The sequence below is a fragment of the Spermophilus citellus genome (genome assembly GCF_964194105.1).
Source record: "Spermophilus citellus genome assembly, chromosome: 3".
Classification (NCBI taxonomy): domain Eukaryota; kingdom Metazoa; phylum Chordata; class Mammalia; order Rodentia; family Sciuridae; genus Spermophilus; species Spermophilus citellus.
The window spans coordinates 76206479-76348674 of NC_138184.1; the positions used below are offsets into that span (position 1 = coordinate 76206479).

The 142196-nt window shown below is 54.7% G+C and overlaps 1 protein-coding gene across 1 annotated transcript; it reads left to right on the forward strand.

Annotated features, from left to right (window-relative positions):
• Positions 1-30285: 30285 nt before the first annotated feature.
• Positions 30286-117403, forward strand: WSCD2 (WSC domain containing 2). The gene is made up of 9 exons (XM_081283098.1): positions 30286-31081; positions 76774-77615; positions 83382-83496; positions 87544-87728; positions 97402-97523; positions 100120-100294; positions 106501-106665; positions 108818-109018; positions 115485-117403. Exons 2-9 carry the CDS (start codon positions 77243-77245, stop codon positions 115835-115837), a joined length of 1689 nt encoding a protein of 562 aa, XP_081139224.1. The 5' UTR covers positions 30286-31081; positions 76774-77242; the 3' UTR covers positions 115838-117403.
• The last annotated feature ends 24793 nt before the right edge of the window (positions 117404-142196 follow it).

Here is a 142196-nt window from a genome sequence, read left to right on the forward strand (position 1 = left end):
CCATTGAGTGGGTACATAGTTACTTTTTCTCCATTTTCCTGTTTCTGAAAATGTGGTTTGTTTCTCTTTTTGAGACTCTCTGTACACATGTTATCATTTTTCTTGCATAAATACTTCAGAGTAGATTTGCTGGGTTATATTGTAAGACTATGTATCACTTTTTTGGAAACTTGCAAACAGATTTCCAGAGTAGTGTATCCTTTTACTTTAGCATTTGAATCTCTGAGTTTTGTTTTGTTTTGTTTTTTTGAAATGAGGATAAGGTGGAGACATCTGTGCATTGTGAGGAGATATTCCACTCCAATTCAGATGCTTGTGTGTAGCATGTCTTAACTGTGACTGTTGTCATTTGTACGGTCACCCTCCACTGGCTTCCAGGGCCCCCTACAGATTCCCAGAATCCAAGTCCCTTACATAAAGTACCATGGTATTTGCATACAATCTACATATACTTTAAATAATCTCTGGATTCCTTAGAATATCTGATTCAATGCCATGGATATGTAAAGAGTGTTCTACTGTATTGTTTTTAATTTACATTATTTTTACTATTGTGTTTTTTTTTCTGAATGTTTTTGATCTGCAGGTGGTTGAATCCAAGGACGCAGAATCCACAGATACAGAGTGGATTCTATCTTTCTCTCCAAGGAGGCTGCTTTGTGCTGCTGGTTAGTTGGGGGGAAGAAACCTGCACCCCCACCCACACCCCCACACCCCCAACCCCCTACCCCTGCCAGGGCGCGGGGCCGGCTCTCCCCCGTTGCTGGACTTGACCTTCCCTGCTGACCCTGGGCAGGATTTCACTCCCTCCTTGCAAACAGATTTCCAGGGCCCTGCAGAGCCCTGAGGTGCCGAGAGGACAGGGAGGGAGTCCCAGTGTCCTCCTGGGCTGCAGAAACCCTCCTCCCTGCCTGGTGTGACTTGCAGGAAGGGACATTCCAAGTGGAATTCTCTGCCACAATCGCGACTCCACAGAGGCAGTGGATTCCTGGGGATCGGGATTCAGTTGTCAGAGGCGGGGGTGGGAAGCCTGTGATCTCCAAGGTGTGCCCCGCGGGAACCTCTAGTTTGTGACACTTCTCTGTACCCTTTGATAGAGATTTCAAAGGACCTGGCTGTTCACAGGACAGATGCCGGTTGCACTCCTGGCTCTGCCACATACAATCTAGATGACCTTAAAAAATATTTTTTAATGCACATATAGAGAACAGTGGCCTCCCGGGGGCATCTGTGTGTAGCAACTGAGCCCTTTCATCCTGTTCCCCGCCTCTACTGCCCCGACAGCATCCCTTCCTCTTCTCCAATACTCTCCCTTTTAATGTCACCACCCCCTCCTCAGATTCCACTTGTGACAGAAAACAGGCAACCACGGTCTTTCTGACCACCAGGATCTTCTGCCCATTTTCCTGTAAATGACATGATTTCATTCTTCTTTATGGCTGAGTAATACTCCATTGTGCATGTGCACCACATTTTCCCCACCCGTGCTTCTGTTGATGGGCCCCAGGCTGGTCATGGCCTGGCCTTTGGGAAGGGCTCTGTGGTAGACACGGGGGCGCAGGTTTCTTATGGAGGGCTGGCTTTTCATGCCATAGCTGGATCGTGTGGTGGTTCTATTTTTGTGTTTTTGAGGAACCTCCATAGTGGCTGCCCTCATTTAGACTCTCACCTGGGTGAACTTCAGTGTGTGACCTTCCCTCTCAGACCCTCAGTCTCCTCATCTGAACAGCAGGGTTATTAGGAACAGTGATGGCCGGCCGCCGAGGTCACTTCCCTGTTCCTCTCATGGCCATTCTCCCACATCCTTCTCCCACTTTTCCTGGGACCCGGGGTCAAGTGGAATAAAGTGATTCCCAACACCCCCTGCGGCTGGGGTAGCCAAGTGACTCCTTACTCACCAAGAGGATATAGGAAATGTCACCTGCACATGCCTGGGAGGACCCTGCCATGGTTTAGGTCGGGTTTGAATGTGTTCCCAGAAGGTTTGTATATTGGTGGCTTGGTCCCCCAGTGCGGGATCCAGGGCTCCCTCTGGCTTCCTGTTTCATGATGTGATGTCCCCCAACTTGCGCTTCCACCACGATGTGACACCGTCTCCTTATGGCCTCCTTCCCTCTTCTGATTTGAACATCTGAACTGTGACATAAATAAACCTCTTTTCTTTATAAAGTCACTTGCCTGGGGTATTTTGCTGTAGTGATGAAAACCTAACACAGACCCTGTAAGAGGGAGTGAGCCTTTCTTTGTTCCTTCTTCCTCCTGACTGAAATGTGTTTGTGATGCAGGAGCTCAAGCAGCTCTATTGGACCCCAAGGGGGGAGTCACATGCTACAGAAGGCAGAGCCTCAGGAAAGAAGGAGTCATTGACCGGTGCCATGGACCTGCTCTCTGAACTTGCCTTAACGTTGGAGAAAAATAAACTTTTCTGTTCCCTGTTCTTCATCTCAATCCTAACTGAAACCTGTGCTGGGAGAATTCAAGAGCTTCCTCCTGTGAAGACCTTGCCCTGGGCCTCACACACAGTGACCTCCCTGCATGCTAGAGATATTGTATCATTTTCAAGGCAAAAGAAGAAGAGAAGGTGAAGGACACTTGGGAGACCTGGTGCCTCATTTCTGATTTCATTTAGGCAACAGAAAAACATTCTGGATGGAGCCGGCTGGTCTGTGTGCCCTCTGCAGAGCCTGGAGGGTTGGGGGGGGGGGGGGCTCAGAGGTGTGTGGGGTGCACTTCTCCCCAGGACTTTTGTCTGCTGGCCCCTGGCCTCAGGCTGCTCCTGCTCTCTCTGCCTCTGGAATCCCATTTCAGCGTCTCTGGGCTGGGCGGTCCTGCTCCTCCTCCTCCAGCACCCAGAACGCTCCCCTGAGGACTGGGCTGGAGGATCCTTTGGCCGCTGTTACCCAGGCTTCTTTGGTGCCCTGGTGGCCCAGTTCCAGGGAACTCTGGGGAAGGGCAGGAGGACAGCTGTCCTAGCTCTGGTTCCTGAAAAGAAGAAAACTGCCAAAGGACCCAGAACTGTCCCCTCCAGGCGTCTCTGGCGTTGGAATTTCCACCAGCTAGGGCGCAGCGCCGCGCGCGCGGGTACGGATGGCAGTGGCGCTGCGCATGGACCCCTGCTCTGTGCCAGCACGGGCCAACCTCCCGTGGGCATTCCCTCGTCCCCTCTGAGGCGACGGAGCCCTGTGCCCATTTCACAGGTGCGCAAGCCGCAGTGCAGCTAGGTCAAGGTCGTGCAGCCAGGCCCCTGCGCTGAACTGGGACCCAGAGTCGCCCTGCGCCCCTAGAGCGCTCCGCCCTGCGTCATGTGCTGGGTGGGCCCTAGTGAGCGGCTAGCAGGCTCCCCCAGGACCCGGCACTGTGGTTGCCATGGAGATGAGACGCTCAGCCGCCGCTAGCCTCCCGAGCCCTGTGCTGATTCTTCTGCAATGAACATTTTTCCAAAATGTAAAGTCTTTTTTTTAATCCTTTTTTGATTCTAAAAGCAATCTGTGCTCGTCCAACGTGCAAATCGTACACAGAGATGCAAAGGAAAGCCTGTCCCCTCCGCCATCCCGAGGCCCGTTCCTGGGGACGAGCACTAGCCCTCTCAGGGCCAGCCTGACCCTGTGCCCGGCAGGCAGGGCTGACCTGGCCACCCTGCCCCGCTGCCTGGGACCTCCCTGCCCACCCTGCACGGCGGGTCCTTCCCTCCTGCTTTCCATTTTTTTAAAGAACAGGGCCATCCTAGTCGATTGCCATTATTTTGTTACTATTATCCAAATACTGCCTTTCTAGGCCCTTCCCCGAAAGGGGTCCTGTAGAGCATGGACGCCCCTGGACCTTCTAATAGCAAATGGCTTTGGATTGGGACCCTCTGGGTGAAGACCAGGTCTCCCCCAGGGACCAACCAGAGCAAGGTGCCCCGCCTCCTCACGCCACCTTCCTTGTGTAGAAGACACATTCTGCTTCTCTCCCAATATTCCACTGAAGAGAAGAGAAGACACAGAAAGCCCCTCACACCGAGCCTGACACGCAGTAGGTATTTTAAAAATGCTGGACTTGCCAGGTGCAGTGGCGCACGACTGTAATCTGAGGGACTCAGGAGGCTGAGGCAGGAGGATCGTGAGTTCGAGGCCAGCCTCAGCAACTTAGTGAGAAAACCTTATGTCTTAAGTAAATAAATAAATAAAAAGGGGGAGGGATGTGGCTCCGTGGTTAAGCACCCTGGGTTTAATCCCTGGTACCTGGGAAAATGCTGGACTTCTCTATCTTACTCTCCAGCCACGTGGCTGTGTTTCTCTGTTGGGTCTGGGGTGCGAGGCCCGCGGGACTCCAGTTCCGGGGCGATCCTGTCTTCTGCAAGCGCCTTCCCTGCGCATGCGTTCCCGGTTCACTCCCAGGGTCCTCGCTCGGGCCTCCTCCCACCCTGGCCTCCCTCCGCCACACCCCAGGTGGCCAGTCAAACCCATGGTGTCTCTTATGCCTTCTTGTCCCTGGAAGATGCTTGGTGTGGTGTGGCTGTCCCTTGTCAGTGGCAATGTGCTGTGGATTCCACCCTGTCATTTTGGGGGGTGCTGTGACATCAGGATCCCCCTGGCCTGGCCAGGGCTGAGGGGTGACACGCTGGTCTGCGGCTCTGGAGCATCCTCATCCGTCTACGAAGGGACCTCAGAGGACCGTGTCGGCGCCCAGCCCAGGCAATGTCAGCCCTCGCCTGGCAGCCAGGTGGCCCTTTCCTCATGGGGACATTGCTGACAGTCACACTGACAGCCGGACACTAGCAAGCTCTCTGTGCTCCGATAAAAATGGAGACGGTGACCCAAGGACTTGGAAGCCACTTTTGTTAAAAGCACGGGCGCTTCCTTGGGACCTGCAGATGCCCCTTGGGTAGCTAAGAGCAGAACAGAGCCTGGCATCTCCGCCTCCATTTTTTCTGGGTCTCCTTTGTCCCCTTAAGCTCTGGGCCAGACACCTGCGGGGTCCTGCATGAATCCCTCCAGGAGTCCCGCCCAAAGGCCGGCAACGCGAAGCTAATTAGCCCCCAGTGTACCTGACCTTTCTGGTCAACAAAGACAAGACACCAGAATACAACAAAGACAAGACGCCAGAGTCACCAAAGCATTTTCAAGGCGCCAGGTTTTGCAACATCCTGTTCCAGATCCCTGAGGGCAGTGAGCCGAAACCTGGGTCACTGCCCTCAATCTGCAGGCACCTCAGCCCCCGGCAGCCTGGCAGACAGATCACCCCAGGGTAGGCAAGTGCTCTACCACCCAGCCGTGGCCTCAGCCCCTGCTCATCTCTTTGATTGGCATTTTACAATGGTGGCAGAACCTGGTTTGTTGGGACCCACCCCCAAACTGGGGTCTGCGCCCTATAACTGCAATAATAAGCCGAGGATCAGCACAGCAGCAGGAGATATTGATGGCCCTTCATGGATGCCCCTGCATTTGGCTGGTCTACCTTGAAGAGGCTCTGAGGTGTCAGGGACATGGAATAGACAGAATTAAAAAGTCCCTGCGGCCACCTCTTCCTTTGGGTTTCCAGCCTTGACCCTGCCATCGGACCTCCCCCACCCCACCCCACCCCTCCCCCACCCCACCCACCCCTCCCCCACCCACCCCTCCCCCACCCCTCCCCACCCTCCCCCACCCCTCCCCACCCCTCCCCACCCCTCCCCCACCCCTCCCCACCCCTCCCCCACCCCCTCCCCTCCCCACCCCTCCCCCACCCCCCACCCCTCCCCCACCCCTCCCCACCCTCCCCACCCCTCCCCCACCCACCCCTCCCCTCCCCTCCCCACCCCGCCCCCACCCTCCCCCACCCCACCCTTCCCCTCCCTTCCCCTCCTCCTGTTCTTTTGTGAGGGCCTTACACACATTAGACAAGCTCCATACCACTGACTGACAGCCACAGCCCCGGATTTATTTTCTGTGCAACCCCCCACCCCCACCCCCACCCCACCCCTGCGCCCAACATTTTTAGAAGGCCAAGGAGCTGAGCGCCCCTTTCCTGAGCAGTGGCCCAGCTGCTATTGAACCTGCGGGGCTTGGGTTAGCTGGGCCTTTACATTTACTGCAGATGCCTGCTTTTTCTTATTTGCTCTGTGTCTGACCCCAGTTTAAAGAGACAGTGTATCTCATTTTTTACTGTGTAGCTGTCTCCTGGCCGCACAGTTACTCTTCTCTCAATCAGTCTCTCGCCCTGGATTCTGTTTCCAGGAGACACACGTGTTGCTACAGATGCTACAGATGTTCACGGAGCACCTACCATGGTCCCCGTGTTTACCTGCATCACCATTTTGTTCTCCTAGAAGCTTCAGTCCCTAAAACACAGACATGGATAAACCAACAACGCAAATAATGAATTAAATTTTCATAAAGCTTTAATGTTTAATATAAAGTGTGTTAGGTTTTCTATTAAAGTGATTTTTTAATATAAAAGAGCATATCACAAGAAGAGCTATAATTTCCTGACTATTCTAAATACACACATAAAAAAAAAAAATCCTATGGAAAGAGACATACCAAATGTTGATTTTCTTTGGAGGAGATATATATATATATATATATATATATATGGGGTGGGGGGACAGAACTCTTTCAATTGCAAGTCTGAAGTTCAATTTAAACTTACTTAAGCAAGGAAATTTGTTGTCTCATGTGTTAAGATAAACCATAAAAAAATTATCATTTTAGGTAAAAAAAAAAAATTGTCAAATACTCTCCAATCACTGAACAGTCTGAGGGCACTAGTTTCAGATACAGTTGGATCCAGGTGCTCAGACCATGTCAGAGGTCCATTGTTTCTCCGCAAGCCCCCACCCGGCTTTCCTCTGTGGAGCAGGCTTCACTCTCACACACCTTCTCTCCACAAATGGGGACAGAGAGGTCACGGTGCCCCACCTCTTTGCAGCTTAGGACAAGGAAAGACAAAATACCTCTTTCCCAGTGATTCTAGTGAACATTCTGGACTGGGCTATCAGGGGCTGGGATGGGTGGTGCATCCTTCCGTGGACCAGTCCTGGTGGCCAAGGCTGTGACACTCTGGCCACTTGTGCATTACGTGCTCCCCAGCCGCATGGTCCTGGGGATGGAAGGAGCTGTACCCTAGGGATTGGTTTGGAGGGTGGGGGATATTGAGTTTCATCACGAGCTGGAACAGGAAGAAATGGGTGACTCGGGGAGATTTCAGGTGACTTTCTTCTGGCATCTATTCATTTCTTTCCTTTTGCGTCTCTGCATTTTCTAAATTGCTACCATGAACATGAGTTGCTGGCAAAAAAAAAAATTGTTTTTAAAGTTATTAAAAAGGAACTGGAGGGTATTAGGAATGGAATTTGGATACAGATGTGGCCTGGCTTTCTTCCAGGCTGATAATGGCTTTCTGTGTCATCCTTTCCAGATACAATTTGCATTTTAACCAGAGCCAGACTGCCGTGACTCTGAGCAGAGTGTGATGATGGGATTTGGGATGCTGAGCAGGTCCTGGAGGGCCGGTTCCTTGTCCTGCTTTGCAGGAGCCACACAGCCATGGGACCAGCTGGCCTCAGATGCCTTCTCTCAGAAGTCACAACCTCAGAAGTGCCACCCAGCTCCTAATGCGTCCCCTTGCCTGGGAGATGGGGTGAACGGCAGTGGGTGTCATTCCTTCGGTGAGACTCAGGACACAGCACAGAGACCCTGTCCTGAGATGGTGGCTGGCCAGCTGCTCGCCTGCCCTAGGCTCTCTTCCCCCTAGGGCCGTGTGGGTTTGGGGCAAAGCAAAAGTGGATTATTCTGAATTTAAAGCCAGCTCTTCCTGCGTGGCCTCCAACAGGACAAGGAACCCTCCGTCCCCTCACCTGGAGAATGGAGGTGGAAATCTCTGAATGAAGAGTTGACAGAGGATAGGACAGGGTGACATGGGATAAAGCGACTGATGCTAAGTGGACACCCAGGGAGTGTTTGTTGTCAGGTCCTTCCCCGGGGTACTGAGGGGAACCCCATCCATAGAGTCAGAGACTGTCTGTCATAAACACAGTCACCTGCACAACTGGGACCATCACAAAATGCTCAGTGAAGACAGCCAATCCACACACACAGAGTTTTTAGCATTTGATATTTAAAAGGTCAATTCACTTTTTCTATTTTAAAAATATAATATATCTACCTATTCTATAATTCTAAATCACCCAAAGGGTTTACTTACGTCCATCCACTTACCCATCTAGACATCCATCCATCCATCTATCCATCAGTATATCTATTCATCCATCCATCCACCCACTTACCCACCTAGACATCCATCCATCCATCCATCCATCTATCTATCCATCCATCCATCCACTTACCCATCTAGATGTCCATCCATCCATCCATCCATCCATCCATCCATCCACTTACCCATCTAGATGTCCATCCATCCATCCATCCATCCATCCATCCATCCATCCATCCACTTACCCATCTAGATATCCATCCATCCATCCATCCATCCATCTATCCATCCATGCATCTATCCATCAATCTACCCATCTACCTGACCACCTATCCATCCATCTATCCATCCATCCACCCACTTACCCACCTAGACATCCATCCATCCATCCATCCATCCATCCATCCATCTATCCATCCATCCATCCACTTACCCATCTAGATGTCCATCCATCCATCCATCCATCCATCCATCCATCCATCCACTTACCCATCTAGATATCCATCCATCCATCCATCCATCCATCCATCCATCCATCTATCCATCAGTATTTATTCATCCATCCATCCATCCATCCATCCATCTATCCATTCATCCATCCATCCACTTACCCATCTAGATGTCCATCCATCAATCCATCCATCCATTCACTTACCCATCTAGACATCCATCCATCCATCTATCTATCCATCCATCCATCTATCCACTTACTCATCTAGACATCCATCCATCTATCCATCAATCTACTCATCTACCTGACCACTTAGACATCCATCCATCAATCTATCTATTCATCCATCCATCCATTCACTTACCCACATAGACATCCATGCATCCATCCATCTATCTATCCATCCATCCATCTATCCATCCACTTACCCATCTAGACATCCATCCATCCATCCATCTATCCATCTATCCATCAATCTACCCATCTACCTGACCACCTAGACATCCATCCATCCATCCACCCACCCATCTATTCATCCATCCATCTACCCATCTACCTGTCCACCTATACATCTGTCTATTCATCCATCCAACATACAATGGTACCATGTTCTGGGCCCTTGTTCTGCATGGCGGGCACACAGTGATCAACAAAACAAACATGTTTTCTAACGTCAGGGAACTTATTTCAGGTTCTTGGGAGGTGGGTTATGAATGTAGAAGGCAAGGGCAAGCGTCGGTTGGGGGCTCACTTTTGTGCTGAGAGTGGGGGGCTCCTTTCCCGATAACAGGTGCGGGGTCTCTGGGTATGTGGAGAGGCGCTTACCTCGGTGTAAAATCTCGGTGGGACCTCCAATATGTTACCGCTTTGACCGGTGACGAGTCCCTGCTTCCCCAATGTTGAAGAATAACACCAGAGAAGCACGCCGAGGCAAGGTCAGAGTAGAAATTAGAAGTTTATTAAAGGACAGCAGAAAAGACTTCTCCCAGAGGAAGAAGGGGACCCAAGAGGTGGAATCCATGGAAGTGCGGTTGTTTCCCCTTTTAATAGTTATTTCAGTGATGGAATGTAGGTGGGAAGGCCCGAGGTGGGCCAAACAAATAATCTGGGCAGGAAGGACTTCATTATCACTTCTTGGGATGCGCTATCTCCAAATCTGTTGGGGGCTGTTTCCTGGGCTCCATTAGCATTCCTTTGGGATGGACTTTGGGCCTAGGGCTCTTTCGGGACTTCATGAACATTCCATGAGTTGTCCTGCGTTTCCCGGAATTCATTCAGCATGGCCTCCATTTTAGATCTTACTCGATATTAGACCCGATTTACCTAATTACACTGACTACCTAACTTTAAATCTGGCTTCAGCTGGACCTATGATGAATGTCGCTTGAGAGATCTGGAAATAAACCTTCAGATGGGGGAAGGGGTCTCTCCAGGGTCGTGGAGTTGGACAATCTCAGAGCTGAGATTTGCACCCACAAAGCTAAGCTCATCTTGAAGCCCAGAGGAGGCAAGGACCCTCCCCAAGGGGTAAACAGAGTCAGCAAGACCCAAGGGGCATCAGGGTGTGTCCTCCGTTGGGAAGGCAAGGGGGGAGGTGGGCACAGAGGCCTGTTCCTCTGTCCTCGTGCACATCAGGCCTTTCTGAGCTAGAGACACAGACAAAGGCAAGTTTCTCCTCACGGCTCACAATGGACTCCTCATGATCCTCCCTGCCCCCCGCTGCACCATCATCCAGGGTGACTGCTCTGGTGACAGGCTGGACAGGGGCCTTTCTCTGCAAACAGATTACATCACCACCACAAGAGAGACTGGAATTAGGAGGATGACAGATTTTTGGCCTCTGGACCCCACTACAATTGGAACCATCTGGATTTCTAAAAGCTGGGGGATACGATGTCATAACAGCATCTCCTCTGCAGGAGATGTGCATTGTGCTGAGATTTAGAACCCCGGGTCTGTCATGAGGAAGTTAGAGACATCCAACAAGGGTGCTGGGTCAGAAGGCTTTGAGGTCAGGTGATCCACTGTGTGACTTCAGGCAATTGTCTCTCCTTCTCTGTGCTTCACTTTTCCTCCTTAATGAGCCCAGTTTCCCCAGGGCATTCGGAGCCTTGGAACTAGATGTTGTCCACATGCTATTTGCTAAACAGCACCTGAAGCCTCTTCCAAGATTCCAGAGATCCCCAACTCTCCTGTCACCCTTCAATTAAGCAAGCTTATAAATGGCTGGGATGTCGGGGTGTGCCCAGAGTAAAGGCAGGGTTCATAGCAGAGTGATTCATGGGAGGGCAAGACACAGCTGCAGAGATCCTGGTGCACACCTGTAATCTCAGGAACTCAGGAGGCTGAGTTACGAGGATTGCAAGTTGGAGGCTGGCCTCAACAACTCAGCAAGGCCCAAGTAGAAAAACAATGGTAGCATATATTGAAAATCTTGACATGTACATATTCTCATCGAACAATTCCCCCTCTAGGAATTTATCATGAGGAAAAAATGAGAGAGTGCAAATATAAATATTCATTCACAGGTCATTTGTAATAGTGAAAACTTCAAAATGATCTAAATGTTCCACAGAGGAGACTGAGTGAATTACACGACAGCCCCATGGGGAATATGCGAAGGTGTTTTTTATCAATGAGCGTGAAATATTTTTCTAGTCTGAGAAATGCTAAATCTGTTTCTAATTGGAAAGTGAAACATAACAATGGCTGAAAACCAGCCTCACACTGGCAGGAGTGCTTCTGATTTTGTTCCCTCTTCATGTCCCCATCCCCAGGGCAGCTTCCTCCTGCTCTGTTTTTCTGGATGCTATTTTGCTCCAAGTTCCTCCCCCACCCCCATCTTTCCTGGGGCTCTGAGCCCAGTTGGAAGCATGGGCTCTGTTTTCTTACCTGCTCTTCTGTTGTGTTTTATTGTCTGCCTGGTACTAAGTGAGCAGTGGCCATGACTGACATGCCTTCCTGGGGGTGGTGCTTCCTGAGTGCTGCTCCCACATCTGATTGGCTCCCGTTTCCCAGGCATAAGGATGTGTGTGTGGGGGGGGGGGGTAAATTCTCTTGCATGGGAGACACTGCAGCCCATTTCTGTACCCAAACTGTCCATTTCCCTCTGATCTGATCTCCTGGACGATGCTGACTTGTGCTCAGTCTTCACCTCACCAAGGTCCTGCTCAGTCAGGGCAGATACGCTTCAAAAGCCAGGACTCAGGCTGGAGGACATTGCCACCATGGTGGTCTCGGGTCCAGAAGGCAGGGGTGAAGGGCTTCGAGGAGTCTGTACTAAGTGGGGGAAGCCCTGCCCTATCTACCCTGATGAAATTCTTTTCTATTTGATTTTTGGTATTTGGGATTGAAGCCAGGCGTGCTTTACCACTGAATTACATCCCCAGCCCTTTTATTTTGTTTTATTTATTTTTTGAGGCAGGGGCTTACTGAGAGTTGCTTAGGGCCTTGCTGAGTTCCTGAGGCCAACCTCCAACTTGCAGTCCTCCTGAGTCCCTGAGATTACATGTGTGCACCCCTGGGCTCAGCTAAAATTCTTAAGTCTGGGCTGAGGAGTGTCCTTCCAGCCTCACACCCACTCCCCAAGTGCCATATGGCACCACAGAGAAACAGATGTGTGGATGGGAGTGTCCCCTGACTCCTGGATGGAGGAGCAGGCAGAGGGGCAAGGACATGTGAAACACGAGCAGTATTTGGGAGGGACGGGGAAGTGTTGATGACTGTCTCCTAACATCACAATTCTCCCCACCCCCGCTCTAATTTTGGTACTGAGGATTGAACTCAGGGGCACTCGACCACTGAGCCCCATCTCCAGCCCTAAATTGTATTTTATTTAGAGACAGGGTCTCCCTGAGTTGCTCAGCACCTCACCATTGCTGAGGCTGGCTTTGAACTCAAGATCCTCCTGCCTAACCTCCCAAGCCACTGGGATTGCAGGTGTGCACCACTGTGCCTGGCCCCATTTTTAATTATAAGTATCAGTGCATATTAATTGTACAAGGTAATGGGCTTCATGGTGACATATTCACACCTGCATCTAATGTGATGGAGTATTACCCAGCCGCGAAAAAGAATGAAGTTATGTCATTTGCAGGAAAATGGATGGGACTGGAGAACATGGTGTTAAGTGAAATCAGCCAGATTCACAAAGCCAAGCATAACATGCCTTCTCTCCTAGGTGCAATCGAGGGGAGGAAGAGATGACATGAAAGTAGAAGGGGACCATTAGGGAGGGGACAAGGGAGGTGAGGGAGAGTAATGCAGAGAGTGGGCACCATCAAAGCACCTGGCCTCCATGATTAACTCCTCCACAAGACGGTTCCTAAATCCATCCACAGATTCTTACCCCTGTCCCCACTTTTACCCTCCAAAAGGACAAACACAACGTGCCTTTGACGATAGAAACTTCAGGAAACACAGGTAAATAAAGAGAGGGAAGGCGTTTTCATCACATCCCCTCCCCTGGGGACGGCGCTCTCCCAGGTTTCCTTGGCACCTTCATGTGCACAGGGGCCGGAGGCCTGCGGTGACCCCTGTGTCAACACTTCGTTTTAGGAGCCTGGTGGGGTTTCCTGCAGCCAAGAGGAACCGCAGAGCTGTGCGCACTCTGGACAGGACCACGCTCTGTCCCGCGTCAGCACTCACAGTGGTAAGCGCCTCCTAAAACCTGGGTCCTCTCCTATCCCTTCCCCTGTGAGAACTTGAGATCCTCCTGCCTCAGCCTCCACAGCCTCACTCCCACTCTTCCCCGAGACCCTCACAAACCTCTCTATCGAGTCCCCAATCCCTTTGAACATTAACCACTGAAAGTGGCCCAGGGGTCCTGGCGCTTCTCCAGTCCCCAAAGGCCTCCATGGGCTGCGTGGCAAGCCAATGCCCGCCAGGCCAGCCGCCTGGCCACCTTCCCTGCTTCCTTCCTTCCTGCTGCCATCACCGGCGAAGAGTGGCACGTGCAAGCGCTTGTGCATGTGCGCGCGCGTGTGCGTGCGCATATGTGTGTGCGCGCATGTGTCTGTGTGCATGTGCATGTGTGTGCATGTGTGTATGCACGCTTGTGTGCACATGTATGTGTGCGCATGTGTGTGTGTGCGTGTGCGCGCGTACGTGAGCATGTGCATGTGCGCGTATGTGTGCACTGTTTCCATTCGCTAGGATACGAATCACGCAGGGAGGCAGCGTCCCAGGGAGGAAGGATTCTGTTTCACTTAGTTCCGGCCTCCAGGGAGGGGACTGGACGCACTAGGTGCGCGCTAGATATTCGTTGAGGGAGTGGACACATTATTTCACTATGATTCAAAACGATGCGATAAATGTCCTTCTGGCCAATCCTTTGCACACATTTGCAATGATTTCCTTTTGATCATCTTCCAGAAGCAGAATTTACTGAATCAAAAGAATCATTTTCCCCTTTTTTAAAAAAAAATTTATTTTATTATTTTTGATTTTAAGGCATTTGGGCCGGGAACAAGGGAAGCGCTGCTTGTCCGTGGATCAGCAGAGCGGGGGCCCAGGGATGGAGGGGACAGGGTGAAAACAGAGGAGAGTGAGGAGGGGGGTGGGGGACATTCTGCATCTTATTGGAACAGTGTACACACGACGTCATACACCTGTCAAAACAGACCACAGAATGGACTTTAATAAATCCGATTTGAAAAACCATGAAATAAAACATCATCTAGGACCAAGGGTCCCAGGGAGGAAGGCGGATTATGCCAAAGAACTTGATTTTATTCCAAGGGTTTGAAGTGACCACAAGGAGGGGAAGCCAGGGGAGCGGGAGAGGGACTGATCAGATGGCTTCAGAAATAAGTGGGGTCCCATTCTGGAAGCAGGAGGGACGCACACAGGCGTGGTACACTAAGCCAACGGAGTCGTCCCCACGAGGGCGCAGGGAACAGCACTGACACCCATCGGTCCTGTGTCCAGGAACTGAAAACAGAATGAGGGGTGGAATCCGGTGACGCTGACAGCAGCCAATTCCTCGCCATCGGGATGGGAGGTCACAGGGCAGACTCTGATGATCCGTGTGTGGAGGGTGAGAGCTGGGACTTCAGTGTGAGCGCCCGTGCAGCCCACTGTGGCCACCGAGGGTTCCATGCAAAAGAACCTGTGGCCACATGTGACCCTCAGCCAGCGGGTCCACCCAGAGCGCAGAAGCAGCCACACCCAGCAGCAGCGAGGGCACCTGATGCCCCGCTCTGGGTCTCCAAGCCATTCTCCAAATAAGAGGAGCTCGAGGTTCTTGGAGAAGTGACCGATTTACTGACAGGGACACTAAATACACAAGAGGAGCCGGGGTGTCCAGCAGTGCCAGGTTGTAAGGAGGCGCTAAAATCGTGAAGGTCAATCACAAGAGCTCCCGATGGTCAAAGCCGGAGCCACGTGAGCAAGACAAGAGGAGCTGGATCCTGATCCGCAGTAGACAACCTAGTGCCCAGGTCCACACTGAGGCCAAGGACCGCGGAGTTGGTAAAGGGCGACGGGGGAGACGAATCTCCGCAGAAGGAAGCTCACGGGCCCTGAGCAGGGCAGAGCTGAACCCCGCTTTTGGGGCAGGGGCTGTACTGAGGGCCTTGGCTACAGTGCACATGGGGGTAATTTTATAGTGGAGACCAGCAATAAGCACTGCCTCCAGCCCACGATCAGGCCAATTCCCACAAGTTGGTAGCCTACACCCTTGAGATGAGGTGAGGAGATTGTGTTTACCTCCCTGGGCTTTCTCCCCTGAATCTAAAACTTAATCAATTCATGGGAAAAAAAAAATCAGCGGTGGCACAAACCTGTAATCCCAGCAGCCCGGGAGGCTGGGACAGGAGGATCACAAGTTTAAAGCCAGCCTCAGCAATTTAGCGAAGCCCTAAGCAACTCATCAAGACCTAGTCTGTAAATGAAATATTAAAAAGGGCTGGGGATGTGGCTCAGTGGTTAAGCACCCCTGGGATCGATCCTCAGGACCAGGAAAATAAATAAATAAATATCTGACAAATCCAAGCAGAGGAACAGTCTGTAAAATTCCTGCTCAGTACTCCTTGAACTTGTCAAAGACCTCAAAAACAAGGAGAAAAGTGAGATTATCACAGTTGAGGGGAACCTAAGGAGAGGGGTCAACTATACCCAGTATGCTATTCTGAGGGGGACCTAGGACCCAAAAGGACATTGATTAAAACTAAGAGAATCTGAATACAATGTGGACCTTGGTTAATAACAATGCCTCAATATTTGTTCCTTAGTTAAAATAAATGCACCATATAATGGTAATACTCTGCCTGTAAGTGAAGCCGAGGATTCTCTGTACCGCCGTCACATCTGGTTACTCTAGAACCACTTTTAAAAGCAAAGTCTGTTTTCAAACATTGCCAATCAGATATAAATGAAAAATGGTCTTTCAGCTTTTTAAAAATGTGCCTGTCTTTGTTTCCTGACGTAGTGACGTCCTTTGCCATGTGTGTCCACCACTTTTATGTCTTTGTCCATGGATTGCCAGCTGTGACAAGCCACTGATGTGTTACAGGTATTTGTTACATGCCATATCTAGCTGATGCAATCTTATTGCTGCCACGGCCCTGAGGGGTATTATTCATCTGTTTTCCATTATAGAAATATTTATTTTACAGGTAAAGATGGGAAAGCTTAGAGAAGTAAAAGTATTTACCCAAAATTCTAAGGGAACAACCCAGGCTTTGGACCCACACTGGGTGCCTGCAGAATCCCCCACCCACCATGGCATCCTGTGTTGGTGGGGGAGGGGAGGGAGGTTTGGGCGGCCATGAGGAGGTCCGGCGACCACCTGCCAATTCTGGGCTTTCAGGGACAGTGAAAACGTTCTACAGAGAAGCACCACTCAGTCAGACTCTCTAGAAAGTCCCTGGGTGGCTACAGTGAAAAATGTTTTTTGAGGGCACCAAACTTCCTGTCCCAGGCAGAGGGACTCAAATAGGTCACTCCAGACTCTGCTGAGGACAGCAAAATGGGTTCTCTGGAGTTATGCCTAGAATAAATGTAACTGTCCAGGGCTCGGAGGCAGCCCAAACCCATGCCATTAATTATCCTAATTTAAGGTTGAGGCTCTGAAATCTGTAGCCACGGAGGAGAACCTCTGTCCCCCAGAGACCTAAACAGCACCAGAGCTGAGGGACCCCCTCACAACTACCTGTCTCTGCATGGCTGGACCTCAAGAACCTAGGATACAAAGGGCCCCAGGTGTGGGGGTTCACAGCCGCCAGTACCTGTCCACTCAGGACTTGACCTCTAGGAGCTGGTCTGAAACCCAGTAGGTCTGCACCCAAATGACTGGGCTTGTCCTCTGCATTATCTTCTTGATCCTGTGCAAACTTGAGCAAGTCAGCCGACCTCTCTGGTCCTTGCTTTGTTCTGAACAGAATGGGAACCTTTTGCTTTTCTGACCTCACAGAATTTTTCAAAGGAGGGACCGCAGTGTCATGGCTCAGAGCTCTTGCTCTTTCTGTAGGTCAACACCTTGTGCATCGTCTCAGTTAGAACTCCCAGCAATCCGTGGGGGCATGAGCTCAGATCAGCCTCAGTTTGAGGGCGAGGAAACAGGTCCAGAGAGATGACTTTGCTCGTCCGAGGTCACCAGCTTGCAAAGATTAAGTCTGAATTTAGAGACCATCCCAGTCCCCTGAGAGTTTATACCATGAACCGCATTCCAATGTGATGAAGGACGGAAGGAATGTCCCAAGGAACTTCAGACTCCAGGCTAGGAGGCTGCAAGGGGGCAGCCCAGCTGATGGCTTGGACCTGGAATGGCCTGTAGGCTGGGGGGCCCACCGGGGGGTTTGGAGGGGCAAGGTGGCCGAGGGGCCGAGAGAGAATCCAGCTGGACTCAAGGAGCCTGGCAGAGAGAGCTGGGGCAGCTGCCAAAGCAACAGAGATTTGGGGGACACAGGGACACTCACAGGGGCTCTTTAAGAAGATTTGCTGTCAAATAGGCTTTGAAATCTCCATCCTCTGGGTCACACCGCACCTTTGATCAAATCCATGGGTCTTTCTTTGTTTTGCTATTTTGAAATGTGCAACATGTCATCACAAACGACCATCACATTGCTGTGTGATGCCGAGGCCCGTGCTAACCACTCTGATCTCACCCTTGCTCAGTGTACGCACCTATTGAGTCTCACTCTGTACCCCACACCTATGTGCAATTATTATTTGCCAATTCAAAAGAAGACTAAAGAAAATTCCTTTTCGTGTTTTGGCCAAAGCCTTCAGAAGTGGATCCCAGTTTGAGCTGTGGGGCTGGTCACCAGATGGGCAGAACCGAGATGCAGCTGGACCCCAGCATTGAGCTCCATCCCTGTCCGCTGGGCTAATGGCTGGAGCCTGCCTTAGGGCCCGAGGGTCATGAAGGACCACAGTATTCACAGAATTATTTAAATTATTCAATTAAAGAAACTTTTAATTCTTTACAGGTCAATATGTGAAGAAGAGAATCCTAGCTCAGTCCCGGGGGAATCTTCTAGAATGTGATGATTTAAACTGAGGCAGGCTCTCTTCCTCCCCCGCTTCCTTCCTCCCCACCCCTCACTTGCCCGGAGGTGGGGATGAGAGCCCTGTTCTCCTTTCTTCTCTAGAGTTTCCGAGGTGCCCCCCGCCAGGCAGCAGGGCTGGCAGCTGAGGTCAGATACACACAGATGGCCCCGTCCTGTCCCAGGCGCCCAGATGCAGCGGGGAGCAGGGCACCGGAGCTCACCCCCCCACTGGGCTCCTTGGCTCCAGCTCCTGGGACCTCCCAGGCTCCCTGGGTAACTCCATCTCCCTCCTTGGTGAGGGTTCTCACTTCGGCCACCTGAGCTGGTCTGCAAACATTTTTCCATGTCGCTGCGAGACAGAGACCTTTATCATGATCATTTTCATTATTATTAATTATTATTAGTGGTACCAGGGATTGAACTCAGGGGCACTCAACCACTGAGCCACATCCCCAGCTCTATTTATTTTGCATTTTATTTAGAGACAGGGTCTTGCTGAGTTGCTCAGGGCCTCACTTTTGCTGAGGCTGGCTTTGAACTCTCGATCCTCCTGCCTCAGCCTCCCTGGGTGCTGGGATGACAGGCGGGCACCATCACACCCGGCCTGTCCTTATTACTTTAATCGCTGCAGAATATGCCACTAAGTCACCTCATGGGCATAACTGGCCCCCTCTTGTTGGACACTGGGTGGATTTTAGTTTTTGCAGCTCTAAGGTGAGAGGTGCCAGCTCTGTAGAGTCTGTCCCTATTGGAGGTTTGTGGGTCCAGTTTGGGTGGGGGAGGGGAGGAGCAGGGTGGAGGGCTGGCAGGTCTCCGGGTCTCTCCTGGGCATCTTGCTGCCCGCCTCTGCCCCCATGTAGCCCTGACTCCCCGAATGCTGTCTGATATACCCCCCTGGGCTTTATCCTGGTGTTCAGGACACAGCCTCGGTCCCCAGGAAAGCCTCCTTTACCTGACCTTGACCTTCCTGTGGCTTGTGCATCTGTGTCCCCTGCGCCCAGCACCACCAAAATGCAGGGAGGGAGGAGTGGAGGGAAAGAGGACTAAAGGCGGAGAGAGATGTCCTCCCTTCCTCGGTCACCCCTCATTAATGGGACCTGGGGCCGCTGTGGCCCTGGGGGACAGAACATGTTGTCACCCTGTGGTGTATTAGCCTGAACTACACAAACGATGCCTGCCCCCAGGACTCGCCAAAATGAAAAGCTGCTTTTCATGAGTTCATCCTGGGGCCCCAAATAAATAAGCAGAGAAACAAACAAAAAAAAACTCATGGATTTTTTAAAGAGCTTATTGGGATGTGGGTGTCTGGCCTTCTGAGAAGTCCTGGAGGATCAGCATTCATCACTCTTCACCCTCTTTAATCTTTTTTAATCTTCTTCTTCCCGGTATTAATCCGCACCGCCGCTCCGACCCACGGCAGAGAGCAGGGTTATCAGTAGCACCACCTGTTCCCACACCCACTCATGCATTCAGTTAGTTATGCGTGGAGCATTTATGGAGCACCTACTGTGTACTGCTCCCTGGCTCTGTCTGTGTGTACATATCCTAGTTCCGAGCCAGGCTCCCCTCTGGGGCCAGGAGGGCTTCCTAACGAGGTCCAGGACTCTACCTACTGGGGCGGTTCTCGGGGTCACCCTTGAGCATGGATAGTGGGGACAAAGTGAGTGTGTGGGGTCTCTACTCAAGAGGCACCAGCAGCCTGGCTTGTCTCCTGCAGGTATCCCCTAGGTCACTTGTCCTCAACCCGCAGGGGACAAGGTGGATGAGACAATACAGGCCCCTGGGAGCATCTGGCCCAGAGGGTCTGAGGATCAGTCCCGACCCCAAGGCAGCCCTGTGGGAACAGCGTCCTCTCCAGCAGTGCCCTGGACGGTCCCAGAACCACATGATTGGGGTCGCACCCCCGCCCTCGGCCCACCGTCTTGTCTCTCTTCTTCCAAAGCAGGTTTAACAGAGGCAAGGCCTGAGTCTGGGGGGTGGGGCGCCTGGTTGTTCTTAGAAGGGTCGGCGGGTGGGGGGCTGGGGGGGTTCCTCTGGGCTCCGCGGCCTCCAGGAGGAGCCGCCAGACCTTGTCCTCCCAGCCCTGGGCCTCGCCAAGTTTGGTTGGAAACTCTTCCTGCCCAGCGACTGGGAATGCGGGGAATGTGGGGTGGGCCCCTGAGCCCCTTCTCCGGAATCCCTCTGCCTGGTGCCAGCGTGGCCCCGGCAAGCAGGGCCCGAGTCCGGCCAGCCTGCGGTAGGTCCCCTTTCCTGCTGGGACACTTTGATTCCTGTGGCCGCTGCCCCCAGGAGGCAGGAGGAGCCCCCTTACCTGTCCTTGACACCAGGCAGGAGGCAGGGCTCTTCCAGAGGAACCCAATGCAGCTGAGACTGGGCCTTGGCTCCCATCTGGGAGGCGAACAAGGCCACTCCCCGGGGTAGCAACACAGGCACCGGGGTCCCTGGTTTCCGATCCTGCCTCTGCCCTGACAGGCTGTGTGGCGCTGAGTAGGTTCTTCAGCACTGAATAGGTCCTCAGTTTCTGGACTGATCATAATCTACATGGCACAGCTGCCGCGAGGGATGAGTGGATTCAATTCTTAGAGGCTTGCATACAGAAAGTGCTCCATAAATAGTGACCCATGGGTCTTGCATACAGAAGTGCTTAATGAATAGCAGCCGTCATGGGTCCATGAGGTGCTGATTGCTTTCCTTCCATCTGCGGGTCTGTTGGGAACACCAGATGGGAAGTTAGATGGATTCCACCGGGATCCGTGATGTCCTCCTGACTGTACCTGCGGCCTGGACCTCGGCTTCCCTGTCTGTAAAATGGGCGCAATCCCAGCGGCCACTCCACAGTTGCAACCTTGCAGGGTGCCGCAGCATAATTCTGTCACCATGCCCATCCACCCAGTCATCAAACATCTGTCGAGCTCCAGATGCCAGCCCCCAGGAGAAACGCAGAGAGCGGCTACCTCTCAGGGCTCACTCGAAGCACCCAGAGTCCCCTCAAGAAAGGGATTTTGTTTCCAGGAGGAAGAAGAGCGGAAAGCGGGAAGGCAGAAATGCCCGAGTTCACTGCAGCTCCAAGGCTCAGCTGGAGAGGAGGGCGGCTGGGGTCCCACATGGTGTCGGTACCCAGTGCCCCTGCCCAGTCTCTCTGAGGACAGAGGCGTCAGCTGGAGATGTGCCCCCTACTGAGAGGCGGAGGCTATTTCCAGACTTTAGTGATTAGCTTGGAACAACACCCGAGTGTGGCTCACAGAGCTTTTGTGGACAGTGCCCGTGTGGCCCATCAGCCTGGGAGGTCCCCCTGGGAGCAGACGCAGCTTCAGGCATGAAGGGAGGGAAACCGCCCACCACATGGGCCTCCCCACCCCAACCACAGAGCTCCAGGCCCCTGAGCCCAAGGCCCTGACAGTCCCCCAGTCTGTCTCCTTGGCCCCATTGGACTCGATTTCCCTCAACACGAGCCCTGCTCTGCAGTGCAGTCAGGCTGCGGCCCTGCTCCCCGGGGCGCGGGGCACCTTTGGGTGGGAGGAGGTGGACAGGGGGGGGGGGCGGGGGGGCAAAGCCCTCTTGTCTCCCCCCACCCCGCTCCCTCTCCTCGGGCCCTTCCTCAACTGGGCCAGCTCCCGGATCCAGGCGCACCCCTGCTATGCACAACAGGCTCTTCCAGGCCGGGGCCAGGCCGGGCGGGGACTCAGCGGTGGAGGGTTCGCCCAGTGCGCGCGAGGCCATGGGTTCAATCCTCAGCACCACATAGAAATAAATACACAAAATAAAGGATTGTGTCCAGCTACAACTAAAAACAGGAAGAACCGGCGCTTCCAAATTCCCCGGGGCTCCCTGGAGAAACCAACTGGGGGACTGAGGTCCAGAAACGGGGGAATGCGATGCATCCTAAGAACCATTAGGTGGGGGGAAATGGAAGAAAATAATTCCGAGGGTTATTTGAGCGCCAGACCCCCGAAGCTATAAACAGGATGTTTGAACCAATTTCCAGCAGAAAGGTCGCCATCTGCAATTGAAACGTGGCCAGTTGCCTGTTGCCATCGGTGAGGTTTGAATGCCACCAATTACCAGCACGCTTGCGCGTGCGCCTGAAATTCTCCAAGAGCGCACCCCGCTCCGCCCTCGGGCTGGACTGGCCTGCGACCTGGGAACCCGCCCAGGGCGGGCAGATCCTTCGAGGACACAGAGGAGCCTTATGCTGCACAGTGAGGGCCTTCTTCCTCTTTGGGGAAAAATATAAGCAGAACTGAACACACCCGGCTCCCTTCGCCAAGTGCAGTGGTTCAGCCCCGAAGAAACGAGTCATTGACACACCAGGCCAGGGCCGGGATCACCACCAAACCCCAAGCTGGCCCAGAGCCATTTGTGAACGCGGTTGGTCTTCCTTGGGGGTTGGGCAGGTACCCGGAAAAGAGCACGTTCTGCTGGAGATCAGAATCGCTGCTTGAAGCCTCTGGGGGTGGGCGCACATCTAGAGGGCTCATTGTGTGGCCGGGGGACAGCTCCAAAAGCTGGCAGTGAGGTGAGCATGCGCGTCCTTCTCCTGGTGGGACCCCTTCTGATGGGCAGAGGAAGGTGGGATGTCACACAGCTGCAGGAAGGAGGCTGAACTTGGAGTGGCTGCCAGGGACCCGGCTTCCCAAATTCAAAAATGTGCAAGAGTCACCCGGGAACCTTTGATAAAATGCAGATTCTGACCCAGGAGTCTAAGGCGGAGCTGCATTCCCAGCAAGCTCCTGGGTGAAGCCAAGGTCTTAGGGTCATGTGTGGACAGCCAGGCTGCAGACAGCAGGCCCTTGCACACGATGTCCTAAGCAGGGCAGTGTTCCGGAGCCCAGCAGCCTGGTGGCCTCGTGTGCCTTTGGGGTATTGGAATGCAGCAAGTCAGACTAAAGAACTGAATTATTTTTGAGAAGCGCATTATTTTTTCAAATGCTTTGAAGAATAAGGCATTTTTTTTTGCAGGAAATCTCAAGAGGATATCATATCTGAGTTATGATATCTCATTTTGTAGAAGCATAAACTTAGAAACTGGCATTGGAAGGCTTATCAAAGCTTTGAAATAAACATGGAACGGAAAGGAATACATACATACATACATATTCTCAATATACATGTATATATATATGCATATTTTATATATAATACATACACATATATATTCTAGAATTCTACATGGAAATTCAACATTAACTTTCAAGTAGTTTTGAGCACAAATTAAATTTTCCCCTTGAAAAAGCAAGTTAAAATTAAAAAATGGACAAAGAGTCTCAGATTATTTAAAGTAAAATGTTCTTTTTGTCCCCAGCTTTATTGAGATGCTATTAACAAATAAAGGTTATACATATTCTTAAAGTATACAATATACTGGACCCAGGGGCACGTGCCTGTAATCCCAGTGGATCAGGAGGCTGAGGCAGGAGGATCACAAGTTTGAGGCCAGCCTCAGCAATGTAGCAAGAGCCGAAGCAACTTAGCAAGACCCTGTCTCCAAAATTAAAAAATAAATGAATAAAAAGAACTGGTGATGAGGCTTAATCCCTGGTACCAAAACATGAACAAAAACCTAACTAACTAACTAAATAAATAAATAAATTAGATGATGTTCTGATATACATGTATGTAAATATTGTGAAATGATTATCACAACCAAGCTAATTAATATCTCCATTGCCTTAAATAGGTATCATTTTTTTTCTTTTTTAGTAAAAAAGAAAAAAAAATTGGGGGGGGGGATTGAACCCAGGGGTGCCTAACCACTGAGCAACCTAACCACTGAACCAAGCAAACAACTCAGTAAAAAATGGGCAAGGATTTGAAAAGATTTGGTTGATTTTGGGGGAGGGGGTGGATTTACAGGGATTGAATCCAGGGTTGCCTTACCACTGAGCCACATCCCCAGCCCTGTTTCATATTTTATTTAGAGTCAGGGTCTCACTGAGTTGCTTAGGGCCTTGCTAAGCTGCTGAGGCTGGCTTAGAACTTGCGATCCTCCTGCCTCAGCCTCCTGAGCTGCTGGAATTACAGATGTGTGCCACCATGCCCAGGTGTGGTGAAAAATTTTAAGAGCCACTCCCCTTATTTTACGTGTATGATAGAGTATAACTAACTACAGTCACTAGACCGTGCATGAACTTGCTCATCCCACATAACCTGAAACCATACCTTTGAGAAGTCTCTCCCTATTTCCCCACCCTCCTGCCCCCGTGAAGCCCCCAATCTGTGCTTCAATGAGCTGGACTTGTTCAGATTCCACTTCTAAGCGCGGTCATGCAGCCTTTGTCTTTCTGGGCAGGGCTTATTTCAGTTAGCATCAACTCCAACTTTACACATGTTGTTGGAAATGACAGGACGTCCTTCTTTTTGAAGGCTGAATAATATTCCATGATATATGTATCTATCATTTTCTGTATCCATTCAGCCACCGATGGGTGGGTCTGTATCTTGGCTATTGTATACAATTTTGCAACAAACTTGGAAGTCTAACTATCTATTGAAGACACTGGTTTAATTTGCTTCGCATATATACCCAGAAAGGCCATTGCTGGGTCATAGGGTAACTTACTTTAAATTTTTTAAAAAATTTATTCTTAAGCTTTAGATGGACACGATATCTTTATTTTACATTTAGGTGGTGCTGAGGATCGAACCCAGTGCCTTGTGCATGCCAGGTGAGTGCGCTACCACTGAGCCACAACCCCAGCCCCTCTATGTCCTCTTTGGAGAAATGTCTTTTTGAATCCTTGCCCGTTTTTCGCTGGGTTATTTGCTTGGTTCAAATTGTCAGTTTCGCTTAGTGTGAGTTATCCTGATTTAACGAGGCCCTCGTGACCAGTGGCTACTGCTTTGGAAAGCACAGCCCCGGGCTGTAGCTGGCTCTGGTGTTCCCATCACTTACTCTAGACCCTGGTCCTTTCTGGGTCATTCATAAATATTTACTGGTGACCCTGAGACCTAAAATAATTGGAAAAGGGAGTTTTAAATCATGTTTGTGAGACTCCTATGTCGCCAACCTCTGAAAGCCTCTGGAACTGCCAGAGACCCATCCATTGGCATCTGGATCCTATCAAAAGGCATCATGAGAATGATAACTGGTTGCCTTCTGGTCTCCCTGGCCCTGTTGCATCATGGAGGTGGAAGGTTCTAGAAACCAAATAAACCCCAAGCAGGCTGAGCAGGAGTTTTGGGGGTGGAAAAACAGAAGGAAGGAAGTCGTGTTCCAGGGGGAGGCGTGGCATATGCAAAGGGCCGGGGGGCCGCTGCGCAGGGCTGTGGGGGAGGCTGTGATGGAGACTGGAGCGTGTGGTGGGACCAGAGCAGGAGGCAAAGCTGAGGCCAAGCTTCTGATGGCCCTGGGCACTGATGGGAGGAGCCTGGGCTGCCTCCTCTGGGTGCCACCAGGAGGCCACTGGGAGGCTTAGTGGGCTGTGGAGGAGCTAGACCTGTGTGCGCTCCACCCAGCCATGGCCAGGTCTGGAGAGTGGGCGGGGTGGGAGGGAGGCCGAGTGCGGAGGATCCTGTGTCCTCAGTGTCTTTAAGGAGCTCCTGCTTCAGAGGTGGAGGTAGCACACCATGCTCTGTCCCGGGTACCCAGGGGCTCCCTCTGGTCTCAAGGTCAGGCTGTGCCAGGCCCGGTCCCTGCCCTGTGACAAAGGACAGGTGACCTCACTTTCCTGAGCCTCAGTTTCCCCATCTGGAACCTTGCACTGGTGAGTTGGCAACCCCGAGCCTCTCCGGGACCTAGATCTCAGCCATGTCCCCGTGGTAACCCGTGGGCGGTGACTCCTCTCCGTGGTCCCCACATCCCCTCCCAGGGCTCCAGGGCTCCTCGTGGAGAAATGAGACCCCAGGGGACCAGCCTCTGTTCTCTGTGTTCCCAGCCAAAGGGACTGTCTTGCAGATAATTTGGCGACCGCAGGTTGACCATTATCTGGGTCATTGGATCCCCGGGGACCTGCCAAATCAGATAATTTGGGAGGTTCGCCTTTCTCTGTCTCTCTGATCACATGTCCCGAGTCATGACCCTCGTCCCCACCTGGCCTGACCCTCGTCCCCACCTGGCCTGGCTCTGTGGCCATGAGCCCGAAGTGGAAGCTGGTTTCGGGCGGGAGGTTGAAGGTGGAGCGCAGGAGGGACCGCTGGCTGGCCCAGGGTGGCATGGGACAGCTCTGAGTCCTAGAGGCAGCCTTCCCGAGACCCTTTTCATGAAGTCCAACATGTGGACGAAGAATACGGGCCCAGCCAGGGACAGGCCACCCCCACCCCAGGTCCACCACAGGAGCATTCCCGGCCCCCCTAAAACACCCTGTGCTTGGTAGCCCCGTCCCGGTCACCCCTTCCAGAGCCGGTGCAGCCCTTCCTCTGACCCCCGCAGCATGGACACTTTTGCAGTTTGGGGTTTGGCATAAGTGACAATGACCGCCCGCCTGCTCGGCCTTGGGCCTGGCTTCTTTGAACAGCACGCGAGTGACATTTACCCAGGCGTCACGGTAGCCACGATCCACTCCTTCCTCCTGCTGGACGGTGTCCTGTGGAAAGAATGCGACACATTCGGGTGGCCTCCAGGTGGGGGCTGGGCACGGAGCCCATGGGGTGTGCGCTGGGGGACGCAGATGAGCGTCCACGCTGACAGCAAAGCTCTGGCTACTGAGAGATGTCCCTGAGGGCTAGGGGTGGGGCTGGGTGGCCGTGAACTTGACCAGCATGGACGAGGCCCTGGGCTCCGTCCCCTGCCTCTGGGTCCCCCTGTGGTGGGCCCGGCTCCCGAGAAGGAGGCAGGGGCTTCTGCAGGGTTTGTAGGAAGAGCATTGAAGACCCAGAGACACTCTCAGACCCTCTCACATGACCTTGGACACCTCACCCGCCCCAGCCAGGCTCAGGGCTTGCACCTGCCAAGAAAGGTCTGAACCGGGTGACGGTTCCAGTTCTCAAGTAATTCAGACTGCTGTTGGCGATCCAGCACGATGTTATTCAACAGCCACCGCGTGGCCATAGAGGACGTGGCCTCCAGCAATTCCTACACCCAATCTCATTTAATTCCTCCAACATGCAACATTGGAAAGGAGTGGCTGTGTTGAGACCACTGTGGCTCAGAGAGGTTAAGTTCCTGACTGGAAGACACACAGCCGGCAGCCATCACAACAGGGTTGGAGGAGCGAGGCGCGTTCTGTTCACCCTCCACGGCTGCATCGTTCTTTTTTATTTTTAATGAATTATTCCAGGCATTCAGAAGCGTGCAGAGAACAATATGATGAATGTCTACGAATCTACCCAACCGTCTGGGCAACAGAACACTAAAAATAGCCTGAGGCTCCCCGGGCTCCCTGCCCCCCTTCCCCCCAGGGCAGTCTCTCTCCCTGAAGAACCTGCTGACCTCACCCCCGGCTGGGGTCCACCCTCTTCCAATAGACGTAACTGCACCCATAAAAACCTGCTGGGTTGCTCCTGGGGTGTTTGAACTTTATTCAGGGGTGTCACCTACGTGAGCCTTATGCAGAGCGGTTGTCCCCCCAGACCCCACACTGTGTTTTCTGAGATTCCCACAGTGACTCAGGGAGTTCTAGAACATTCATTTCCCCTGCTGCCCTTTGGAGTCGATGCACCCATTTGCTTATTGACAAGCATCTAGAGTCTTCCCAGATTTTCACCGTGGGGAAGTGTGGCCGTGGATGCTCTCGGTGCTGATTTTTTTTTGGGGGGAAGACACTAGGGATTGAACTCAGGGGCCCTTGACCCCTGAGCCCCATCCCCAGCCCTATTTTGTGTTTTATTTAGAGACAGGGCCTCACTGAGTGGCTTAGGCCTCGCCTTTGCTGAGGCTGGCTTTGAACTCACGATCCTCCTGCCTCAGCCTCCCGAGCCGCTGGGATGACAGGCGTGGGCCACCGTGCCCAGCTGTATTAAAATTTTGATGGACAAGCTGTCCTCATCATACCAGGAGCTGTGGTCTCAATGTTCTTTCCAAGTGCATTTGTAAAAATTCTTGAGGAAGGATTTGAGGAGGTGGCCCTTGAAGGGTGGCTGTGTCAGGAGGGTGGAGCCCCCACAATTGAGACCAGTGGCCTTAGACTAGAGACCCCAGAGAGCTGGCCAGCCCCTGGCACCATGCAAGGAGGTCAAGTGAAGGCCCTTCCTACATGTTGAATCTTCCAGTCTTGATCTTTGACTTCCAGGCTCCAGAACAGTGAGAGAGAAATTTCTTCTGTCTATCAGCTGTGGCGTTCATGGTGTTTTGTTACAGCAGCGCGCAGAAACTAAGACACTTGTGTATCTGTGATAATACTGCACAGTTTAATTTGTTCATCAGGGTTTTTTTTTTTTCCTGAGCATCTATTATGTCCTAAGTCTATGCTGGGTGCTGGGGACAGAGAAACTGATCTCTGAGAGACCCAGCTCTGGATTTCTAGGAGTTCAGATGGGAGACCAAACCCCAACCTTGGACAGAGGGGGGTTGGGGTACTTAGGACTCACAGGAGGCCTGTGCACACAGGTGCTCGTCACTTAATCTGCACAAAAGCCGCATAAGGTCACAACTATCACTATCTCTACTTTTTAAAAGATGAAGCTCAGAGAGGTTAAGTAATTTACCCAAGGCCACCCAGCTAGGAGGTAGCAAAGCCAGAGCTTCATCCCATGTCCTCCGTCCTTGGCAGGGTGGCCTGACATATCTGAACACCAGTCCCCCTCTTGCCACTTGAGAACACGGCCGTCAGAGGGAAGTTACTTAGCACCCGGCCGGGCCCACTCACAACCCGCCCATTCTCTCCTTCTGCTTTAGCTCCTGGGGAAATCAGAGCAAATTCTATTTTTAGACACTGTGGTTGAAATGGCGGTGACGTCCGGGTTCGTTACAAGTTCTAGGGACCCAGCTCAGAGGTGGTGCCTGCTCTGAACCCTCAGGAACTCCCTGATATTGTCTCCTTTGGATCTTTGTGATTTATTTCAAAATTCACTTTCTCTCTTCTCCTCGCTTCACAAGTCCCGTCGTGGATGTTTGGCCAGAAACGTTACAACCCTGAGCTGACCTCAGAGCTGGAGAGAAGGCGGGGTCCCCGCAGAAACCTGGACCCTGGGGTCGCAGAGATAAGGGAGGAGCTGGGCTGGCCTCAGCACAAGATAGAATTTGTCCTCGATGAAGTCACTGATTGATTGACGTGTGTGTGTGTGTGTGTGTGTGTGTGTGTGTGTGTGTGTGTAACTCCTGCAACTGTACTGCCCATGTTTTATAGATAATCCTAATCTTTCAAAGACCAACAATGGGGTCAAACAAGGATTGTGGGTGCCCTGGCAACCCCAAGTCTGAGGCAGAAAGAGGAAGAACAGAAGGAGAGCCGGGCAGATGGTGGTGAGTGCAAGGCACAAACGCAGAGTGCTTACCACATGCACTACTTGAAACCATTTCATTCCTTGTTAACACGGCAGGGGATCTTGATTCCCGTTCTATAGATTAGGAAAACAAGACCAGAGAGGTTAAGCAACCTACCTCAGGGCACTCAGCTCATAACTATGGGCTTTCAGTGGCAAAATGGAACCCATCAAAATGCAGGACTAATTAGATTTGAATTCCAGGTAAATAATGAAAAAGAAATTAGTACAGGAATGCCCCACATGCACCAGAGTAACACTAAAAAGGCAACTTAACCTGGCCTACTGTTCTTGCCTGCAATTGTCCCCAAGGTTCAAGGTCCATTCTCCTCATTATTTCTCAGACATCCCTTTCCTGTGGGATTATAACCAGCTGATGGGCTTCGAGCAGGCCCCGAGCGTTACAGCCCATAATCAGCCCAGTCACCTATCAAGTAGGTACTGTCACTGTTCCCACTTTGGGGATGAGGAAACCGAGGCTCATCATGGTGACATAAGCTCCTTCCCCAGAGAGTCCCCGGAATCCCTTCCAGGTGGATGGCATTACCATCACCCCTTTACAGAGGAAGATACAGAGGTTCAGAGGAGTGCTGCGCCCCGCTCAAGGTCATAGAGCTTGCAAGGCAACAGGCTCAGAGAGGGCGAGTGATCAGCCAGAGGTCACACAGCTAAAAACTGAAACAGCCAACGGAACACCAATAAACAAAACTACCCGTTACTGGGTGTTGACAGTTTACCAAGCACCAGCGCCAGGGCCTGGGGGTGGAGGGGGGAGGAGGAGGAGCAGCAGCGGTGGCGGCGGCAGCAGCAACAGCTGCAGCCGCAAATACTCTGCCATTTATGGAGCGCTTCCTCCAGGCCAGGCGCTTCGGCCCTTTGCGTAATCGTCTCGGTTAATTCTCCCCACAACCCTGCGACGTGGGTCTCGAGCCCATTTTGCAGACGGGGAAACTGAGGCGGGAGGCTGCGGGCGTCCCGGGCTGCCCCGGGCGGGAGGCCGGTGGCACTCAAGGAGTTAACGCGACAGCGCGGTGGCTCCGTGCGAGCAGCGAGCAGCGAGCAGCGGAGCTCCGGGCTGGGGCGCGCGGCTGGCGGCGGCGCGGGGCCGGGCGCGGAGTCCCGGGAGCCGGGGAGCCGAGCGGAGGAGCCCGCGAGCCGCAGGCCGGCGGCCGGAGGGAGCCCCGAGGCCAGGCGCGCGGGCGTCCCCGGGCGGGTCCCGAGCGGGGCCTCGGCGGCGCGGGGCACCCGCAGTGCCACCCGCCCAGGCTCGGGCTCGCGGATCGCGGCTCCGCTCCCTCCGCTGCCGCCCGCCTCCCCGGCTCGCCGGCTGGCGTCGCCACCGCCTCCTGATCGCCGGCCACCGCTGTCGCCGCGGCTGCAATCCGGGGCGCGCGTCTCCCACCGGCGCGCGGGGGGCGCCCCTGGCAGCAGAGCCCGAGCGACAGCCGCGGGGCCGAGGCTGGGCTCCCGGGAGGCAGCGACTGCGGCGGCTGGAGGCTGGGAAGGCGCCCCCGAAACCGGCGCCCCCCGGACCCCGAGGCGCGCAGAGACCCCGGCGCCGGCCGAGCTCCGCGGGCAGAGTTTGCAAGTGGCGGCGACTCCCCAGGTAAGGACCTCGGCCCTGGACCTGCTCCGAGCCTCCCGGAGGCAGCGCAGCTGCGTGGGAAGGAGGCCACCGCGGCTGGGCTTCCGGGGCTGGCCGCCTCCCGGCGCCCACCGCTGGGTCCGAAAGGAACACGCAGCGGTGACAGCCCAGCTCTGGGTGAATGACAAACTTTCCTCCGGTGGAGGATGGGATCCGGTGGCTCCTTCAGGAGGTCCCTTCTCTGGTCATCCTTCTGGTCCCCAAAGCGTGCACTCAAGGGCTGCTGGAGTGGGGCTGGGCCGGGAGACAGCAGGGTCCTCGCTAGTGGGGTTTGTGAAGCCCCCGCCTTGGGCAGCTCCGAGTCCCCCGGGAAGGGACCTGGAAGGGACCGAGTTGTATTTACGAGTTGACTCTCTGAGGTGCTGGGGGGGAGGGGACGCTGGGGAATGAGAGTTCCTTCATCAGGAACCAGCAGCCGGGCCACCGGGCAGTGGGTTTTGTGCATAGTGTTTGCAGACTTGCTTCTGTGCATTCTGAGGTGTGGATGGAGAGAGAGAGAGAGAGAGAGAGGAGAGACTGGAGCCTGGGGGTGGGGAGAAGGGCCCATTCCATTAGCACGTGCCTATCCAAGCCCCAGCAGCCCAAGTGTCAAGGCAAGAGCCTACACACCTCCCTGGCAAAGCCACCCGGAGGGCTGGAGGTGACCACCTGGTCCCCGCAGCTCCAAAAGGGCTTCTCTTTAGGTGAGAAGGGGGGGGGGCAGGGAGATTCCAGGGCTGCTCAATGGGCCATTCAGGCTGCATCCTGGGGAGGTGCGACTTTGTAGCAAAGGTTCTGGAAGAGCCCAGGGGACGGGCTCCTGGCACACCCAGCCCCAGCCCTGGTGGGGGGGCAGACCCCCCCGGTCCAGCTCCAGGCCCCTGGACACTCAGATGAGCCCTGCCTATAGCTAGAGTTTGGCTAGATTATTTTTCCTCCCCGTGAAGAGCATGCTCCAAAGAGGCTACCTAGACCCCAAGGATCCTTTGGGAGCTGTCCCTGTGGCCACAGCCCCCTAGAGGACATTGCTTTCCTTGCTGGGTCCCAGCCTGAGGCTGAGGTCATCTTGATATTCTGGCCTGTAGCTGATGTACCTGTGAGACACGGATTGGACACTCTGGTGGTCCAAACCCCTAGTCAGAGATATTCCCAGTCCCTGTAATTGTCCCCTGCTGGGGCTGAGTACCTGCCTCTGGGGAGTGGCATTGCTGTGTGTTTGTCAATTCTTGGGACACAGTGGGATTCTGAGAAACTCCTGCCCTTATTGGGATTCTGACCTGGGGACAGGATAGAAGCCTTTTCCTCTGGCTGCCAAAACCCAGGAATCCCTCTCGGGCATCGGAGGCCTGGGCTTGGTACATTGGGAAAAGCCCCAGCTCTGGATCAGGTGGTTAATTTGCTGTGTAACTTTGGGAAACTCACTAGACCTCTCTGGTCTCTAGTTGCTGCTGCCTGGTTTCATGTGTCTTCAGAGGTCCCCATCCAGATACTCCATGGCCCCAGCAATGTCACAGATGAGATTTTCAGAATCCAGGAGTTGATGGGACTTAGTGTTTAAGAGACCCTGGACAGATCACACCCAAGTTTGACAGACACTCCCCTCTCCAAGCGTCAGCCTCCCCACTGTAAGATGGCGTGTTTGTGGTCCTGCTTTGGAAGGGTGCCAGGAGCACCCAGAGAGAGCGGGTGCATCAGAGCTGCTGGCCCCAGTCTTGACGTTGCCAGAAACCCCACCGTGTGGTCTGGGGCATTGCGCGTGGGCCTCTGGGTGCTGTGTCCCCAGGGAGGGTGACTGTGTCCCACCCAAGCACCAGGTGATGCTCGGTTGGGGGCAGGGTCCTGGCTCTCCAGTCACCTGATACCTGCAGTCCCCGCCCCCTCCCTGCTTCCTGTGAAGGACCAGCTGCTCCTGGTGGGGAGCCTGGGCGCCAGGAGGGCCCTGTGCACCCAGCTGCTGGTTGTCATGACGACAGGAAGTGGAGGTAAGCGTCTCCATGGCTTCAGCTTGGCAGCTGTCTAGGGACCCCGAGCAGAGAAGTTCAGTCTGGGTCCGGCATCCCGTCCACAGAGGGCTGCTCCACGCAGGCTGGCGAGGCTGCTGTCCCCGCAGGAGCGTCCCCCGGGTGGAGAAGCACTTTCTGGCCTGGTGATGGGGCTGGTGGGGAGATGCCCAGAGGGTCAGGACGCGGTGTGCTGACCAGTCTTGCTTCTTTCTGGCTGGTCCTGAGCTTGGGGGCAGCCTGGGCTCCTGGGGGAGACCCTGGCGGGGAGGACAGACCCCATGGGCCTGGCGGGGCTGCCTTGGGGAGAGGGGTGCCCTGGGAACCCGCGGGAGTAGCCCCTCTGCGCGGCCTCCATCTGTGCCGGGCTCAGGGCTGAGGCAATGGGCAGTGTGCTCTCCTGGGGGAGCAGGGTGTGTGTGCGTGTGCACGTGCGTGTGAAGGTGTGCAGACGCGTGTGCTCTCAGGCAGGACCGTGCGACCATGCTCTCGGGAGGGTGACTCTGGGAGTACTGAAGCGTGTGTGCACGGGTGTGAGGAGCGTCAATCCAAGTGTGTGCCAAGTGTCTGCCAGATGCACATGTGTGGGTTCAAGCATGTGCGAGCGTGCTAGAGAACGGACACCGGTGGGAGTGGGCGCAACTCTGTGTGCACACTTGTGAGGGGTCAGGTGTTGTAACTGCATTTTGTGCGTGTGTGTGTGAGTGTGAGTGAGCAAGCAGGCACGCACCCACAAAGGTACACCCATGTGTGGGAAGCGTGTGTGGAAACACCTGTGTTGGAGAAGCAGGGTGTGTCTGCTCTAACCCTGCACCCAGAGGGGGACATGCTGTCCCCATGTGAACAGGTGGGTGTGTGGGTGTTTGCAAACACCTGCATGAGTGTGAGTGTACACACGTGCAATTTGTGCTGTGCACTTCTGCACAATGCCTCCTTGTGTTTCCCAGGTACCTTTGTGCGTATCTGTGTGTGCAGGTGAGTGCACTTGTGTCTGTGTGTGCAGTGTCCCGTGAGCGTCTCTAGGCGTGTGGGTGGGTTTCTGAGCATGTGCACCTCGGAGCGTCAGAGTCTGATTGTGTCTCTGTGTGAGTGCATGTGTGTGTGTGTTGCAGTGCACATGTTTGTGTTTCTCTTTGTGTACATATTCCTCAGTGCACACCCGTGTGCAGCTTTGCACACTTGGTTGAAACTCTACGTGTGTGCTTCGGAGTGTTGGTGTCTGGGTGTGCTGGCTGCGGGGCACACAGTGCCTGTCACGCCTCCGGGTGTGCGTGTGTGCGCTTCTGGGTGTTTGGCTGCGTGGCAGCGTGACTTTGGCACATCCTGTGTGTGCATCTGTGCGCTTCCCAGCACGCACATCTCCGAGGTGCGTCTGAGTGTCTGCGGGGCCCTAAGTGGCCAGGGGGGTGTCACCTGTGCGCTCTCAAACAGCCCCAGCCCTGAGCCCGCAGGGTCCTTTGCTGGGCCGGGCACCTTCCCAATGCTGACTCGGCGATTGGTGCGAGCTCTGAGCCGTGTTGGCACCGTGCTCCAGAGCCCTGGGCTGTCCCCAGGCCCTGCCTGACTCTGCGCCCAGCCCCAGCCTCCTCACCCGCAGCTGCTGGACAGACTTGCAGATGTGCAAAGCTCAGGTAGATTTTAGGTCTGAAGCGGGGCGGCCGAGGCCCCGGAGCTGAGCTCCCGCCAGCAGTCTCCTAATTAGGAGCAACTTGTTTTCCTTAAATAAACAAATCAAGTGAGGAAAGAAATTGCCTGAGATTAATGGCTCCCCGAGCAGGTCCAGATGTTGGGAGATGGAAATGGGGCTGGGCGTGCGAGAGGCTTTGGTCCTGGGGACTAAGGGACTAAAGTACTTGGTGCTCAGGATCCTTGGAGATCCCCGGGAGCCCATGAGGCAGGGGCCATGTTCAAGGTCAGGCCGTGGGTGGCTGCTGGCCCCGGTTCCTCCCTCCCTCATGGGTGCCTGGGTTGCGGGAACTCTCTCTGCTTCTCACTCCACGGGTGACATGTTTATGCTTTTGGTCCCTCACTTGGGTTCCACCCTGGAAGTAGCATTGCCACTCGATGAGGTAGATGTCACCATGTGCCCTGTCCTTAGGGAGTCCGGCCTTGCTTGCTCCCCATCCCGGCCGAAGCGATGATGTCAGCAATACGAGGTCCACACAACATGTGGGTGACTTTATATACAATGATCTATCACCCAGAGAAACGCATGAGATGGTTTCTGCTAAGATCTGTGTGTCTCGGAGAGGTGAAGCCATTGAACCGGGTCACGCAGCCCAGAAGGGGTCTTCTGGGGATTTGCACATGGAGCACCTGGTGTCAGAGGCCACGGTTGGCCATCACATGATACCGCCTCCCCAGTGCCAGCAGGGGTGATGGACATCACTGATGTCATAGCACACAGTTGGGGCATTTTCTTCTGAGTCCATCTGGAGGTTGAGGTGAAAGAAACTAATCAGGCCACGGAAGTGGGAAGAGTCTGTTTCAGTATGGGGAGCTTTGCCCGCCCACCCATCCTCCCACCCGCCATGATCCATCCATTCAATCTATCCATCCACCCATCTATCCACCTATCCACCCACCCACCCATCCACCCATCCATCCATCTATCCACCCACCCACCCACCCACCCATCCATCCATCCATCTATCCATCCATCCACCCATCCACCCACCCATCCATCCATCCACCCACCCACCCACCCATCCATCCACCCATCCATCTACTCTTCCATCCATCCACCAATCCACCATCTGTCTATCCACCCATCCATTCATCCATCTATCCACCCATCCATCCACCAATCCATCATTTGTCTACCCACCCATCCATCTATCCACCCATCCACCCATCCACCCACCCATCCATCCATCCATCTATCCACAAATCCATCCATCCACCATCCACCCATCCATCTACCCTTCCATCCATCCACCAATCCACCATCTGTCTACCCACCCATCCACCCACCCACCCATCTGTCCATCTGTCCATCCGTCCATCCATCCGCTCACATTCACTCAGCATGGTATGGGCTGACATCAGTGTTTCCTCAGAATCTTCTAAGTGACCTCTTCTGTGCTGGGCACTGACCATCCCGGGATGAGACGCCGGCTCTGTCTTACAGAGCATGTGGTCTGTCTTGGGAGCGGGAGAGTCAGAGCTCGGGAGATGCCTTAGACAGGCCCCGTCCCCCTCCCTGGGTGGTGGACGTTGGCCAAGTCCTTTGCCCAGGGCCTGGCCTGTCAGAAGCTACAAAACCTGCAGCCCCTCCTCCCCTTCCTCCTGCTCCTTATTATGGAGGAGACAGTCCCCTCTCAGGAGCTTGTGTCCAGCGTGGTGTGGGACAGGGAATCGCTGGCCCCGGTGACAGCCCCGGGAAACAGTGCGGCCCTATCTAGTAGGCAGGGCAAAGGGCAAGAAATGGGGCCTGTGTAAGACAGGTCCGACCCCTGGCCAAAGTGCCCAGTAAGTCAGTGACATCTAATACCCGGCAGAGGACGGCGCTCCTGGGGACATTCAGGAAAGGCGGGTTCTCTGTGTTAGAGAAATCCAGCTTCAGATGGCAGCCGCTGCCCAGGACGGGTGGCTCACTCTGGCCGCGGTATCCTCCTTGGGACATTGGGGATGGCGACATTGGGCCGCAGCTGAGGTAAAAGCTCCTTCTTGTGTGTGCATGGCAGAAGGAACAGCACCGTGACGTCCTGGTGTGACACTGGCTTCGGTCCTCTGTGTCTCCCGTGGAGCTGGACACATGCAGAAAGCTGGAGAGGACCCTCTGAGAAGTGAGGTCCCCACGCTGGATGTTGGGCACCCAGCAGCACCCCCAGGACAGAGTGTGGGATGGAGTGGGGTGTGGCACCTGCAGAGATGCCACCTCCTCCCTGTGGGCACTCATGTCCATACTGGGGCCACCTGGTTAGCTCTGGTCCCCTGCAGGAGTGGAGGCTAAGAGCCTATCTTGGGGACCGAATGGGCTCATTTTCTCAGTTTTGATGGGCCGTAGGCTCTCAGCAGAGAGCAAGAACAGGAAAGGTGCCCGGGCCGCACCATGGGGCAGTTCTGAGGCACCCCACAGGGTCCTGTCCTGGCTTTCCACCTCCCCAGGGGCCGGGGCTGTGACTGGTCTGCTCTGCGCCTCAGCTTCCTCCTGTGGAAAACCGGGACAGGGAAGATCAGACCTGCCGGGAAGGCTGTGTGACAAATGACCAGAGTGGACAGGGCCAGGGATATCCTGCAGCTGCTCCAGGCCCTGTCTCTAGGTCTGGACTTGAGCAGGGCAGTGGGGACCCCGGGGACAGCTGGTCAACCCTGCAGCCCCCTGGGCATTGTGAAGGTAGGGTTGAGAGCTAGTGACAGAGTTTGGACCCCAACCTGGGTCTTCTATATTCTGGCCCACAGCTGATCCTGGGCCCCAGAGATTTCCTGCTACTTTCTCATAGGAGGTATGAGCTTCCTCTTGCTGCTGTAACAAGTGACCCCAATGTGGGGTTTTGAACAGTACAGATCTGTCCTCTTGGGTTCTGAAGTTCAGAAGTCTAGAAAGGCTGTGTCGGGCGTGAGGGGCCACAGTCCTGCCCTTTCTCACAGCTGGTGCTCCTGCATCATCTGCTCAGCCCCAGACCCTCCCATGTCCCCCGGGTGGGTCTCTGGCTCGCACTCCTGCCTCCCTCTAGGAAGACCTGCGCCATGGGGCAATGGGACATCCTCCCCACCCCAAGGCCCTGAACCAGTCCCGGCTTCCAAGTCCCCTCACCAGGTACGGCCACGCAGCCCTGCTGGCTGGGGCTGACCGTGAGCAAGGGACTGGGAGCCAGCACCGAGCATAGGTGAGCAGCCTCCTGCAGATCACAGGGGCCATGAGCACGGTCCCCCAGGGCCACCAAGGGCTCCGCCAGGGTCCTCTCCATCCAGCAGCCTTCCGCCATCTGGCCTGACAGTGCTGAGGGCTCCCCCTGTCGGCGCCCCTTCCTCGTGGCCTCCCCTCCCCATGGTGACTGTCCCAGGTCACCCAGGTACGATGAGCCACTGTCACCTGCTGGGCCCTGGGGGACAGAGGTGCTTGCTGTGAGCTGGGCTCTGGTGGTGGCTTCCCTCCGTCACTCATCGAGGAAGGGTCCCGTTATCCCCCGTACTCCGTTCAGAGAGCCCAGCTCTGCCCCAGCGGAGCTCCATCCCCGGGGCCAAAGCGCCAAATGCGCTGCTCACGCATGCGCACAGTGCGACCTGCATGCATGGTGTGGTCCCTGACGCCCTGGTCCCCTCCACACAGAATGGGACAGGTGTAATAGGCTAGGGTGTAATGGGGGTGTCGTGATGTGCACACGCCGCTGGGTACAGTAGGACATATTCTCTATATAAGTGCATGTACATATTCCAGTATGTGCTCATCTAAAGGGCCGAGATCCTAATCAGAAAGGAAGGGGACGGGCACCCGCCACAAGGCCCCTGACCCTTGGCGTTCCGCCAAGTGAATCCAACCAGACACACAAGGTCACCGCGGACGACCCCACTCGGGTGAGGCGCCCAGAGCGGTCAAGTTCACAGAGATGGAAGGTAGAAGGGTGGGCGCCAGCAGGGACCGCGGGGTGGGAGCTGGGGTCTGGGGTCCCTCAGGACACATCTCCTTTTGGGAGGAGTAGGCTCTGGAGAGGAGGTGGTGACGGCCGCACAGTGTGGGAACATCGAGAGCCACTCGACTGCGCTCTTAAGGGTGGCCAAGGTCGAGAATCTTAGGTGCATTTTACCAGAAGCAAAATAAATCCGCAAAACCAAGATGCAGGAGGCGGAGCTGGGCCTGGACCCAGGGGGAGCCAGGGGGACACTGGAGGAGCCTGCCCCACCCAGCACCACGTGCTCCTAAAGGCGGAGCAATCTGAGACCCTAGGGCGAATGGGCGGGGCCTCAGGCTCAGCAAGGCCCAGGGTGGTGTGGGCCCACCCACAAGGGCTAGGAGTCCGCATCTCAGAGCCTTTCAAAGGCAGGGGTCCCCGAGAAGTGGGGAATGAGCTGGGAACTAAAGGATTTGTGAGTAAAGAAGGAGAAGAAGGATGTGAAGAGTATGCCCTAAAATGAAACAGCACATGCAAAGGCCCTGGGGTCAGTAGGAGAGTGCTGCCAGCCCACCCCCAGGCCAGGTCAGGCCCATTGAAACCCATCGGGGAGCAGGGAGCCCTGGGGAGCTCAGCCTTCCCTGGGAGCGGCAGCTCCAGGAAAGAGCCCACAAATGAGTTTTTTGATTTGTCGTCAGTTGCTAAAATGCCCTGTCTTGCCACCACTGTTACCTGACAGCCTGTGGTTGTTTTGACTTTTATTGGAGATCTTTTTTTTATTAATGGAGTTTTGTTTAAAAAAAAAAACACAAATCCCAGCTGTGTTTTGATAAGCTAGAATTAAAAATGGCATTGGGGAAATGCCACCATCAAGGGCTCCGGTTTTCTCTTGATGGCCTCGGAGCTGATTTAAATAATAATGACAGGTTTCATTTCCCCCACCCTGGCCGCCCCACAACACCACAGGGCGGGGACCCCCACTCTCAGCTCCTGGCAGCGGAGGAACCCAGGCCCAGATGTCTAACCCAACAGATGGGGGCGGGGGCAGCTGCGGGCGGGGGAGGGCAGGTCCTGCTCAAAGCAAACCATCAACTCACCATCCTGTGGCCGTGGCTCCTTTTACACCAGCCCCCTTAGCCTCCAAGTCTTCGTGCACCCTGGTGATGATGGCAATCTTCTCCTTTATGGGGATTCTTTTGGATGTAAGTGACAGAAGCCCGGTTTCCAGATCAGGAAAGGGGATGTATTGGCTTAGGGTCCATCTTCAGGCTTGGCTGGATCCAGGAGCTTGGCAATGCCATAGGTCTCTCCTCTTTCTTCCTCCCTCTCTCTCTCTTTCTCTCCCCCCCCCCCCTTCTTCCTTCCCAAGGGTGAACCTTGGACCAGGCTGAGGAAGGCGCGCTCCAAAAAAGGCACAGGACGGCTCATTCTAGTTCCCAAAAGCTCAAAAGGTGGGGGCCTCAGAGAGGACCCAGGAAGGACCCCGAGAGCCAGGAGGGGACGCTGCGGGTGGGGGAGGGGCGGGTCTTGACCGGAGGGACCCCGGTGGTGAGGACGTGGGTCTGCCTCGGGCAAATCCTGCTTTGATTTTCCTGTTGTCCTGTGTGTGTGTGGGTCACGGTTCTCGCTAGGAAAATGTCCCTGTGTCCCCAGGGATCACCTCTGGGGACCCCATCTGGACCCTCCGTGCTGCTGCCTTGGGACAGAGACATATCCTCTGCTGTCCTGTGCAATCCGGGTCCTTTCCGAGCTGACGGCCACACCGCCCGCTGTGCCCTGTCCCCTGCCCCGGGAAGCCCCGGGGGGCCACAGTGGCTGCGTGACCAGAACCCTGAGCTGCTCTGTTTGGGCCCCGAGGACAGGTAGCTCCGTTGTGTAGACTGTGATAAGGCTGGGAACAGATGGCCCCAGAGAGACCCCAAGACACAGGAAAAGAAAGAAGGATTCAGAACCCGGGAGGCAGCAGGCTTGGCTGGATCCAGGCCCTGGATTTGCAGGCACCGAGGACAGCCAGGGGTCAGGTGAGGGCTGGGTCGGGCTGGAGTGAGGACATGCCCGAGGCCCAGGAGGGCAGGTCCAGAGCAGCAGGCAGGGCCCCTGGGCTGGTCACCTGGTTGTCCTCCGGGGTCTCTGGGTGGGGGGGGGGCAGGTCTGGGCTGTGCCCTTGAACCTGGCTGGGCCCACAGAGCTTGACCTTGAAGCTCGGGTGGGGCTGGGTTCCAGGGGTCCCTGAAGCTCCGTCCAGCCCCTCGGAACCCACTGGGGACGCCCTCCTCCGCCCCCCTCCTTCCTCCACCTGTGTGTCCTTGGGGCCGAGGGGACCTGGGCCCCTCCTGGCCAGGCTCTGCCCAACCCTGGGGGTCCCTAGAGCAACCAGCCAGTGTGGGCCTGCCAGCCTCGGCCCCTCGCCCTGGGACGGGCATCTGCCCCAAGGACCCCGGAGGGTGGGCCAGACCCCACTTGGGGAGGACCCAGGTGGGAACGGCTGGTCCAGAGGGAGGTCCCTGGTGGTCACCACGGAAGCCTTGGCGCCTGCTCCGGGCCTACTGGTGACAGTTGATAAATAGGGCCACCCTGACTCCTGGTGATCATGGCCACCGGCTGCTTTGTCTTCTCTGGGGCTCAAATTCCTCTCTCCCACGACAGAAGGTCAGAGTTGAGTGACCGAGGGGAAGAACAGTAATCCAGCTCCACCCTGGTCTTTGAAAACCAGATTCAGAGTCTTTTTTCTTTGGACTGGGCTGGGAATTCCACCTGGGGCCTCACACAGGCTAGGTGACCGCTCTACCACTGAGCCACATCCCCAGCCCTGTTTATTTTATTTTATTCTTTTACTCTGAGATAGGACCTCACAAAGTTGTCCAGCCTCACCTCAGACTTGCAATCCTCCTGCCTCAGCCTCTCCGGTTACATGGATTACAGATGTGCTCCCTGTCCCCAAACTATTGGGCTGTGACTACACGCCAGGCCCTGTGTTTCATGTAGATGGACCGTGTCATCAGAGCCTCTAACAATGTCTTAAGGGGGTTATTAGCCTGTGTTTACAAATGGGATCTCTGAGGATCAGAGAGGTGGGGTGAGTTGCCCACAGTCACACAGCCAGGAGCGGGGAATGGGGGGTCTGAGGCCGACTTCCAGGTGAAGTTATGGGGCACAACAGGCCTTCCACCCGCTCCTTGGGCCCAAGTGCCTCCTGCAGGCTGGCACCACCCAGGCCCAGGGCTGCACCTCCCACCCGCCAGACTGGAGGCCCACACTGTCACCTTTGAGACCACCCTGTGTCACCTCCCAGGAGCCCCCTTGGACCAGGTCTCCCAGATGGCCTGTGGTCAAGCTCTGACCTGCCATCTGCTGTGGGTGTCCCACCCCGTGCCCTGTAGGTATGCAGAGCTGCGGGGTGGGGATGGCCGGTCCCCTGGAGGCCGAGGAGCCGCATCCCCGTCGGTACCCACCAGATGCTAGCGAAACCTCCTCCCTCGATTGGCACCACAAAAATGTCCTTGGATGTTGACAAACGTCCCCCTGGGACATCAGAACCACTGGTGTGGGCCAGCCCTTACACCTTCTCCAGGATGGCGAATGGCCACCTCTCCGGGCCTCAGGGCCTCTGTCAGCTGAGAGGGAGGAGGACGTCCTGGGGTGGGACAGCCCCCTCCTGGCTCCGACTCCAGGCCATGGGGACAGGGTGACTCTCACAATGAGGGCATTTAGCAGGTCTCTCTTCCCCGGGGACATCCAGGGAAACTAGAAGAAAAAGATCAAATGAAAACCCAGTGAAAGTCCCAGACGGCTCTGATGTCACAGATAGGTTAGACAGTGCCCCTGCCCGGCTCGGTTTCCCTGTTGGTGGGCTGATAGGGGACGGTGGCCAAGCAAGGACAAAGTTAGAGCCCCACTGACCCCAAGGCCGGCCTCCAATCGGAGCAGGGCGGGGTCGCAGCCAGGAGGACAAGGGCTCTCTGTGCGCCCGGGCGGGGGACCTGGGCGCCGGCTCCCGCGGGCTCCAGGCAGGCGCTGGGCACAATCAGAAGTCCATGATGTGGCCAGAGAAATATGGGGTTGGGCAGACGCCGGTGCTGTGGCTTTGAGCCCTGCACAAAGCGTTTTTATGATGGGCCACCACTGGGACCCTGATCAGTTCCAGGTCTTGGTGCCAGAAAATTAGCCAGGCCCATCCCCGAAGCCCGAGGGGGGACTGGGGTCTGCCTCCTTGGAGACTCAAGAGAGCCCCTGGGAGGGGCTGCGAACTCGAATGCCTTTGGGGACCGGGCAGGTGACACGGGCAGGCTTGTGCAGATGGGGACCCCACACCACCTCCCCAGGGCCAGAGGAGCCGTGGGTGGGTGTTTACAAACCCCCAGTCACTGAGTGTTCGAGATGAATCCAAGTTCGACCATATGATAAGACCTGTCCCCAGCTCTCGGCAGCCCAAGGCCCACAAGCCCACCCCACCCGGCAACCCCTGGCCAAGGGCTCTGGGCAGACTTGGCCTCCCTTCCTGGCTCTTGACCGTGGGCTGGTGGCTTAATCTGTCCTTGGCACGTCTGCACCAAGTGCGGCATCTGTCAGGATCCTGGCTCACTCCAACTGTGGGGAAATCACAAGGGATGGTACCGCACCCCACAGTTAGCAAGGTTGGGTCCACATTCCCCCTCCCAGGCCCAGGCAAGGCTTGGTCCCTTGCCCAAACCTACCTGCCGAGTCTCATGTTCTGGGAACTGGGACGTGAACACACTTGGGGGACATTATTCTGCCCACCATGAAGAGGTTCTGCCCCACATGAAGCTTCCCAGAGGGAAATAATCTTCCTAGTGTAGTATTCAACAGTCCCCAAATCCTCCAGGCGTGGTGGCACACGTGTGTCATCCCAGCGGCTCAGGAGGCTGAGGCAGGAGGATCTCAAGTTCAAAGCCAGCCTCAGCAACTCAGTGAGACCCTGTCTCTAAATAAAATGCCAAATAGGGCTGGGGAGGTGGCTCAGTGGCCGAGTGTCCCTGAGAACTCCCTTCAAGAACTGCCCAGTGCTGTGTGGCTGTTTCTTTAAATGGATTCTAAATCGACTCAGCTTGGTCCCAAGGGATGACCCCTGTGAAATCGAGTTTCACTTACAACATATCTAACCGTCCCCACCAAAAATGACTGCACAACCCTGGACACGGTAAAGACAGCGTGTCTGCGTGTCACCCAGAAGGACCGAAGGGATCACAGTGGCACGCGCCTACCACACCGCAGAGAACTCTGGGCAGCCGCGTGAGTCGTGACTGTGGGCAGGTGGCTCAATCTGTCCTTGGCATGTTTGCATCAGTGTGGCATCCGAGAGCCCCTCGGGGGAGGCAGAGTTTGCTTTGGCTCGTGGTGACAGAGGTCCCGTATGTCGTGGGCCCACTCTACTGTCAGGGCCAAGGCCAGGTCCTCATGGCGGAGGGCAGGGCTGAAGAAATCTGGTCGGCCAGTACTGGCCAGGAGGCAGAGAGCGAGGAGAAAGGGGACACAGGATGACGCACCCCTCCAGGGCACCCAGGGACCCACGCCCTCCAGCCACGCCCAGAGTGAGCACCCAGCGGTCCATCCAGACAAGGAAGGGCTGATGAGGTCCCGGCGCCCACAGCCCCGTCATCCCACTTCTACGTCCCCCTGCGGAGCCTCGGGGGCCCTCGGGGGCCCTCGGATCCAAACCTGGACAGCCACCAGGGAAAGGCTCCTGGTTTGTTCAAAGACAGCCGATCGCGTGGGTGGTAAATAAGCCTCCACTCCAAGGCCGTCTCTGCACTGGGACTGTCTCGAACCCGCCATGTCACCTCGAGGATCCTGAGAACAGTGAAGAGACCCGGGAACTGGTCCCGAGTCGGCTCCGTGATCTCAGCCAAGTCCCACTACCCTCCGGGGCCTCAGTTTCCTCATCTCTGTGATGGGGACAATTCCTGCTACAGGGTTTGGCTCTCAGCCCGCAGGTGGGTGAGTGGTGAGGGACAAGGACCCAACTCAGGCAGGATCTGACAAGCTGGGATTCCCTCAGGCTGTGCTGGCTCCACCGCACCACAGAACCGGGAATGATTCTGGTGCTTACCTGGCACCATGTGCACGCAGGAGGAGATGCACGCAGGAGGAGACTCCTAGCCACATGCCAGTCCTACAATAAGGGCTTTGTGTGTTCTCTGGTTGTTGGATGGCAGATTGATTGACAGCGTGATTTGCATATGGCACCGTGGTTTGCATGCTGGTTGCCCGGCACAGAGCAGGCCATAGATATTAACAATGAGCCAGGCGGGTGGCCACACCTGCAATCCCAGAGACTCGGGAGGCTGAGGCAGGAGGATCGTGAGTTCAAAGCCAGCCTCAGCAAAAGTGAGGCGCTAAGCAACTCAGTGAGACCCTGTCTCTAAATCAAATACAAAATAGGGCTGGGGATGGGGCTCAGGGGTCGAGTGCACCTGGTTCAATCCCTGTTACCAAAATATGTGTGTGGGGTGTGTGTGTGTGTGTGTGTGTGTGTGTGTGTGTGTGTGTTAACAATGATGAATACTATTACAGTCAGCAGCCCACCTCCCTCACTGTCGGGGAAGATGGAGATAAACCGTGAAGACCCCCAGCTTCTCCCAGGCCGTTCAGGAGGCGCGGGGACCCTGTGTGAGGTGGCACATTGATTTTTCTGAAATCTACGTTGACACACTCCAATGGTGCCCTCACCCACACACCAACAAGCCACCTGCCGCTGCCCAAATACATGCCCAGGCAATATTTGGAACGTGTCTGGAGATGCGAACTTGGTGCTCTCCAAAAGTAGAAATTTCACGTGCGCTGAAAATAGATTTTTTATTTGGCTTTGCCTCATGGAATAGATGGCCAGATGGAACGAGAATGAGGACAGGAGCGTGGATTCCTCACAGGGAGGAGAAGGAGCCAGGCAGGGCTGGGTCACCTCCAGGCCCTACCACTTCATGGTGGGTGGTCACCAACCAGCTCCTGGCCTCCCTGAGCTCCTCCCTCCTCCCTACTATGGGTTACCCTCGGATTAACCAATCAGGTGAGCTGGTCATCCTCAGATTGGCCAATCAGGTGAGCTGGTCATCCTCAGATTGGCCAATCAGGTGAGCTCAGCACCCAGGGATGCCCAGCCAATATCAGCTCCTGGAACAATACTCAGGGGGTGGCCTGCACCTAGTAGGGTCTTCATGGGGACCTGGCGGACTCACCTGGTGGGTGGATTTGGGGTGGTTTGGGGCCGAGCTGTCCCAGGAGACAGATGACACCCAGCCCTGTCTATATTAAGGTGCTGGTTTGACAGATGCTGAGTTCCCCCGGGCGGACAGGTGTGGGTGGGGAGGAGCAGGAGATCTATTTAAGCCCCCAAATTCAGGTGTCCCAGAAACCTCAGCCTCCTTAAACCTCCTGAGGTCAAATCCACTTGGCATCTTGACTGAGCTGCAAGAAGCTGGGTCCCAGGCATCCCCAGGGCTCCCTTCTCCAGGATGGATGATGTCCCCCGAGGAGGACTTACCCGGGCCCCCTGCTCCCCAGAAAGCCCCATCTTTCCTCCAAGTCTAGATGCTCGGCGACTTCTGCCTTGAGCGTGGAGCAGGGGCCACATCAGCCCAGTGGGCCTCTCTGGCTCCGAGGGCACCCTGGGGCGCTCTCGGGATGGTCTGCATCCTGGTGACCTCCCCGCCCTGCGGAAAGCAGGACTCCTCTCTAACCTCCTCCCCGGGTGCCCTCTGTTGGCTTTGGCCCCTGGCTGCACTTATTTGCCTTCCATTTGTTGTGACCGACTTCTCTTGGGGAGGGGACAGGTTTCAGCTACAGGAAAATTGAGCAGAAAGCACAGAGGGCTCCTGAGGGCCCTCCCACCCCAGCGTCCCCAGCCTCCCCCCCTAGAGCATCTTCCGTGGGGACGGGACCTTCCGTGCCCTTCGGAACCAATATGGATGCAGATCGGTGTTGTTGGTGGCTGCTCCTGGGGCTCGCTGTGTCGCACAGCCTGTGGGTGTTGACAGATGTCTGCTGACGTGTCGCCATCGTACAGAATGAACTCACTGCCCCTAAGGTCCTCTGTGCCTCCTGGGCCTCCCTCCGGGCCTCCACCCGCCAAGCCCCACGACTGCTGAAGTTTGGCCATCTCTCTCATCTTTGCCTTGTCTATATTTTTAACCCTTCATTCTTTAGTTTCTAAGAGTGAAAAAGTGAATTATTCTATATCCAAGTCCAGACGTCAGCTGTGTCTTCCGAATGGGGGTTCCCTGGGCAAACCTGGGCTGGGGCCAAGTTCCAGGCGCTGAGGCGCCAGCTGCTCTTCAATAACCTCACGTGATCTAGCCTCCATTCCTTGGTTTGTGTTTGTGACTTAGCCCGACCTCTAAAATGTCCAGGTCAGGCTGGGCTTGGTGGTGCAGGCCTTTAATCCCAGGGAGGCTGAGGCAGGAGGATCTCAAAGCAGCCTCAGCAGCAGCAAGATGCTAAGCCACTCAGTGAGGCCCTGTCTCTAAATTACAAAATAGGGCTGGGGGTGGGGCTCAGGGGTCGAGGGCCCCTGAGTTCAATCCCTGGTAGCCACCCCCCAAAAGATAAAAGATTAGAATAGCCTTGGACTCCTGGGCTGGGGCTCTTTCCTGCCCTGCAAGTGTATTCCCAAGATGGTCCCCAGTCCCAAGCCACCTGCTTGAAATCAGGAGAAGAGGGACACGACATACAAGTCCTCTGGAGCTACTGGGATGCTCATGGGGCCACTCGAACAGGCAGCCACCATGGACCTCTGAGGTGGCCACCGTGTCACCCACATCCAGCCCTTGACAGATGTCCTCTGCATCCTGAGCCCGGCCTGGACCCGCTAGTCCCCCGAGGCTGCGGGCCCCCGCGTGGGTGACGCCAGAACCCGTGGATGGCCAGCCCAGCGCGGGGTCAATAATTCATGCTAAGGCTGTGTTCACCCCGCTGAGCCCCCTTCTGGAGCGAGTCAGAGAATGAACACCCAGAGATCAAATTGCCCCAGGAGGGGCGCGGCAGAATAAACAGGAATGTCCACCTAGGTGACCTCTGTGTCTCTTTCCCCAGCCCTGGGTCTGTCTACCCAGGTCATCTCTCTCCCTCACCTGCCACATGTATTCAATCCACAACTACTTATTGAGCACTTGCTATGTGTCAGGTGCTAGAGATACCGTGGAGAGCGGGACACACCCCCATCCATCCCCCACTGCCCTGTCCATCCTTCCTGTGGGACAGGTGTGCTGATCCAAGCCACCTCTGTCTTGTCTTTTCCTTCGATTCTGTAACGTCCTCCTCGGTGCAGCCAGAGAACTTCCTGAGACACACATCTGCGTGTGAGGGACATTCTGTGGCTCCCCAGTGCCCTAGAGTAAAACCACAACTCCCCGGGCCCCAGCCATTGCAGCCTCTTGGCCGCTCTGAAGCTGGTCTGGCCTCTCTTGCCTCTGAAGGTTTGCCGACCGTGTCCTTCCCTCCACAGAGCGTCCCCTTCTCCCCAGACGTCACTCTGGACTCCTCAGGACCCAGCCAGCCCTCCCTCCCGCCTCCCCAGCCCAGCCCCGTGATGACCAGCCTTCTGCACACCCAGCTCTGCTCTGAGCCCATGCGTTAGGTCAGCTCCTTCTGTCCTCCCTATCTCCAGGTAGGAGTGAGGGCTGACACCCATTTTGCAGAGGAGACAACCAAGGCACAGAGAGGAAAGTGGCTAAGCTGGAGTCCCACACCCTACGCTCGCCGCTGGCCCCTGGACAGTGAGGCCCATGGAGTCAGGGAATCTATTTTTGCCACCTCTTCCTTCCCAGCACATAGAGCCTGGCCCCTAGTAAGTGCTCAATAAACCCACTGAAGGCTGCATGCCCATGTCGCTGGATAAACGCACTAGTGACGGCCACAGCCCAGCTCCCTCTGCTCAGGGTGGTCTGAATGGGAGGCCCGTTAGTCCTCCAGGACCAGGAGGGACTCTGTCTTCCTGCCCCAGGGGCCCTGGGGGCGGATGAAGCGTTTCTCACTGGGGACAGGGCCGTGGGGGGCCTTGTTCTGTGTTGACTATTTTCCAACCCAGATGACCCCTTGGCTGGAAACGGACTCCGAGGGTTTGGTGCGGTTGAGGGGTTTCTGGCTGAGGGTCCTGGGCCAAGAGAAAAGGCGTTTGTGTGACCAGGGCTCTGCTGGGGGCCTCACGGTGACGTGAGCACCGAGGCTCACTCCTCACAGCCTCATAGTTGGTTTAGGAGTTTGGGGGGACCGGGGCGCGGGCTGCTTGGCCTCAGAGCCGGGCCGTGAGTGCCAGCCTCCCCAGGACCCAGGTGGACACCAGCCTCCCCTGGGTCCTGCAGGAGGGCGGCTGGTTCTAACTCGTCCCAGAGCTATCTGTGGTCCTTCACCAGGTGACAGAGGACCTGGCCTCGCATGGGACGGCACTATGATGTGACGTGGTGCCCTGTAGGCTACGGTGCGGGGACCGATCACACAATAATGCCGACGCTTCTCAGCCTCCAGGGGGGTCGCATCCTGTTGTGAACTGGAACTTGACATTGAAGATTCGGACGCCCAAGTGTGTCTGTGACCTTGGTGACAGGTCTCCCGCTCTGTGACCTCAGCAGGGCTGAGAAAACGCCAGTTCCCCTCGGCCCAGCAGAGCCGAGGTAGGAGATGGCACCGTGCATTCAGAGGTGGCCTGGTTGACTGGTGTCCCCACCCAGCACAATCCGTGTGTGGAAGTCCTGACGCCCCTGGTGTCTCAGAGCGTGGCCTCGTGTGGAAATAGGGCCCTTGTAATTGCCATTGGCTGGGTTCAGATGGGGTCAGAGAGGAGCCGAGGGGACCCTCCACCCAATGTGGCGGGGTCCTTCTAGAAAGAGAAACGTGGACACACGCCGGGGAAGACCACAGAAGAAGCGGGAGACACGGGGCGCCTCTGCCAGCCAGGGAACGCCAAAGCTTGCCGGCAGCTCCCCAGAAGCAAGGGGCCAACCCTGCCAGGACCTCCACCCCAGACCTGTGGGGCAGCCTCCAGAGCTATGGGACAATACAGTTCTGTGGCTCCGGCCACTCGGCTTTGTTAGGAATCCTAACGAACACAGGCCAGGGCTCAGCCCAGAGCCTGGCACGAAGTGGCCATTGCAAGTGGCCATTCTTGTCCTTACAGTCACGACACTGTTCTGCCCTGTGACTCTTGGTCACTTGTGGTGGCTCAAGAGCTGGTCAGAACCAGATGTCCTCAATCAAGCTGGGCTTTGTGATGTGGGCCGGTTGCTGTCCCTCTCTGGGCCCTTGGCTCCCTGACCCATAAAATGGAAGCTCCCCCTGGTCAAAAGAGCTCATGAAACCCCGCACCTGCAGAGTCCACCTCGGTTTTGTGGCACAGGGTCAGTTGGACCCTCATCTGAGCCAGAAGCATGGCCATTTCCCCATTTTAGAGATGGGGACATCAAGGCTCACAGAAAAGGAAACCTAGGGCCAAGTGGCAGTGAGACAATCGAAGGCAAGTGTCCATGTCCAGCCCTTCCCTTGGTCCCAGAGCTCTGTGGGGCAGAGGGGCCGGGCCAGTGGCTGCAGGTTCTCTTCCAAGCCTGCTGGGGACACTGGCCTCGGTCCTGTGTTAGTGCCCGTCACGCCCCGGCTCTGAGTCCTGCCGCGTCTCCAGGGAGGAGTCACGACCCCCGTTCAGAATCTTGGCTGGTGTGGTGGCGGCAGGCGCCTTGGAGACCAGCCAGGGGACCTCCAGCTGTCCAGCCAGAGACGGAAGTGACATCTCTGGTCCCCTGAGCTCACAAAGCTTCCTCCTCCCAAGGGGATCCGCACGCCCTGCCTGTGTGGGGACCGAGTTCCGCTTGTGGGCAAAGAACTTTAAAACCCTCTTCCTCTCTGCATCTCAGGGTCTGCTTCCCCCGAGGGCCAAGGAAAGGCCACCTTGGATGAGCACCGGGCAGCACCAGGAAGCTGCTCCCAGCTCCCCGAAGGACGCACCCCGACATTTCCTGGAGGGGGTCGTCTCCAGGTGACTCTGCCGGACCCGGGGACCCCCAGGGAAGTTTGTGAAGGAGTCTGAAGTCACACAGGCCTAGGGAGCCAAGGGCCTGGCACCCTAGCGGGTGGCTTCTTGCATTGAGATCGTTTGTCCCTTGAGCGTCACTGAGGTCTCCGGCTACTTGCTGAGACCCTCACCGTGTGCCTGACTGTGTGAGTAGCCTCACAGGTCACTTGCAGCTCCTTCTGGCAGCCCCAAGGAAATGAGTGACAGCCCCCCCCAAGGAAATGAGTGACAGCCCCCCCCAAGGAAATGCAGTGACAGCCCCCCCAAGGAAATGCAGTGACAGCCCCCCCCAAGGAAATGAGTGACAGCCCCCCCAAGGAAATGCAGTGACAGCCCCCCCCAAGGAAATGAGTGACAGCCCCCCCAAGGAAATGCAGTGACAGCCCCCCCAAGGAAATGCAGTGACAGCCCCCCCAAGGAAATGCGGTGACAGCCCCCGCAAGGAAATGCAGTGACAGCCCCCCCCAAGGAAATGAGTGACAGCCCCCCCAAGGAAATGCAGTGACAGCCCCCCCAAGGAAATGCAGTGACAGCCCCCCCAAGGAAATGCGGTGACAGCCCCCGCAAGGAAATGCAGTGACAGCCCCCCCAAGGAAATGCAGTGACAGCCCCCCCCAAGGAAATGAGTGACAGCCCCCGCAAGGAAATGCAGTGACAGTCCCCCCAAGGAAATGAGTGACAGCCCCCCCAAGGAAATGCAGTGACAGCCCCCCCCCAAGGAAATGCAGTGACAGCCCCCCCCAAGGAAATGAGTGACAGCCCCCCCCAAGGAAATGAGTGACAGCCCCCCCCAAGGAAATGCAGTGACAGCCCCCCCCAAGGAAATGCAGTGACAGCCCCCCCCAAGGAAATGAGTGACAGCCCCCCCCAAGGAAATGAGTGACAGCCCCCCCAAGGAAATGCAGTGACAGCCCCCGCAAGGAAATGCAGTGACAGCCCCCCAAGGAAATGCAGTGACAGCCTCCCCCCAAGGAAATGCAGTGACAGCCTCCCCCCAAGGAAATGAGTGACAGCCCCCCCAAGGAAATGCAGTGACAGCCTCCCCCCAAGGAAATGCAGTGACAGCCCCCCCCAAGGAAATGAGTGACAGCCCCCCCAAGGAAATGAGTGACAGCCCCCCCCAAGGAAATGAGTGACAGCCCCCCCCAAGGAAATGCAGTGACAGCCCCCCCAAGGAAATGCAGTGACAGCCCCCCCCAAGGAAATGCGGTGACAGCCCCCCCAAGGAAATGAGTGACAGCCCCCCCCAAGGAAATGAGTGACAGCCCCCTGGTGTAGATGGGAAATCTGAGACTTCAAGAGAGGCCGGGTCGAGCCTCCGAGGACATGAAGCTGAGGAGAGATGGCTCAGTGGTCTGCTCCTGACAGATCCCACCCGGGTCCAAATCTGTGCTGTTGAAGGGCCCCCCCCCCGTCCTTCTCTGAAAGCCTGGGGGGTTGAATAAGGCTCCTGCCCACCCCCCAAGCTGCCCGTGGTCTAATCCCAGAACCTGGGGCCAGGGGAACCTGGCGTATGTGATTGGTCTTTGATTGGTCTTTGATGACACAGATAGGGCAGGGCTGGTGTCACCAAAAGGGTCCTAATAAGAGAGAAGAATGAGGTCAGAGACAGGGGGACGATATGTGACCTCATAAGCAAGAAGTTGGGAGTGACATGAGGAAAGATCGAGGAGCCCAGGAGAGTAGGTGGCTTCTAGGACCTGAGAAGCAAGGACACAGAGCCTTCCAGAAGAAGCCAGCCTTGTGGACACCTTGACTTTATCTATTTTTTTTATTATTTTTATATTTTGGTGCCAGGAATTGAACCCAGGGGCGCTTGACCACTGAGCCACACCCCCAGCCCCTTTTTTATATTTTAAGTAACCCAGTGCCTTGATGAATTGGTGAGGCTGGCCTTCAACTTTCCATCCTCCTGCCTCAGCCTCCCGAGTGGCGGGGATTACAGGCGTGTGCCACCACGCCCAGCGGCGCCTTGATTTTAGGCCTCTGTCCATCAGAGCTTTTATAAAATAGTGTGGTTTTAAGCCACTAGTTTGTGGCAGCCAAATACAAATTAAGAAAAGATAAGAAAACAATTAATGACGCTCTAGAGAAACAGTGGATGAACGAGGGGTTTTGATGATGCCCTGCTGGACACTGCCAAGGGTCCTTACTTTCTCATGGCCCAGGACCCCAGGAGGCGGCGGTTACCTTTGCTGGTGGAATTGATGGTCTTTTATTTATTTTCCATCCATCTACCTAGTTCCAATAGTACTTGTGCGCTCCTTTAGAACTCGGTTGATGTTCATAGACTACTCCATTGATCATTAAATCCCAAATCCTTATTTTAGGGGGACAGGGTACTAGAGAAGCTTTTTACAAGTGATAACTTTGCAGGTGCAAAAAAAAAAAAATCAAAGAATTTTTACAAACATCTAGAGCCACCCTGCAGCCATCATGGAGGTAAAGAGGGAGGACATTCTCATCCCCTTCGAAGTTCTTCTGTGTCTCCTGATGAGTCCCTTTCGTCCCTAGAGATGGGTTTGCCTGCCCTTGACCTTCCCGGATGGAGTCACGCACTCTCTTTCCCTGGGTGCGCCAGCATTCTGTCTGAGATGTGCCCGTGACCTTGCCTGTGTCAGCAGTTCCTCTCGTTTCCCCTCAATTTTTATCCACTCTGCTCTTGAAGGACATGTCACTGGCAGAGATGCTCAGAACTTTCTCCTACAGGTCTTGGGGGAGATAAAAATGCACATTTCTTGGGGCTGGGGATGTGGCTCAAGCGGTAGCGCGCTCGCCTGGCATGCGTGCGGCCCGGGTTCGATCCTCAGCACCACATACCAACAAAGATGTTGTGTCCGCTGAGAACTAAAAAATAAATATTAAAAAAAAATTCTCTCTCTCTCTCTCTCTCTCTCTCTCAAAAAAAAAATGCGCATTTCTTGAACTTCAGAAGACCCTGCTGCACCGAGCTCTGAGCATGGGGAGCCCCTCCGTGCCTGCATCTGATTTCTCTCCTAGACGGTCACCTTCCACCTCTGTGCCCTGCTGGTGACCCTGCTGGTGAGATAAGGAAGGCCTGGGGGTCCCTCTCACCCTGGCCAGGAGCACCTTAGCTGACCTGGTGGGTTTTGGGGAGATGGGATGCAGGGGAAGGTAGGAAAGGAAGGGGAAGCCACCCTCCTTTCTAGGTCGGGCTCCCCATTTCCTAGTTGATAAGGCAGAAATCTGGGGCTCAGCGGATGGAGAACTTGGCACCGTCTCCCAGACTTAAGTCATTGCCACCTTCACGATTTTTCCCAAATTTGCTTCATTTTTCCTTGAATTGATTTCGTTTTGTAGTGAAAATTGTTTATCTGAGAAGTTAACTTACCTGCAAATAGGAAATCGATACGCGTTTCCCTAAATAGAGGTTAATCACTAGAAATACTCAAAACCACAACCACTTCGCTCAATTGCAGCCCCGCGATGTCCCCGGCCTGGGGCTCAGAGCACGAGGCTCCGTGTCCTGAAGGCACAGGAGCCGGGGTTAAAGATCTATCGGCACCAAACGGGGACTTTCTTCTGGATGGACCCAGAGAGACCCAAAGGCAATTAAAAGCGGATCATTTCTCTCTTTGAGATTGGAGGCGACGGAGCACGGTAAACCTGTCTCAGGCCCAGAATGTCCCCGCCCTGTGGACGTCCCTGATGTACTGAAAGGTCTTCTGATGGGAGTCAGATCTTGCTCTGAGTGTTCTGCCAGCTCTGTCCCAGTACGTGGGTGACTTCCCCTCTCTGAGCCAGGACTCCCTCCTTGGAGGCACCCAAGAAATGACTCTGCGGCTGGCCTCCCCGTGCCAGGGACATCCAATGACCGCTGACACGGGCGGCGGAATGAATGCCCGGGATGTTTCTGGGCTGAGATTCTGTAGGGCTCCTCCTCCGGAGCAGAACTGTCCCACGGTGTCAGCAAAGCCTTCCACCATGCTGGGGGAGCGTTGTTTGCCCTTGGGATCCCGCCAAGGTCAAGTGTAGAAGACTCAGGAGCGTCTGAAGTCTTGGCCTCAGAGAAGCCCCGCCCCTCAAATCCCATTGCGTTCCAGAAGCTCGCCAGTGTTCCCACAGCCGTGGTGGTCCACAGACCTGGGTGGACATTCTGCAGCAGCTGGGGCTCAGGTAAGACTTTCTTTACTGAAGGCCAAACACGACTAGAAAGAGTTTCTTAAAGAAAGAAAAACAAAACTTATTTTAGCTCACAGACATCAAAATCTACAAATATCTTGCAAGCTTCAGGTGTGGCCTGATCCAGGCTCCAACAAAGCCAGTTGGATCCTGGTTTCTCCACATCTCTACCTTGGCCCAGTTGTTGGCAGCCCCGGTGGTGACAAGAGGACCCCAGAAGCCCAAGCTCACAAGATGCCCACTTCCATAAGAAGCCGGAACCGCTTTCTCCCAGGCAAAGTCTCATTGGTCGTGATTAGATGATCTGCCTGTTCCTGAGCCAATCACCGAAGGGGGATAGGGAGATGGGCTGTGCTGATTGGCTCAGGCTTCCTCATTCTGACCCTCCTCAGACTGCACCTTCTGGACACCCTTTCGAAGCAGGTGCCCAGGGCTGGAGGATCCAGGGGCTGTGATCAGCGCCTGTTCCAGGACTTTTCTCTGTCCTCTGGCAAAGAAAATCAGATTTTCCATTAGAAACCTAGCAACGCAGCAGAACTGAAAAGCAGAGCCCCCTCCCCCACCCCACCTCGCTACCATGCAGCCCAAAATAACCAGGGGAAGGCAGCGCGTTGAATGGAACCAACAGCCTCCACACTCATTTTGCCTGGAAGCTGGAGCTATTTCGGGCTCCTCCCGAGCCCTGGTTTAGCTGAGCTGTGAAGGAGTCAGCTTGACCTCAGGAGTGGGGTGGTTGCAGTAACTGTGCTGGGTAACTTCCACAAGCACATAACCAGGGCTGGGCTCGGTCAGTGTTACCTAAGAGAATGGAGATTCTGAGGTCCAGGTGGGACACCAGTGTGAGATACCTAGGGCTGGGGCAGCCTGTCGCTCTCTCCTGCACGTCCACATCTAGACTTGGGCCCGGTGTATAGTAGCTGCTCAATAAAATCTATTGAATAAATGTCCCAGTTCAGCATGTTCTAGGGTGTTCTCTGGCTCCACTGGGAGCACAGAACTGCATAACGAGGCTTGACAGCAACGTCACATTTGAAAGGCCACCGTGAACCCAGGGGAGGCAGCTTCCTGTGTAGCTGATTATAGTGGCGCTGAAATCGCTTCCCTTCTTTGAAATCCCTTTCTCTGCTCTCCCTGGTTTCCACCCGCCCAGAGCCTTGGGGTCCCCCAAGTCCACTGCCACATCCTGTCGCTGGCATCAAAGAAGGGGACGGAATGGGGGTGGAGGAATGAAGAAGTCACAGAGAGGCCACCTTCAGGGGCGGGGGTCCGACAGGTAGCAGAAGAGCATGCAGTGGGTTTGACCGGGCACTTGGCTTGCAGTGACTCTATGGAGCTGGTCTCCAGCGCTGTTAGAAGACCCAGCACCATGTCCCCCAGGGACAGCATCCTGTGGACCCAACCCCGGAGCTTCCCCATGGAGTGGCCAAGAAGCCAAGGCGGAGACTGCGCTCCTGGACCCTGCTGTGCTGGGAGGAGAGTCTACACCCTGGGGCACCTGGACAGGCCTTCTAGAAGCTGCCTGCGGACAGTGCTCTTTGACCAAAGAAAAGGGACCCTGACTCGGTGTGCGGTGGGCAGCTTCCCAACAGAAAGCCATGCATCCGAGGACCTTGGACCTCTCCTCGAGGGTGGCTTGGCAGTTGGGTGGTGCCGGGGCAGTACGTCCATCCCCAGAGTCTCAGTGCCTCACCTTTAAAGTGGGGGTAAACAGCAGTCCTGCGCAGCCTGCTCACCCACGACGTCTCCCAGGAGCCAGCGTTCGACAGATCACAGAACCTTCCAGCTCCTGCTTGGACCCTGTGGTCCGTGCCGTGAACAGGAAGTCTCCCTATGAACTGGTCCGTACAGAATAGTGGGCAAGTCCCCCAGCTCGGATCCGCTGGGTTGGAAACCACTCATGACCCTCAGAATGGAACCTTTCTGGAAATAAGCGTCTTTGTGGGTGTCCTTGGTTCAGCTGGGCCCGAAATCCAACGGCCGGTGTCCTTGGAAGACAACAGACACACAGACAGAACAGATCGTGAAGACAGAGAGCGTGGGCGGATGCTTCTAGAAGCCAGAGACGCCAGCAAGTGCTAGAAGCGAGGGTCGACGTGGAACAGCTTCCCCCTCAAAGCCCCAGAAGGACCCAGGCCTGCCCTGGGGTCCTGGACTTCTGGACAACAGAACTGTGGCTTTAAGCCACCCTGCTTGTGAACTCGAGGTGCTAGAGGGTCGGTGACCCCAAAATCCATTTGCTGAAGTCCCGAGCCCCAGGGTGATGGGGTCAGCAGGCAGGATCGTGAGAGGTGAAGAGACAGGAGGCCAGGTCTGTCTCCCTCCCTCCCAGCTGACGCAGTGGAGAAGATCCCCATCTGCAGACCAAGGAGGAGGCCCCCAAGGGTTTCGGGATCAGCGGGCGCTCTGCCCTGGACTTCCCAGGTTTCAGAACTAGGAGAAGTTAACGTTCATCGTTTTGAGGTCAGTGGGCTTATTTGTTATAGCAGCCTGAAGCAGCCTGACACCAACTGCGCTCTTTAGTCAGCCTCTTTGCCTCAGTGACCCACAGACCTGACAAGTGCAATCTCAGAAGGGGGGAAGTTTATTTGGGGCTCACGATTTCAGGTCTCAGTTCACAGAGGGACAACTCCATGGCCCCGGGTCTGAGATGAGCAGGACATCAAGGCGGAGGAGAGTGTTGAAGGGGAGCGGCTCAGGACTCCGCGATCAGGAAACAGAGTGAGCCCCAAGGTCCACTCGCCAGGGACAAATATACACCCCGAAGGCACCGCCACCCCCACGACCCACCTCCCTGGCCACACCTACCTGCCTACAGTGACCACGGTCAGTCCCTATCAGGGGGTCCATTCGCCACTGGGTGAAGGCCTCTCCTCTAACCTGCTGTCCCCCACATGAGCTTTTGGGGGACACCTCACATCCAAACCATAACAAGGGTCAAAGAGGAGTTGTGCCCATGGGCCCTCCTCCTGTCCCCAGCCCAGACCCTCCCTGTAGCTGGGCAGCCTCCCAGGCCCCCCAGCTCTGGGCGGTGGGCAGTGCAGCCCTCCCCCCTTGGGGACCCTGGAGAGCTGTGGCAAATCACCGCTTTCAGTTGAAAACAGGGTCTCAGCGCCCAGCGGGCAGCAGGACGCTCCTGAGTTAACCCAGGAGCAGAACCTTCCGGGCAGCGGCTGGAGGCCCGAGCTCCCCACCCTGCACCAGGCCCTGGAGGGACAGCAGTGCCTCTTGGTGGCCCCCCAAGGACAGCCTCTGATCGGAGGCCAGACCCAGATCCCGGGGGCTGCGGGATGGACACTTCAGTGTGTTCAGGGTCCAGGGTGCCCAGCTCAGCCCTGCAAGGGGCCAGCTGCCCTAAGTGGAGGGTGATGACAAAGACACCCGCCCCTGTTCCCAGGAGGCCCGGATCCCACCCAGGGAGAGGCTCCACCTCCTCACCTGGGGGATCCGGTCAGGTGGGAACACACCTGGTGGCCAGAGTTCCACGGACTTGCTGGACATTGTCCCCCCAGCCCGGGCAGCTAATCACCATTGGCTTCAAACCGGAAGCTTCTACACAGGGGGAATGTGGTCTGGGGAGGCCATGGGGGGGACAGGGAACTGCGCTCAGGTCCTCTCTCTGTGGGCCCCAGTGATCCTTAACGGGACATTTGGACAATCTCTATAGATGAGTTTGATGGGCCTCAGGACTGGTGGGTCTCCCAGGTGGCAAAGGGTGGGGGATGCCCCTCCCCCAGCAAAGACGCTTCTGGGCCCCCAGGGTCACCAGTGCTGGGAGTGGGGGGACACCAGCAAACACACCTGTCCCCTCTGCACGGAGACCCCGGGGCTCTGCAGACTTGCTGGGGGAAGAAGCAGGGTCCCCTCCTCCCTCCTCCACCCAAGGCTGCCTCCCACCAGCAGCCCCAGGGACCCCCATCCCTGTCCCTGTCCCTGTCCCTGTCCCCTAGTTAACAGGATGCAGGCGGGAGGCCAAGGTGGAAACAGAGCCCAGTGCCAGCAGTGTTTTCCTGTCAGCACAGCAGGGTGGCGGCTGCCTGGGGGAGAGCCCGGGGCTGGCACTTCTCCCAGCAAAATAACCCCAGGCTCCGCTGGCAGGGAGCTGGGGAGAGGGCCACCGGGAGGCCAGGTGCTGCGACACCCTGCAGGTGAGGGTCCCTCCGCCCAGGTGAGCGCGCGCCCCAGGGGCCCAGGAAGAGCTGGCAGGTGACTCTCTCAGAAGCATTTTTCTCGGGAGGCAGCTGGCGCGGCAGGAAGAACGCCCCGGGTTGCTGCTGGCTTAGGGGGTTATTATTATTATTAAGTAATAATTCACCTACAGAAAAACTCAGCCATTTCTTTGCGGTCTCTGCCACTGTCAAGCTATCCAGGAGTCCCATGCCCCTGGCCGCTCCTCTGCCCTCTCCCCACCCTCGTCCCTGGCAACCACTGCTCTGAGTGTCTTTGGACCTTTTCTAGAATGTTCTGTAAGTGGGATCCTGCAGGGTTCTGACTCTGGCTTTTTCCAGTCCCCTGTGAAATCCGTCCGTGCTGGGGAGCGCCTGGTTGTCCCCCACAGGGCTGAGTGCTACTCAGGACCTGGACACTCTAGTCTCTTTGTTTTAGGCAATCACATAATTAGGGCAGCTGTGATCATTTGCATACAGGTTTTGTGACCACCGCGGGGTTCATTTCTTTGGTTGAACTGCCCAGGAGAAGGGACTGCGGGGCTGTGTTGAGTGGGCATTTCTGACTGTATAAGAAAGAATCGTTGTTGCTGAGTCAGCTTTCCGGTACTGTGACTAAATGCCCGACACAAAGACTCAGTGGAAGAAAAGTTTCTTTTGGCTCACGGCTGCATGGCTCTGGACTTGAGGTGAGGCAGAGCATCAGGGTGGAGTGTCACGCCCCAGCTCCTGGCAGCCAGGGAGCAGAGAGAGAGAAGAAAGTGGGGACTGGAGAAGGGGCCAGGGACAAGATCCAGTTCCCAAGGGTGCTCCCTGGTGACCTACTTCCTCCAACCCCGCCCCATGGCCTGCAGCTCCAACCACCTCCGGGTCCATCCAAACAACAGAGGAAGGGTCAGAGCTGAGGCCAGAGCCCTGGGCACCCGGCTGTGCCCCTAACGCTCCACCTCTGGACACTCCTGCCCTGGGGCCCGAGCCTGCATGGAACATTCTAGATGCAAACTGCAAAAGGCCCTTTGCCCCTTGCATTCCTGCCCCCAGGTCCAGGAGCTCCTGTCCCCCCTCCTGCCCTGCACCCGGGTTGTTGGTTTGGGCTGGTTTTCTGGGTTGTGTGTCCGGGCGGTGGCCACCGTCCTGTCTTATCGTGGTTTTAATTAAAGTGCCACCTGCCGAGTTGCGGGAGGCAGCATTGAAGGGGACGGATTTGAGGAGCAGCTCTGCCACTTGCAGGTGGTGACCGTGGGCACCCCCTCCACCGCCCCCGCCTCGGTCTCCTCTGTGAAAGGGGATCCTGGTGGTGCTGGATGAGGCGGTGGTGTGGGCGCCGTGTGGATCGTCCGTAGGAGCCATGTGGCTTCGGTGCCCCTCGTCTCCCGATGGTCTCCGACTCGTGACGGTTCCACTTGTGACCTCTGTGACTCAGGGTGGTGCGCGGCTGATACAGGTCGGGTAGAAATTGTGCTTTGAATTTTGGAGCTTGATCTTCTCCTGGGCTGGCAAGAGCAGGAGGGGCCACCTCTCTGGTGATGCTGGGGAGCAGGGTGCACCGAGGCTCCACCATGCTGGGAGGGGACGTTCTAGAACACTCCGTGTCGCTGAGCCAATGCTTGGTGGGCTAGATGTGGCAGAGAGCCCGGTGTGGATCTGACCCAGAGTTAGAGCCATTGTTTATTAGAAGTCCCTGAGGGTGACTCATAGATGAGTGCCAGTTATACTTGCTGGGCATTTACCGTGTCTTATAAAAGCAGTGGGTATAGTCAATCCTTGCTATGCCGCCTATACCCTAGCTGTGTGACCTTGGGCAAGTTAATGAACCTCTCTGGGCCTCTGACCCCAAACCTGTAAAATGGAACCTTTCTCAAGGGCTTATTTATGAGGGGGCGAGGGGGTCGAAATGTCAAGGCTGGGCTTCCTTTGTTCCTCATCCTTCAGCCGTTACAGGACTCCAGGATGTGCAAAGTGAATCCATGGTGATAGACGTCAGAAAAGTGTGGTTGGGGACAGTTGTGTGACTGAGGGACAGTTCAGGGTCTTGATGTAGGGAGGGTCCCAGGACTGTGCACATGTGTAAAGTTCCGTCCACCTGGACACGTAAGATGTGTGTGTTTTGGCCAAACTGTACAGAAAGTCTCTTTTATTTCAAAAACGGGGGTAGAAATCCGAGGATCTTGGCAGAGAGCAGCGTGTAACTGTCACACCGCCTGGGGGCTTAAACGACAGAAACTCATTGTCTCAGGATTCTGGAGGCTGGAAGTCCAAAATGAAGTCCCCACGGGCCACCCCTCTCCCCCGAGGGCCGAGGGGGCACCTGCTCCTGGGCTCGCCAGGTCTGATGAGGCCAGCCTCCTCCTCCCTGCCTCCAGTGGCCTTCCCTGGACAGAGGTGTCCAGAGTCCCTCCTTCTGTGAGGACACCTGTCGTATTGAACAAGGGCCCTCCCAGTGACCTTATCCTGACTTGAGGACTCTGTGCAGACCCTGTGTCCCAGCAAGGTCACGGCCCGGTGTCTATGTCCATGTAAGGACTCGAGGAGACCCAGGGCAGCCTCCAGCCACCTGGACGGTCAAAAGCGCTTCCTGCCGTGAGTTGATCCCTGCTGTTAGGATGCAGGTCCTCACAGCTCTTCTGGGGAGCCCGTCCACTCAGCCTGTGGAATCCGAGGCTCAGGGAGGCTGCATGGGAAGCCCGTCCCCCAGGGAAGCCAGGGCCACAGAGAGTTGGGTTTTGTTTCTTCTTTGGAAACCGGAAATTGAACCCGGGGCGCTTGACCACTGAGCCACACCCCAGCCCTTTTTAATGTTTTATTCGGAGACAGGGTCTCACTGAGTTGCTTGGCGCCTCACTAAGTTGCTGAGGCTGGCCTCAAACTCATGATCCTCCTGCCTCAGCCTCCGGAGCTGCTGGGATGACAGGTGTGCACCACGGCATCTGGCTGAGATTTTAAACTGACCCCTTTGATCAGGATCAAATCCTGGTGTCTTCCAGCGTCCCGTCCTGCCTTCCCCCTGGGCTGCTCTGATTCTCTAGGCAGAAGGCCTCCCGGTCGGTCAGTTCCTGAACCAACCCCATCAGCCCCATCTGGGCACATGTCAGAAGCGCTGGCCCCCAGGCTGCAGGCTGCTGATTCAGGAACTCTGGGGGCAGAGCGGGACCCTGTGCTCTAACAAGCCTCACAGAGGGTGCCCAGGGACACTCTGGGTTGAGAATTCCTACCTTGAATCTTCCCTGAGGATTCCACAGTCGCACTGAGTAGCCAGATACCAGATGGGATGTCAAACTTCAGCCCCAGGTGGCTAATGGCCAGTGGCTCCCTCTGGTCTTGAACACCTTCCTCTCTCTGATTTGGGAGACTCTAGAGACCAGCTTGCTACATAAGTCCTCTCCATTGTCTGAGAGGACTGACTGGCATTTGTACTCGGAATTGCTTCAGGAATGGTGTGCTCCAGGTGCTCCACCAGGATTTGCTGGGAGATGCCTCATTCTAAGCAGCAGTAAGTCAGCCATGGAGCTGAGGGGAGATGGTGCCAAGGAATACATGTTCCCTCTGGAGAGGTAAACCTCTAATCGGGAGGTAGTACTGTCACCAAAAACCCTCTGAAGCTACACGGCCCCTGCTTGAAATCCTAGCTCAGCCACTTATGAGCTGTGTGACCTTCAGCAAGTCACATAACCTTTCTGAGCCTCAGTTTCTGGTCCTTGGAGAGTCATTATGAGCCTCAGAAGTCATGCATTTCAAGGTTCTGGATGCTTGTTAAGTGAATGACATTTGACATTTGCTACAGCTGGAGACCTACCCAGACCCCGAGACCGTCAGAGCTGAGACGTGAGTTTCCACCCCCTGCTCCCTGGTAGCAGGTGTCTCGAGGGCTATGTCCCCAGCACCAGGTGTGTCACAGGTCATCAAGAAGCATCTGTTATCTATCAAATTGCATTTTAAAATAAGGACAGATGGGACGCGATGAAACCCTCCGTTCTGCATAAAGAATATGGACCAATTTTTAAAAAAGGAGGGAACAGAAACACTGTGTCCCCTGCCCCTCAGACTGGGGCTGGGAGGAGAGTAGCTTCTCCAGATCGGAGCAGAGTTTTTCTGAGGTAAACAGGGACAAGTTTTCCCCCAGAGACGATGCCTGCGTGCAGTTTGTGCAGGATGAATTCAGCATGGATCCGACTCCTGGTTTGGGCCAGGCCTGTGGGGCCAACCTTAGCTTGGACCATGGCTGGCCCTCGGCGAGTGCTTATCGAATGAGTGAGTGAATGAATGCATCCGACAGTTCTGCCAGTTGTACTCAGGATTGCTTCAGGAATGGAGTGCTCCAGGCACACCGCACTAGAGCTTAAATATGGGAGAGGGGCAGTGGGAACTGGAAGACATTTTAAAGCAGTTGTCATTGTTGTGTTTCATTACCAAGGACCTGGAGGATCAGAGAGGGTAACCCACCTGCTCTGGGTCACGCAGCATGATCTTGACAGGTGGGGTAGGAAGAAAGCAAGAGACCACAGTATGGGCACTTGCAGGGGCAGGTCAGGAGCCTCTCTCAAAGGTCCTCACAACCGCTTAGGACAGCTCCCTCATTTGCAGGCTCAGTGCAAAATGGAAACGCAGAACCACTGCTTCATAATTGGTTAAGAATCGCAACGTCCGTGTGGACACCTGTACCCAGCGACCCAGGTGCTCTCCTGGTCCCTGCCGAGCTGGTGACACACACAGAGGGCCTGCACTGGCCACCACCCAGGGCCTGGGTGCTGTGGTCCCCATCCTGTTTCATGGCTGAGAAGCTGTGGCCTGGGGAGGCTGAGCCCCCCCCCGCCCCCCGTGTTTTCAAGGCTGTTAGTGACGAAGCCAAGATTCAAACCCAAGTTCAGTGGGTGTCACAACTCACACAGTCCCTGCCACTTCCCTGAAGCCACAGCAGGTTATGAAAATGAAGACACAGACGAGCAAATTGAAGAAATGGCCCCCAGCCTCCCCTGGGAGGCCGGTTTCCGTGCCCGGGGCCAGTTCCCGCTGGCCAAGTCCCCTCCCGCTGGCCCTGGTGTCCCCTAATTGCTGAGCAATTTCCAGATGACTCGGGATCTATAATTCATGGCGTCTCTCATCCTGGTTGCTGGAAGGCAGCGAGGCGTGACCATCTCCCTGGGAGCGTTTCAACCTGGACACGGGAGGGGACGGGGCTCGGGAGCCCAGAGCGGAATGCCAGAGCCCAGGGGGCCACCGTGTGAATGGGCACAGCCTGCCCGCGTGGGGTCCGAGGTTTCGGGGACCGCGGTGTGGGACGTCCCCGTGGGAGCTCATGACAGAGAGTGGCCTCCGGGCTGTGCACCCGGGGACCTGGGGTCCACCAGGGGTTCATTCACCAGGGCAGGGCCCAGAAGGACGTCCGGACATGTTGGTTGGGGTCCCAAAGGTGGCATCCGCAGGTGCAGGCCAGGGACGCTGGGGACCACCCCACAATGCTCAGGGTGGCACCCCCATCCCCAGCAGCAGAAAACCCTCCAGTCCAGGACGTCAAGGGTCCTGTCCATGGGGGTGGGGGACAGGTGTGCGCTGGGGACAGGGGAGGGGAGGGCATGGCGGTGCCCATGTGGTCGCACATGCGTGACTCTCTGCTGACCTGGGACCGGGGTGTGATGAGGGACCACGGTGCTGAAGCGTCACTGGGTTTCTGGCTGTGGTCTGGGGGCTCAGAACCTTCTAGAAGGTGCTCGTCGCTCACATGGGCTCTGAGCCCACAGGGAAGAAAGGCCCCCGAGTGTGGGGACTCCCAGTGGCCCCAGCCGCCCCACAGTCAGGAGGCCCCAGGGTCAGAGGTCGGACATGGGCAGAACTGGGGAGTCGCAGAAGGTTCTGGAGCCGGAGGGCCTGGGCCTGGGTCTGGCCCTGCTGCTGGCCAGCTCTGCTGGCCAGGAATGGGCTGAGCTCTTCGGCCTCGATGGCCTGATCTAGAAAGGGAGACGCGGGGGAGAGGCCGTGGTAGTGACGGTGGAGGGACCCGGCGCACAGTAGGTGTGCAGCCCAGTGCACCCGGGTCTCCTCCCCAGGGATGTGGCCAGGCTTAGGGCTGCAGGGCAGGAGGCCGGGACCGGCAAGGAGTGGCTCTGTGATCCCTGGGTTGTCCCCTCCTTCTGGGGCTCGGGCCTCGAAGAAGCCGCCCTGGGGACGGTGGAGGGTCACCTGGGGCTCTGGGGGCCGTGGGCCCCTCCCCACTGCTCGGTGCAGACAGAGAACTGTAACCCGCGGGGCCAGGCTGGGGCACAGAGCACCCCAACACACACACTGACTGGGACATGAAACGGGGTCGGGCGGCGGGGTCAGCGGTTCTGACTGGGGGACTCCTGTGGAGAACTCAGGGAAGAGTCTAATGGCACCTGTCCCTGTTCCCGAATTACAGCTGAGTCCCCTTGGTCAGCGTGGAGCCCTCGGGAGGCAGGGTGCTCTTGGCTGTGGCTGGGAGTGATGGGGGCGGGCAGCAGTGTAGACCTGGGGATGAACCTGCAGGGCAGCTTGGCCCTGGCCTGGCTGTGTGACCCCAGGTCACTGTCAGCCTCTCTGATCCCGAGAGTCCTCATCTGTAAAACATCAGACTTGCCCTGGCTGGTTCTGGGGCCCACTGAACTCGAGGGTTCTGTGACACAATAGTAATGATGATATTGGACACTTACCCGGATCCAGGCCACACCAGGTGCTTCACACGGACAGGACTCCTGTCATTTGGTTTCCCCGGGGCCTCCGTGTCCCCTTCTGGGAGGGAAGGCCATTTTGCAGGGTGGGAGATCTCCAGGATTCACCCAGCTCTTTGTCACGTGCCCTAAGGAAGATTCAGAGTGACCAGAGGGGGATCTTTGAGCACTGAAGACAGTGGCCTTCCTCGGTGGGCTTGGCTGCCCCCCAGTCTGCACATGAGCTTCCGCTGCTGGTGAAGCAGGGACCCAGGTGAATGCCCTGCGTCCCCCGAGGACCGGAGCCTCCGCCTGTCTCAGCTCCAGAAACCGGGGCACTTCCCCCCAGCTCAGCGAGGAGCCACTGGACGGGGCCGCTCCAGGAGCCACCACAGCCAGCCTCGGTGGGCAGAGGCCAGGTCAGGGAGCCGTCCAGCCCCCGCGTCTCCGCCTCCCTCTGCCTGGATGGGCCACCACGGCCTGGGGACACCTTCTCAGAGGGTCCTTCTGGGACCACCCTCACCCTCGTGGTTCCCTCTCCCGCCCCCATCACTCGGGCTGTCGGATGATTTGGGCGAAGCTGCCTGAGGATGGCCATTGACGTTGGGGTGGCCGCAGGCCAAGCGGAGAGCCTCAGATCAGCTCTGCGGCTTCCACTGCCACCCCCAGAGGTCTGTCCCCGGCTGCCCTGCCCCCGAGTAAACAGTCGGCCCAGAAACAGCACAGCTGGCCATTATCCCCCCAGAAAATTAGCAACCTATTAAGGCAGCCTGTGCTAATTGACCCCCCAAGGGGGAGGGGGAGGGAGGGGAGGGGAGGGGGAGGGGAGGGGAGGGGAGGGGGAGGGGAGGGCTCCAGATGGCTTAATGACAGGCCTGTCCCGGCCTTTCCCTCCTGGGGAAGGAGAGCCAGGCTCAGAGGGGGCTGCCAGCTGCCCAGCAGGAGCCTGCACCTGGGGCACCTGTCATCACTCTGCTGGGCAAGGGGCTCTGCTGGTTCTCCCGGTCCCCACCAGCCCTGTCCCCTCCAGCCCTGTCCCCTCCCCCTCCTAGAGTTGGCCCCACAGCCATCAGTGGGCCCTGCTTTGTGGATACCTGATTGTCTTTAAAAAAAAAATAGGATAATGGCCCACACCTGTCATCCCAGTGACTGGGGAGGCTGAGGCAGGAGGATCACAAGTTCAAAGCCAGCCTCAGCCAAAGCGAGGCCCTAAGCAACTCAGTGAGCCCCTGTCTCTAAATAAAATACAGAATTGGGCTGGGGATGGGGCTCAGTGGTTGAGGGCCTCTGGGTTCTATTCTTGGTACCAAAAAAAAAAAAAGGATAATATGTTAATTCTAATTGTCACATAGTAATGGGGACTGCACTGTGACATTTCAGGATACGAACACATTGTGCAAGATCGGATCCGGGTAACTGGCATTTCCATCGCCTGGAACATTTATCATTCCTTTGTGTTGGGGACAGTCGAACTCCCATCAGCTGTTCTGAAATATGCCATTAGTCACTGTTGAGCGGGGGTGGGGACAGAGCTCCATGGCAGAACGATCCCTTGGCATTGTTCAATCCTCAGTGCCACCAAAAAAACCCCCAAAACCAAAACAAGACATATACCATCTCTCCCACCCAGGACCATCCTCCTAGTGCCCAACAGACTTGGGTTCTCAGGGCGACTGATGAGGGGGCAGAGATTCCCCATGTCCCTCCCCTTCCCCCACAACCTCCCGCACTATCAACGTCCCCACCAGAGTGACAAACTCATTACCATCCAGGAGCCACAGTGACACATCGGTGTGGCCAGAGACCCCAGTGCACCCTGGGGCTAGCTCCTAGTGTCCTTTGTTCCCTGGGTTCAGACGCCTCCGGCCACCGTGTCCTGCAGAAGGCCTTCGCTGCCCTGGGGTCTCCCTGTGCTTCCACCAGCTCCGCCCGCCCTCCCGCTGGCCCTGGCCACCCTGGTCCCTACCACTGTGCCCTGGGTTCGCCTTTTCTGGAATCTCACGCGGCTGGGAGGACGCAGAGTGGAGGCCGTCCGATGGGCTCCTCTCTTGGTGCTGAGCCTCCACGTCCCCTGTCTTCTGGGGCTGGAGAGCGGGATCCTTTCCAGCACCGGTGTCCCCAGGTCTGCACACCATTGTATAAATGCCAAGAGCAGGGTCTGGGGTCACGTGGCCAGAGAGGAGTTGGGCTACCACGGTCACAGCCTGCAGCGCAATTGTAGCTAAGACGCCCGGCTCTGCAGGTGTCCCCGGCTGGGGTAAGAATGGGGTCTGGACTTGGGAAGGGGCTGGTTCTTGGCTCCTCCGAGGTCAGGAGCCCAGGGCTTGCTGGGACCCCAGGCCTCCCCTGTCTCTGCCCCTCTTTCTCTTTGCCCCAATATTCTCTTTCTTTGGACCCCTGGTGGTGACTGCTCCTGAGGCCGCAGGTCTTTAGGGCAAGTGGGCAGCAGAGATGGCCGTGTCTCAAATCCCAACTCCACATCCCCGGGGCAAGTTGAGGGTCGGAGTCCATCTCTGGTCTTGTAGCCGTGCCACGGGCAGGGAACGTAGCACAACATGACCCCGAGAGCTGACCCCGGTGGGCAGGGGCTGGGGATCACACAGACTCCCCCCAGGTGTCCTGCTCACCTGCCCCGGGTGGCCACCAGCCACGGCACCGATGCCCCAGACCCTCATCTTTTTCTTCACCACAAGAAGGGGCAAATGCTTTGCTTGGTTCACCAAAATTGGAACAGAGAATGACCGTCCACAGAGAGACTGTTGGTCACGCCTGGTGGACATTGTAAAGCCCAGGCTCTGGCAGAGCCAGATCACCTGGGTTCCATACGTCTTCTACCACTTTCTAGCTGAGTGACCTTGCACAGATGACCTAACCTCCCTGAATGTCAGTCTCCTCATCTGTAAAACAGGTTAGGATAGGACCTTTCCCTTTGGAATGTTGTACCAATGAAATAAATTACTCTGTAGAACAGCGACGGATACATAGTAGGTGCTCAATAAACAGTAGCCCACACTCTCAGGAGGGAGCTGTGTGTTTTATACATTGTAACCTATTTAACCTGCCAGAGGCAGGGTGGGCTGGTCCGAGTCACAGAGAGGCCACTTGCTGAAAGCCACATCGCGCCTGCTGCAGCTGCCCAGGAAGGTCCGACCCCTCCCCGCGTATCCTTCCTTCCTGCCTCACTGTGTGGCCCAACCTGCAACAAGTGAAAGCGGCCACAGAGTGTGCCCACGAAGCTAGAGGACTTGAAGTCATTATCCAGGGGAAAAATGTTAATATTTATTTATAATGGGCACCATATGGCCCTCCTGATTTTTTTATTTAATTACATCATGGCAGATGGCGGGGGTAAAGGCCATGAGCTAACGGCACTTGCCTCCTCGTTTATTTTCTTGAGATCTGGAGGAGATGAATGGGAGAGGACCTGGATGAGGAGCTGTGAGCTGGGGGTGGCGGAGGGAGCTTGTCCTGGGAACAGAGGGTGGCACGCAGCTCCGGGGGTCTCCCTGGGGCTGGGGCACGTGGGCTGTGATTCAGGGCCTGGAACACGTCCCCTCCGTGTGCATGTGTGTGTGCGTGTGTGTGTGCGTGTGCATGTCACTGTGCAGGACAGTGGCCACAGCAATCCCGCTGTGATCTAGGTCTGTACCTACAGAAGGGTCCCTTGCACGTCTGCTCAGAATGATCGCAAACCTGGGGACACCCTGCGCGTCTGTCCCGGGCGTCATGGAATCATAGAACTACAGCCTCCCGGGAGCAGAAGGGTGACCCCCAGAGGGGGTCATTGGTGATGGCGTCTCTCCTCAAGCTGTTTCTTCACGTCTTTGTCTTGCCGAGCAGCTGCCCCAAAAGCAAGAGGACAAGGAGTCCCTTTGTTGAAGGAACCGGGGACAACCACGTGCCAGGCCCGGTTCATTCCCAGTACCACAAAACAAGGGGCGTTGCGCGGTCCGTGGGCCTGGAGCAGCCTTTGAGGGGTGCTCCTCCACGTTTCCAAGCTTAGGAGACCCTCAGGGGACGGTGGGACTCCACGGAGAGACTCCAGGTTTAGGAGAGAGCCCAGCTGTCCTGTGGCTCCAGCTGGTGTCCACCATGGTGGGATGGCAGTGAGGCTCAGGGTTCCCACTTGACCCCGGGCTCCTCTTCTTTCTGGCCATGGGTCTGGCGAGGTAAGAAGCTCCCGAGCCTCAGCCTCAGCTTCCTGTCTGTGGAGTAGGTCTCGGCCCCGGTGGGCTCCGTCGGGGTCCACAGGTCCTGGGGCACCTGCGCAGAAGCCTGGCGAAGATCTCCCACCCGTGATGGCCGCGTGCAGGGGTTGGTCATAGCAGGACTTACTGATCGGGAAGGGACTTTGCAAATATTGTTCATTTAAGAGGAAGGAAAAGCTTGCGCAGACCCTGCTCTGTTCCAAGGTGAGCAGCAGGGGAGGGGAGGCGAACTCTCGCCCTTCCCTGAGTGGGGGAGAGAGACCGGGGGAAGGTGTGGGTCAGGGCAGCCAGAACCAGGGTGGCCGAGGCTAAAGGCGGCTGGGGACACTCAGGAGCCTGCGTAAAGCACACCCCCCAGTCATCGTGTCATTGGCCCCGGCTGCTTCCAAATGCTAACTCCCAACCACCAGCAGGTCAGGCGCAGGGGCCCAGAGAGCATCTCCAGTGTCGGAGAAAACCCTCAGGTAAAGGGACATAGACACACACCTGTTTGCTCCATGTCTGCTGGATGGGGACAGCAACACCAAGAGGCACGTTGGAAAACAAACGGATCATTATTAAGATTGTCAGAGGATGCTCATGAGGCCCGACTCCGTGGCAAAGTGCCAGTAATCCCTTCAACTCGGGAGGCTGAGGCAGGAGGATCACAAGTTCGAGGCCAGCCTCAGCAAAATCAAGGTGCTAAGTAACTCAGTGAGACCCTGTCTCTAAATAAATTACAAAATAGGGCTGGGGATGGGGCTCAGGGGTCGAGTGCCCCGGAGCTCAATCCCTGGTACCCCCCAAAAAAATATTTTAAAAATAAGTAAATAAAAATGGCTGGGAATGTAGTAAAATATATATACACGCACATACAGAAAGACCTGGGAATTTCATTTCCACTCTGTTAATTCTTGTCTACAGGGTGCAGGAGAGAGGCAGGAGCTGGTCGGAGAGGCCATTAGGAGAAGCCATTCTACCCTACATCTGCGTCTATTAACTTATTCGGTCCTCACACCTCTTTCAGGGATAGATACTAGTATTTCCCCCTTCTAGACGGGAAGCTGAGGGCCACAGGGGTGAGTCGCCATCCACTGGAGGTTTGTGAAGAGCACTCAACAGCGGGTGCGATGCTCAGCACGTAGTAAGTGTTCAGCGAACAATGTCTATCAGGTTGAGGCTGAGATCCCACCTCTGGCCTGGGCTCCCCATTTCTTGGAAGTGTCCCCGATGGGTCCCCCTCCCAGCCCTCCGAAGACATCAAATCTATCCAAACCAGAATTCCCAGCTGCAGGGCAGGGGCTCCTCTTGGTGCCCCCTGCAGGGCAGCTCCACCTGGTCTGTCTTTTTCCTGGCCACTCAACCCAGAGGTTCCTGCTGGTGCTAAAAATAGGCTGTGTTTCTCGGAGGCTCCAGTTGGGACCCAGACAGCGATGACTAAAGGCTGCACATCTGTGGTCCGTGGATTGGTCTCCTCATTCTCTTGGGCAGACTTTTTGGGCAGAGAGAGGAGAGAGAGAGAGAGAGAGAGAGAGAGAGAGAGAGAGAGACTTGAAGAAACAGAGACAGAGACACAGGGTAGAGAATGGCGATGGCCCCGAGGCAGGACAGTCTTTGGATTCCTTGGATGATAGTGGACTGTGGAACCCCAGAGCCACCCAGCCCTGAATGACATAAATCCTGCCTCCACAGAGCCCTGAATTTGCAGCCTCCCGAGGCCGTCACCTGAGTGTGTTGGCAATGGCATGAAGCCATGGTCGTTGGTTTGAGCCCTGGGGTGGGGGGTGCCCACTCTCCTTCTGCTCATCCTCCCTATGTTTCTTGGGAGCCTACTATGCGCCAGGTGCTGGGGCAGAGCAGTGACGCACTGATGGTGTCCCGCCTGGATGGGTCTGGATTCCAGGCGCTTTTGCTCCTCACGTGGAAGGACCGCGTGGGTGGCTCGGGCAGCATCTTTTCTCCTGGGGAGGGAAGGGGACTCTGAAAGCAGGCCGGCACAGCCCTGCTCCCTGTCCCCTGCCTTCCCCCCGCCCCCCTGCCAGCTGCTAAGGAGCTCAGAGTCCTCTCGAAGCCCATTTGGCACCCACTTAGAGCAAAGCTGTGTTGGAATGTAAAGGAACCAGGGAGCCACCAAAGAGGCCAGACCACAAATAGTGTCAGAGGCACAAAGCCACAGGGACCTCCAACCGGCAGCCCACGTGCTGATGTGGCCATCCACCCCCAGGGCTCCTCCGTGTAGGCTGCAGGGGGAGAGCGGGGTGGGGGCTTTCCCTGAGCATCCCCTCTGCCAAACAGCCTCCTGCCATTTTTTAGAGCTAGTTTTTTGGGGGGGTGCCAGGGATCGAACTCAGGGGCACGCCCTCTCTGAGCCCCATCCCAGCCCTATTTTGTATTTTCTTTAGAGACAGGGTCTCCCTGAGTTGCTTAGGGCCTCACTATTGCTGAGGCTGGCGATCCTCCTGCCTCAGCCTCTTGAGCCACCGTGCCCAGCCTCCCTACCATTTTCTTTCAATCCTTTCACAATTTAATTTTTAGGGCTGGGATCCTTTGGCTCATTTTACAGCAGGGGGACCCCAAGGGTCAGTGAGCAGCGCTGACTTGCCCAAGGCGCTCGGCCACTAGGGGCCGGGTTTGAACCCAGAGCGGCTTGTGCCCTGGGGCTCAGGCTCCAGCCGAGTGTCTGCAGAAGCCAAGGTGACCCGTCCCCTCCCGGCTTCTTCTGCGGAAAGATCTGGCACGTGGGTGGCGTCTGGGGACACTGGGGATATTGCACATCTCCAGAGTGACCCGGATGGCGGGAATCCCGGTCTTTCTGAGGTGTGGGTGATGCAGGCCAGACCCCACCCGGCCAGGCACTGCCAGGCTCCCTGAGCTCGCCCGGCCCTTTGTCCTTCACCCAGAGAATTTCTGCTCCTCTCTGGAGACCGCTCTTCTTTCTTTAGAGCTGCCCTATCAAAGACTTCACCCCGGGGAAGCCCGTCCGGGTCCCCCAGGCCGTTCTGACCCTCACTGCTCCAACACCCGCCTTCCAGGGCTTTCCACAGCAGGGCCACAGCCTCCTGAGATTTGAAGCCAAAATCTGGGAATTGATGGACAAAGGCCCTTGTCTGGACACGTGGCTCTAGTTGTTGTCATTTTCAAAGGGGTAGAAAGAAGGCCGTGGTGAGGAAGATGGGCTTTGCAGTCGGGTGGCCCTGGATCTGCAGCCCAGCGGCCACTGCCTGCTGTGTGGCTCTGGAGGAGTGACTCAGGCTCTCTGACACTCATTCCCCAACCACGCAAAACAGAGACAGCTCGCCCGCGTGGAATTGTGACAGGGATTCACCAGTGAAGTCCCAAGTTTTCAATTCTGAGACTAGTTCAACAAAAGTGACACTGGTGCCTTAAAATAAGCTGGAAATGACTATCCAGAGCTTACATAGATATTATGTTAACTGATCTTATTACATTATGATTATTGCACTCTGATGGGATTATATTGTTGTTATTGTAATCTCTTTACATGTTCTCTAAGTTCTCACAGGTGTCTCACATCAGGGATGACGGGACCAATGGATTAAATCAGAGCAGGCAGCTGTGTAGAAGGAACAATTTATGGCACATATCAAGTGCTCAATAAACATTGTTAATATTCAGTGCTGCTCTCCACTACGGTATTTGTCCTTGTCTATCTGGTATGGTTACTATTTAAATGGCCTTCTCCCTTAGTTGACTCTGGATTCCCTGAAAGCAGACTCTGAGCTACTTAGTCCTCATTCCTAGCTCACACATAGTCGGCAACCAGCAGGCATTTTTAAATGAATGGGAGGAAAGTGGATGCCTGGGTGGACAGAGATGGTGGATGTTTGTATGGGTGGGTGGATGGGAGGATGGTGTGATGGATGGATGGGTGGATGGGTGGATGGATGGGAGGATGGATGGTTGGATAGATGGAAGGGTAGATGGATGGATGGGTGGGTGGGTGGATGGATGGATGGGTGGATGGGTGGGTGGATGGATGGGTGGATGGGTGGGTGGATGGATGGGTGGGTGGATGGTTGGATGGGTGGATGGGTGGATGGATGGATGGGTGGATGGGTGGGTGGATGGATGGGTGGGTGGATGGTTGGATGGGTGGATGGGTGGATGGATGGATGGATGGGTGGATGGTTGGATGGTGTGATAGATGGTGGGTGGATGGATGGATGGATAGGTGGATGGATGTATGGGTAGATGGTGTGATGGATGGTGGATGGATGGGTGGGTGGATGGATGGATGGATGGATGGATGGATGGGTGGATGGTTGGATGGGTGGATAGATGGATGGATGGGTGGATGGATGGAAGGGTAGATGGATGGATGGATGGGTGGGTGGATGGATGGATGGGTGGATGGATGGGTGGATGGATGGATGGATGGGTGGGTAGATGGATGGGTGGATGGTTGGATGGTGTGATAGATGGTGGGTAGATGGATGGATGGATGGATGGATAGGTGGATGGATGGATGGGTAGATGGTGTGATGGATGGTGGATGGATGGGTGGGTGGATGGATGGGTGGATAGATGGATGGATGGGTGGGTGGATGGATGGATGGGTGGATGGATGGATGGGTGGGTTGATGGATGGGTGGATGGTTGGATGGGTGGATAGATGGATGGATGGGTGGATGGATGGATGGATGGATGGGTGGATGGATGGATGGATGGATGGATAGGTGGATGGATGGATGGGTAGATGGTGTGATGGATGGTGGATGGATGGGTGGGTGGATGGATGGGTGGATAGATGGATGGATGGGTGGGTGGATGGATGGATGGGTGGATGGATGGATGGGTGGGTTGATGGATGGGTGGATGGTTGGATGGGTGGATAGATGGATGGATGGGTGGATGGATGGATGGATGGATGGGTGGATGGATGGATGGATGGATGGATAGTGTGATAGATGGTGGGTAGATGGATGGGTGGATGGTTGGATGGTGTGATAGATGGTGGGTAGATGGATGGATGGATGGATAGGTGGATGGATGGATGGGTAGATGGTGTGATGGATGGTGGATGGATGGGTGGGTGGATGGATGGGTGGATAGATGGATGGATGGGTGGGTGGATGGATGGATGGGTGGATGGATGGATGGGTGGGTCGATGGATGGGTGGATGGTTGGATGGGTGGATAGATGGATGGATGGGTGGATGGATGGATGGATGGATGGGTGGATGGATGGATGGATGGATGGATAGTGTGATAGATGGTGGGTAGATGGATGGGTGGATGGTTGGATGGTGTGATAGATGGTGGGTAGATGGATGGATGGATGGATAGGTGGATGGATGGATGGGTAGATGGTGTGATGGATGGTGGATGGATGGATGGTTGGATGGGTGAATGGATGGATGGATGGGTAGATGGATGATGGATGCCTGAATAGAGAGAAGGATGGATGATTGGGCGGACAGACTGACTGCACAGGACCTGTCTTTTTTATTGTGTTGTTCACTGATCTATTCCAAATGCCTAGGAGGTGGTTGGTGCATAGGAAGTGCTCAGTACTCAGTTCCATAGTGGACGGGCAGGCGGCCTCCAAGCCGCAGTTAAACCTCCCTGCTGCTGTCTGGATCTGGAGGGGCCGTCTTGCTTCAGAGCTCCCGTCCAGTGGCCCTGACTGAGATGGGCGTCGGGCGGCCGTGCTGTGATTTCCCCGAGGCCCTCTTCTGCTTTCTGATTCACACTGAGTTCCTCTTCCCGGCTGACGATCCTGAACATTGACTCCTACAGCAGCGGTCCTGGACTCTGTCCTGACTCCATACCCGAGGGCAGCTTGCTAACCAGAGGCACTGACCAGAGAGGTCAGGAACCTTCCTGTGGACCAGGCTCCCCAGTGATTCAGAAACAAATGCTCCTCAGACCATTGTCTGAGAGACCCTGAAAAAAGACGAGCCCCTGTCTATAACCGGTAGAAGGGACAGATGGCTCACAGCTCTGGGAACCATCTCTGAGTTCTCAAGTGATGTCCAGATGATGTGGGGGAAAGGCAGAGGCCAAAAGCCCGTGAGTAAGAGCTGGACTTTGGCATTGGAACATCTGGCTTCAAATCCCATCGCTGCCTCGTACAAGCCGTGCAACCTCAGTTTCCTCATCTGTGAACTAGGGAGACGCTCGTCCCCCGTAGGACTGATGAGAAGGATGAGGAGATGCGTGCAGAAGGCTTGGCACAAAGCTGGGCACACAGTAGACACTCAATAAAAGCTGAATGAACGAATGTGTTGCCGAGTAATGCCACTGTCCCTTTCTTCTTCAGGTAGAGGAGAGGGACCTGTGGATTCCATTTCTGTCCCTAGAAAGTGAGGCTGGTGAGCTCTGGTCTCTCTGGCTCCCAGCCTCGGACCGTTCTGGGCACATAGGACGGCTCTCCTGAAATATTTGTTGGGGGGAAAATAAATGAATGAATCTGAGTAGATTCAAAATCAGCTGGGCCCAGCGGGTAGTTCAGCAGGAACTAGGAAATGCCTTGGGGACCTCACCCACATATGGATGTTCATGTTTGACAAAGATAGAAGCATGGGGCAGAGCACAGTCGGTCTCTGTATCTGCAGGTTCTGCAACCAGAGATCCAACCGAATGCAGATGGAAACACTGGAAAACATGATTTTGCTGTTCTGCACATGCACAGATTATTTCTTGTCCCTTTTCTCTAAATACAGTCTAAAAACTGTCTCTAGAGCATTGACATTGCGTGAAGTATCAGAGCAAGGTAGCGATGATTTAAAGTGTTTGAGAGGTTGTGTGCAGGTTCTCTGCCAATACGGCACCATCTTCTAGAAGGGGTTGGAGCATCTGTGGATTTGGGTGTCTGTGGGGTGGGGGCTGGGTCCTGCAACCAACTCTGTCCCAGACGAAGGATGCTCAAGACCCCCTTGGTTCTGTCTTTGGAGAGGGGCTCCTCATGCCGGGTTCTGTGCTCTTTTGCAGGTGGCTGCCCGGTGTCCCGATGCTTGACAAATGGAGGCCCATCTGTTTCTGACCCCAGAGGGTGGACCCTAGGAGCCTGGCCCCTGGCTGGGAGATAAGGCCAGAATCCAAGGCCTCCGTGAAGTCACCCGGCTCCCACAGGCCTGAGGAGCGGAACCTCTGCGGAACTGCCACTTTCAAAGCCACTGGGGGGAGTTCCGAGGTGAAGAGCAAGATGTAGGGAGATGGGACCACCTCCCGCGGGTCCCCTTGCTTGGCCACAAGAAGCCCACCTTGACCTTGGGCCGCCTCTCCCTTGGCCTAACCAAGAGCTGGACTTGCCCTGGGCCTCAGGCCTGGGCTACCCCCTTTGCAGGGGGAGGAAGACGGAGGACCCCCCGGGGTCCCGTCCCTAGGGGAAGCCGGAAAGCCACGGCCCCTGTCGCCTCCTCAGCCGCCCAGCAGCCAGTCGGTCCGGAATGCCCGCGCCATGGCCAAGCTCTGGGTCAAGGTGCAGCGCTCCTGCCGCAGGAAGCCCCTGCGCTTCCTCTCGCTCCTGGCCCTGTACCTGGCGGCCGGGAGCCTGGTCTTCCTGCACTCCGGCTTCGGGGGCCAGCCCGCCGCCTCCCAGGGCCAGGCCAGCCCCGCCGCGGGCGGCGTCCAGAGCCACGAGCTGCCCTTCCTGGGCGACCTGCACCTGGGCAGGGGCTTCCGCGACGGCGAAGCGTCCAGCATCGCGCGCAGGTACGGACCCTCGTTCAAGGGCAAGGACAGCAATGAGAGAGCCAAGCTGGGCGACTACGGGGGAGCCTGGAGCAGAGCCCTCAAGGGCAGAGTCCTCCGGGAGAAGGAGGAGGAGCGAGGTAAGAGCCCCGCCGAGCAGGCAGGAGACAGAGGGTGACAGCACCCTAGCGCCAGCGCCCTTTAGGAAGCAGGTGTCCTAAGCTTGTAGCGACATGGTGGAGATTTCACTCTCGCCCCCACTCCACAGAGGGAAAAAAACCCTGAAGCTCAGAGAGGTTAAGCAGCCTGGGCATGTTTGCACAGCTTGTGGAGTTTGCATTGGAACCCCGCCGTCAATCAGGGCTCCAAGTCCACCCCATCTCTGCAGCCGGTCTCCATCCTCAGACAAACACCAGCCAGCGCCCCAGCATTTTAGGCCCCGTATTTCAAGCCCTGGCTCCGTGGTAGGCACTTGACATGTTTGAATTATTCCCACAAATCTGTACTTGGCTGCCACAGTTCCTGTGGTAAAGATGAGGAAACAGAGATTCTGGGAGTCTGTGTTCACCTGGCTGCTAAGTGCCGGGGCTTTGCCCCCACCAAGCCACCCCTGTGGTCCATCATCCTGGATCCTTGGGGATGGGTCCTCAGGGACATGACCGCCCTGGGCATGTTTTGCTGCATTTCTCAGCTGTCGCAGGCAAAGGGGGTTTACTCTGATTTTCACTGAATTCCATGGGGTTGAATAGGACACTTGCAATCCTGTGCCCAGTTAACAGATGTGAAAACTGAGGCTCAAAGGAGCAGAGACGCTGGCTCTGGGCAGCAGTAGCCCTGGGTTTTAAATCAGATCTCCCTGGCCTAGACGCTTGGCTCTCTGTGTCACACCCCAAGTCCACTGGCGCCTGACGGGCATGTTGGGGAGAGACCCAGCAACCCTGGCCATCCAGGAGATTAACACAGACAGAGGTTCCCAGAACTCAGGCTGGATGGTCGGGGGGCATGAATGAAGGGGAGGGAAAACCAGCCCTGGGTTCCACTGAGAGTCAGCTCACAGAAAGCCCTTTCTCCCACCAAGGCCCAGGCCAACGGCTTCTCTTCCCTGTGCCTCGGTTTTGAAATCTGTAAAATGGGGATAACAATTGCTTCCCCCCAGGCGGTCTGAGAGTTCAGTGAGATGCCACCCGGGAAGCACTTGGCACCCCCAGGCCTGGCACCGAGTGGTTAGAGATGTTCAGGGGGTGCTCCTGGGGTCTGCCTGGGGGGAGCCCTCTCACAAGTGAGGCGGGAGGAATTGTGACTGTCCCTCCATATCTGTGGGTCCACACCTTCAGATACTGAAGGATTGCTATACGCTGCTGCTGCTGCTACTACTAATTAGCCTTTCTTGAGCAACTACTACATGCCATTAAGTTATATTTGCTCTTCATATCTTAGTGACTTGTGTAAATGCTTATCCCATCTTCTGGCTCATGAACACAGGTCCCTGAATCGTTGCTGTCATTCTTAGTAGCAGCTGGTCTCTACTGGATGCAGTGATGCAGGGCTTGAGCTGTAGGCAATGGAGACCCTGCCACAGGCTGAGGCAGAGGAGGGGTGCTTTACCACCGAGCTGTATTCCCAGCCCTACTTACTTATTTATTTGAGGGGCAGGGTCTCACCAAGTTCTCACTAAGTTGTTCAGGGCCTTGTTCAATTGCTGAGGCTGACCTCAAACTTGTGATCCTCCTGCTTCAGCCTCCCAAGCTTCTGGGATTATAGCTGTGCACCACTGTGCCCAGGTTTTGTTGTTTTGTTTTTGTTTTGGTATCAGTTACTGAACCCAGGAGCACTGAACCACTGAGCCACATCCCCAGCCCTTTTTATTTATTTATTTTTATTTTGAAACAGGGTTTGTATTTACAGACAGGGTCTTGCTGAATTGCTTAGGACCTTGATAAGTTGCTGAGGCTGGCTTTGAACTCACAATCCTTCTGCCTCAGCCTCCCGAGTTACTGAGATCCACAGGTGTGTGCCACGCACGCCACCTGGCCCCACATGGCCATCTTCCTGTAAGGGCCTCAGTCATATTGGATTGGGGCCCACTGTCCTCCAGTTTGGCCTCGGGACTCAGTTACATGTGCCAGGATCCTATTTCCATCAAGGCAGCATTCTGAGAATCTGGGGATTAAGACTCCGACATATCTTCTTTGGGGGTGAGGGGGACCCAATTCAATCCATAACAGTAGAATTCTTATTTTCACTTTTTCTGGGAGAAAAATCATACTTCCAAGAGCCCGAGTGACATTCAGAGCTTCTTGCAGCTCTGTCCCTGGGATTGAAGCCAGACCTGCCTGACTGCAGGACAGGGAGACGCCGCCTGGTGCAAATCCACTTACCAGGGACTGGTGGGGGGGTGCAGGTCAGTGTGTGTTCGTCTCCTGGGGACAGAAGGCCCTGCTCACAGACAGCAAAACCTTATTTTATTAAAGATGAACTGGAGCCACAGAACAAAGTTAAGAAAGAAGGATCAGATTCCCCTCACAGGAGGGTTCCTGACGCTGGTCTCTGGAAGCCTGGCCACTCCAGCAGCCGGTCACCATGGAGACGAGCTGACAGCTGGAAACTTGGCCATAGAATCCACCCTCCAGTGGCCTGGGATTTGGGGAGGGGGCCCCAGAAGAGAGCTGAAGGGGTCGGCAGAGGCCGTAAAACCCCCAGGACAGGGGCAGTGGTAGGGGGGTGGCGGCCTCCACCAGACACCAGGGGGGAAGGCGTCCCCAGATCTGTCCCAGGACCCGTAGGAAATGGCCTCAGTATCCACACCCAGCCCCCCGGCTCTGCTGACTCATCAGGCCCTGGTACCCAGCACACAGGACCCTGAGTCTGTCTGTCCCTTCCCCTGTCCACAGATGAGGAGATGGAGGTCAGTCAAGTCTCTGTTCTGAGGGACACTTCAGCCTAGTGGAGGGAAAGGTGAGGGTGGCCCCGCACTCCAAAGTCCAGGCTGTGGGGACAGTGGCTGTATGAACACAGCCTGGTTTTTCTCCGAGGGACCCAGCCTCTCCCGACCCCTCCAGAGTCATCGGAGGAGTCTGCAGGTAGCGCCCCCGTCACTGTGGTCCCTGGGAAGGGGATGGGCTGGGCTCGGGGGATCTGAGACCATCACTGCCGGGTGAGCTCTGCCAGTTGGGTGACAGTGCGTGTTGGTCACGCCCCACCGGTGGCAAAGGACAAAAGTCCCCCAGAACCAGCTTCAATAAAGAGGAAAATGCACGGGGCCATGTCACCAGGCTGCAGAAGGGCTCCCGGATGCGATTTTTGTCAACTCACCATGGTTGGAGGAGCTGCTGCCCTCTGCCCACCCCTGTCTTGGCTGCTTGTCCTACGCAGCTGCTGCTGGCCTGGGGACTGGCTGTTGGTAGTGCTGGACTTGCACGAGGCCAGCATCCCGAGAGGCTTCACCCTGTAGGAATCCAGCGAGCGCCTCATGAGCCCTTCCCTGGACCAACACTGTGGCTGCAGGGTGGGCACTCTGAGAGGCCCTGTCCAGGTCAAGGTCTGAAAACCAGGGAGAGGGGCGTTCTGCAGGCCCAGAGCGCCCACCTCGATCCACCCTCCATGCCACTGTGGAGGTCCGGATGCACCCGCCCTGACACACTTTTACTTCTATGATTAGACAATACCATCCTATCCAAGTGATCGCTGTCCCCCGGTAGCCAAATGCACCTGCCCGCAGCCTAAGCTGATAGCCCCCAAAGTCATGTTGCAGCTGGTGCCAGGCCCAGCCTTGGGCCTGGAACTTGGGCAGATTATGTGGCCTCCCTGGTTCATTTAGAAAAGAGGGGGACAGAGGGAATTCAGTAGCTGCCCATCGGAGCGCACGCCCCGTGCCCAAAGTTGAGATCCGCTTGTGAGGCCAACAGACGGAAGAGGCACGGCGGTCAGTCTGCTCATCTGTGAAATGGGTTTGTGAGAGCGCAGATTGAACAGGACGGGGTGTGGCTCCGTCCACGTGGCCCAGCATGGCCCAGCATGGCCCATAAAGTGGCCCAGTGGGAGGCGCGCTCTGACGCATGCGCATCTGGTGATGAAGCCCCTCTTCCCTGTCTCTCCCTCCCTCTCTCTGCTTTCTCCTCTCTCTCCCCCAGCTTTTTGTCCTCCTGCCTACCCCACTGTGCACCCTGGACACTCATCCTCTAGGGAACCACTGGACACGCCCACCCAGTGCCCCCGCCCAGCTGGGGGCGTGGCATCCCTGCTGGAGTCCAGGGGCTGTGGTCCCAGCCAGGAGGGAGAGGCACAGGTGGCTGAGCCAGCACAAAGGCAGGGGGCGGGGCCTCCAGAGCGGCCACTGTCTGGTGTCCCTGCTTCCTCTAAAGGTGGACTGTTCTCAGCCCAGCAGATCAGCAGATCGCCTCGGTCTCCTGAAAGAAATCACAGGGGATGGCGGCGCGTCTCTTGGCAGGGGAGCAGCAAGGGGCCTGACAGGCCATTGTGACAGGCTGGCGTCCTCCAATAGACCTGCTCCTCATGACAAGGCTGGGGGTGGGTGGGGGGGGCGCACGGTGTAGACTGGACAGCATTCTCGGCAGGGAAAGGGGTCAAGGGGTCCCTCGGTCTTTCCCACTGGCTGGATCCACGGTCCCGCCTCTGGGTGTGTCTGAGCGCAGCGGTGGGGAGAGCTGGTGTGGGTGCCCCAGACCTGACTGAGGAGGCTTTGTTCAGCCACAATCAGATGCAGATCCAGGCAGGACACCTTTCTGGGTCACTGAGCTTGAGGACCACGGTGCTCCCCGCTACCCATGGGGCATTGAAAAGACCCCCGATTCGAGAAGCAAGAAGTTCAGAACGTGGGCTCTGAAGCCAGACTGCTTGGGTCCAATTCCGGCTTCCTATGTACAAGCTGTGTTACCTTGGGCAAAGACTTACCCTCTCTGGGCTTTGGTTTCCTCTTCTGTATAGAATGGGAATAATATTCTCATGGGATTATTATAAAGATCCAATGGAGACAGTGTGCATGAACCACTTACCAAAGTGCATATCCAAATAATAATAATAACAGTAATTTTAAAGAAATAATGGGGCCGGGTGCATGGTGGCGCCTCTAATCCCAGCAGCTCAAGAGGCTGAGGCAGGAGGATCGTGAGTTCTAGGCCAGCGTCAGCAATCTAGTAAACCCTAAGCAACTTAGCAGGATGCTGTCTCTAAATAAAATATAAAAAAGAGTTTGGGATGTGGCTCAGTGGTTAAGAGCCCCTGGATTAAAAAAAAAAAAATTAAAAAAAAGGAAAAAAGTTTATATAAACTGTAAAGTCCTGCCCTTTGTGCATGAGAGTTCACTGTTTACCATGAAGTACAGGAAAGTGTTTATTACTTTAAGAAAACTAAGTGCATGGTTTATAGCTAGATGGTTATTTTATATAGTTTGGAATTGTCCTTTGGATGGGAGAATTCACCTTGACCCACCACAGACAAACTGTAAAGTTCCTTACACAACACTGTGAATGGCCCCTTACTGAATCCATTTACCTGAAAGCTGCGCCTCTGACGTGCAGGACCATGGGAGAGACAATTCCCCACACCATTCGTCTAGACCTCCCTGGGCTGTTAGTTTCATGCCCACCCATGGCCCGTAGAAATCCTTTAGCCCATAGAGCTGCTTAGTATGGGCCTCATCCCGGGTGGCTCGGGGATGGCCTTGGCTTGGATTTCTGGGTGCCCCCATGTCACCAGGGAACCCAGGGGCTTGGCTGCAGCTCCCTGCTGTCCCCTGCTGGCCTTCAGGACCGCGGCCCCTCCTGGACCAGGTTCCACCGAGGCCCGGGAGGAAGGAATCGGTCCCCAACGCCCAGCCAGGCCACCGCGCCAGCCAGACTGAGGCTCCTCCTGTCCCCCACATCTGACTTCTCTCCTTTCCCCCGAAGCCAGGTACATCGGCTGCTACCTGGACGACACCCAGAGCCGCGCCCTGAGGGGCGTGTCCTTCTTCGACTACAAAAAGATGACCGTCTTCCGTTGCCAGGACAACTGCGCCGAACGGTAGGTCCCCGCGTCCCCAGATCCACCTGTTGGGGTCCCTCCCTTGTCGCTCCTGCTGTGCCAGAGTGGGGGGGGGGTGAGCACCGAGGGCGGCTTGCAGGCGAGCGAGCGTGTGCACATGCGTGTGCCAGCAGACTGTCCGGAGCTGGCCCCGGGGTGCGGATATGAGCCCAGGAGCCAGTGCCTGGTGTGCAGAGTGGGGTTGGCTGGCGACACTGGGGAGCACAGTGGCGGCGCCTGATGATCTTCTAGTAGAGGTTGCAGGCTGGAGCCGCACCGTGGCCAGGTAGCCTATGGCACTGCCCACACGCGGCACTGAGGTGATGGAGTACAGGTGTGAGGACTTGCAACTGGTGGGCGTGTGCGCGTGCACACTGTACACACGGAGCTCGTGAGAAGGGGGAGGCGAGGGCTTGGGAATGGGGGTACCTGGCCTCTCTCCCAGGGAGAAACACTCAGCTCTTCAGACAGGATCTCCAACCCAGGAACAAGGGGATAGAATGAGTTTGATTAGAGTGGGCACCGAGGGGGCCAGGAGCAGTGGCCCACGACTGTTATCCCAGCCACTAGGGAGGCTGTAGCAGGAGGATCGCAAGTTGGAGGCCAGCCTCAACAATTTAGCAAGATACTGTCTCAAAATAATAAAATAAAGAGGGCTGTGGATGTGGCTCTGTGGTAAAGTGCCCCTGGTTCAATCCTCCCACAAAAAAGAATGTGCATTGGGGGGGAGAGAGAGTTGACTTGGGGGGGATACCAGGGGTTGAACTCGGGGGCACTCGACCACTGAGCCCCATCCCCAGCCCTATTTTGTATTTTATTTAGAGACAGGGTTTCCCTAGTTGCTTAGTGCCTTGCTGTTGCTGAGGCTGGCTCTGAACTCACCATCCTCCTGCCTCAGCCTCCTGAGCCACTGGGGTGACAGGCGTGCACCACCTTATCTTTTTAAGAGCAGATGAGTCCACGTAGGACCAGTGAACAGGGCCAGGACCCTTGGGGTGCCATGGGCTTGATCTTTTCCCCTGTCTCCTGGGACCCTTAGCCTTAGTTGGCACACAGGTGACCTGGAATCCACTCACTGCCATACTTCATCCAGCTGACTGATGGTCACAAGCTCTGCTGGCCACATGCTAATGCAGAAATGGGCTAGTGGGTGGCCAGGGAGGGACTCTCCCTTCAGTCCCTGGTTAGGACACACTGTCCCCTTTATAATGAGCTGCCTGAGAAGCGGACCATTAAAGTCACGAGCCCGGGACCCTGTCCAGCTTGGGAAGGGCCACGGGATCAAGGATGTGGATTTGCTAATTTATTTACCAAACCATGGGGAGATGGGGGTGGGTTCCCTGGAGCCCCTGCCCCCTGGAGCTCCCAGCCTAGACGGGGGACAGACGAGTACACGGGGCAACCTGTGAGCTAGGGTTGCAACGTATCACCGCGGGACCTGGATAGCAGAGAGGTCCTGCCACCCAGAGGTCCGGAGAGGCCGCTCAGGGGTGATAGCCAAGGAGCCCTGGGGCCGCTGTGGGAATTCCGCTCAGCTCAGGGACCATCTGCTGGCTGTGCACAAGAGCTGGGGGTTGGGGTCCAGGCAACTGCAGCCCTGCCCACAGGGCGCCCCCATCTCACTGGGGAAGCCGAGGCACCAACAGGTTAGCTATAGAGCAGCAGCATGTCCACCCAGGAAGCACTCACTCCTGCCGAGCACTGTCCCAACGCACTTCGCAGTTCCTAACTCTTCAATGGTACACTATTCCCATGAGGCAGGGGTGCCAGGAACCACATTCTACAGATGGGCAATCTGGGGTGTAGACACACGGAGCATGATGGGTGCTGTACAGTGGAGATCTGAAGGCAGAAGGGGTGGGGGGCTCCACATGGGGGACTGGGGACAGATTACAAAGGTAAGACCCTGAGTGGGGTTTTGAAGGATGAATAGGAGTTTCCTTGGTACTCCCAGTAGAGTATGCGGAAGAAACATCAGAGCCTGAACTAGGGAGCAGAGAGAGAGAGGGAAGGTCCAGGCTTGCTCCTTTTTAAACTCACAGAACTACTGAGGGTCCCATGAGAACTACCTTAATCCCTTCCATGGGCACACCCCCAATGACCCAAGACCTCTCACCAGGCCCCACACCTTAAGCCTCCACCACCTCCCAATAGCACCACCCTGGAAAACCAGGCCTTTGACACATGGACCCTTGGGAGACACTCAAACCATATCCAAACCCAGAACACCTTGGAAGGTACTGCCATCTGGGTTCGTCAGCTTGCCGTCACTATGACAAAATACCTGAGACAATTAGCTTATAAAGAGAAAAGGTTTATTTGGGCTCCCAGTTTTGGAGTTTCCAGACCATGACTAATGGGCCTCGTTGCTTTGGGCCTGTGGGGAGCAACACACTATGTGGAGCACATGAAGAAGCAAAGCCACTCACCTCTTGGTCAGGAAAGGAGAGGAAGAGGAAGGGGCTGGGCCTCACGGTTCTCTTCAGGGCATGTTCCCAGTGACCTAAGGACTTCTGGCTGGGCTCTACCCCTGCAAGGTTCTACCACCTCCGAGCAGCACCACTCTGGGGACCAAACCTTCAACACTCTGGAGGACACTTGGGATCCAATTCATAGCACCGTCTCCACTGCCACGTTCTGTTCATTGGGAATCACCAAGGGAGCCCCAGCTCCAGGGGAGGAGGACTAAGCTCCATCTTTAAAAGAAAGGAGTGGCTCAGAATTTGTGGATACAGTTCCGAACCTCCACCCTCCTGACCCAGGACACTCCCTGGCACGTTTCTTTCCAGAGCGGCTGGACCCTCTCCTGGGTGGGTCTCCCTGACCCACCGGGGCCTCCATCCTTCGGGCCTCTGAGGGGTGAGGTCCCTCTTGCTTTGGATTTGGCAACACTGCTGGGCCCTGTCTTGGAAAAGGCTGCTTCTATCAGTGGGTGCCATCATAAAAAAGAGGACCCAGGACACCTGAGAACCAGGCCCTGAGAGACAGGGAGCTGAGGCAGGCAGAGGAGGGAGGCTGGCGCAGCCCCAGGATTGTGCTGGGTGTCAGATCCCAAGATGCTCAGCTCACCTAAGATGCTCTTGCCCCTCCTGCCCAGGTGAGCAGATGGCTGTGGCAATGCCACATTCTACCCCAAGTTGCTGGGGCATGTGGGGGCCACCAGCCTGGGTGGGCATGTCTCTCCATCCAGGACCACACCATCCATATGTGAGCACATGGTCCCTGCAGGCTCCTCGGGTGCCCAGTACTTTGCAGGCTGCTCTGGAGGCCACCATATCTCAGAGGCCAGTGTGGATGAAGGGGCTGAGCAGGGCCTGTCTTCCTCCCCTCCCCAGCCCCCCAGGCCTGGGACCCGAGCCAGCAGGGACCTTCATTTGTTCCTAGACTGTGGAGCCCCTGAGCATCCTTTTTAGGAAAGGATTTCATGCTTATGAAAAAAAATTAAAAATCGAAACATGCCTGGATTGTTCTGTTTTAGGGGAAGGAATTTCTCCCTTGGCTGGGTCTGGAGCTAGTTTTGCCATCTTCCAAAGGAAAGGAGAGTCTCTGCTCCTCCCCTGGCCCCAGCTCCTCTAGAGACACAGCCACATCATTCCTGAGTGACATTTCCTGGAATAAAGAGGCGGGGCTCTGGGGAACTGAATGTCCCCAGACAGGGAGGACCAGGGGAGGGCACCAGGGTCTGGGCGCATGTGTGATTGTACCCTGTGGTGGAGGCTATGCAGGGGTGACTGTGGGCGTGGCGGAGAGGGCAGGTGGGTGGTCCCCGGGGTGCTCCAGTTCCCTTCCTGGTTTTCTCTGACCTCAGGGCCTCTTTTCTTTCTTCCTGGCTCTGGAACTCCCCAGCCTCCCTGACTCCTCTTAGGAGTCTCCTGGAGTCTCCCTCTCCAGGATCCCCAGGGGTCTCCTGATGGCCTTGGGATGCCTCTGTGTCCTGAAGGCCCTTGTCCACCGGGTATCCGCGCTGGCGGGGTCTGTTGTCGCGGGGCCTGCAGTCGCGGGGTCTCCCTGTGGCAGCCTCCCCCACCTGACAGCGGCCTCCCCTAGGGGTTACCTGTACGCCGGGCTGGAGTTCGGCGCCGAGTGCTACTGCGGCCACAAGATCCAGGCGGCCAACGTGAGCGAGGCGGAGTGCGACATGGAGTGCAAGGGCGAGCGGGGCAGCGTGTGCGGTGGCGCCAACCGCCTCTCGGTCTACCGGCTGCAGCTGGCGCAGGAGTCGGCCCGCAGGTGTACGTGAGTCGGCCCCGCCCCGTCTGAGGCTCCTCCCTTGGCCACACCCCTGGGCCCGCCCTGCCTGCAGAGCTCTGCAGGTCCCATGCCCTCTGTCTGCCCCGGGCCTCCCATGGCTCCCCATTACCCAGAGGCTACTGCTGTGCCGCCCAGCCCGCCTCCCGCACCTTTGCAGAGCGAGCCAGTTCCTGCTTTCGGGACATTGTCCCTCGTGGCCCCCTTCCTGAGGGACAGGGCTGTTTAATGAGAGTTAGTAATGATCTGTCAAACATCTGCCAGGTCTCTGCTAAGCCTCTGGCAGTCCTGGTTTTACTTACCTTCCCTACAGGCTTTTCGGGTCACTGCCATTGTTAATTATCCCCATCGACAGCGAGGGAACAGAAAAAATTACAGTGAACTTGCCAAAGGTCACACTGTCTAGTGCCAGATGACCTTCAGACCTATTAAAAGATCTGCTGGGCTTGACGAGGAGTGGGGGGCTGGGATTACCCTCTCGGGCAGTTGAACCAGAGACAGGACAGAGCTCCACAGTGAAACCCTCTAGCCCTGTGGCCTGCGCTTCCCCATTTGGAACATGTCTGAGAGGCCCCGGAGACCTTGTTCAGCTTCTGTGTCAGCAAGCCAGGGACATTCTGCATTTCTAAGGAGCCCTATGTGATGCCAGGCTGCTGGCCCATGGACCAACTTTGAATAATGAGGCTTGATCTCAGCAAATCTCTCCTAGAATGCAGACAGAGAGTTACACTTCTGTTTGCATAAAAAGTCCTCCTCTATGTGAATTTCATATTTTATAAACTCATTGTTTGCTGGGGATCGGTGGGGCACGCCTGTCATCCCAGCAGCTCGGGAGGCTGAGGCAGGAGGATCTCGAGTTCAAAGCCAGCCTCAGCAACTTAGTGAGACCCTGAGCAACTCAGACCCTGTCTCTAAATAAAGTACAAAATAGGGCTGGGGATGTGGCTCAGTGGCACCTTGGTGGCTCGGTAACACCTCCTTGATGTCTCATTTTATACTTGGAGAAACTCAAGACACAGCCGAAGTGGCTGAGCTGAACAGCCCTGTGGGGAGGGGCTCCAAAGAGAAGAGGGCTTTGTCTAGGGGCCTCAAAAAATGCATAAGGTCATGCCCGGTGGATAGGGAGAAGAGATCCAGGCCAAGGAAGTGGTGTGTGCAGAAACCCAGAGGTCATTTCATTTCTGGAAATAATGGGCAGGTGTGATTTTTTTTTCCCAAAGCCATGTCTCCTCATAGTGACTGATCATGGGCCGGAACCCAGTCTCCCAGTTTGGGTGCTCACTCAATACAGTGCTGTGGACAACCTGACCCTTGAATTGGATTCAGGATCCCATCTCCTCTTTGTTGGGGGTCACTCTTTAGCCCCAGTTGAACTCCTTCTGCTCCCAACCCCTGAGCCTTCCTTGTGCTTTGCTCCCCGACTCTAGGCAACATGAAACCACCGATGTTTTTTTTCTCTGACTTTCCATGCCCGGGATCTGTTTTATACATAAATAAATCAGAAAGAGATTGCCCTCCAAGTCACTGTCACACAACTCTAGCTTGTATCTCATCAGAAGGAGAAGTGAGCCGGTGCTTCAGGAAACAGGTAGCGCAGGGGACAGCTCCTGTGTGTAGAGTCACTCCTAAGTATTAATGCTGTTTCCTAATGGTTTTCCCTGAAGATCCAAAAGTGGCTTCTTATGTCCCCAGCACTTTGATGACTGGGTGTCTGCCTGGGGTAGGGAGCCCAGCATCATGTTTTTGAGGCCACAGGGTGCTTTAGTTAGCTAAAGCACCAAAGGCTGGCAGAGCAAATATCTGCAGGCACCTGCTGCTCTCCCTTCCCACAGACTCCTGGACACTGGGGCTCTTTGCCTGGTTACCAAAGAAACAGGAAATGGATTTCCTTCTTGATTGGAGTTTTTTTTTTTTTTTTCTTAATACCAGGAATTGAACCCAAAGGTGACTTAAGCACTGAGCCACATCCCCATCCCTATTTTGTATTTAATTTAGACACAGGGTTTCACTGAGTTGCTTAGCGCCTTGCCAAGTTGCGGAGGCTGGTTTTGAACTCCCGATCCTCCTGCCTCAGCCTCACGAGCCCCTGGGATGACAGAGGTGCGCCACCTGCGCCAGGCTGGACTCCATTTTTCACAGTCGTCTGCTAACTGTGTCTGCCAGAGTGGCTCTCCTCCCGGAGAGGGACACCTGATGGATTCGTGAACATTATGATTTCATAGCATGTTGCAAGAATAGTCACTGGCCTCAAAGAGTCTTGCAGATTTGGGTCGCGATGGAAGAACGCTGCGCAGCAAGCTGTCCGGCCCGCGGGCGGCTGTCCATGGTGCTGACTGCCCTTCCGTGGGGCTGTAACCGGAGCCCCGCAATCCTGCGTCTCCAGGCCTCAGCCTTCTTTCTTCTTACCCTTTCAGCTATCTCGATGGAGGCCTTATGAAGCTGGCACCCTCGCTGGGAAAATACAGATCTCTGCTTCATGCTCACGGCTTCCATGATGGATTTTGTGCAGGGTGGTTAGTGTTGGCCACCTGTGGGTTTTGAAGGTCACGAGAATTGAGTGCAGGCTTGGCCTTCATGCTCACAGCTCCTCCAGTCAACAACTCTGATGAGGGGGGCTCAGGCGACCCAGGAAATCTCATCTCCAGTCCTCAACCCCCCTCCTCAATATTTGTCTGCGACTCCTGAATTTCATAACTCAAACAAGACTTCACGGATTCCCTGTGCAGAGCCAAAGGGAGAAGAGAAAATATTCCTCCTTCTGTATCACAGTGGGGGAGACTTGGGAGTTTTGTTTGTTTTGTTTTGGGGATACCAGGGTTTGAACTCAGGGGCACTCGACCCCTGAGCCCCATCCCCAGCCCTAGTTTGTATTTTATTTAGAGACAGGGTCTCACTGAGTTGCTTAGGGCCTTGCTTTTGCTGAGGCTGGCTTTGAACTCGTGATCCTCCTGCCTCAGCCTCCCTAGCCGCTGGGATGACAGGCGTGGGCCACCGTGCCCGGCTTGAGACTTGATTTCTTTCTTCTCTCCTAACACAAATTCAGGAAGGCATTATGGCTTTGGGAGCAGGGCCTGCAGACCTTGTTTTTATGCAAGACTTGCTGTCCTGACTCTGGCCAAGCCACTGAGCCACGGTGAGCCTCAGTTGCTTCATCTGTAAAATGAGGTCATTTCCTCACCTTTCACAACGGCTCTGACGTCCAAGTGGGATAAAGTCTAGAAAGCACCAAGTGCAAGGCCTGTTGCAGATGCTGCCCCTTCTTCCTCATGAAGATCCCCATTCTACTCTGAGAATCACCCAATTCTGGCTCTTCCAATTTCCAACAGCCTGCGGGTGCCTCTGGGATGTCTAAAAATAGCCAGATCGCATCCTCCTCAGACCGTCAGCCTCTTTGTGTGATTCAGTCTCTTGCTGATGCTAGGTAGCGAGGTGGCCGGGAGCGGCTTCCAGCTCTCGGCGGTTCCTCGTCAACAGCATTTTAATGCACTCGAACTTGGCCTAATTACTCAGGGGGAGTGGCCTCTTTCAAACCCAGGAGGACTCCCCACGCCTGCCTCTGAGCGGATGCCTGCTGACATTTCTCTCATTTTGGGGAAGCCCCAGAACAAAGAGATGAGAGGACTTCAGAGGGACTGGCCACTGGTTCTGGGCTGTTCTTCGTCTGCCCCTCGCCTCTTGCTAGTAAAAAGCCTGGGCAGCTGAGGTCACACCCTGTCCCCGCTGGCCCGCCAGGGAGCTGGTAGTGTCAGAATGTGGGGCACGGGCTTCTGCAAGCCTCGCTCTCCTGCTGTGGGCACGGGGTCTTTGGAGCCCCAGCATGTTAGGGTTGGGCAGCCCCTGCAGGCGGGAAATGAGGATGTGGTGTCACATCCCAATTCTGCCCCCTACTGGGTGACCTGGTAGAGTGATCAGATCTTGCTAGGTCTCCAGGGCTCTGCCTGAACCACAGGATCATAGTATCGTCAACCTCAGAGGTTGTTGCAGAGATTAACTGAGATATAGAGGAGCACGCTCAGCACCAAGGAACAGCTGTTAGGGTTTTCATTATTGTTCAGCTTCAGTGAGGGCTGGTCATTGGGAAGATGCCACTCAGGGCCACTGGTATTGCCCAGGGCTTATGGAGGGCACAACCCCAGGAGGACTAGGCTCTGAACTTTGTGAAGGATTTTCCTTATGAATTGCAAATGCTCAGGATCCAAGATGGTCTCAGTTGGGTTTCCCCAGATGCAAGGACGCAAGCCTTAGGTGACCCTGGGAGATGATGTCAGTGTGCACCTATAGGGGGACGGGGCAGGGGCCAGGAGAAGAAGGAAGGCCACCACTGAGGACAGCTGAAGCCTAATCCCCCTACGGAGCCCTGGGAGGCAGGTGTCCCACCCGAGGGGACAGCCAGCTGCCATCTCTATTCCTCAGCTCCCAACCATGAGCTGAGGGTGAATCCTGGCAGATCCAACCTGTCCCTCACTGGCCCTAAGGCAGAGAGTCATGGTCACCGCCGGCCCATTCTGGAATGGAGCATGCATATGAACAGGGGCTCTGACAGTGTCCCCTCCAGCCACCTTCACACACCATGGACAAGGCATGGGGAAGGGAACAGGAAGGAACACAGCACTCGCTGAGTCTCGGACAGTCATTAGTGCCCTTGCACTTCCACCCCAGCTGGCCAGGGTACCTCCGCATGATGAGCCCCATTCACAGATGAGGAAAACGGAGGCTCCTTGAGGTGAAGACACCTGCCCAAGGCACATAGCTCAGCGTGTGCATGACCTAAGCAGATGCCCATCCTGCTGGATCCAGAGCTCTCTGCAGGGAAGAAGGCATCTCCTCGCTGCTGCAAGGTCCAAATGTCTTCAGGCCACAGGAGAATGTCCAAAAGGCCGAGGGATGCCCTGGCCACTTCTCTCTCAAAGAGAAGAGAGCGTCTCACCCCTGGAGGGGACAGCCAGGTGGCCCATATTCCAGATGGAGGGAAGTGGGAGATCAAATGCCGGGGCTGCCGATCCTGTTCTCCACGCCCAGATCATCAGGATGCTGTGGAGAACCACCCGTAGAGACAAAGAGCTGCCTGGGATTCCCTGGTTTCTGCCCCCACCTCCCAAGCAGACGGCGGGAAGATTCCCCATCCTGGATTCACTTCCCTAACTGTCCCCTGTCCCCCGCCCCAGCACACACCTTGACCAAAGAGACACACAGCAGTCGCTTCTGATGGTTTCTAGCCCTTTAAGGCCTCTGAAAACCTCACCTGCTTTGGTACTCAGGACATTCAGGGGGCCCTCCTCAAGGAGCTGGGTACTTGGGGCTCCTTAGCAGCTGCTTAAAGGTCAGAGGTGACCAATCTCTACAGAACTGGGCAGCTAAGTCAGTCTGTCCCTTCTCTTCTTTACTAAGCCAGGAGCACTCCCATGCTCCCATTCTACAGGTGAGAACACTGAGGCTCTGGAAGGCAGGGAACTTGCCCCCGATCAAAGGCGAGGGGCGTGCAGTTGCCAGTAGGAGCTTCGTGGAGGACAGCTTCTTGTTCTCCAGGTGACGATGAAGGGTTCGTGGCCTTCTGGTGTGGCACCAGCTGGAAGACCTTCCAGGGCCCTGCGTTGGGGGTGGGCCACTCAAGACCATCAGAGATGCGTGCTGACATGGTGCTGTCAGACTGAGCCCAGGAAAGGGAAGTGGGGAGGGCAGAGCACTTGGCCATGGGACCCCGGATGAAGAGCAGGGGACCCGGCCGATGCCCTGGTGCCTTCAGTTACCCAAGGTCATGTCTGCCAGAGTGACTCCCAGTGACGGTAAGGAGGACCCAGATCAGCAAGGGGACCCCAAAGACCACCCGAGAAGCATGCTACACAGACACCAGTGTTGTCCCTGGCTGCAGGCTGAATCAGGCATAATTGTCCCCCAGCTCTTGGCTTCCCGGGGAGAGGCCCTGCTGGGCTGGTCCCCACCCCTGCTGTTCCTGTCTGTCAGGTGCCTTGTCCCTGCTCTGGGGAAGTAGACATCTTGTCCCAACCAGGCGCCAGCTGCTCGGGGGATCGTTGGGAAATGCCAAGCCCTGGTGGCACTGAACTGGCGGGATGTGGGAGGTCAGCTGAGGCTCAGCCTCACCCTGTGCCAGGAGGCCGGCAGCCCTGGTCAGCTAACTGTTGCCAGGCAACCCGGAGAGGAGGGGTCCTGTGTCCACGTGCACAACCCCCATGGTGAGACTGGCCTCACAGTGGAGTGATGACAACCACCCAGTGTCCACACAGTGTCCGCCAAGAGCAGGAGGCACCGTTGGACACCCATTGCCAGGAGACCCGCCAGGCCGGTGGGCACGGCCACCCACAGCCCCAGATGACCAGAAGATCACGGGGGCCCAGTGTCCAGCACCCACGTGCCCAGTGGGAGGCTCCGTGTCCCGCTGCCACACTCACACGGGGACACAGGCTGGCGCTCAGACTCTATGCACAGCCAGACGCACCAGCAGCCTCACGTCCGGACCCCCGATCGCCCCCTCGGAGCCGTCGGGCGGCCGTCCTGCCCCCAGCTCCCCGCGGCCTGCGCAGATGGACGCAGCCACCCACGTGCCCACCGGCACGTCCCCTGCCCAGGCTGCGCTGTCCTGATCCAAGGGCCGAGGGCCCCTTGGGGAGCTGTGGGAGAGGACACAGGGAAGGACCCGCCTTGGAGGATGAGTTGGGGGCAAGACCCCTTCCTCACGGGCTGGGGACAAGATAGGGGTCTCTGCGGAGCCTGGCTTCAGAGACCCCTGAGCACTGAGGGCTGCAAAGGCAGCATCTCACCGCCCTCTGTCCCCAGCTGGCCTCCCGCCCACTGAGTTTCCTGGGGCGGTGAGGGTCATCACCCCGCTGGGGACGTCCTTCCTCAGTGCCCCGCGTGGCATATTCTATGAGCATCAGAAACGGGGCTCCCCCTGGGCAGCCACGGGGCATTGGAGTCAGGATCCTTGGGTGGGGACCCTACGACAGTCCAGCCTTCCAACTGCCAGTGTGGCCGGGGGACCCTGAGGCAGTCAGAGGCATCTCCAGGCTTTCCTGGACAGCCGGTGTGACAGTCCTTGAATGGTCGGACCCCTCATTGCCAATTGTGTGGGGGGAACTGGGACCTGGAGGGAGCACCCAGGGGTCGGGAGCATCTTGGCCATCACTGCCACCGCTGGCTGCTCCCTCACCTGGCTGGGGACAGAGTCGGGGAGCGTCCGCTAGAAGTGCATGCGCTGCCTGCAGCTCGCTCCAGAAATTAGCCATGGAACCAAAATCAGCTGTCCCTAGTGTGGTTTGGCACCAAGGTAAAGGACCTCTGGCTGCCAGGTGTCGGATGGTAAAAATAATCGCTCTGTGTCTTTGGTGGCTAAAATTTGAAAGCATCGTTGGTACACACCCCCGTCCTTCTGCTCAGGGAGGCATGGCGTATCCTATTTTCTGCACATAAATATAAATATATGTGTGTGCGTGCTCAAAAGTGTCAAGTTCTATACTGAGATACACCCCATCCCACACAGACCGAGGCTTCTGGATTTTTGCAGTTGGCTTTGCTCTTTCCAAGGGCTGACAGTTGTTTCTGAGATGAGCCTCAGGAAGGTTTTGCAAACAGTGGCTCCTTAGTTCCTTCCAAGTCCTGTTTCTGTCATCTGTGAAATGAGTTTCCATGAACTTTGCCCAGTTTTCAAGAGAGTGGCAACAGCTGATGGTTCAAAAGTGCTCAGCGGCCAGGCGCAGTGGTGCACGCCTGTGATCCCAGGGCTCTGGAGGCTGAGGCAGGAGGATCGCATGTTTGAGGCCAGCCTCAGCAACTTAGTGAGACCCTAAGCAACTTAGTGAGACCCTGTCTCTAAATAAAAAGTAAAAGTGGGGGTCTGGCTGGGGATGTGGCTTATTGGTTAAGTGACCCATTGGTATTTAAAAAAAAAAAAGTGCTCATCATAGCGAACCACCCCTAGTAGGGACTTGATAATGGGCACCTGTTCTTGTGCTCTGATTTAGATGCACACGATGTCACAGTGTCCTTTGTTTTATGTGATGTCTGCTTCTGGGAAGGTCATTCAACTCAAGATCTGAGAAATAACTGAGGCTAATTTTAAAACTGCATGATGCAAATTTGACAGGGGCCACTTCTTATTTATTATTTGTCTTTAGTCCTCGTAGGAAGAGTTAGAAAGGAGTCAAAGCCCAAAGATAGAAAGAAAATTTCCCTCTGACCCTAAGGGATCTGAGTTCTCTGATGTAGAGCCGACTGGCTGTGTGGACGTATGTGCCTGTTAGATCTGTTTTTAAGGAGTTGGTTCACATAATTGTGGGTGTTGGCAAGCCTGAAGTTGGTGGCCCAGGACAGACGCCTGGAAACAGGCAGGAGTGAGTGCTTTGTTCCGTCTTGACATCGAATTTCTTCCTGTCCAGGAAACCTCAGCTATAAGACTTAAGGCCTTCATCTGATTAGACAATGCCCACCCATATCGTCAAGAGCAATTTCCTTTACTTATAGTCAAATAATTGTAGGTGTTGATCACATCTACACAGTACCTTCATAGCAACATCTAGACGGTGGGACCAAACAGCTGGGCACCTGGGGCCTGCCAAATCAACCCAGAAAATTTACCCATCACACTTTCCAGAAACATCATGGTTATTATATGTCCCTCTGGAGATTTCTATTGATAGTTTTTTTTTCCTTACAAAATTGATATTTCGTGGTAGGTGAAACTTTATATTCTTAGTTTTTATTCAATGTTGAATCTCAAACACATCTTTACCTGGTTAAAATAAGCTTTAGCACCATTACTTTCTATGGCGGCATAGAATCCCACCGCTGGTGTGGCTACGTATTTTACTTGTCTAATCCCTCATTGTTGGACAGCTCTGTTGTTTCCAGTCTTTCACGTGATAGTTCAACAGAATGACCATCCTTACTGGTAAGGCTCTGTGCACGGCTGTAGGGTTGCCCTCACGGTTCCCAAGTGCCATGGGTGCCCACCCAGAGCCCCTTAGTACAGTGACACGTCCAGGGGATAAGCCGAGGACATCGTCTCTGAATGTTTGCTAGGAGGTGACTTCTCCACATTGGCTACTGTGTGGCTGGCACGTTGCCAAATGGCCACACAGGGTGTCCCCCAACACAGCACCCCTTGCAGCCTGAAGGTGCTCAGTCCTCAGTAGGGGATTCCCAAGGTCCCTGAAGCCCAGGAAGAGGGGAAGGACAGGGGCCCCTGGCAATCAGGAGGAAGGACAGGACTTTGGCTTCCTCTAAGCCTCGAATGCTCCACCATCTCCTGATGGGATCAGGAAAGTCCTCCATGGATTGTCACTTCCCCAAAAGGGGCTTGGCCACTGTGAAGGAGGAAATGACATACAGCAATGTGCTGCTGAAGGGAAGAAGATAAAGTGACTCAGGAGGAAATTCACCTCAGGGACCCAGATTGTTAGCAAAGATGCCAGCACCCAGAAGAAGTCCTTTCCATTACACGGTGCATTGACTGTGAACAGTCCTGTTTAAGAGCAAAAGCTGCAAAAGCTCTTTCTGTCTCTGTTTTGACTTGCTGTGTGATCTTAGGCAAGACTCTTGCCCTCTCTGGGCTTCAACTTCCAAGAGCTTCCTCTAGAAGGTGGTTCTCCCATCTAGGTGTGACTCCGTCTAGGTCTGACTATGCTCTCCCCTCCTGGTCTTCAGATGGGAGTGCAGTATTCCGAGGCTGCTTCCACCGGCCTGAGAACCTCTCCCTGGCCTTGCCCGTGACGGCCGCCATGCCCAACATGTCTGTGGACAAGTGCGTGGATCTCTGCACAGAGAAGGTGAGCACAGGGTCCCGCTCACTGCCCTCAGAGTGGGAGACCGCGGGGCAGAAGAGCTGCAGGAGCCAGAGGCCGGGGCCCGGCTGGGATGGACGACGAGGTGGTGGGCTGTGGTCAGTGACGTAGGAAAGGGTGGTGGTCATTTCCTGGGGACCCAAAGGGGCAGAGACACACAGGTGGGTCCCTCCCTCTGAGGGAGTGCTTAGGAGTGAGGTGACATTCGCACGGGGCTTAGAAGCATGAATCAGGGGTTGCCAAATGAGGACAAGGACAACCCCATTGGGGACGGTGAGTCTCTGTGGCTGCAGGTGGGCCGCAGAGGCAGAACTCTGGGCCCTGGACAACCGCGGCCACAGGTCCCTTCTCAGCCTAAGCTTCTCGATGCTGGCTGGGTCCCCTTCCTGCCCTGATCAGGGAGGAAGCTGCACCTCGCACATCCCAGGTCCCCCACTTCCCAGCACAGAGAGGGACATGTGACCAGCACTTGAGGTGGCTGACGAGCCCCAGCCCTCCCCCAGATGAGCTCATTAAGCAGAGTTCGGGGTGCAGCCTCCCCCAGGGCTCAGAGGTCACCCAGCTCCTGGCCTCCACTCCCCCCCCCCCCGTCATCCTGCCTGGCCTTGCTCTCCCTGGGCTCCTGGTCCAGGAACGTTGCTCCAAAGGGCCCAGAGGACGCGCCTCTGAGTGTCCTCCTCACGGCCCTCTCGGGCCACACAGTTCACTGCCCCCCTCTGTCCTACGGGTCGGAAGTTCTCATCCCCATTTCACAGATGAGAAAACTGAAGCCCTGGAGCAGGCGAAGGCCCCCCAAGCTCCTGGTGCGAGTGACCGGGGGCACGGGGTGCACCTGGGGCCACTCAGACCTGCAGGCTTGACTTCCAAGCTGCCCTGGCAGCTGCAGAGGGGCCTCCAGAGCCATTCAAAGGGAGCAGGACACTGGTGGCCACTGGGCACGGGCAGCCAGGGAGAGGCTCCGTCATTGCCTCCTGCTCCCTCCCCAGGCAGGACCCCTCCCCCCCCCCGTGGCCTCCCCTCCAGGTGGACCCGGCTCGTCCCTGAGCCCTGGGGGAGCCTACGGGGGGGGGAGACCCGGCAGAGGTCCCCCAGGACTGGAAGGCCATGCGGGCAGGTGGGGGGTGGACAGGAAGTCCCCTCTGCCTTGCCTTCTTCCTGTCCTCTTCAGGGGCCAGAGGACAGCACCCCAGGGGGAGAGGCGGGTGGGAGGCAGAGCTGCCTGTGCCAAGTGTGGAGGGTCTGAGATTTAGGGTGACCAAGGGGACCTGCCTGCATGTCACCATCTCTGTCTCCGCTCTCCAGCCAGGGACCACAGTCCCCATGTGACATCTGTTAGAAAGAAGCCACACCTGGTGATGCAGTTTGCTGGGGGTGACTTGGGGTTTGAAACCAGATTATTCCTGGATCAGCCACGAACCGGCACAACTCGGGGCTGTGGTTCTGGTCCAGAAGCAAATTGGACAAGGACAGTCCCAGGTCCATCCTGCTGCCACCTACCCGCTGCAGTAATCAGAGGTGGCACGGCCCACACAGGCTCTGAGCACGTGAGTGTCAGGCTCCTTTATGGCTTAGGAGCACCGACTCTGACAGCCGTCCCCAAAGCAGGGTCTGCGTGTCACCGTCAGACCCAGGGGCACGGACTGTGGCATGCAGAGTGACAGACAGAGACATTTCTTTCTGGGTTCTTTCAAGTCCTCTAGGAGAAAGCTTCATCTCAATGCTGACGGGTCTTTAATACGTCCCTCAACTAATCCCTCTTCTGCAGAAAAAAATGCAGCTGACCCCAGGTTGGAGTCTTGGCAGGCGACAGCACCTGAGTGGCATTTAATTACAGTCCTTCCTCAGTATCCCCAGGGCATGGGCTCCAAGAGGCCCCGCAGAAACCCATGTCCTCGAGACTGGAGTTCCTTAGGTGAAAAGGTGGAATATCTGCAGAATATCGCATGTCTCCCCACAAGCTTTACCTCATTCCCAGCCAGGCGCAGTGTGCACACCTGTAATCCTAGCAGCTAGGGAGGCTGAGGCAGGAGGATTGGAAGTTGGAGGCCAGCCTCAGCAACTTAATGAGGATCAAAGCAGGACCCTGTCTCAAGACAGAAAATAAAAAAGGGCTGGGGATGTGGCTCAGTGTTAAGCTCCCCTGGGTTCAATCCTTAGCACCAAAAACACCCCTTCATTTCTTCATGATTCACAATCCTGACACAAGGCCAAGGCTAGGTACTTAATTTTTAACTCCATCGTTCAGGGAATAACAACAAAGAAAAAAGAACACAGTGTGCCCCTTATCAACACAGGTGCAAATTCTCCCCACATATTTTCGATGCCCAGTTGGTTGGACCTGCGGATGGGACGAGGGGCGCGGAGGCCGGCTGGCCTCGTCGTTTTGCAGGATTTGCTGTTTGTGTTTCCAGCTTGGACACAGGGGACCTCTCCCAGGGCTCCCTGCAGGAGGGACAGCTCCCTTTAGAATTTAAGTTTCAAAACTTGAGTTGATGAAAGGAACCGAGTCACAATCCGAGGCCCCCAGGCGGGGCGAGGTGGCAGGGCGACCCCGGAGCTTGCTCTCCCCCGCTGTCCCCAGGAGTACCCGCTGGCGGCGCTGGCCGGCACCGCGTGCCACTGCGGCTTCCCCACCACGCGCTTCCCGCTGCACGAGCGGGAGGACGAGCGCCTGTGCGCGCAGAAGTGCAGCGCCGAGGAGCTGGAGAGCTGCGGCAGCCCCGGCTACTTCGTCGTCTACCAGACGCAGGTCCAAGGTGAGCCGCCCGCGAGACCCCAGGGTGGCCGGGCGCTCCTCCAACACGGCCTGCAGCAGGGGGCAGCCCGGGGGGGGGGGGCAGGGGACAGGGGCGGGGCAGGGACAGGGGCAGGGGACACAGTCAAGGGCGAGGCTGGTGAACTTGGGGGACCCGGGTTGGGCGATGGAGGCAGCCCAGGGGGAGGCCTAAGGACCCCACCGCGGCCCCTCGTGGCCAAGGACCTCTGGGGCCCTCCCTGGAGTGGAAGCAGCAGGACTGAGTAGAGGAAGCCCTGGGCCCGCCTCCATCACGGACCCAGCGTGTGGCCCTGGACGGGGCCTCCCCCACCCCCCGCCTCAGTTTCTCCATCTGTAAAATGAAGCCACAGGTTGCTCACCTCCCGCGTCCTGTGCGCTAGACCCCTGGACGCTTTAGGTTCTTCCTCCTCCAGCGCCTTCTCTCTCCCTCTTACCATTCCCACCTCCATCGCTTTTGCTCCAATAGTGGGGCTCACACTGTCTACCTGGGGCACCAGGTGTGGTGGTGAGGAGGGTGAAGATGCTGATGGCCATGAGAATGGTGGTGATGGTGGTGGTAGTGGTGGTGGAGGTGGTGGTGGTGGTGATGGTGATGGTGGTGATGGTGATGGTGATGGTGATGGTGTTGGTGATGGTGATGGTGATGGTGGTGATGATGGTGGTGGTGATGGTGATGATGGTGATGATGGTGATGGTGATGATGGTGATGGTGGTGCTGCTGATGATGGTGATGGTGATGATGGTGGTGATGATGACGGTGATGATGATGGTGATGATGGTGATGATGGTGATGATGGTGATGGTGATGATGATGGTGATGGTGATGGTGCTGGTGATGGTGGTGGTGATGGTGATGGTGATGATGATGGTGATGGTGATGGTGCTGGTGATGGTGATGATGATGGTGATGGTGATGGTGCTGGTGATGGTGGTGGTGATGGTGATGGTGATGGTGGTGGTGGTGGTGATGGTGATGGTGATGGTGATGGTGGTGGTGGTGGTGGTGGTGATGGTGATGGTGGTGGTGGTGGTGATGGTGATGGTGGTGGTGATGGTGATGGTGATGGTGGTGGTGGTGGTGATGGTGATGGTGATGGTGATGGTGGTGGTGATGGTGATGGTGCTGGTGATGGTGGTGGTGATGGTGATGGTGATGGTGGTGGTGGTGGTGATGGTGATGGTGCTGGTGATGGTGATGGTGATGGTGGTGGTGATGGTGGTGATGATGGTGATGGTGATGGTGGTGGTGGTGGTGATGGTGATGGTGCTGGTGATGGTGATGGTGATGGTGGTGGTGATGGTGATGATGATGGTGGTGATGGTGATGGTGATGGTGATGATGATGGTGATGGTGGTGATGATGATGGTGATGATGATGGTGATGATGGTGATGATGGTGATGGTGATGATGATGGTGATGGTGATGGTGGTGATGATGGTGATGGTGGTGATGATGGTGATGGTGATGATGATGGTGATGGTGATGGTGCTGGTGATGGTGGTGGTGATGGTGATGGTGATGGTGGTGGTGGTGGTGATGGTGATGGTGATGATGATGGTGATGGTGATGATGGTGATGATGGTGATGATGGTGATGGTGATGATGATGGTGATGGTGATGGTGCTGGTGATGGTGGTGGTGATGGTGATGGTGATGATGATGGTGATGGTGATGGTGCTGGTGATGGTGATGATGATGGTGATGGTGATGGTGCTGGTGATGGTGGTGGTGATGGTGATGGTGATGGTGGTGGTGGTGGTGATGGTGATGGTGATGGTGATGGTGGTGGTGGTGGTGGTGGTGATGGTGATGGTGGTGGTGGTGGTGATGGTGATGGTGGTGGTGATGGTGATGGTGATGGTGATGGTGGTGGTGATGGTGATGGTGATGGTGATGGTGATGGTGGTGGTGGTGGTGATGGTGATGGTGATGGTGATGGTGGTGGTGATGGTGGTGGTGATGATGATGGTGATGATGGTGATGGTGGTGGTGATGGTGATGGTGGTGATGGTGTTGGTGTTGGTGATGGTGGTGATGGTGGTGATGGTGGTGGTGGTGATGGTGGTGGTGGTGGTGGTGATGGTGGTGATGGTGATGGTGATGGTGGTGATGGTGATGGTGATGGTGGTGATGGTGTTGGTGTTGGTGATGGTGGTGATGGTGGTGATGGTGGTGATGGTGATGATGGTGATGGTGATGGTGATGATGGTGATGGTGGTGTTAGTGGTGTTGGTGATGGTGATGGTGATGGTGGTGATGGTGGTGGTGAGCAGCAGCACTGGGGAGACCTTGAGTTCTACTCTGTGCCAAATTCGGCACAGATGCCTTCATGTGCACTTTTTCCTGGACCTTCTCAGCTGTTCTCAGTGGTGGGGACAGTCTTGTGCCCTCTTTCAGGGAGGGAAACTGAGGCCCTGTTGAGGGATTTGCCTGAAGTCACACTATTTATGACCCTCTCTCCCGGGGCATCACAAACAGCACGTGGCTCACAGGGGCATCCCTTGCTGGAGCCCAAAGGAAGCCCCTGAGGCTTGCCTGCCCATCGGCCATGCCCTGGCCTCAGGGGAGCCTTATCTCACTCAGTGACAGACGTCACCAGCACACCAATGACCAGGGCAGTTTTACAGATGAGAGACTGAGACCCAGATGGGTTGGGAACTGGCCACAATGATGCATCAATTTGCTTTCAGGCCTCCAGAGCTCTTGCTAGAAACTTCTACCCAGGGTATGAAGAACACTCCCCACCCCCTCTGAAATGTGGAGAGTCAATAAAACACCTCCTCCTGATCCCCTCCCAGTAACCAGGTTGCCATGTGTGGATGGGCAGGTTGGGTACTGCACAAGCGCAGCCTATGAGAAAAACGGTGCCCAAGAGCCTGCCCTGGTGGCCTGTGTGCTGCACGTCCTAGATGGCAGCACATCAGCCCAACAGCACAGGGACAGTGACCTTTTTCTGATTTGCACAGAAGTACTCTAGGGGTTGCCTCTTGTTTGGCTGAGGGCACCAGCAGTGGCCAACTGGCTGATCCATGGTGGCTGAAGTCCTGGGGACAGCCGTGAGCCAGCACGGCTCTGGGCTGTGTACATTCCACGGGGGAAGGAGGAGCGTGTTTGTGGCGGGGGTGTTGCTTGGTCTGGGAGCTGCATCTCTGTAGCCAGAGGAGAGGATCCTGCACAGATTAATTGTGCTGTGACCATGAGCCGCTTTGATGTGGCCGAAATAGATGCTGGAGTCTTTTCAACAACAGAGTCTCTAATTGATGAGCTTGCTCATTCCCAGTGTCCTGCCCCCAGGCCATCGCTGCTTCTCAGTTGTTCCCTGTCAGCCTGGCAGTTCCCTCGCGCTGGGAAGGTCTGAGCCTCAGTGGCTCATCAGGCTGCCAAGAGCCTGCCACGAATCACGCACCTGCGCATGCTCAGCTCTGATGCTCCTGAGGAGAACTAGATCATTATTGAACATTGATTGTGTGGCCAGCACTGTGGGAACACTCTACCTGCCTTCACTTACCTGACCTTCCCATTGGTTGAATGACCTAAGGGCTGTGATGACCCTTTTACAAATGAGATAATAACACAGAGAGGTTGAGAAGCTTAGTCAGAGTCACACAGCTAAGACAGGGCAGAGTTGGGATTCAAACCCAGGCGATCAGAGTCCCAAGACTTCACTGCTAGACCACAGCTTTGCAACAGACATTGAGAATCTTTTACATTCGTCATCCTGTTTAATCCCGTGAGGTTTATGAGCTGTTTTATGAGTGCAGAAACCAAGGCTCAGAGAGACCAAGAGCCGTGTTCAGTGTCATGAGGGTCCCCATGGAAACCCAGAGCGTCTGCTTCTCAGGCTGAATAACACTGTTCCCTGCAAACCCTGCCTGACTTCAGAGGCTGAGCAACCCAGTCCGCTTCCTCTTTAGCGTGGAGTGAGTCTCATCCTCGGGGTTGTTCCTGATCTCCCAGGAAGGGTTGAATGGAGCGTCCTGTTTTCAGAAGAAAGGAAGGAGCCAGCTCCCGGCCCCCCCAACGCCCATCATTATATAAAATAAGTCAGACCTCGGGAACAGAACAAGGATCCCCAGGGAGCAGCCTGTGCTCAGGGACGTCCCGCCGGTTGGCCCTGTGCCAGGCTGACTTCATTATCAAGCCCTTCCCTGCCCTTTCCCGGGGCCCCCTCATTTCCCACGCATTTTGGAGTCGGTTGCAAGCCTTGCGCTGCGCTGCGCTCATCCTTAATGAGAGCCCCCTCTTTCCTCGGGATTTTTTGAAGCGACGCATCCCGTGAGAGCCGCTCTCAGGTCACCACCTGGCTTCCATGCGGAGGTGGCCCCTACCCTGCAGCCACAGCTCAGAGCCACCACGGCTGGCCCTGAACAGGGCATGGGCCGTGAGCCAGCAGGGCTCTCCTCCATCGGTCCATTTTACAGCTGCGGAAACTGAGGCTCCGTGGAACCATTTCTTCCAGACGCCCAGGAAACCAGTGGCAGAATTGGGGTTGAAATCTAAGACTTCAGACCCGTCTGCCCTGCCAAAGGCTGTCGCCATAAATCAGCAAGGCTCACAGTAGGGCTTCAACGAGCTGCAGCTATCACAGGACAGCGGGGACCCAGGGGAAATCTTGGGGTGAAGTACCAGAGAGCAGAGGGGTCTGCGGCCGCAGGGGAGTCTGCGGACCTGCCCTCGGGCTGGATGTGGCGCTGCGCGGTCTCTGGGGACCTTAGCAGGGCCAGGCCGAGGGGAGGCAGGGGCGAGGGCTGAGAGCAGGTAGGACATGGAATGGAGGGGCGTGACAACTGGGGACCCAGGCTGTGGCGGAAGGGAGAGACGGAGACGGTGGTCCTGGGCTCCAGGGTGGCTTCCCTTCCAGACACGGGGACCAGAAGAAGCCACTGGGCGACAGAGGCTCCTCAGGGCTGCGGTGGGAGGTCCCGGCCCGTTTTCCATGAGCTCTGCGGGGAGTGGCCCCCGGAGGGCCTCGGGAGGCCAGAGGGTGGAGGACATCGGAAGGGCACTCGGCCAACCCATCCTGCAGATACGAGGACTGAGGGCTGAGAAGAAAGAGCAGCCCCGTTGGAGCCCTATAGCGTAGGGACAGATTCCCTGCATCATCTCATTTAACCCGCGTGGAAACCCTGCAGGGAGACATGGTCCTCATCCGCAGGCCCGTCCCTCTCCCCTCCAGTCCACCCGTCCACAAGCCCCTTCATCCGTCCACGGGAGCATCTGCCAAGGTCGTGGGGAGCCACAGGTCATCTACAGGGAGGGTTTCTGACAGTCCCCGTATGAAACCGTGGTCCCCTCGGGTTGCATGGGAGGTGACAAGGTCCTGTGGCCTAGTAGTTTCGTCCTGTGCCTTCTCCGTTGGTGACAGGCCCTAAGGCACAAATGCTCATTATGCGTGACAGTTGCCCACTGTGTTCAGGACAGTCACCTGCCGCCACCGGGGTCTGCAGCCCGGGACACCAGGCTGCGCCCCAGAGCGCAGGCGCGGGGCGGGCTCGATTGGTCTAAGTCCGCACCGATGTTCGCACCAGGATAAAACCACCCACCATGGGGCGTCGCTTTTGTTGAGCCACTGTGACTGTGTCCCGGGATCACTGTTGCGACCAGCAACGTGCAGGAGACAGACCTGAAGCTGCAGTGACGACAGCTTCTGGAGTCAGTGGAGGGGGGGACTGAAGTCCCAGGTCCTGTGACAGCCAAGGACCAAGCAGGCAGGAGGCAGCGGAGAGGGACCAGCAGAGTCCCCCCAGGCCGCGGGGCTGGAGGGGCCCCTGGGTGGGGCCGGGCCTGCCACTCAGGTCCTGGAAGTCAAGGTGACAACTTTGGGCTGGATCCCGTGTAGATGGGGCCACTGGGGGAAAGGCTGGGGGAGAAGGCGAAGGACTCGCTCTGCTGGGGGAAACGGAGGGCGCAGAGGCTCCACCCACCCAGCGGCTTTCCTGGATCCCTACTATGTGCTGAGCACCTGCTTGTCCCTTTTCTTGTACTATCTCACTTAACCCTCGCCTGGATCCTGGGGAAGAGCCGTCGCCCCATTTTACAGATGGGGAAACCGAGGCCCATGAAAGTCTGAGCTGAGAAGTGGGGGGTGGGGTGGGAGTGGGGGGCTGAGACTCACACCCTGGTCCCCCTGGGGCAGGCCAGACCTGCCCAGCCGCTGACCCTTGTCTGTGCCCAACTCTTTGCAGACAACCGCTGCATGGACAGAAGGTTCCTCCCGGCCAGGTCCAAGCAGCTGATCGCTCTGGCCAGCTTCCCTGGGGCCGGCAACACGTGGGCCCGGCACCTCATCGAGCTGGCCACCGGATTCTACACCGGCAGCTACTACTTTGACGGGTCCCTGTACAATAAAGGTGAGGAGACCAAGTGGGGAGGCTCTCTGGGCTCCGGAAGGTCCCCACGAGGAGCATCGACAATGCCCCTCTCGGAGCGCCAGCCATGTGCCGGGCACCTCGTGGAGGTTCAGAGCACCACGGATGCTCTCCTGGCCCCTGTGCCTGCTGTGTGGTCTGGTCTAACCCTGCACAGCAAACCTGGGTTGGGAGAGAGGAAATAACATGCCCAAAGTCACACAGTCCACCAGGGGTTACGCCCTATCCTTTCCTGATTCCAAAGCCCACGTCCTTGTTACTCTATCACACGGGCAAAAAATCCCTAGGTGTCTGACTGGGGAAGTGAGTTTCTTTTGGCTGTGTGACCTTGGGCAAGTAACTGTACCTCTCTGATCCTGCATGACCACGTACAAATAAGAGGTAACAGTACTTACCTCGTGAGGTTGTCAAAGGCAATAAGTTGGTACTTGCAACATGTGCAGCAATAGTAAACAGACTATGAGTATTATGGTCTGGGTGCCGATGAGGAAACATCCCTGAGCCCTAGCTGGGGAGACCTCAAGGTGCATGTCTTTTCCAGGGAGAGAAGCAGAGGGGAGGCAGAGCCTGGGTAGGTTGGAGTCGCAGGGCAGGAGGCCGTGGCCTGCCCTGGAACCCCAGCTCCGTCGTATTCATTGCCTCTGGTGGACTTCTGCAGTCATTGGCTAAGTGCCTGTTATGTACCAGGCTCCGTCATGAAGGTTCACATCAGGATTTGAACTCGGGCCCTGTGCTCCTACACCCAGGCTGCCCTGTCTTTAGGGAGGTTTCTGGGAGGAGCCCAGGCAAATTCTGGAGCAGTGGCCAGAGGGGAAAGGCTCAGAGGAACCCACAGCTCAGCCACAACCTAACCCTCCCTCAGGATCATTGAGGCCAAGGACCCACAGTGGATTGATCTCCTGCGCCCTTTCCAGCGGCCCCTGCTTCAGGGTGATGTGACAAGGAGGATTCTGTTCTCCCTCAGAAACACAGTGACCGCCTCGTGGATCTGCCCGTGGAAAGCTCGACTTTCCGGGTGCACTGTGGTCTATGTGGCCAGGGCTCGTGATCCCACAGCCTCCTAACCTCAGGGAGAGGGACACCGAATCCCTAGGCAGAGTCAGAGCCTCCAACTTTCCACTGAAAGTTCCACCGGAGGCTTCTCAGCAGTGAGATTTGGGGCAAGAGTCTCGACCTCTCAGAGTCTTAACTTCCTCATCTGGAAGATGGGGCGATCAGTACTGGACCCACATTTTCCAAAAGTGAACCCACAGGCCTGTGAGATAAGAGGTGTGAGGCTTGGTATGGAACCTACATTGTCTTTGAAGTGACCAGTGACCTGGACAGTCAGCTACCTTGCCCAAGGGCAGGTGATCTCTGACGACCTGGGAACCACCAGGGGCCTTTCAAGTCCAAGGTCAGGCTGACCCCAGTCCACTCCTCAGGATCTTGGGAGTGTCCAGGGCTCGGTATGTTTTGGTCTCTCCCCAGCCCTAGACTGACCCCAGTCTCCCTACTTTAGTATTCTAGAATCGCAGGAAGAGCGACTCATGGGGCGAGGTGTCTACTAAAATTGTAACTTTTAAAAAATAAAAAAGACAGAAAGGAAATATAAACCCTCCCTGTCAACACATCCACCTGGAGCTGGGTCTTTTTGTTTGTTTGGTACCAGGGATTGAACTCAGGGCCACTGGACCCCTGAGCCCCATCCCCAGCCCAATTTTGTACTTTATTTAGAGACAGGGCCTCCCTGAGTGGCTTAGGGCCTCGCTGTTGCTGAGGCTGGCTTTGAACTGGCGATCCTCCTGCCTCAGCCTCCCGAGCCGTTCGGACAACAGGCCTGCCTTTTTATCAGATGTCTCAGTCCCCCTGAGAAAGGCCGATGGTGGCTGGTCACAGTCAGCTGAGGTGTTGAATGACCTGCCCGTTCACTGGGGGCTTCCCGGGGAGCTCATGGTTGGCAGTTGGGTGCAGGCGGCGAAGACCCTGCCAATAGCGGCTGCTATGGCAGAGGCTGGCACACAGTAGGTGCTCCAGAATTGCAGGAGCGGATGGCTGCGCGAAGGGAGGGAGGGCAAGGATGCGCGGGGAGCGCAGAGGCGGGTGGGGGGCTCCGGCCCCGGCTCCCCGGCCCCAACCTCTGGCCTCCGCTTAGGGTTCAAGGGCGAGCGCGACCACTGGCGCAGCGGGAGGACCATCTGCATCAAGACGCACGAGAGCGGCCAGAAGGAGATCGAGGCCTTCGACGCCGCCATCCTGCTCATCCGCAACCCCTACAAGGCGCTCATGGCCGAGTTCAACCGCAAGTACGGAGGCCACATCGGCTTTGCCGCCCACGCGCACTGGAAGGGCAAAGGTGAGGCCGGGCGCGCAGCGGGGCCGGGAGGGGCCGGGGTCTGTGGACCCGGGGGACGGGTGGTCTCCTGTGCACGGACCCCAGAAGGACAGTTCCTAAGAGCCCAGTGTCCTGTTGCTGTCCCCGAGCGCACAGAGCCGAGCTGCTCTGCCATCCACTGACCATCACCCCCAGCATCGGCCTCCACCAGCCGGGCACAGTGGGACAGGGCCGGCCTCTGCAGCCGGCCTCCTGGGCGGAAGTCCCAGCGCTATCCGGAGAGATCCTTGACTACCCCGAACTCAGGCTGCACCTCTGCAAAGGGGCCATTAAATCGTGGTACTGGGCCTGGTGCCCTGGCTCACACCTGTCATCCCAGTGCCTTGGAGGCTGAGGCAGGAGGATGGCGAGTTCAAAGCCAGCCTCAGCAAAATCGAGGTGCTAAGCAACCAACTCAGGGAGACCCGTCTCTAAGTAAAATACAAAATAGGGCTGGGTTGGGGCTCAGGCCATGAGCTCTTAAGAGCCCAGGTTCTCAGAGCATCATTTCATGAATTCTCCCAGCAGTCCAGTGTTGGGAGGCTCAGAGAGGTTAAGTGACTCTCCTCAGGTCACACAGCTGGGAAGCAAGTGCTGACCCCCAAGATGATCTACTAGTAGATGACAGGGCTGTGTGGCTGTGTGGCTGAACATCTCAGCACAGAGAGCCGCCCAGCCCAGACTGTGGCCTGAGATTGGAAGTTAGACCCAACTGCTGCCATCTTGAGTGTCTCCAACACCTCCAGGTCATAAAACTCCATACTGACAGTGTGGTAATCCCTGTCACCAGTCACTGCTACTGAGCCTTAATGAGAGTTGACCTCCTTCAACCCCTCCCACAATGATCCCCCATTTTATAGCTGAGGTAACCCAAGTTCAGAGAGGGCAAGGAGCTTCCCAGAGGGAGAGGGAATGGGGGGCTCCCCGGTCGGTGAGTTCAGAGTCGCAGTGAGGCCAGATGATCAGGTTCTGGCGCCCCTCTGGGCTCAGGCCTGCGGGCCCTGCACTGCGATCATGGACTGCAGATTGTCCTCAGCTTACGATGGTTCGACTTATGATGGCCCGAGGTTTGAGGGCTCAAGTCTGTTTTCCTGTTTCCTTAGAGCACTCAGTAAATTCTGCGAGACGGCCAACACTGCGTTCTAAGGCAAGCTTCATGTAGATGGCTTTCCCCGGCTGCGGGCTGAGTTGGCAGGTCTGGTGGGTCAGGGGACTAAGTGTGTTACCTGCAACATTTCCAGTCTAGAATGGCTTGGCTGGGAGCACCAGTCAGTGAGCTGTTGTGGCCGTGAGCCATCTGGCCCAGAGGCGCTGACACCCACAGGTTCTCTGTGACTGTGAGCGGATGGGAGCTGGCCCCTGGTCCAGCCTCCAGGAACCAGGCAGCGGCCAGCCCAGCCCCTCCCCACAGAGCAGAGCACGGGGGTCGGCAGCTCCCTCCCCCACGTGGTCTCCATGCAAAGCCTTGGCCTGCCTGACCAGCTGTGCCCTGAGTTCCCAGCTCCCCCCCCACCCCCGGGGCTGGCGTGTCCCTCTCCCAGCCCCACTCCCCCTGTCGGTGAGGGCTAGAAGCTGGACAGGGGTGACATGTGTTCCCTCGTCCCCAGGAGAAAAGAGGCCTCTGAATTATTTAACTGCCTGACCGTTGGGAGTGAACCCTGGTCCCAGGGCGACTGAGATGTCTGTGGGTGCACGTGGCAGTAGCGGGCCCCAGGGGACGGCCCCTGCTTGCCAGAGCCGGGGCAGACGGGGGAGATCACGGAAGCCCTGGTGGGCAGCCTGGGATGCCCGTCGGAACCCCCAGAGGAACCTGGGAGGATCCCAGTGCCCAGGCTACAGCCCTGAGCATCACCGGGGTGCAGCAGAGACATCAGCCTACTTGAAAGCTTCTCAGTTCCTTCCGAAGAGCAGGGGGCTGACAACCCTGGGTTCTCTGTTATTAACAGGGAGACCGAGGCCGGTCCCTGGGACACAGTGTCAGGACTGGCCCCAGAGGGCAGCTCTGTGCTCAGACCGCCCTCACTCCCAGGCCACGGGTGGGGGGAGGGGGCGGCTAACCAGAGAAGCCCCAGAGCCCTGAGCATTTGCTGTCTCATCTAAACCCTCCAGGAACCCGGGAAGGGACAAGGGCTGCTGTCATCACCCAGGTGGGCCACGTCACCTGGCTAAAGCCCCAGACTGAGCCGAATTCAAACCAGGCCCTGCCCACCAGGCTCCGCTCCCCCCAGGGACGTTGCTGGCCTCCTGGTGCATCCAGAGGTCCTCCTCTCCTGGTTACCCGCCCACCCACTTTAGCTTCAGACAAGTCCCCTGATTCCCAGGAGCACCCGCCCGCCCTCTTTCCTAATTGAAAACAGCCGGGACCTTTAAATCACTGCTAAGGAAGGAATGAACCTTGAGGCTGTGGGTGGACGGGGTCCTCCACACTCATCTCCCATCAGCCTAGGGTCCCACATCAGTCCGGGAAGAGGCCCCAACATCCCCTCCCAGGCCTGACCCCGGTCTTCAAGCAAAGAGCCGCCCAAAGCGCAGTGCTCCCAGGCCCCACCCTGCGGATTCCTCTTCTGCCCTGGGATCCAGAGTTTGAGACCCTTGCTCTTGAGTCTGTGCAGCAGCAACAGCTTGGCCAGGGAGCTCGTTAGACATGCAAATTATCAGGCTCCGCCCAATCGCTCCTGGATCTGAAACTCTGGGAGTGGGCCCCGCCCTCTGCAGTTGTGGGCCCCGCCCTCTGCAGTTGGCCCCGCCCCTGCAGTTGTGGGCCCCGCCCTCTGGGAGTTATGGATGAGAACTCAGGCTTAGGCACCTCTCCTACTCAAAGTGCGGCCACGGACCCGCAGCACCTACACCACCCGGGAGGGTTACCGACTAGTCTCAGGCAGGCCCCAGCCTCGTCTTAGGGGAACCGAATCTGCATTTTAACAAGATTCCCAAGGTGCTTTGAGCCCAGTTGGAAGTTTGAGAATTGCTGCTTTAGGATGCGCTCAGTGTGGGAGGGGAGGGTCCCCCTTAAAAGCAGAGGCCACCCAGCTGTTGTGTAGGCCCATTCCCCCTTACCTTTGCCCCCCTCCCAATTATGGCTGGATTGAGGCTCCTACGCCCCCCCTTTGGTTCCACAACATTAATTTTACAACCTCCCTGGAGCGAGTCCAAAGTAAAATTTTATGTGATCTGATTACACAAGGTGAATTGTCCTGGATCTGCTTAATGAAACAGAGACTGTGTTTAATGATTCCGGGGGGAACTAGGTAGAGGCAGCCATCCGTCAGGGCTGGTTCCTCCGTGGACAGGAAGATGGCCAGGCGCACCTGGGCGGGGGTCCTGGTGGAACCCGCAGTCATGTCGAGGGCCGGGTGGCTCAGTGCGCCTTTGTTACCAGATTTGCAGGCGGTGATAGATGACCAGGAATCCTGAGTTAATTGAGGACTTTGGGTTTTAATTTTCTTCTTTTTCCCAGTGAAGTCACTTGGGAGCTTGGCCACAGGACGGGGTGCGGAGGGCAGTGTGTGGCAGAAACAGCGAGGCTATCTGCTGAGCTTTGGGAGGGAGGCTCAGACCCACGTGGCGGGACATTAGGGGGGTCTCAAGAGATGCTGGGGGGGACCAGCATCAGCTCAGATGACCAATACTTACGGAGCACCTCCTGAGCCCCAAATGTTGTGCCGGGACCTTTGCAGACCTTACTCCACCCAATCTGCACCACGACTGTAGGAGGCGGGCCTTATCTGGACTGCTGATTTGCAGATGGGTGTTTATTAGCCTCAAGGAGATCTAATAATATCCTCAGGGTCACCCCCGCTCAGGTGGAGAGGAACTGCGTGTGGAGCCTCCGGCCACCCGATCACAAAGTCACCTGTGAATAGACCCTGTGTCCTAGGTGACAGGCTGAAGCTGAAGGGCCCAGAGGGTGGAGGAGAAGACAGCTGCCCAGGACCCAGCACAAAAAAAGAGGGCCACAGCCCGTCACACCAGGGCCTCTTCCAGGGTTGGTGTGGAAGCTGGAGCCAGGTGCAGCCTGGGGCTGATGTGGGTTTGAATCCTGCCTTGGATTCCAATCGCCTCATGTCTCTGAGCATCCTTTGCCTGGGTCTCAGGTGGGGCTAGCCATTCCTACTCTGCAGGCCGCTAGAGAGACAGGGTGAGATTGGGCAAGATGCCCCGTGTAGCCCCTGACGCCCCCCAGAGGCTCCCACAATGTCCATTCCCAGCTTACACCGGGGACAGAGGATCCTGGTCTCCCCCAGAAGTTTGCAATCAGCAAGAACAGAATGTCCTCTCTGTCCCGCCTGCATCCAAGGCCTGGGCACCCAGGCTGCCTGAGGGACCCGCCACCATGCAGACCAGCCCCTCCTTTTTCTCCAGGGCCACCCTCAACCCACCCACCCACCCTTTGGCATCTCTCAGGGTGGTCAGAAGTGACAGGGTCTAGAAGTGTGGGTGTGGGGGATGCTGGGTGGCATAGCAGTCACCTCGAAGTCACCTCCGGTGACCGGTGGCCATAGCAGCTGTCCTGAATCACCAGGGGTGCTTGGAGGTGACTCAGGAGTGGGGAGATTCTGGAGAAGCAAAGCAAACCCTGCCACCGCTGGATCCTCCTTAATCACCAGCTACATCTGGCCTTAACCCATTGTAACAGTACGGGCCCAATTAGCCAGAGACATTGTCAATAATTTATTTTAAGAATAAAAACTATCCCGTCACCACCATAAATATTTCTCAAGCAGCCGTGGGACCCCAGGAGGGGACGGGGGCGCAGGAGTCTTCCACAAACTCCGATGTATTCTGCAAAGGAAAAGGAGCCCTTTATCACATTGTGAGGATGGTTTGCGGATTTCAATTTAGTTCAACAGCCATTCACGGAGCCCCTGCTGAGTCCCAGGCCCGGGGGGGAAGTATCTAGGGTGAAGCTGCGGGTGCCTGGGAAAGAGCAGGGGCTGGAATCAGGCAGGCTTGATCTGGATGATGCTTCTTGGCTGTGTGACCTTGAGCAAGTCGCTTCACCTCTCTGAGCCTCAGTCTCCTCCCTGGTGCTGAGTGAACAGGAGTCCTGATTTCAGGGTAGTTGTTAGGGTTAAATGAGACAATGGGTAGCCACAACCCAGCAGGAGATTCCGATTTAGTTGAAGAACTAATAATAACTGTCCTCACACACATTCCCCCCAGGGAGGTGCTGGGTAGCTCTGAGCCCACAGGAAGCAGCAGTGTCCTTTTGGAACTTCAGAGCACCTGCCCTGTGGTTTTCCAGCTGGGCTCAGAGTTGAGGCGCAAGTTCCTTTTCTCTGTTCCCAGCATCCTCCTCTCACCTGAGAAGAGAACAGGGTAGCAGTCACAGCTGGTTCGAGCCTCCATGCCCACAACTGCATACGATTCCTGCTTCCTCTGTACAACAGCCCCATTATTACCCTCCGAGTAGGGGCTCAGGCCACATGGGACACGTTAGCCACCATTAAAAGCCCAGAACTTGAAGCCAGATTGCCTGACCTCAGATCTGGCTCTGCTGGTTATTAGCTGAGTGACCCTGAGCAAACTACTTAACTTTTCTGTGCCCCAGTTGCCTCTCCTGTTGAATGAAAATGATGATGTCCAACCCCACAAGGTTGTGAGGATTCATGGAATTAATAGCTATATTAGCGTAGCTATGAAAATATAATTATAGCCGGGCATGGTGGTGCACGCCTGTCATCCCAGTGACTCCAGAGGCAGGAGGATCGCCAGTTCAAAGCCAGCCTCAGCAACTTAGAGAGACACTAAGCAACTCAGTGAGACCCTGTCTCAAAATAAAATGCAAAATAGGGCTGGGGATGTGGCTCAGTGGCTGAGTGCCCCTGGGTTCAGTCCCCTGTATCCCCCCCAAAATATATGTATATATAATTATAGGTATACAACATGATACATAATTGACATGTAAATATAAGTTCTAGATAATTTATTAATGATATGATTCTATATTATAAATGTATTATTTACATGTGATACACGGTTATTTATATATCACATATATCACATATATTACATGTATTTATATATGTAGTATACTTTTATGTAATTTAATATGATATATAAATATGCATGTATATGTATAAAATATGCATATATTACATATATTACATATTAATCTTGTATAATTATGTAGTGTACACAATTTACATATTCCCTATCATATTTTCTATATTCATATATGTATATGTAGGGTGATGCGCATTTTCTGTCATCTATGATTGTGTATTTCTGTGTCCTGTGTCTCTTACGTTATCTTTCTATGCCGTAGTTACCCAGGTTTATACCTAGGGCTGTGCCTGGCCCGTGGTGACACCAAGTGGTGCCACCTTCCTCCGCGAGGAGGGCCAGAGGCGGTGCCCCGCGGAGGCCGAGGCGGGGGCGGGGCCAGCGCGGTCAAAGGCTGCTCTGCCCCGGGTCCTGCCTGACCGCTGGCTCCTCCTCTCCGCAGAGTGGCCGGAGTTCGTGCGCAACTACGCCCCCTGGTGGGCCACCCACACGCTGGACTGGCTCAAGTTCGGCAAGAAGGTGCTGGTGGTGCACTTCGAGGACCTGAAGCAGGACCTGTTCGTGCAGCTGGGCCGCATGGTGCGCCTGCTGGGCGTGGCGGTGCGGGAGGACCGGCTGCTGTGCGTGGAGAGCCAGAAGGACGGCAACTTCAAGCGCTCGGGGCTGCGCAAGCTCGAGTTCGACCCCTACACGGCCGACATGCAGCGCAGCATCTCGGCCTACATCAAGATGGTGGACGCGGCGCTCAAGGGCCGCAACCTCACGGGCGTCCCCGACGACTACTACCCGAGATGATGCGGCGCGGGAGGGCGGCGGCCTGGCCACGCCCACTCATCTGGCCTCTCGGGTTGGGGACCGCCCCCGTGGCGGCCGCTGCTTGCCCTGGGCGAGCCTCCTGCATGACAGAGGAGGCTCAGGGAACGGACTGTCCAGGTCCCCGCGCCCTCCGCACCCGCCCCTTCCCTCTTGGAGATGCGGGCTACCTGGCTTGGGGAGTTCTGGTCACGGGCACCAGCGTCTTGTGTCCCCCGTGTCCCTGCGCCCACCACTCCGGGTTGCACTGGTGGGCTGCAGGGTTCACCGTGGTGGTGGAGATGAGCTGAGAGTCCTCCCCCGAGTGCCCGCTGTCTGGGACCTTGCCCGGATGGCTCACGGGGCAGAGCCTCGCTTTCTCCAGGAAGCGCTTGCTGTGACATGGCTCAGGTCACCTCCTGTTTGGGAGAAAGACAGCTGGCCGCGTCCCGGAGGCCTTAGATGTCTGGGGTCTGGGTAGGTGGAGGAGAGCCCGTGCTCACGGCAGAGTGGGCACCCCAGGCAGGGTCACTGGCATCCTGAGCGCACCCCAGGCAGGCCACACTGTGGCCCGTCCCCCACCAGGCTGGAGTCTCACCCCCTCTCCTCCCTCCCTGCCCAGCCCCCTGTCTAGGAGGTGAACTCCGAGTCCTGGATCCCATTCCCAGGGCTCCCCGGGCACCCGACAGAAGACCCAGTGACCCAAGGTCGGGGGTCTCACACCTTGATCTTACACTGCCCTGGTGACCCCTACCAGTGGGTCCCGTGCTATCCAGGTGAGAGCCCCAGGGGGCTCCAGATCAGAAGGAACCGCGCCTGGAAGAGATGCCCCTCCTCCCCAGGCACCCGCCTCCCCTTGACGACCGCCCAGTAGGACCCGCCTCCCCGGGGTCCTCCGAGGAAGGGGTCAGAATGGCCCATCATCTCCACGCTCCGCTGCTCTCTTGACACCAAACCAAAGGATTTCTGAGGACCTGAGTCACTGCTCATTCATTGACCCAAGATCCCCTCCCGCCCCCCAGGTCGGATCCTTCGGCTTTACATCCTGTCCACAGGACCCTCCCACGACGTCCATGCAAAAGCCATAGGTCACTGCCTCTTCGCCATCCTGTCCAGGGCGGCCCCCCTGAGCTGCCCCTCTGAAGACAAAGCTCGTTCCAACAGCAAAGGGGCCTGGGGAAGGCAAGTGAAAAGAGATTTATTTTTTTAAGAGGTCTATGACGAATACATTCCGCCCCCTGGACCCCCGGCCACGCCACGCAGAGAGAGGGCACAGGAGTCAGACCTGTGTCTCTGGTCCCCACCACTGTAGGATCTGGGCCACCCCAGGGCCCGGCCAGGGGGCTCTGAATGTATTGAGTGTCCTCCCCCGGGCGGATTTCTAGTGTTCTTTCACAAAGCAGCAGCGGACTTGGCCTCGGCTCCCACTGGGAGGGCAGCTGTCTCTGGGAGATTCGGTCCAAGACCTGGACCAGCTCTTTGCCGGTGGTCACCTTGGACCATCCGCCTCTGTCTGAAGATTCCTCAGGTCAACACTATCATTAAATGAGAGTTTTGTTGATGATTCTACCACGTGGCAGAGTGTTGTGTTCACAGACGGGATGTTTGCTTGGGGTGTGTGTGTGTGTGTGTGTGTGTGTGTGTGTGTAGCAGAGACAGACAGGTAGACACAGTGACAGAATATCTGGGTTGGTGTCTAATCCTGAGGTCACTGAGATAGATAAGGGCCGGGAAGAGAGAGCTCTGGGGATGGGGCGTGAGGTTGCTCAGAGCTGAGGGCAGTGTCCCTCTCCTCAGGGCTTGGTCCTGGCTCCTGGACACCATTCTGTGCTCTGATCTGCGCCCCAGGCTACCCTGGGACCCCATTGTCACATCTGACCTGGTCATAGACAGAACCCAATCCAACACCCCTGTACCTGGCTCATAGCTAAACCCTGCTCACAGACTGAGCCCTGATCCTGGGCACATGCTGATCCATGATCGGGGTCTCCTACTGATCCCTTGTCCACACTCCATACAGAGTCCCAAGTCTGACCCTGACCCTGCTCATTGACTTCACTCCCACCTGGGTCAGTCTGCCCAGAACCAGGGCTGACAGTGTCTCCTGACTGAGCCCTGATCTCTGTCACCTGAGCTCCGATTCCGGCCACAACCTGAACCCCGGTCCTGGCCCTGGAGGAGTCCTGACCTTGGTCACTCTGAGCTCTGGCCTGATCTCAGACCAAGCGTTGGCTCTGGTCCCAGGCTTGATCCCAGAACCCGTGTGCGGCCAATTCCCTTCCCACCCTCTACGCAGCCCGTTCCTCCCAGCCAGAAACCAGGGACGCCACGGAGCATCCAGCTGTCCTGGATTCTCCCCCGGGGACCTCACAGATCCTGTGCCACATCCCGCTCCCCCCCCCTTCATGGTGAATGATGGGAAGGTGGGAGGAGCTGGGGCCAGGGGCGGGCTGAGATGGACAGGCTGGCGCCCTGCTCTGTCCAGGGTCTGCCTTTGCCACCCCCTCGGCAGCCCCCTGGCATAGATCTTTATGGCCATCCTGGGAAGGACCTTGGTCCTGATTCTAGGGACCACACAGGCAGACCCCCCATCCCTGCAGAGCTCCCACTTAACCAGGTCCTGAGCGGATACGTGTACGGGGCCAGACAGCTTCAGGAAGATGCTCCTGGACAGAGAAGGGGAGGATGTGGGCTGCTCTTCACCAACCCTGAGCTGCTCAGAGCGGAAACCAACTCCCTTTTCTGGGGACAGGGAGGCTCGTGCGGTCACTGGCCTGAGCACAGAGCTCAGCTGCTGGCCTCTCCTTCAAGGGCCTCAAAGCCCATCCCATTTGCAGAAAGTGACAGTCCCCCTGTGTCCACGGAGGAAGAAAAGCTGCAGATCCCAGTGGTCCTCCGTGCAGGGACGCCAGGCCCCGCAGCGGCTGAGAGCTGCCATCTACTCCAGATTCTCTAGGAGCCCTGGAGGTCACTGTGAATGTCTCCAGGGGACATGTGGGAGGGGAGAGAGGATAGAGATGCTGGGGACAGGTCCTGTGCGGACCCCTCCTCCTTCTGGGGTCCTGGCTCCGCTCCCCCTCCCCTCCTCTGGTTCCTTCCCCCCCCTCTTCTTTGCCCTCCTCCTCCTCCTCCCGCCTCCTCCTCCTCCCGCTCTCTCTCTGGCTCTTTCCTCCCCCGCCCTCCCGTTGCCCCATCCCTGTCCCGTGGTCTCCTCTCCATCTCTGTCTCTACACCCTGCCTCTGGATCCTGGGCTCTCCCCCATCCCTGCCGTCCTCTCATCCTGGGGAGTGGGGGCGACTCGGTGGGATGCAGACACAGTGAGACAAATGGTACCCAGGCTGGTAACCAAGGAAGTGGTTTCCTTAGCAACAGAATCTGCAGGCACAGGCTGCGCTGCCCGGTCCCTTCACTACCACAGGGAGGGAGGAAGAGCCCACGAGATGTGGGGAGGGGGGGCAGGAAGACAAAAGAGCCAAGAGGACCCCGAGGTCCTGGGCCAGGCAGTTTGGGGGGGATGGTATATCTTTGTCTGAGATGGAGATCACAGGGCAGGGACTGGACCTGCTCCCAAGAGCTCATCCCGCAGGCAGGGGAGGGCTGGAAAGTAGGGGACAGACACAAAAGCCCTCCTTCACGTCTCCCTTAGAAATTGGCCACAAGGTTGGGGGGTGGCGGGGGACCAAGCACAGCCCCGTGGGCGGCCAGAGGCTCGGGGAAGTTGAGCGATCTGCTTTGAGACACAAAAGTTGTTGGCGATACCTGGATTGTATTCTGGGAGAATCCAGAGACTGTTCAGAAGGTGAAAGAGACAGAAGAGAATATGGAGAGAGAGAGAGAGAGAGGTGTAAATCATTGATCTGGCAGTTTTTCCCACCAGGAAAACAAAAATATGTTCCATTTTAGAGAAATGAGATGGAGGAGGAAGGGAGCCAGGGTGCCCCACTGTAGGAGAGCTCTTGCTGCTATAAATAACTGTCCCCAAAGAAAACATCTGTGAAGACACATTCCCTTGCGGAGAGAAGAATCATGTCCCCCATCCGTGTTGTGTTGGTATTTGAATGACTCAGGGGGGTGCGCAGGGGACGGGGAGGATGGGGACAGGCAGGGCGGAAAGTTGATGGATGCTACACCGAACCCTTTTCCCCAAAAGCAGTTCAAGGTGCCGGCGACGAGGGCTGTGAATCCAGATGATGGTGACCTCCATCCTCGCGGAAGCGGCGTGTTTGTTTACCCCGTTGGCAGGTTTACCGACTCCCCCCAAGTTGACAGTCTGCAATCTGCCAGCGCACAGGGGGCGACCCAGGGAGAGGAGGACCCGAGGAGGACGGGGGAGGAAGTGATCAAACACTGATGCCCTCACCCCACCCCCAGCCCCGCGGCCTCAAATCCAATTTCAGAAGGCGGCGTGGCTCCGAGCAGGGCTCTCTCCCAGGCCACCGAGGGCCCGTTAAATGAACGAGCGTCGTGCCACGGAATGTGTTGCCGCAAAAATGACTTCTGTGTATTCTGGAAGAATCATTTGCTGAGCAATGAGGGAGAAGGAGCAGGCAGAGCAAGTCACCCTGGGCCGTGACCAGAGCTTCATGCGTTCTAAAGTGGGATGGAGAGGGAGGAGGAGAAATTCTCCTCTGAGACACGAGTTAGGCACCCAAGCCATCGTCACCATTCCCTGGGCTTCTAGAAATTGCCACATGTGGGCTTATTTAGAAATTCTGAGTCTGTTTTTCCAAAAGATGGGGCTCAGCTAGACAGCTGTATTTTCCAGAGCGTTCCAGGGCCAAAAACCACTACGATACAAGAGTGATCCCGTAGATAACCACCAGCCCCAGCTAAGCCACCGTCACCACAGGACAAAGGATGACTGCCATCCCTCACACCTCTTCAGGCATTACGACCAGCACATTCCTCCAACCAGTGCTGAGGGCCATTGCCAAGTAGGAATGACGCATCAAAATTTCCTTGCTAGCGTACCCCATGTTAAATGGATTTCGCTGTTGACATTGCATGTAAGGTGACCTTGCTCAAGGACCTAGGCGGATCTGGGTTTAGAGCTGATCAGGTTTGAGGAAGTATCCCGGTCCTTGGGTTTAGGGCGTTCCCGGTTTAAGACAATAGGGGTTTTAGGGAAGTTGGTGGTTGAAGATTATTGCTGCCGGGATTAGGGTGTTCCTGCTGCTTGTTCCCGTTGAGTTCTCGTGAGATTCAAAGGGGATATTGGAAAGAAAGCCTCGTGGAGTAGGTGAATTGGGTGGCGGCAGAACTGGGATTTCCCCAGAACATGTGTGTAGAGGCCGGTGTGAGTTCAGGAATAAAGAATTGCTGTTTGAATCTACAAGGTGTGTGGTGGCTTGTGATCTTGGGCCCAGCCAAGACATTGGCATTTTGGTGGTCCGTATGCGGACCGCCTGAAACTTGGAGGTAAGTGAAATTGCTCACCCCTGAGGGAAGGTGAGAGAATGGGTGACCATTTCAAAAAACAATGTGTTCTTGTTTTGATTTATTTCGTTTTTGTTTCAAGCTGCCTGTCCCTAGAAATTTCTCAGGCAAACTGGGAAAAATGGTTGGCTCAAGGTTTGAAGTTTGTCCGCCCTGAGGAAGAGAAATTTGATACAATGATTTTTTATTCAGTTTTTGTTTCATTCAGTTGCGGTTTTGTTTTGTGTTATCTTATTGGGTTGCGTTATCTTTATAGAAGATTAGAAATTAGTAAAAAAGAAACCGAAAAGGTGTTAAGTAAATTGTTAGAGATTCAGACCATGGAGAAAGACATTTTAGATCAAGCAAAAGAGAAGGTCTCTTGAGCTAGTCAGAGAGAGGAAGAAAATTTAAAGGAAAAGGGGTTATTAGGAAAAAGGCCACAACAAGAGGCTGTTACTAACTCCGTTTTATTACCAGAGGGCGTAATTCAACCAACAGCCCCACTGATGGAGACAGCTGAGTGGCCCTCAAACCCCGTAGTTGATAAGTGGGATACTGAGACAGGACCTCAAAGATTAGCATGCCCTGTACTTGAACAGGTAGGAGGGCAGCGAATTCACCGTGCTTTAGATTTTAAAACAGTGAAGCAGTTAAAGGAGGCTGTAACAACCTATGGTCCTCAAGCTCCCTTCACGGTAAGCATGGTCGAGTCCATTACTAACTTGGACATGATACCAGCAGACTGGGATAGCATGTGTAAATCTGTGCTAAATGGATGGCAATATTTGTTATGGAAGGTTGCCAATGAGGAATTTTGCACGGAGACAGCGAGGCTAAATGCAGCAGCCGGTTACCCTCAAAGAAATCTAGATATGCTTTTAGGAAAAGGACCTTATGAGGGTCAACGGCAACAAATTGAATATGATCCTGCTATATATGCACAAATTGCTGCAGACACAGTTAGGGCATGGAAGACTTTACAAGGACATGGAGATTTACAAGGTCAGCTATCTAAGGTAATAAAGAGACCTAATGAACCTTACGCTGACTTTGTAGATAGGCTTATTCAAACAGCCGCCAAAATTTTGGGGGATACAGATCAAGCAATGCCATTAATAAAACAACTGGCTTATGACCAAGCAAATCGTTGCTGCAGAGAGGTTATTAGACCATGGAGACATGAAGACTTAAATACATATATTAAATTATGTAGAGATATTAATGAACAAGGGCAAGTCTTGGCAGCTGCAGTACAACAGGCTTTAGATGCCAGGCTAGAAACATGCTATAATTGTGAACAAACAGGACATTTTAAAAGGAATTGCCCCATAAGAGGAGGGTTTAACAGAACTAGAAATCAAAGGAATAGAATACTGGGTATTTGCCCACGATGCCGTAGAGGGAGACATTGGGCTAATGAATGCCGTTCTCAAACCACCATAGAAGGTACTCCCTTATCAAAAAACGGACAAGGATCAGGTATTTACCCACAATATTGTGGAGAAAGGCATCAGGCTTCATTGCCAAAAAATGGACTGGGGGGCCCAATGCTCCGGGGCCCACAATCACAAATATACGGGGCAGTGGAGGAACCCAGCAACACCATCAGGGTGGTGCCCAGGACACATTGTCCATTAAATCCCTCATCAGACAAACCCGAGGGAGTGCAGGGTTGGACATCTGCGCCTCTGCCAGAGCAGTACTAACTCCAGAGATGGGAGTTCAAATCATTCCTACAGGAGTAAAAGGACCTCTTCCCCAAGGAACAGTAGGCTTATTATTGGGACGTAGTTCATCTACATTAAAAGGACTTATGATAAGTCCTGGGGTAATTGATCCCGATTATGTAGGTGAAATAAACATTATAGCTAGTTCTCCAGGAGGTATATCAGTAATTTCACCTGGAGATAGAATAGCACAGTTGTTAATAATCCCCAGCCTACATAATAAGTTCTCTAGTCGTAATGTAGAAAGAGGTTCTAAGGGATTAGGCTCCACAGGTGTAGATTGGGCTATGTTGTCTTTAAATTTAGATTCTCGCCCCATGCTAAAACTAAATATTCAGGGTTATGAGTTTAATGGGCTGCTGGACACAGGTGCTGACCTTAGCATCATATCTCTTCAAGAATGGCCAAAACATTGGCCATTACAACAAGCCACTCAAACGCTTCGAGGCCTAGGAGTGGCAACAAATCCCCATAGAAGTGCTATGGTATTAGATTGGAAGGATCCTGAAGGATGTGAAGGAACTATACAGCCATATGTTTTGGATCACCTTCCTATTAATTTATGGGGACGAGATGTCCTAGATCAACTAGGTTTGATGTTAACAAATAACATCAATTCTAATGCGCCCACTACTAGGGCTAGACAAGGTGTTAGGAAAGAAAAAAGATTAGGAAAACAACAACAAGGTTTAGCAGCACCAATTCAATTAGATCAAGGAACAGACAGACATGGGTCGGATTTTTAGAAAGGGCCACTGAGACAATCAAAATTACTTGGAAATCAGAAAGACCAGTATGGGTTCCTCAGTGGCCCCTGACTAAAGAAAAGATACAAGTAGCCCATGATCTGGTCAAACAACAATTAGCGGAAGGACATTTACAACCTTCCGTATCTCCCCATAATACTCCCATTTTTGTCATCAAAAAGAAATCAGGTAAATGGAGATTATTGCAAGATTTAAGAGCCATTAATAATGAGATGGTTATTATGGGACCTGCTCAATCAGGGATTCCTCAATTGTCTGCTTTACCAAAAACGTGGCATGTTTTAGCTATAGATATTAAAGATTGTTTTTTTTTCAATCCCAATTCATCCCGAGGATAGTCCACGTTTTGCATTTATTATCCCTGCATTAAATCATGAAGGTCCTGATGAGAGATATGAATGGAAAGTACTCCCTCAAGGGATGGCTAACAGCCCAACTATGTGTCAAATTTATGTTAACAAAGCAATCCAGCCACTTACAAATCAAAATCCTGAACTACAAATATTTCACTATATGGATGATGTATTATTAGCACATAAAGATAAAAACATATTGCTGAAATGTTATGCCACACTTACAAATTTATTAAAAAATTATAATCTACAGATAGCAATAGATAAAGTACAATTAAATTTTCCAATTAATTATTTAGGAGTTCTATTATCCTCAACCATGGTCCGTCCACCAAAAATTCAAATACGAGTAGATCAACTCAAATCACTTAACGATTTTCAAAAGTTATTAGGAGACATAAATTTGATAAGGCCTTATCTAGGCATACCAACAGGAGAGTTGGGACCTTTATTTGATATTCTAAAAGGTCCATCAGATCCAAATTCACCCCGAATGTTAACTCCTAAAGCTAGAAAGGCATTAAAAATTATTGAAACATATATGGAAAATATGCATCTAGATAGAATTGATATAAGTTTGCCTTTATTATTTATTGTACTACCAACAAAAAATATTCCTACAGGAGTATTTTGGCAAGAAGGTCTATTATTGTGGATAAATTTATCTTATTCTCCTAACACTATTCTTACTAGGTATCCTGAGGCTGTAGGACAATTAATACTCAAAGGAATAAGAGCAGCAAAGGGAGTGTTTGGAATTTCTCCCAATAAAATTATTACTCCATATACTATGGATCAAATTGATGAGTTAGCTAATGAGTTAAATACTTGGGCAATAATCATGTGTAAATCTAATGTTTCATTTGATAATCATTTACCATCGAATCCTTTGTTGTCTTTTTGGTCTAAGCATCCTGTAGTTTTTCCTAAAATGACAAGGAAAACACCTATCATGAATGCTCCAAATATATTCACTGATGGGTCTAATAATAGTACAGCAGCAATAGTTACACCTGATCAAACTTTTACATTTTTAGTACCCAAACAATCAGCTCAAAAGGTAGAGCTTAATGCAGTATTACAATCTTTTGTGATGTTTAAAGATTCTGTATTTAATTTATTTTCTGATAGTCAGTATATAGTTAATGCTATAGTATCCCTTGAAGATGCTGGTAGGATTTCCCCTTCCTCTACTGTTTTCTCTTTGCTTTCCACTATACAAAGTCTAATCTGGGACAGAAAAGATCCATTCTTCATAGGACATATTAGGGCACATACAGGATTGCCTGGAGCCCTTAGTTTGGGCAATGATTTAGCAGATAAAACTACACATGATGTACATATTTTCTCTACATTAGAAGAAGCTACAAATTTTCATAAAAGGTTTCATGTTAATGCTAATACTTTACAAAAGCGTTTTAAAATAACTAAGGAACAAGCCAGGCATATAATAAAACAATGTCAAAATTGTGTGACCTTTTTACCACAAGTTAATCTTGGAGTCAATCCTAGAGGACTGATACCTAACCATATTTGGCAGATGGACGTCACACACTTGCCAGAATTTGGAAAATTAAAATATTTACATGTTACAGTTGATACTTCTTCTGGATTTTTGATGGGCTCCCTTCATGCCGGAGAAAAAACTAAAGATGTTATAGCTCATTGCTTACAAAATTTTGCCATTGTGGGCGTTCCAAAACAGTTAAAAACTGATAACAGTCCTGGTTATACTTCTACCTCTTTTAAACAATTTTGCTCATCATTTGGTATTACTCATATAACAGGAATCCCATACAATCCACAGGGACAGGCATAGTTGAAAGAGCTCATCAAACTATTAAAACGTACCTATTAAAGCAAAAAGAGGGAATTGGAAAGGGGTATATATCCCCCAAAGATAAACTTAAAATAACCCTTTTCACTCTAAACTTTCTAAATTTGGATTCATCAGGACTTAGTGCTGCAGAAAGACATATGTATCCGAAAAATGTACATAAGCCTAAGTTACTTTGGAAAGATATTCTAACAGGACAATGGAAAGGTCCTGATCCAGTTATTGTCTGGAGTCGAGGCTCTGTCTGTGTTTTTCCACAGGGAGAACAGCAGCCGATTTGGATTCCAGAGAGATTAACTAAAGCAATTTCTACAGAAAAAGAAGATGATTTGACTCAAATCCATAACAGCTGATATCCAGAGCTCCAGCTTGGCTATTCTTACATCTGCGACAGTGATTAACCAAGGTGTTTTTTTCAATATCTATTTTATTATTGCATTTTTCCCACATCATAAAGTTCTATTTTATTTTTGAGCTCATACAAACCTAGGTCAATGTTTTTCTGATCAGTTTTATTTTTTGACTGTGGAGTTTTTAAACATTGCAATGGAGATTTCACCTAGGTAAAACTACAGGCCTTTATTATTGTCTTATGTGTTGTATGTTATGTGTGCACTGTTTTGTGTTGTATGTCTGTATGTGTGTATTCCATATTTCATATATGAGGAGCGCTCATGAAAAAATGGATCCGTACGGGCCACCAAAATGCCAATGTCTTGGCTGGGCCCAAGATCACGAGCCACCACACACCTTGTAGATTCAAACAGCAATTCTTTATTCCCGAACTCACACCGGCCTCTACACACACATTCTGGGGAAATCCCAGTTCTGCTGCCACCCAATTCACCTACTCCACGAGGCTTTCTTTCCAATATCCCCTTTGAATCTCACGAGAACTCAACGGGAACAAGCAGCAGGAACACCCTAATCCCGGCAGCAATAATCTTCAACCACCAACTTCCCTAAAACCCCTATTGTCTTAAACCGGGAACGCCCTAAACCCAAGGACCGGGATACTTCCTCAAACCTGATCAGCTCTAAACCCAGATCCGCCCTGGTCCTTGAGCAAGGTCACCTTACATGCAATGTCAACAGCGAAATCCATTTAACATGGGGTACACTAGCAAGGAAATTTTGATGCGTCATTCCTACTTGGCAATGGCCCTCAGCAAACCAGCACACAGTAGGCGCCGTATCTGGCACATAGTAGGTGCTAAGGAAACGCCTGCTGATTTTCTAAAGAAGCAAATCAAGGAATAGGAAAGGCTACTGAGTGAAGGGTCCCAGTCACCTGCCGCCACAGGCCTGAGCCAGTCCCCGAGCGGCCTTGAGTTCCATTTCCAGTATTATTCAGCTGTTTCTACTCTCTCACCCCTGCTTGGAGTCCCTGAGCCAGCTCACAAATCCTGGTCCTCAAGAGTCGCTTGAGCACATCTCCTCCCAAATTCTTACGCAGCCATGTCCCATGGGTAGCTCAAGGTCTATCCGAGAGGCAGTTTGCGGTTTTGCCAGCTCACACCACGACCCACAGCACCCGGGGAAGCCCCTGCCTGGCTAAAGCTCGATCTCCCCAAAACTCAGTTCAGCTCTTCCTCCTCTCCGCAGCCTCCCCTGACCACAGAGACAGGTTCTGCTTCTCCTGTAACCACAGGGGAGTGAGAAACCATAATTACAGGGATGATCACTGCTAACAGTTATCAGATACTAAGCATGTGCCAGTACCATGTAGAATATCACCAAATTATCGCTGGAACCTTGGGAGACAAGAGACTCTTATTCTCCCCATTTTGCACCTGAGAAACCAAGGCTCAGAGAGGCAAAGCAAATTCCCCGAGGTCACACAGCAGGGGAGAGGATGGAACTGGACTTTGAACCCAGGCAGTCTGGTTTCAGAGTCTGCATTTTAACTCCTGGGCTACATCCTGGGGAATAAAATGAGTTCAGAGCCAAGAAAGGAAGGAGAGGGTCTGGCAAGACACCAGGAAGGGATGCTGCGGGAATCACCTAGCAAGGACATTGCTACAGGGCTGGGGATAGAGCACCACCAAAACAGAAGTAGAATCTCAAATAGAGTTTGAGATTTTGCACCACAGAGCTCCTTAGTAATGCCTGAACATATTTGGGGTTTTCACTCCTGGAGGTGGAGGGGCCTTGCTGGCATGGGGTGGGGTTGTGTTAGAAGCGCGGGAAGCGGGAAGTGGAGGGGGCTGAGATGGGGCCGCCAGCCGGAGCTGCAGGCCAGACTCTCAGCTGGGAGGTTGGTTTACAGGTTCCCATGACGACGGCCAAGCAATGATCTTGGACTCCTCCCCTCTGCTTGGACCACCACCGCGCCCCGACATCTGCCCCCGAGAGATGAAGGGTCAGTCTCCCCGGGAAATACCACCCAGGAAGGAAGCGCAGCCTCTCCCCTTGGAACGGACAATGGAAAGGAAAGACTTGGGTAGAGGCAGGAAAAAAGGGGAAAAATCCAATCACCAGGAAGAGAAGGGCTGTTCCAGACCAGCTTCGAAACCTAAGGAAAAGCCGGAATTGCCTCCCCAGGAAAAACGTGCACACACACACACAACGTGTGTCTACAGCTTCAAGGAGACTTTAGATCCCTTGGGGCCTAAATTAGAGAGTTAGAAATCTAAATTGGTGGTTCTCAAATTAGAGCAATTAGGAAACCCTATCAAAACCAAATGATCACCGTGTGGGGTGGCCCACATCTGTCATCCCAGCAGCTCAGGAGGCTGAGACAAGAGGATCCAGAGTTCAAAGCCAGCTTCAGCAAAAGGGAGGCCCTAAGCAGCTCAGGGAGACCCTGTCTCTAAATAAAATGCAAAATAGGGCTGGGGATGTGGCTCAGTGGTTGAGTGCCCCTGAGTTCAATCCCTGGTGCCAAACCAAACAAAAACTCAAAGGTGAAACTCTGATCTGGAACTTAGTGGTTCTTGACCAGGGGTGGCTTTGTGGCCCAGAGGGTACTTAGCACATGAACTTTCCACCAGGCAGGGGACAAACCTGTCACAGAAACACCTTGACAAAGCCAGACACCGCACATGGACACATCCAGGGTGACACCTTGGTACAAAAGCCCACCTTGTCATTATTTAGCTGTATTTCCTGATTTCACTTATTTGAACCCCGACCCTCATCCTTGGGGTGAAGCTTGATTTTCAACATCAAGGTCCCCTGAAGGCCAAGCACTGGGCAAGGATTTGTGTGCAGGTCCTTTAATTAAGAAAGGAGCCTGGGGAGCAGAGGTAGGGAGAGGAGAAAGGAAAGGCCAAGGTCAGGTGCATGATCAGGGTCAGGCCTATGGGTCAAGGGGGTGTGACTCCCCAGGACCTCCCAGAAGTGGGTAGGCCACCTCCCGGGACCATCTGCTACCCATCAGGAGTGGTCATCAAATCTCCACCTCCCCTTCCCCCACAAGGTCGTGTCAAGTTCATGACATTGGGAGGTCCAGGGCCCAGGGCAGGAGGCATTGTGCAGGCTTGAGGTGGCATCCCTCAGAGACCAGATCCCAGGATGCCAACCACAGCTAACGTGAGAAGTGAGCCAAGGGGTGCAAGTGACATCACCAGTGGGAATGTTCAACCACAGGGACTCATGATCCCTGAGTGGCTTCCTGGTTCAGGTCTCACCTTTACCAACTCTGAAACACCCTGAGCTTCAATTTTCTCTTCTTTAAAGTAGACATGAGGACACCTCTCTCACAAAGTTGTTGGGAGAGTGGGATGAGCTTATGTTGGTAAAGTGCCTGGATAACAGCCAAGGATCAGTGAGCAGGGGCTGTCACCTCATACCTGAGCAGCAACCAAAAGCAGGCTGTCTTGAATATGGAATCTGCTCCATTTCTAGTAGCCTCTTGAGCAGGATTTATACCAACCACAAAATGAATCTCCTCGAAGTAACTGTGCAAGTGTGTTGGTCAGCTTTCCAGGACTATGACAAAACACCAGGTTAAACAACTTATAAGGAAAAAAGGTTTATTCAAGTTTGTTGTTTCAGAGGTCTCAGTCCACGGTGGCTTGGACCTGTGGTGGCTCAGTATGTTATAACGGGAGCATGTGGTAGAGGAGGCCTCTTCACCTCAGGGCAGCCACAAAGCAAAGAGAAGGACAGGAAGAGGCCTGGCTCCCCAGCTCCCCAGCAAGGACCTTCCCCCAATGACCTAACTTCCTTCCACTAGGCCCCACCTCCTAAAAGTTCCACCCCTTCCCAACAGCATCGTGGGCTAGCAAGTCTTGAAACTGTGGATACCTTGACACATAGGACCAAGCCTTCAATCCACAGCCTTTGGGGGGACATTTCTAAACCACATCAGTGACTCTAAGGAACCCTGGTACAAAGAATCAAATAGATTGGGAAAGAAGGGGGAGTGAATCACGAGAGAAGGGCCTTCCTGGCTTAATAAGAGTCTCCCTGGTTCCAACTGACCCTGGCCAGCTCACACAGACAAAAACTGTTTTGTTCCCCTTGCAGACAGAAAAACCACCTGAGAAGCTTAGGTAGGTCCTAATACTCACAGACCCAGAGGTTGCAGGTGAATGCCACCAATATGTTAAGCATTTTGAGAGATCACAAAACAAAGGGAATAAATCCTCTGACCAAATCAAGCATAAGCTGGTAACGATGGGCAGAATTGACATTTTGGAACTCTAGAATTTAATCCACAATGTACATCAACCGGGGAAACGCTTAATGGAGTAAAGGAACCTGAATTTCAGCATTTAAGGAAAGCCTTAAGGTCACCCTCTGACCACTAAAATAATGGAGCAGGGACTTCAATGACCACACATGACAAGGAATACAATCGTCACAAAAGTAGTTTGAAAAAGTCACTGAGCAGAGAGTTTCGTCTCCCGGTGATCAACCACAGCAAATCCTGGGGCAGTGGGGAGACCATGATTCCAAGAGTGACATATTATAACACTCAAAATGACCAGTTTTCACAAAGCATAGAAAAGAACAGGAGAATATGATAACTTCAAAGGGGAAAAAAATAAATTGACAAAGATCATCCGTGAGGAAACCCAGACATTAGACTTAGTTGACAAAATCCTTAAATCGACTGTTCCAGATATGTCTAAGAAGCTAAAGGAAACCATGAACAAAGAACTAGACGGAATCAAGAAAATGATGCAAAGCCAGGTGCAATGGCACATGCTTGTCATCCCAGAGGCTCAGGAGGCTGAGGCAGGAGGATCGAAAGTTCAAAGCCAGCCTCAGCCAAAGTGAGGCCCTAAGCAACTCAGTGAGACTCTGTCTCTAAATAAAATGCAAAATAGGGCTGGGGATGGGGCTCAGGGTTTGAGTGCCCCTGAGTTCAATCCCTGATACTCCCTCCACCCACCCCCCAAATGATGCAAGGACTAAATGAAAGTATCAATAAAACAGAAGTAAAAAGGAACCAAGTAGAAATTCTGGATCTGAAAGTTACAGTCACTGAAGTAAAAAATTCTACTAAAGGTGTTCAGCCACGAATGTGAACAGGAAGGAAAAAGAATCTTTGAACTTTAAAATAGAAAAATGAGAATTATCCAGTCTGAGGAACAGAAAGAAAAGAAGGATGAAGAAACGTGAAGAGCTAAGGGACTGGAGGTCACCATCAAGGGTGAAAACATGAATTATTTGAGTCCAGAAGATAGAGAAGAAAGAGAAAGAAGAAAGACTATTTGAATAAATAGTGACCTCAAAAATCTCCCCCCAAAAATGATGAAATACATGAATTCACACATAAGATGCTCAGTGAACTTCAAGTAGAATAACAAAGAGATCTTCATCAAGATATATTATAAGCAAACGGCCAAAAATCTAACCCAAAGAGAGTCTTGCGAGCAGCAGGACAGGAATGAGTCTTCACATCCATGGGATCCTCGGTAAGAGGAAGAGCCAATTTCTTATCCTTGATCACGGAGGCCACAAGACCCGGTCCAAATCCTGCAATAAAAGAGGTAAGTAAATAAAAGGGCCAGCCAAGGGGGCTAGACCCAAAAAGAGTATCCTCCCAAAATGAAGAAGATATGAAAATGTCCACAGATACACAAAAGCTGACCAATAAGAAATCCCAGAGAGTCATGAGGGCGGAAATGAGAAGATTCTGGAAAGCAGCTCAGAGCCATGAAGACCTTTCTGGCATCTTGCTCCCTAAGGCCCACGGCAGAGCCACAGTCTCCTACCCCCTGAGAAGCTGGGAAAGTCAGGACCAATCCTGCCCAGGGCAATGAGTGGACGGACGGCCCAGCTGATGGGGTGGGGACAGTCCCTGGTTTCTCAAAGAGAAAGACAAAGCATCAGAGGAGGAGGGTGATGGTTTCTGCCCCAGTAGCCGTCTCAGGTTCACCGTGGACAGGGCTCTGTGGATCTTTAATCTAGGAGACAAGTTCTCCATCTATCATGGTACAGTTGTGCCCTGCAGAACTCTCCAAGATGCCATTAGCCCCGAGTCATGCAGGTTGACATATTGTGATGCTTCTGGAAGACTACAGTGCCTCTAATTTGCAAATAAATAGCACGAGGGCAAATAGTACAGCTTTGAGGGGGGACTTGAGTGGTCTGGGGTCTAATCCTCTATCCCCAAGCAAATGACCACATAAAATATTTCCAAAACCAGAAAATCAGAACCTTGTAAATTACCCTTTTTTTTTTTTTTACAGGGAGAGATCAGGGCCCTGATAACACAAAGAATTTGCTTAGAGGAAAACGAATGGCTATCGTGAATAAAGAACAAGAACAGTTGCTATTAATCAAGAACAGGCATTCTATCAAATACTTTTTTAGATGATCTAAGATGACATTCTAGATGAAGAAACTGAGGGTCAAGGTGGTGAAGTCACTGACCCAGAAGTTACCATCAGTGTGCATGACAGGAACGGGCTTCACACTCAGGCAGTGTGGCTACAGGGCCATGCATGATTGGCTTATGGCACTGAACAGCTCATCTCTGTTCCACCGGGCACTGGCTGGCAGCCGGAACCTCCTAAATGCCCCTTACACACATCAGGGAGCCGGAACATAGAGGTTATGTCTCTCTACCTCAGAGTCTCCCCCGTGGTCTGCCCAGCATGGAAGCTTCAGAGCAGTACTTCCTACTGGTGGTCAGAACATCTCCCGAGAGAGAAAGGCAGGTGCTCCTTAAGACCTGGCCTCCTGAAGCCACAGAGTCACAGGCCCACGCAGATTCAAGAGGAGAGCACACAGACTGTCTCCGGATGAGGACTGTCAACATCTCATGGCAGAAGTAATGTGCGGGATGCAAGGTGACAGTGTGGCATCTCTGAGCCATGCCACCTGTCATGTTGGTTGAGGGGGGGGCAGAGGTGTGGGGGCAATGGAGCCCCCAGCTGGAACCTGGCTCTTGGGCTCACCTTTGACTCAACTTTGCTTCAAAGTGCTCCCCGGGTGGCACGGGGAGTAGAGTGGAGGGGATGTGGAAGGGATGGCCGGGTTCCAGAAGGTGCTTCTGGGTGATATCCAGATGCCCCTCTGGGTGCCACCTCCTGCTTCCCCTGTCTGTGCTGGGTCCAGGAGACGGACCTGAGGACCCTGCCCGGGTTTAAGCAGAGGGGAGATCTACCACGCGGCCTGCGCAGTGGTTTCATTAATGAGGTTCTGGCATTAAGTTAGTTAGAAGAGATCAAAATAAAACACACAGACAGTACCTTATTTTACATTGCTAGGTCCGAGACGGCTCGCCTCCCTGATTCCCCGCCTCCAGCCGCCCAGCAGGGCAGCGAGGATTACTCTGGGCTAGCAGGAGAGAGAGAGAGCGAACACGCCGGGGAGTAGCCTTTTATTTGGGGGGACAAGAGATTCAGGGGAGAATTCCATCCAATGAAGGTTGAGGGGGGGCTGTACTCCAAGGTCAGGGTCAGTGATTGGGTCCCCGGGGTCAGTGGTCAGGCACACCCCCACACGGATGGGCTCTCTCATCAGGAAAGGGTCGGGATAACTCCGACACAGCCAGAGCGCCTCAGGCCCTTAACGGGAGTCACCCAATCACGTGTCAGAATGGCTCCCCACAGGGAGAGCGGGCAGTTAGAGGGGACAGGAGGACATTCCCCTGGCCCCTCCTTCTGTGTGGCCGCAGCTCCCTCTGCTCTGGATCCAAAGCTGCTCTGCTTCTCTGCAGGACCCTCGCCCCCCAGGTTCGAGGGACCTTCTGTCCCCTTCCCGTCCCCCTAAGGAGCTGGAGTGGGCAGTGCTCCTACTTGGGATCTATGCAGGACTTGGAATTACCCCCACCAACCCCCTGAGGGAGACAAAACCCCAGAGAGGAGAAGGTCCCTGTCCAAAGGCACAGCGGATATCACACCTCCTTCCCAGATGTCAAAACAAAGATTCCCAGAACCATCAGCCCTTTCTCTAGTTAATGAGCCGACTGAACTGAGGCCCATGGGCCCTGCCCTGAGGCTGGCAGGACAGGACCCAGAAAGCCACGCCCACCTCCTCACCTCTGGGGGGGTCCTGGGAAGTGGCCACGCCCCCTTCCCTCACCTCCCTGCACAAAATGCTTCATTCAGAAACATGCCTTAAAGCCAGCCATGTGGAGGAGCGATGTTTAAGTGCTAATTACTGTTATCCCAGGCAGCCTTCCACCTAATTAAATGCACGACCCAGTAATTGTTAGCTAATTCCCCAAGAGACTTGAGGGGCCCCTCAGGTAGTAGGATCACGTCTTTCCCCAGCAATTGACCTCATTCTCAAGTCCTAGGCTGGCAGCCGGGTTGGTCTCAGGGCCTGACTGTGGGTCCTGCAGAAAGAAAATTCTGGTTCCAAACCCTGCTCTGCCCTTTCCCAGTGGGGTAGCTGTGGGAATTGGCTTCATGTCTTTGAGCATCCGTTTCCTAGTCTAGAAAATGAGACAAATGTCTGTGGACATTTAAATACCCATTAAATAACCATTAAAGGTATTTAATTACTCTCATCAGTAGTAGTATGTCCTTCATCGTGGGATGTTTTGGCCATTTTTGGACAGTTTTATTGAAGCATATTTTGCATGCAGCATGTATTAGCCAGCTTCACATTGTGATAACAAAATACCTGAGGCAAGCCACTTATAAAGCAAAAAGGGTTATTTGGGGGGGCTCATGATTCTGGAAGTTCCAGTCCAAAATGGAGCAACCTCATTGCCTTGAGCCTCTGATGAGGGTGGCAGGCACACTATAGCATAAGCATGTGGCAAAGCAAACATTTACATCATTAGCCAGGTAGTACAGAGAGACTGAGAGAGTAGGGTTCCATGACTGCCTTAAAGGGTACCTTCCCCAGTGACCTGAGAACCTCTCACCAGACCCCACCTCTCAAACGTCCCACCACCTCTCAATAGCACCACCCTGGGGACCAATCTTTGGGGGGACATTCAATATCCAACTGTAACACCAAATGTTGCCACTTTCAGACACAGAGTTTGATGAGTCATGACAGTGACCAGCATCGCTGTCATGCTAGAGAACATTTCCATTGCCCCATAGGACTCTTCCAGGCCCTGTGCAGTCACTCTCCTCCCTCTACCCCATGGCTCCAGGCAACCACAGATCTGCTTTCTATCCAGATAGTTTTGCTTCTACAATGTCATGTAAACAGAACCATGCAAAGAGCCTTGCTTCTTTCAGTTAACAAAGTTCTTTTGTGATTTATTCATGTCATTGCATGAATTAGTTCATTCCTTTTCACTGCTCAGTAGTATTCTATTGTATGGACATACCACATTTTCTTATACCATTCACCAACTGATGGTGATTTGAGTTCTTTCCAGTTTGGGGTTATTATCAATGAAGCTGCTGTGGACATTCACCTACAGGTCTGTATATAGACATATGTTTTTATTCTCTTGAATAGGAGAATAATAAAGGGAGGATGAGGAGATCCCAAGAAAACAGAAGAGAGCCTGGGGGAGCAGAGGAAGGGAGGAAGAATGGGAAAAGGGAGGAATGGTGGGATGAAGTTGATCGAACGATCCTATGTACGTATGTGAGTATGCCACAGTGAAGTTCGCCTTTATGCACATCCAGAATGCATTAATTTTAAAAAAATACTATAAATAAATAGAAGGCAGACCGGCAGAGTGGAGGAAGGAAGCAGGGGATTGGCGGAGGGTCAGGAAAGGGGAAGTGCTTAGGCCTGATCTGGATCAAATAAAATTCCGTGCCTCTATCATTATGTCCATATGAGCCCCAATATCATGTATGACTGTAATGCACTGATAAAAGAAATCAAAACGTGGTCTCCTCTTAAAGGTGCTTAAAATTTAGATATTAGTAACAAAAATTGTTTAATAGACCTATGATTTCCTAGTAATATTTATGAATAGGTATGAGAGTGGTAAGCCAGCTTTTTTGTTGCTGTGACCAAAAGACCTACAAGAACAATGTCGAGGAGGAAAAGTGTATTTTGGCTCCTGGTTTCAGAGGTCTCAGTCCATATACAGCTCCTCCATGGATGTCCGGCGTGAGGCAGAAGGGCATCTTGGCAGAAGGTGGAGGAAAGCAGCTCAGGATGTGTAACCAAAGGTGGAGAGGGAGATTATAAACTATGTTACACCCGTGACCTGTCTCCTGCAGCCACACCTTACCTGCCTATCATTGCCACCCAGTGCAACCCACCCATGATTAGGTTCCACCTCTTTATCTCCTCATTCCATCTTCGAACTTTCTTGTGTCATCTCACCCATGAGCTTTTGGAGGACACTCATATCTAAACCATGGAAGAAGGGAGGAATGGTCGACCCAACTACCTACGTGTGGACCCATCGGGTCTCCTACATGGTCTCCCAAAGTGCGTGCCCATCTCCCAGTGCAAAGTACATCTGGCCCATTTCCAGGAGTCCCCATGGTCCCAACGGTTCCCGTTTACCCAGAAGCTGGGTCAAAGTTTTCAAGGGCAAAGTCTTCTGAGATCCCCTGTAAAAATGAAAACACAAGTTATCCATGTCCTAGAAATAATGGCACAGAGTAGACATTTCCATGTTACAGAGGAGAAACGGGGGCTTGGAGGACAGGAGGGCTGGACCCCAAACAAGGTGGAAGCCCAGCTCCCATCCAGCACCCAGGGCATGATCCTCCAAAGGGCTAGTGTGGCTCTGCCCCGAGGCTTTGCTGGTTACAGCCCACGTGGGGTCCCCCCCCCCTCTCTCTCTCTCTCAGCTTGTTTGTACTTGATGGCTGCAGCTCTCCGCAGCAGAGGTACCCTGTTTCTGGCATCTCTTAATCTCGGGCATCTGCACTGCAACTTTCTTTCTCACATTTTCCTGTATCGCCCTCTCGGGAGCTGCCTGCAGGGACTCTAACCCTGCTGCACCTTACCTGTCCCCCAGGACTTCCTCTGTAATCTCAGCAGAAGCCTCCGTGATCCCTCTGACTCCAGAAGCCTGCAATCCTGCAGAACTTGCACCACGTGGTTGCTGCTGAACTCTGCGGTCATCTCGAGCAGTAGCCACACCTCTAGGGAGGACTGCGGCAGCCTCTGCGGACCCGAGTGACTGAGCACAGTGGAACAGCTTCCCGGGCCACCCTCTGGAAGCAGAGTGTCCCATGGTCTCCTCTCGGAGGAATCTTTACTTTTACACCTTTGGCCTGAGATGATGTGGTCTTGCCAGCTCCTGAGCTGCCCACCAGCCGTCTTCCCCATTATCTCTGTGCAGAAGACTCAGCATCTCTTTAGTAGCTGCCATGTCTTTCAAAACCACAACTTCCTTAGCCCCGGTTTTTACCTGCCCTTTTCTGATCAAGCGGCGCGTTTTCAGATCATTTGCTTTCTGTTCTTGATTATTACAGGAAACTTGGCTAAAAGTTGCCAGCAATATCCATGCCTCTGTCTGAAGGTTGTGCTGCCTTGAAATTTCCTCTGCCAGAGGAAATTTATTTAAATTAATTAATGCTTAAGATAAATATTTAATGTAATAAAACAAATTAGATATTTAAATTCGTTAAATAAGTGGTGTCCCCAGAGCCAAATTTTATCATGCACTTATATTGTGCAGGCACTAAAGTCTTCGACATATTCTTTTCCCTTTGTACCTGTCAGCTATTCCCTCAATAATGCTGCATAACAAGCTGTGACAAAAGCTCAGTCCTTGTCCTCAATGCCAATCCAATAATGAGGACACAGTTTTGAGGAAAAGGAAAAAGAATGTTTATTGCCCTATACCCGGCCCCAGCAGGGGCTGACCTCAGTGTGACCAGCCCCAGTGGGTGGACCTTGACTCCTGCAGCCTCTCAGATTCTTCCTCCGCCTCTTACCACATACAGCCCTCCCTCAGCATGCCCGGGGATCAGTCCCAGGACAGTGAACGCCGTGTACATGCTATAACAGCAGCAGGTACGCGGCGTTCACTGTTAAAAGTCACCTAAGGAGGGGGATTCCACAGGCCGTGTGCAAACACCCTGCTGCCTTACCCAAGGGACCGATCAGCATCACAGTATAGGGGCTCTGAAGGGCTGCCTCCGCTGCCAAGCTCACGCCCTCTCTGGGAAGCCCAGACCCAGGACCAACTGATGCAAGGCAGAAGCTCTGGATTCCTCAGCCCAGTTTGGGAAAACCCCCAAAGAGCCATTCTCTCTCTTGGGGGTCCACCGAGCCATCAGGGAGGTGCACCGTAGTACCACTTCTCTCTGCCCAGGCCTGGCTCTCTTCCCCTCCCTCCCATTAGTGTGGGTCCAAGGGCAGTCCCCACCCAGCCCCCACCAAAAAAAAAAAAAAATTCTGCATGTGGAAATCCATCTCAGAGTTGGTCTCCATGAAAACCCAACTTGGAACAGGTAGGCAAATAAAAATATCCCCTAGATGATTTTTTTTTTTTTTTTTTGGTACTGGGGATTGAACCTAGGGGTGCTTTATCACTGAACTCCCCAGCCCTTTCTATTTTTCATTTTAAGACAGGGTGTCGCAGAACTGCTGAGGGTCTCATTGAGTCGCTGATGCTGACCTCCAACTTGCGATCCTCCTGCCTCAGCCTCCTAAGTAGCCAGGATTATAGGCCTGCACCGCCACACCTGATATCGCCACACCAGGATATCTTTATTCCCCAAAACAGGCTGCAGTTCACAGTGGAGTCAATTGAACCCTAGGGAGGAAACTCAAAGTTGCTGAGTGGCTAAACCGTGCTGTTCAGTGGGCATTTAAAAATAAATTATCACATGGGGCTGGGGATGTGGCTCAAGCGGTAGCGTGCTTGCCTGGCATGCGTGCGGCCCGGGTTCGATCCTCAGCACCACATACAAACAAAGATGTTGTGTCCGCCGAGAACTAAAAAATAAATATTAAAAAAAATTCTCTCTCTCTCTCCCCCTCTCTCTTTAAAAAAAAATAAATAAAAATAAATTATCACATATAATATCTGGTTCAATGGTTCTATGAAAACTACAGGTGGAATATTCAGTAACTGAGTCCCTGGCCACAGTACATGCTTAAATTATCATAATCAAAACAAATGCTTACTGAGCATTTAAAATGGACAAGGGTTGTACCCAGAGTTGTGAACCTGGTTTTATTTTTCACTGAGTCCTGGAACCAGCAACCAGGCCCCAACCGACTGCCCTGCTCAGATATAGGTTTTCTGTAGGAGGTCCTTCCTGGGACCTGGCTTTGTACACAAGCCACACCAGTCATGTCTCAGGACACACACCTGATCCAAGTGGGCAGTCTGGTCCCAGAAAAGCCGGGGAATTGTTGCTCAGCCCCATGATCCCAGAGGGGCACCCCTCACTAGAGGGATCACATGGGAAGTGGCGGCTTCCTATGGCACCTGTCTCACTGAAATATAGGAGGAAGATGAAGAGTCAAGAAGGGGGTGTTATTTTTATAGAAGAAAAGTGCCCGGTGTCCAATGCAAGATAGCCATACACGTTGAAGATAAAATAAGGAATCGTCAATATGATCTCCCGCCCAGGCTACAGGGACCCCTTGTAGTGCTAAAGGCCCTGCAGGACCTGTTTCCTGTCCTGCTGGGCTCTTGAGCTAGCAGAGGACAGCACAGCGGAGACGGCAGGATGGGGGCGGGGGGGGGGGGTCACAGTGGCTGGCTTCAAAGCTCGGTTCTGTCCATTCACTAACTTCTACTTAAAGGGTGGCCCTGGGACCGTCCCCATCAAAGTCCCCTAGGAGTGGGTCAGAAATGCGCCTTCTCAGGCCCCGCCCAGACCCTGGAGTCAGAATCTGCATTGCAACCAGGTCCCCAGGTGACTTGCCCCACAGCGGTCCCCTCCCCACAGCCCCCCACAATTTCACTTTCTGAAGTTTCAGTTGCACCTGGTCAGCCTGTGCATGGAAAGGGGGGTGGTCCGTTTTCAGAACCTAGAATCCAGCCTTACCTGGATCCCACTGCACCACTTGCCTTTCCCCCGCCCTAATTCAAATGTTAGCCAATGGCGTAGATGAGAGCCCAGATCTCCTCCAATCAGAGTGAGGGGCGGGGCTGTGTTAAGCCCCAGATATAAGCAGGCTGACTTGCAGCCAGGCTCCCTCTCCTGCTCAGGCTCTGGCTCCAGCTCCGCAGCCTCCAGAAATGAAGGTTTGCTTCGCCACCCATTTTTGGAGCCCGCATTTGATTCCTTGCGGCGCCTCGGAATGTCTCGCAAACCATAGTCTGAAATACCAATTTTGTCTTGATTTTTTTCAAGAGACACCATAGCCCCACACTTTCCTTAGAGTGTGTTGTCGTAATTGTTGGAGGTGAACAGCGCTGTCCGTCTGCACTGCACCTGTGCCTAGGAAAGCCAGGAAGCTGAGAGCCTGGTGCTATCCGCGGTTCCACGCATACGCGGAGGAGGGGCAAGTGTACCTTGTTGCAGCCCCAACCAGCTCCTGTTCATTCTTCAAGTCCCATGGCCTCTGGACAAGCCACCCCTGGCCCCTCAGCCTGTGCTAGGTGGCCCTGCACACCTGTTGGGGGCGGCCTCTTTTCTTAGCCAGCTGGATCTTGGCTTCCAACGGGCTTCTCAGGGCTGCCATTTGGGGGGACCTTCTCGATGGCAGGCAATTTGCTAGCATTTACTTCTCCTGTAAACCCTACCAGGGGACCCCGCTAGCAGGGCCTCTCACCACGGAGGGAACCGAGGTCCAGGGGATCCAATGAGTTGCTTAAGATGAGCAGGAAGGAGGCAGGACCAGGACTCGGATCTTTGATCTGAAACCAAAGCCAGTGGGTGGAACCATTTGTCAAAATGCACAAAGCACCCAGAGAAGGAGGCGGAGGACAGAACCCACCAACCCGCCTATCTCTGTAGGAGACACCGTCACAGTGACACAGCGCACCCTTTATTCAGCAGGAAGCAGCGCGGGTGCAGATGTTCTGTGGGGTCGGAGGAGGCAGAAAACCTGCAATCTCTGAGTTCTTTTTTTCCTCCAGCTCCTCTGTGGGTTATGGTTCCCCAAGCCAAACCTCCCCTTAATCCAATTAAAATGGACTTGTGCATGCTTATCGCTCTTTATTTGGTGTGTTAAAAATGTGCAAATTACCCAGAGGCCCCTGCAGCCCCTGAACCAAAAGGCATCAATAAAACTATTAAGTTAAATCCAATTAAACGCAGCTGCTGGAGCTGGAGCTTGGTGGAGCAGGACAGAAGCGAGAGACGAGAGACGTGAGAGACGGGAGGGCAGGACCTTGTGGGGAGAGAGAGAGAAGGTCCTCTGGCCTGGCTGCCCTCCAGCACTGCCTGAGTGTGGTGGGAGGAGGCATAAGGAGCCAGGAGTTACCACATGCCAGACATTTCGTCACATTGGTAGCTCTGCAAGGTGGTCACCATCGGACCCATTTTGCAGAAGGAACTACTTAGGCTCAGAAAGGTGGAGCCAAATTTTGGGAATCCAGGGGAGGCAAGATTTGACTCTCTGCCTGGAATCTTGGAATGTCCGAATTCCAGGGTCCCCGAGAAGCTGTCTAAGAGCAAAGCTCCGGAGACACTCACCTGAGTCTCCACACCCCAAAACAGCACGCGGCCATGCCCGTCCCCAGGCATCCAGGAGGAGTCAACGTCAAGGGCAGCCGACACACAGTCTGTTTCATGCTAACCCTGACAGTCACGAGCCTGGGAAAACCCGTCGCCTTCCCTGTCTCCTGCTCTGCTTTTCAGAAAGGAAAACTGAGACCCAGAAAAGGAGAGTGACCTACCCAAGGTTGATCCCGGGACATGCAGCCTACCTCGGGGTCTAGCATCCCATTTGCAACCCCGTGCCTCCTGTCCATGTTGCAGATGAGGAAACCGAGGCTCAAAGTGTAGAAGTGCCCGGCCCAGGCTCACTGAGTTCAATGCTGGGCAAAGGAGCTCGGC

Bases quoted from the DNA above. Each gene is read 5' to 3' on its own strand.
- WSCD2 (XM_081283098.1), top strand. From the start codon at position 77,243: ATGGCCAAGCTCTGGGTCAAGGTGCAGCGCTCCTGCCGCAGGAAGCCC. The intron at 77,616-83,381 runs GTAAGAGCCCCG...TTTCCCCCGAAG, and splicing joins GGAGAAGGAGGAGGAGCGAG to CCAGGTACATCGGCTGCTAC. The intron at 97,524-100,119 runs GTGAGCACAGGG...CGCTGTCCCCAG, and splicing joins TGGATCTCTGCACAGAGAAG to GAGTACCCGCTGGCGGCGCT.